At 42.9% G+C, this 144,179-nt stretch overlaps 1 protein-coding gene and 1 pseudogene across 1 annotated transcript; one reads left to right on the forward strand and one right to left on the reverse strand.

Annotated features, from left to right (window-relative positions):
• The first annotated feature begins 2,518 nt into the window (after positions 1-2,518).
• LOC124798506 (probable cytochrome P450 6a13) lies at positions 2,519-95,695 on the forward strand. The gene is made up of 8 exons (XM_047261945.1): positions 2,519-2,572; positions 37,669-37,947; positions 47,745-47,983; positions 52,636-52,898; positions 59,309-59,502; positions 69,795-70,016; positions 91,118-91,369; positions 95,438-95,695. Exons 2-8 carry the CDS (start codon positions 37,728-37,730, stop codon positions 95,602-95,604), a joined length of 1,557 nt encoding a protein of 518 aa, XP_047117901.1. The 5' UTR covers positions 2,519-2,572; positions 37,669-37,727; the 3' UTR covers positions 95,605-95,695.
• On the reverse strand, positions 50,918-51,035 carry LOC124799773 (annotated as a pseudogene).
• Positions 95,696-144,179: the final 48,484 nt, after the last annotated feature.

Here is a 144,179-nt window from a genome sequence, read left to right on the forward strand (position 1 = left end):
AGCAAGACTAATTCCTCAGCCGTCTCTATTAGCAGTAAAAGATGCTGAAGTTTCATTTCATCCAGTGGGTACAATGAGTAAGCTATATTGCTAGAACACTGTCTGCTAAAGGCAGCTGTCAATATTTTATTCTTGGTCCTGCTCCGAGATTTAACTTCTCACAAATGATTTCCCTTTAAAACAACCATTGTATCACCCTTCATCTGGGAATGTGTGTCCAGGAAACGATACAGAATTATAGTTTCATTTGTGTGGCATAATATCACGGCAAATTATTATTTCTCTTAAATGGCACATTTCTGTATATCTGATTTTACGCTTCTGTCTCGTGCTCTCGACCTTTCTTAACGAGGCTCCCACATTTTCCCACTTGCTGCAGTTTGTCTGTTCCATTGCAATGGTGTCCATCTTCTATGTTGCACATTGCACTTAGTACGCCTTACTACAATTTACTCTGACTTTTTAACGTTTTAGCTGAATGTTACTGTTCTTGACGAACTTCCTTTCAAAATGACTCTGAGCATTATGCGACTTAACTTCTGAGGTCATCAGTCGCCTAGAATTTAGAACTAATTAAACCTAACTAACCTAAGGACATCACACACATCCATGCCCGAGGCAGGATTCGAACCTGCGACCGTAGCGGTCACTCGACTCCAGACTGTAGCGCCTAGAACCGCACGGCCACTCCGGCCGGCACGAACTTCCTTTCTTGTTACCGAGACACGTACGAAAAGCAAAGAGTTTCCCTGCTATTGAGTTACCCCATGATTTATGATTTGTAGCTTTGTAGATCTATTTTGCTTACCTTGCGACTTATTCTGTGTTTACTACTATATAAATAGACTAGAATGGAGACATCTCAGTTTATCAAGAAAGGTAAAGCAGATTTATCACGAGAATAAAAAATTTCTTAAAAATGCTTCGTGCAACATGATTCCACAGACATAAACAATTCGTAAAGAATTCGAGAAAGATCTCAATCTCTGTTGCATCTTATGTCAACACCTTTCGATGTTTGTATAATTTTTTTCTCTTTGACTAAATGCAGAGTGTCCCAGGAGAAATAATAACTATTCATAAAAGTGATAGGGGTGAAAATTCAAAAGAAAAAGGCTACTGAAAATTGGCTCTAAAATACATATCTTAAGAGCTATGAGCACTTCTACATTTTAGATACTGTGAAACAAATCTCTTCTACTGCAAGATCTTTGCTTTCCATATTTTAGGAGGAGGTAATATGGATAAAAACAATAAAAAATAGTCAGTTAAACTTGGGGTCTAAAATGCATACCTTAAGAACTATGATCACTTGTTCGATAGAAGAAATGTGTTTGACAGTAGCGAAGATGAACAAATGCTCACAGCTCTTAAGGTACGCTTTTTGGAGCCCATCTTTACTAGAATTTTTTTTTTCGAATGTTCATTGCAATCATATCTCAGAATATTAACCGTTTCTCCTAGGATACGCTGTATAGTAACAGTGTGATGTCGAGAATGACTGGCGGTAACCGCCCGCGGAAACAGAGTCTAAAAAGGTTTTCATGAATGTTAGTATTACCTGCATTCAGTAGTAAACGCTACGTCCGTCTGGACAATGACCACTGGATTGGCACTTAAGCATTTCGAAAGCCATCGATATAACATGCTATTTACTGGAGGATATGTTTTTCGCATGATATCTACATTGGTATCCGTATAATGGCAATGTGCTCATACAACGCCTTTTAGAGCTAAAATTAAAAAGCAGAAAATACTAGGCACGAAATGTGAGTCCACCTGGGAGGACCAAAGTTCAGATTCCCGTTAGCCATCCAGATTAGACTGTCTTTGGTTTCCATAGATCATTTTACACAAATGCTGGGATGGTGCCTTTGAAAGAGGACATGTCCAATTTCCTAGGCCAGTGCTTTTCCTATGCGTGCTTATGTGCGGTGTCTTATATCGTCGTCGACGCAATGCTAGACGCTAAATTTCCTTCCCCTGTCTGTCTCGAAGAACGGAAGGAGAAATTTGTTTTCTTTTTGTTGTTGTTTTGGCTTCACATGATCTTTGTTGTAACGCCGGATGGCGCTGCGTTATCGGTATAGCAATCGTAACATCTAGGAGTGCAACACGCGTGATGTTGCACGTTGAAATACCGCGCAGGCCAAGCGCCGAAACCATCACACCACTTTAACAGTGGCTGCCGTTCGTAATGTTAGCTTGTTGTTTCCACGGTCTTATTTGTAACAGTTTACGTCACATCCCCGGTAAGGGCTGCTCTCACGGTCGTTGGTACTGATAAGATGGAGCGCTGTAAAGATACGTCTCTTGGTTTGCGCAGTGCTAAGTTTACTCGGTGAAAAAATGAACTTTTGCCCATGATTCACAACGCAAAGGGTACGGGGCGGCGCGAACTGACTCTGTCACGGTAGCGAGAAACCCCGGTAAGAGATGGCGTAGCGTCAGCCGCCGTCACACGGCCACGTCCCGCTATATAGCCGCAGCAAGCTGCTTCGCGAGCAGTTATAGCGTCGGCCGCCTGCGAAGCAACTCGGCGGGCTCTGCGAAACCGGCTGTCTGCCTTCACGTGAGTCAGTGCTTCCGGTCAAGTTCACATTTGCTTACAAGTTAGTTGTACGGTTAATGGCTGTTGCAGTGCATCGCCAGCCCTCAGTCACATCAGTGATCATTTAAGCAAATTCACTTTTGAAGCCGTAATGAATTACGTAAGAAGTGAAAGAGACAGCTGTAGTAGTTTATTTGTGAGAGGTCGTCACTGTGCTTGTCAAGGTCAAAGTCAATGTCTGTTCATATCCAGGCATTAAATTCTGGTGGCAATCTACCTCTTTACTGCTTTGGGTAACAATTAGAGGTCAACTGACGCGCTGGATTTCTCTGACGTGCTACGCAATACCAAGTATGTGTCGACTACAGTTGTTATGGACGAGCGTCTTCGTCTACAGTTACATACACAGCGTGATTCCGTGATGTTACAAACTTTCACGGGTGGTGGAGAAGGATAAATATATCAATTTGAGGTAAGAAACCCGAGTCTGGAAACGACGGAGCCGAAATTTATAAGCGAAAATCGTTCTGATACCTCTGACGGCGCCGGCCGGCGTGGCCGAGCGGTTCTAGGCGCTACAGTCTGGAACCGCGCCACCGGTACGGTCGCAGGCTCGAATCCTGCCTCGGGCATGGATGTGTGTGATGTCCTTAGGTTAGTTAGGTTTAAGTGGTTCTAATTTCTAGGGGACTGATGACCTGAGATGTTAAGTCCCATAGTGCTCAGAGCCATTTGAACCATTTTTTTTTTCAAAACATAATCGCACAGAACGTGTAAGGAAGAATGTCATTTAGCAGTGAACGTAAAATTTGCACACTTTACCGCATTTCGATTCGTTAGCAGCCAATGAGACGTCCCTTCATTCCTACCTGCCCCTCGCGTTATTATTGACAGAATGCTTGTTATTAGTCACTGGAAAGTTCTCAGTTTCTGGATGGTTTGTGCCACTGAGCTGCATATTTGACTACCATAGATTAGAATCCTTATCCTACAGTACTTGCTGACCTTACTTTTCAGGCATATTACATACTTACTTTTCAATGCGGCATTCATTTTCCTAAATGGTATCTGTTTCATTTCTAATTTCCTGATTATTTTTTGCATTATCCGTTCGCACTCCCTTTTCGGTTACTTAAAGTAAGTGAATTCACCAACTTAGTTAGCCTTCACTGAACAATCTTTCAGGATACTGGTTGTCAGTTTCGGTGCTAGTAGAGATAATTTTGCGCCTAATCTCACGTTTGCACTATGGAATACGGAAGTTCATTGTGGAAGCTCGTAGCCGGTCGAAAAATAAAGAAAAAAAAGCTACACAAATATTATACAGTGTTGATATCAGAAGCACAGTTCGTCTACATCTCTGAAACGAAATTCGAACACGATTTCAACTCTTTAGAAAATAGTTGTGGTTCTTTGTATTCATTTTGCGCTATTCCTCTGTTTAAAAAAGTTTTTTTTATTCTCACTATTTTACCTGTTAGAGTTGCTTAACAAATCGACAAGTCTAAACCCTAGTTTTGTTGACTATCTGTAAACTCGGAATAAGCGAAAACTTGTCTAGAAATCCTGAAATATGTGATAACTCATACTTGGTGCTCCTTAAAAAAGAAATCATTTATGTCTTCCGTGTTATCCAACTTTGATGTCACATTCTACTTTAGTCTGATTACAGTCTGAAATTTACCTCAGTTCACCGAACATTTTGGTATAAATTTAATAGACCACCAATGTTTTTCCAATTCTTTACACCTTCTCTGTTTTCGCTGCTGTAAATTAAGAAAATTATGGCAGTCCGCAGGTAGAAGATGTGTGTGGAAGTGAAGGTATTCCAATAAAAATGGTTAAAGCTTGAGGTAAAATGCTGCAATAGGAACATGCGAAATTGTTTACAGAATGTGTGAGAAAGAAGACCCTTCCCAAACTGGAGGAAATCGGTAATCTACTTCATGAGAAAGAAGACGGACAAGGTATGAAAAACTGCAGTCCTGTCAGTCCTTTGGTGATGTAAGCACTAAAAATTTCACCAAATGCACTGAGAAAACATTCGATTCTGATGAAACAAAGTGGCAAGCAGACTTCGGAAGTCAGGTTAGTACGGTGGGCCACATGCAAGTATTTAATAAAATTATTGAGTGGAGCAATGAGAAGACTTACCACATTCTCTGGGATTCATAGACTTTGAGAAATTTTTCGTCACAGTTTCAGCAATAGGCTATACTACTCGTAGCAGCCGTTGAGTGGAAATACTCGTATATTGATTCCGCCAGTGTTATTGCACGGAAGTGACCGTTCCAATACTGAAGCTTCAAAAAATGTTCAAATAGCTCTGAGCACTACGGGACTTAACTTCTGAGGTCATCAGTCCCCTAGAACTTAGAACTACTTAAACCTACCTAACCTAAGGACATCACACACATACATGCCCGAGGCAGGATTCGAACCTGCGACGTAGCGGTCGCGCGGTTCCCGACTGAGCGCCTAGAACCGCTCGGCCACCCCGGCCGGTGCTGAAGCTTCCATCAGACTTGATCAGGCTCGTGAGATATTAAACATTTAAAGAGCCAGGCCAGCAACAAGATTTCGTAATGCCTTAACAATTCTCAGTAGCCCTAGAGCGAGTCTGCACTGGGAAAACGAAGAAGTAATAGTTGTTAAAGAAACATATTTCAAACACCATCATTATACTGACGACACTGTGCTGTTGACTAGGTTTCACCTTTACACAATACGTGTGCCTCACTTAAGTAAACAGCATTCACGTCGCGTAAACATCTTGTTTGCGTGCGGAGATGCACTTGTTGTCTTCACTTGATTGCTACCGCTGGCTTCCCAAATTCGACTCTGCTTTCGTCTTAGGTTCTCTGAGTGTCGTCTGCTGTCTTTTTTTCGTTTCTTTCTCTTATACATCCAACCAAATCTTTTAAATTTCGTGTATTTATGTATTTTGTTTTACTTTCAAAGCACTGTACTTATGAAACTTTCTAGCACATTAACACTGTGTGCGGGACCGGGACACGACCTGAAACTTTTACCTTTTGTCTGCTCTACCAACTGAGCTATTCAGTCACGACTCCCGAGGCCCCTCACAGCTTTACTTTCGCCAGTACCTCATCTCCCACCTACCCAGGCTGTGGTGAAGCCATGTCTCCGCAGTATCTTTTGTTCCAGGACTGCTAATCCCTCAAGGTATGCAAGAGAAGTTCTGTGAAGTTTGGAAGGTAGGAGATGACGTACTGGCGGAAGTAAAGATCTGAGACCGCGTCGTGCGTGGATAGTTCAGCCGGTAGAGCACTTGCCCGCGAAAGGCAAAGGTCCTACGTTGGAATCCCAGTCCGACACACAGTTTTAATCTGATAAAAGTTTGAAATCAGTGCACACTCCTATGACGAGGAGTGAAAATTCATACTGTGCTTTGTCCTTAGGCTTACTTGATTCTCACAGTTCATCTTCACCTCTGTCTGCTGGTCCTCCTTATAAACTGTCACTCCACCCGAAACAAAACGATTATAGTTTCAGAAAAATTGCATAGTTTATTGAAGAGAATACCAAACTGGTTGGCGAGCCCTGTTCATAATTCTCAGCCTGGAATCTCAGTGGCTAGAGTACACTTGTCTTCAGTGATGAGTGGCATTTCGAACTAAACTCCGATGACCAGAGAATACGTGTCCGGAGACGCCCCGGACAGCAGTGGAAAACCAAACTGTCGCACGTCATACGGCCCGAGAACCAGGAGTGGTAGTCTGGGGTGCCATTTCTTTTCATAGCAGGAACCCTTTGGTTCTTTGGTTGTCATCCGCGTTACCCTTTGAGCACAACGTGAAGTTGATGATATTCTATGTGCCGTATTGTTATCCTTCGTGGCAAGCCATCCTGGGCTCACATTTCAGCAAGACAACGCTCCCCCCTCCTCCCCCCCCCCCCCCCCCACACACACACACACACACACACACACACACACACACACACACACACACACACACACATACGGCGAGGGTTTCTACTGTTTGTTTTCGTGCTTGTCAGAGCCTTCCTTGGCAGTAAGGGCGCCGGTTCTCTTCCCAGCTGAGAAAGTTTGGAGTTGGAGCCTTACGGGCAGAGCCCTCCAACCAGCTTGGTATTCTGACGATCTGTCGCGTCAATTGGACAGAATTTGGCACATCCGTCAGGAGGACATCTGACAGCTCTGTCAATGAATGCATATCAATAACCGTTTGCATAAGGGCGAAAGGTGGACCAACGCGTTATTAACTTGCTTAATTTGTGAAACTCTTTTTCTCGAATAAATCATCCAATTTTTCTGTAACTATAATCATTTGTTTGTTGTGCATGTACATCACATCTGCTGATTTCCGTTGTATTAGGATAATTTCTTCGTCGTGTGTCGTTTCTTCGGTCTTAGAGTGAATATTGTTTCCTTAAATTGTGAAGGAGCTGCTATACAACATTAGTTATTTTGCTATGCTGTGTGGCGATGTTTCTTGACGAGATGTTATTGCAACATTATTTATTTTAGACGTTCGCTTTTGGTGTTTGTTGTTACTTTCTTTGGCATGTAACTTATTCCATTGTACTTTTTTTTAAAAAAAAATATTGTTCAGATAGTCAATGGAAAGTGGCCTTGGGTCCGACACAGATCGTGGCAATTAAAAGAAACATAAAAGTGCAACCAGTGCGTTTATCTGATTGCAAATTTATGATTACATTTGGACAGTTAAAGAAATAAACAGAAGGGTAAAATAATTTGGTCTGGTTTGGTAATCTAAATACGATTGCCATACATAACCTTCTTCTGTGACTGAAAAAGAAAGTTTACATTGAGAGTGTATTGCCAGTTTTGACTTACATCAATGAGACATTGAGTTTCAACGCAAACACAATTAAAAACAGGGGATTGCTCAGTGAGATGCCTTATGGGAATTTCTAGAAGAGATGGAAAAAGAAGCTAATAGAGCAGGGAATAGACGTAAACAGGACATGTAGCTCGACGAATGTATATCTGATAGTTGAACGAACTTCTTTCCTGTAGTGTAAAAGACAAGGAAAGACCATTAAGAAGACCTGCTAGAAGATGATGGGAAAATTCACATTGATAATTGGACCCAGACTGGCAGGCGGCAGGTCATGTCAATGTCTAGATTCAGGTTTTCCGTGGCTTCCCCAAATCGCTTCCCCGGCCGACTTCCTGCTCCATCCCTTCCCACTTTCCGAACTTGTGATCCATCTGCAATGACCTCTTCGTCGGCCGGACATTAAACTCTGATCTACTTTCAATCTTTCGTTATCTTTAGTCGCTGTCTCCAATAACCTTTCAGTTCCTCCGAACTTGTCCGTAACTTCAACTATGAAATCACACGTGTTACATTAAACACAACCAACTAACAACATAGTAAACGGCTCTAAGACCGAAGTTCGAATAATATTAAGGGTTGTACGATTAATACGATTTTGAAAAAGGAGAACGTTCTATTTGAAAGAGGGGGGAGGGGGGAGGGGGAGCTATGCTGATATCAGTTTACGAAGCGATTTAGGAAATTTCCTGTTTGTAAATCAACAATGTTTATTTTAGTAATTAACAATTTACAAACAATTCTTTGTTTAAAGCTTTACGGTTTTCTGAACACTGTAAAAAATACTTAAGTTGCATATTCTTTATTCTTTGTTCATATACACAGGTCGAATCTTGAGACAGAGTACGCGCGACGTCTTGTCCCAAAATAACTCGTTATCTAGTCCAGCAAACTGTTCCAAGCTCTACGTTCGTCAGATACACTGACGGACAAAAATCACGACTCCAAAAATAATTAACATAGAGTAATGAAATTTCGGGAATGGTTTCTCTAGGTAACATGTTTAAGTGATTAACACTGCAAGACCATTGGTTAATGTAAGTGCGAGATAAGCCACTGCAAATGTGAAATGTTGGTATGTTAATAACCGGCGTAACCGCCAGAATGTTGAATGCAGGCATGCCAACGTGGATGCCTTGTGTCGTAGAAGTGTCGGATGTCAGTTTGTGGGATGGAGTCCATGCCTGTTGCACCTGGTCGGTCAATACAAAGACGGTTAATGGTGGTTGTGGATGACGCTGAAGTTTTCTGTCCGATGATGTCCCATATGTGCTCGATTGGAGACAGATCTGGTGGTCGAACGGGCCAAGGCAACGTGTAGGCACTCAGTAGAGCATGTTGCGTTACAACAGCAGTATGTGGACGAGCGTTATCCTATTGGAAATACACCTTCAAATGCTGTTCATGAATGGCAGCATATCAGGTTGGATCACCTGATTGACGTACAAATTTGCAGTCCGGATGCATGGAATAACCAGGAAAGTGCGCCTGATGTTATACGAAATCGCACCCCAGACGATACCACCAGATGTAGGTCCAGTGTGTCTAGCACCCAGACAGGTTGGTTGCATGCCCTAAACTGGCTTCCTTCTAACCAACACCGGCCATCACTGGCACCGAGGCACAACCGACTTTCATCAGAAAACAGAACAGACCTCCATCCTGCGCTCCAAAGAGCCCTTGCTTGACACCACTTAAGTCGCAAAGGACGGTGATTTGGGGTCCGTGAAATGCACGCTACAGCGCGTCTGGTTCGGAGCTGTCCTTGAAGTGATAGTTTTGTAACAGTTCGTTATGTCACTGTGCAGCCAACTGCTGCTCAAATTGCTGCTGCAGATGCAGTACGATACGCTAGAGTCATACGTCGAGCACGACCATCTTCTCTCTCGGTAATGCCAAGTCCGGCCATCCTGATTTAGGTTTTCCGTGATTTCCCTGAATCGCTCCAGGCAAATGCCGGGATGGTTCCATTGAAAGGGCACGGCCGACTTCCTTCCGCGTCCCTCCCTAATCTGATGAGACCGATGACCTCACTGTTTGGTCTCTTCCCCCAAACAATCCAATCCAAATCCAAGTGTCAAGTGGCCGCTCGGACCCCGGTCTTGTTGCGGTCGCATAGTCCCATGAACACAGCATGTTGTTCTCAATGGAGAGACGTCTACAGACGTTAAAGTAACCTCTGGCGTGCCACAGGGGAGTGTTATGGGACCATTGCTTTTCACAATATATATAAATGACCTAGTAGATAGTGTCGGAAGTTCCATGATGGTTTCCGCGGATGATGCAGTAGTATACAGAGAAGTTGCAGCATTAGAAAATTGCAGCGAAATGCAGGAAGATCTGCAGCGGATGGGCACTTGATGCAGGGAGTGGCAACTGACCCATAACATAGACAAATGTAATGTATTGCGAATACATAGAAAGAAGGATCCTTTATTGTATGATTATATGATAGTGGAACAAACATCTGTAGCAGTTACTTCTGTAAAATATCTGGGAGTATGCGTGCGGAACGATTTGAAGTGGAATGATCATATAAAATTAGTTGTTGGTAAGGCGGGTACCAGGTTGAGATTCATTGTGAGAGTGCTTAGAAAATGTAGTCCATCAACAAAGGAGGTGGCTTACAAAACACTCGTTCGACCTATACTTGAGTATTGCTCATCAGTGTGGGATCCGTACCCGGTCGGGTTGACAGAGGAGATAGAGAAGATCCAAAGAAGAGCGGCGCGTTTCGTCACAGGGTTATTTGGTAAGCGTGATAGCGTTACGGAGATGTTTAGCAAACTCAAGTGGCAGACTCTGCAAGAGAGGCGCTCTGCATCGCGGTGTAGCTTGCTGTACAGGTTTCGAGAGGGTGCGTTTCTGGATGAGGTATCGAATATATTGCTTCCCCCTACTTATACCTTCCGAGGAGACCACGAGTGTAAAATTAGAGAGATTCGAGCGCGTACGGAGGCTTTCCGGCAGTCGTTCTTCCCGCGAACCATACTCGACTGGAACAGGAAAGGGAGGTAATGACAGTGGCACGTAAAGTGCCCTCCGCCACACACCGTTGGGTGGCTTGCAGGGTATAAATATAGAATGTAGATGTGGACCAACGCTGCCAGTAATTATGTCCAATGGCTACATTCCTACCAAGTCTTTCTGCAGTATCTCAGAAGGAACATCCAGTATCTCGTAGCCCCATTACGGGAGCTTTCTCAAACTCGGTGAGATGTTGATGAGGGTGTCTGTATTGCCTTAAAGGCATTCTTGACTAACATCAACTCACAAAGTCCAATCTCAAAGGTAACTAACGCTCACGACCATTACATCGTGAACTGAAAGCAAACCTGATCTGCATCCTCATGTGACTGGTCCGAAATTTTAATAGATATCATATTTCAGACAAAGAACATACCTACCAACTTTCGTTTGTCACACAGCGCCTTCTTTGTTTTGCAGTTTTTTCCGCCAATGTATGTTAGATCTGTTAAGACACAACAAGCGGAGCTTTTGTTAGCAGAGATGTCGGCAATTGCTGCGTCACTAGTTACGTAATGCAAATTTCTGAGTCCTCATTGTCTGCAAGGCTCTGTTTTTCAGGCAATTTTCAAGGGAGTTGACTTCCTGGTTACATTTCCTCTCGACTGCAGTATTAATATCCACAACTATTCTGATTAAAGGCATCAGCGTCACTGTCGTGCATTTTGTGTATTTTTGCTTGTGTACGTGACGCAACTAAAGATTACAGATGCGTCAAGAGAAGAGTAGTAGGGTAAGGCGACGCTTAAGACGAAAATTGACGCACTGTACTGTATATAGCTTAAGCAAGTGCTTAACAGCTGCTAAGCAATGGTTAGTTAGTGTAATGTTTAGAAAGCTGCAGTGAAGTGGAATGTAAAAGGCCGTGTATTGGCCACTCGCTGCAAGCCGTCGAGCAGGGCCAAGGTCGTTCAGTGCTCTCGGCAGCACGAAGAAGGCTGCAGCTACAATGCGAGTTACGTCTATACTCCACTTGCGTATGCACTTTCCAAGTCGTCTATTTGAGAGACAGAACTGATTGTGTTAAAGTGTTTCAGAATTAGGGTCGGGTTCTTAGCCTAGAACTGCTGGTTTGGGTCCATCCAAGGTGTACAATTTTCCTGACAGCTCACCATCGAGAAAAATTTTCCTGATACTTCCACATATCTGGAAGGCATTCTCCTGTTTGTCAGCGAAACACATGTCGACAGAAATAGGTGGGAAAGTTTTAGTATCCTGCAGTAATCATACGAGAAAATGGCTTATGAAAATTATAAACAGAAGAATCAGTAGCATGGAAGGAGCATATAATTTAACAAAAAACACGAATGATAAGAAATGACTATAAATAAAGGAAGAGCTCAGACACTATCTTACACTAAAATGCTTATATTCCAGTGAATACTTAAGTCAAATGTAAACTAGAAGAAGAATTTAAAGAAAAGCAGAGGGTCCAATGCAGACAAATATTCATAGAAAAAACTGATGAGGAACTTACCGAAGTATACTGTGTATTTCGGAGGTCATGAAACATCAGATATTTATTTTTGAACGTGTTTTGTAATAAATGACAACATTTTCTGCCTTTTTATGGGCTCAAATGGCTCTGAGCACTATGGGTCTTAACTTCTGAGGTCATCAGTCCCCTAGAACTTAGAACTACTGTAACCTCCCCACCGTAATTTTAAAGGGAAAATGACAATGCTTAATACAAATGGGAGCCGAGTGTAACCTCCCCACAAATTTTTAAAAGAAAGAAATGACAATATTATTTAGAAATGCTAATGGACATTGCGCTAAGCGTAACCTGCCCACAATGAAATGTACTGACAATGGCAACAAAAATGTGAAATTCGCAATCTGACTCAAATGTAAATTCTTCACAAAAATTAAAGTCCATTCAGTGATAAGAAAATTCAATTAAACCGAAATATCGGTCTTTGGCCCTGTGCAAAACAATCAGAATTAAAGTCTTACCTCAGAATAACTGGATGTCAAATTTCTGCTCTTATCTTTGCGCACGGCTTGGAGGAACTGCATTGCAAATAATAATATTCCTTTTTTCTGTAATTTTACTGAAAATTTTCTTTAAAAGAAGTGGAATGAAATGGGAAGTGCAACGAAATCTTTAGTTCAATAAAAAATAAATATTTTGGAAAAATGCTTTTGAAATAAAATTATTATTGGGGCATTTGTTGGAAATTAATTACAATAAATAAATTTTTACATTATCTAATGATTATATTAATTAACAGTATACCTCACTCAGCATCTTGACCAGTGTTGCCGACCGCCTACATCACACAACCGCACTGGGCTGCTACTACTGATCGACCGCTCTGCATGACGACTATTAGCGTACTGCACTGCACGACTACTACTGACCGACTGCCCGTAACTAAATCGAGCTACAGACTGCCACGACTACAGACAGAGTACTGCTCTGCATAGCGACAACTAGCGAACTGCTCGCAACACTCGCGCGGTCAAGCGCATACTCTCTGGTCAGAGACGCTGCAATGCCTCGCCATCGCTGCTGCGTTACATACGTGTTTCATAACCCTCCACTGGGGGGGCAAAAATTTGGCAGCGATGGTGAGTCATTTGGACTTGCCAATCGCGGCAAAATTTTTAATTAATTAATAAACTTCTACAATTTACAGAATATTTAGATGTAGCACATGAATTAAATGTTGTGCACACGCACTAAGTACAAAATATATAAGACAAAGACAAGATGTGAGTACAAAACATAGTAACAAATCAGAAAAATGTATATACAAATTATTTGACAGAAAACAAAGTGCAGAGGCACTGAAAAAATTCATTGGCATATTCAGAACAAATAAACAGACTGGCAAAAAATATTATGTTGACAAGTGACATGAGTGCACATGCACTGCAGTTGAGAACATATCAGTAAATGATGAAATGTATATACAATTAGTAACAAATGACATAAGTGCATACACATTGAAGTATTGAATATACAGAATAGTACAAATCATATTGAAGAATGAGAAAATTGCACAGGCACTGAAGTTCAATAGAAAACATATTAACACCTAACATAAGTGCACATGCACTGTAGTTCAGAACATATCATTAAAATAAAAAATGTATATACAATATAAAAGACAAGAGTGCACATATTGTACTTGAGAACAAATCGAAGAAAAAATGTCTTTAGCATTTTCGCAATAAATAAACATAATGGCAAAAAAAAAAATCATGTCGACAAGTGACAAGTGTGCTCGCACTGGAGTTTAGCGAATCGAAAAAACAAATGTATAACCTATGAACATAAATGATGTTAACAAAAAATGTTTTTCTCTATGTGACAAGAATTAGGATGGGAAAGGGAAGGATTGCATCATGGTTGTAGCACTTTAGATTGCACACAGCTGTTCTGAAAGTCCATATCTTTCCACAGAAGTACAACACCAAGTGACACAATTTGAAGCTCTTTTCCCATCAGAATTTATCAGTGTAGCCAAGACACTGAACTGTCGTAGTAATGTTCCATGTTTTCATTTTGGCAGTATATTAGGTACACCAAACAGTGGGACCATAATAATGTCTTCATTGCTCATGGTGGTGGACAGCATGTCGTGTCAACACCACGCTCTTACAAGGCACACCCACGTAGAATTAGTGCAAAACCAAAGATAGTGCTCTATGATCACTAGGATAGACAGGACAAATGGACATTGCAGTAATTCAGGGTAGTCAGCTTATGAGGTGAAGGACATCAAGTCACATAATATTGACAATTACAGACTTAATTAGCAGTTTGTGGCATTCATAGCCCAGTTATTGAACATTTCTGTACCAAGTATGTAGTATTACAGAAAAATGTTCACTAATTGTTTTACATGGAATCAGTAGCCTTCTTTTCCTATTTACAAAGTATAGCATGGTTAATTAATCATTTGTCATTCCAATAGTATTAATAATTAAGATTCATTAGCCTTCTAATTCATTTCAATATAGTAAGAATCATGTTCTTTTCCGGTTACAAAATATAGCATAGTTAATTAATTATGTGTCAGTTAATTAATCATTTGTCATTTCAATAGTAATAATCATTAGCTTTCTCCTAATTACAGTTAATTAATCATTTGTAATTCCAATATAGTAAGAATCATTAGTCTTCACCTAATTACAAAGCATTATGAAACAATCACATTCTTTTCCAGTTACAGAGTATAATTAAGAATCATTAACCTTCTCCTAATTACAGTTAATTAATCATTTGTCATTCCAATAATAATCATTAGCCTTTTCCTAATTACAGTTAATTAATCATTTGTCATTCCAATAATAATCATTAGCCTTTTACTAATTACAGTTAATTAATCATTTGTCGTTAATTAATCATTTGTCATTCCAATAGTAAGAATCATTAGTCTTCTCCTAATTACAAAGCATTATTAAACAGTCACATTCTTTTCTGGTTACAAAGTATGAACATTGAAAACAAGAGCTAATTAATGGCGTAATTAATAACAATTCGTGGAGTGACATTAATTATTGGCACTCAGTGGCCAGCAAGTATTGAATAGAACCAAACATAGTTCATCATTCAGTATTATTCAGATCATTACGAAGTCATTATTAAAAATCAGTTAATTACAGTCATAGTATTAATAATCATGGGCATTATAAGTAGTCTCATTACAATAAACAGTGTTTCTCCTTCAGTAGTATTTAGATCATTACAAAGTCATTATTAAAATCAGTTAATTACAATCATAGCATTAATAATCATGCGCATTATAAGTAGTCTCATTACAATAAACAGTGGCAATTATTAGCTAGTGACAAAGCATTATTAAATATATATACTTTTTTGTATCATTAAGAAGTCATTACTGAAGTGACATACTATTTAGAGCTAATCAGTATTACTCAGAACTTTCTCAAATTGGTATCACTATTTGGGACTGTTAATACATTTTTTTTTTTTTTTTTTTTTTTTTTTTTAGCAATGCATTGCGTTGGGATCGGTAATTAATTGCTGAGACATAACACTATTTGCTTTTGACCTGTTGCTGCAAATGAGGATAGGTAACGTCATTCGTCATGAGTCAGCTGTAGCAAGATTATGGAACAAGGCAGTATATGTGATCACATTTATAAATGATAAACACAAATGGGTAATAAAAAAAAATGCAAGTACTAGAACAGGTATAATAACTAACAGGTTTAGTAAGTATCATGAAAAGCTTCTCCTGGAAAAAATACAAAATGGATTATTGACCTGAAAGAAGAAACGCACACTATGCTGAAAAGTAGTGAACTTCGAATTAACAGGTAGTGAAATGTGTATAAAAATGTGTTCCATAGCTGTCCTTTCCAAAACTTTCCGTCATACTACTATGCAATATAACACCTGCTGTCAAAACAAACTGCAACAAATACTTAAATAACTACATAGCATAAATACATAGCTTCAACATTATCCTCATCTGTAAAGAAAAAACTTCATTATCATCATCATCTGTAAAGAAAAACTTCATTATTCATAACAGCATATTCTTCATCATTATTCATCAGCATTCATTATCATCTGCAAAAATCACTTCATTACTCATTACATAACTATTCCTTATCTCTAGCATATTTCATCACTAAAACTAAGATGTGTAGTTCAGTCTGACAGCCTGCATCAATCACCTTGTATTCTGAAAGAAAAAATTAGTTAAGACTGCTATTCTGTGACGAGTATAGTATATTCTTGTTAATGCCTGTTAATCCTGATCCATTTACTCTTCCTCATAAAGTTATTGCATCTTCTTTCGTTTATTCCGTAGGTGAAATTCCCATTTCTGTTGAATTTATCTCTTACACGCATCATTTCTTTCTGAAATTCATGAACAAAGATTAATATCTTGCATTTAAATCCTATACCCACTAAATAATGACTGGTTAATGGTGACATAATTAACCATACAGCATAACATGACAGAAAACGTAATATGTCAAAGACATTGACAGTGTTCAGATGCGAAAATGTACAGAGAATATCACAATGCAGCAGCAAAAAATGTAAAACAGTCACGATGTTGAGATGTCATAGGGCAAAATAATGTCAAAGTCGACTGGTGTGTGTTATATCTTAACTATTTCACAGTGCATACAAACAAAACTGGAGTACAATCATACACACACAAAAATGGAAAAAGTGCACGGTCTGATGTGTAACGACAAGAAAAGCGACCTGCTAACCTTACCTTGCCGGGCACTTGCCAAAAAAAATACGATAATCATCAGCAATTAGTCAGGTGAAATAATTGCATTAGTAAATGGCATCATAGTGTGTTGAATCATACAGTGGTTTCACTCAATAAACGGTTTAATGTTTGAGATATGGTGATTGCCTTTCGATTTTCTGGTTCTCAAAGTTTCGACGTGTACAACATTGGGGTGAGGGATGCTGCGAATCCGATATGGACCTGCGTATAGAAGTTCAAATTTACTGCACTTACCTTTTAATTTGCTGGATAAATAGTGTGTACGTACTAGTATCTTCTGTCCAACGTGAAAGTCGCGGCGTGTACAAACCTGTTTTTGCTGTCTTCTCCGGCGCTCTGCGGCACGTTTGATGTTGTTCAGCGCAATGTTAATTATTTCGTGGTGTCGTAGGCGACGACTTTTGGGAAATTTTACTAATTCTTTAATTTTGTTTGGTGGTTCAACGTTTTTCAGTATAACAGACGGAGATAGCATAGTGGATTCATTTGGAATGGAATTAATTACGTCTTGGAATGAGAGTATGTGTGTATCCCAATCAATATGTCTTTTGTGGCAGTATATTCTACACAGTTTACCAATTTCTTTCATTAACCTTTCACAGGGGTTCGAAGAAGCGTGGTACTTGATATATAAATCGGAGAAATGTTTCTGGCTCGTAACATGCGTGTCCATACGCTACTACGAAATTGAGATCCATTGTCAGAAATTACTTTCATCACATGCCCTACATGAGATAGAAAATGTTTTACAAATGCTTTCGAAACAGTTTTAGCAGTAGCTTTGCGTAATGGAGTGAAAGTAACAAATTTTGAAGTGAGCTCAACAGCGACAAAGATGTAGCAAAAACCTCTGTTAGTTCTGGGAATCGGACCAAAAATATCTACTGCAGCCATATGTCTTAATTTAACAGGTATAATGGGATATAATGGAGGAATATGTGAAGTGGTGAATGATTTAGCTTTCTGGCAAATTTTACAAGACGCTATAACTCGTCGTATACGTTTCTTCATGTTGGTGAAATAACAGTTCTGTCTCAATATAAGAAAACATTTTCGTGCTCCGTAATGTGCGTAACTTAAATGAGTGTACCAAATTAATTTGTTAACCAGTTCGTCAGGAATTCATAATAACCAATTGTTGCTGTCAGGATGAGAGCGGCGAAACAGAATGTCATTGCGTACAGTGTAGTGGTTCCTAATCGTAACATTATTCCCATCTTGCCAAAGGTGTTTAATTTCTTTCCACACGTTGTCTTTATTTTGTTCTTGTGCTATGTCCTGTAATGACGATGAAATAAAATTTTCAAATGCAACTTGCTGAATGTACATGACACTGAAATTTGTTTTACAGAAGTTGGTTGCTACGTCTTGCTGATTGTTGCCGAGAGAACGCGATAGTGCGTCTGCTATAACATTTTGTGTGCCGGGAATGTGAACAATCGTAAAATTAAATTCCTGTAAATAAAGTTTCCATCTACTTAACCTGTCGTGAGTAAATTTAGCTGAAAGCAAAAATTGTATCGCTCTGTGGTCTGTGTAGACGGTGGTATGTCTGCCATAAAGAAAATGCCTAAATCTCGTAAAAGCCCATACAACACATAATGTTTCCAATTCTGTAACAGAGTAATTTCGTTCAGCAGGTGACAAAATGCGACTTGCAAATGCGATGTTTTTAATTACTGTTGAACCATCTTCTTCTATTTCCTGGAAAATGTGTACGCCTAAAGCGGTGTTGGAACTGTCAGTGGCAATGGAAAAATTTCTAGTAAGATCTGGGTGCGATAAGAGTGGAGCATTCAACAAAGCATGTTTCAAATAACATTCTCGTGAACAAAATTCTGCGTGTCAAAAGTAATGTTTGCGTTACTGTAATATACAATCTGTGCTGTATCTGGTTAAAATCTATCGTACGTGTTATTATTTACAGGAGAATGTTGTGGCATATCCACTATATGAACTGTTCTGTTATTTCTTACTGACGTGTTACGCTATGGATGACACCTATTGTCTGTTTCATTCATCATAATATGTTGTTGCTGCTCATAAGATCGACTGTTATTAAATGTACGCTGAAAATTGTGCTCGTTATTTTTTACGTCTGTCATGATATTAATTTCTATACGGCGCATTGCGATAGGAACTGAAATGGTGTGTTGTCTGTACGTAGTTATTTTTTTTGCTGCCATGCGTTACTATTTGTTATACCAGGGACTATACGTGCACGCGGCGAAACATTAAAGTTTGGTTGACCTTGTAGACTGCATTGTTGGTTACGTATGCTAAGCGGCTTACTTTCATACTGTTGTGGTGAAAAACATCTATTGTTACAAAAATATGGTTCCTATTGCTCAAAAATTTTACACATACTGATGATTACGATTTTATCTGTTATTTAAGTTCTCGTGATTCTGGAGTGCCTAATGAAAATTGTCACATTCGGTAAAAATTTGTCACATCGGGTTTTCTTTGTCATTTTTCTTAATTCTAGGTAGAGCAATAGTTAAAGAGCAGTTTTGATAGATATAAAGGATAGTAGAAGAGAAGGCAGCAGTGCAGAAAACTAAAGATGAAACAGCACTACTACAGCTCGGGGCCCTATGCTCGCTACGGCACATATTCATTAAAGCGTAATGAATCCCCTGAGGTCAATTACGCACTGCAAATAAATTTTAGCTTTTGCTTTGCAAGCAATGGCGGTAAAATTCCAAAACCAAATTGTTGTAACCTTGCTAATTCAAGTTTCCTCATTACACGCAATGCTGATGAAAATACAATAGCAAATTGTCGCCTCAGGTTCAAAGCTAGTTTCTCCATTACAGGTAATAGCGGTGAAAGTACAGAAATAAATTGTCGTATACAATGCAAATCATGTATCTGTACGCTGTCATTATTAAATTCCTTAGATTTTCTTACAAATGCAAATTGCTTATAATTAACGTTCTCGTCACTGAATTTGATAACACGTTCGGGTTTGTGTGTGAATCTGTTTGTCTGTGTCGTTTCGTACTTCAAGTTGCGTAGCTTTTCATATTTTAAGTCGTGTAGCTTTTCGGATTTTAATTCGCGTAGTCTCTGTAAATTGTTCACATTATACACGCTGCGTGAGTCAGACAAATGTTCGCAAACTGGCGGATTCTGTGACGTATTGGTGACTGAAATAGTTTTTAACTCTGTTACTTCAATATTTTCGTCAATTTGGTTGATCTGTCGTGCAAATTCCTCGTCAGCTTCCGTATTCGGAGTGTGTGAAACTTCCACTGACTCTAAATTAACTTCGTCGCGAATCTGTACTGCGTTTTTAAGGCATCGTTTATTGACTGCATTAATTTCGTGTATCAGTGTTGCGTTTGCTGAACATTGTTCAGTGACTGCATTAATGTCATCTTTATGTGATTCTGTTGTGCCTACACGTGTGCTACTTAATTCTTGTGCAACAGTGCCAACTTCTTCATTACTGTTATTAGCACAAGCCTCAGTATCTTCACGTAATTGTTCTTTACTGTCCCGACATTGCACGGTAACAGCTGTAATCTGTTCCCTAACTTGTTTGTCTGTTCTTTAAGGTCGTCTTGTTTTTCGTTTGTGAGTTCGAAACTTTTATCAGTTGCTTCGCTAAGTTGTTTGAAATGGTTGTCGAAACTTTCATCAAGTTGTTGTTTGAGTTTTTCATTATCTTGTTTGATCTGTTCAGTAAGTTGTTTGAGATTTCTGTCATTATTGTCAAGTTTTTCATTTAAGTGTTTGGAATCATTAACCTGTTTTTCAGCCATTTGTCGTAAAAATGCCATAACTTGATCCCACCCAAAAGTAGCTGTTGCATTCTCAGTACTGTGTGGTGGTATATGTGCAATTGTCACGTTTTGTGCGACCATTTGGTCATTCTGCATTTTAGAAAAAGGTTTGCCAGTCAAATGTACACTATCACTCATTGTTTCGGAATTAAATAAATCCGTCCTACTTTGTCTATCCTGTTCATTTTCATTAGACAAATTTGTCTGTACGTTACTTGAATTTTCCAAATCGGGTGTGTTATACTGGGCATCGCCCATTACGATAGAGCGTTCTGCGTCATCAATTGTCGTCAAGTTAACAGACGAGACAATTGAGTTCGTTTGTTCATTATCAAGGTAAAAGTCATCACTAGTGGTTGGAATGCACTGATTGTTAGTGAACGCGGTAATTTCATTCATAATACCTCGCGACACACTATTCACAGTCTTTCGCGGCATTTTTGCAATAGTCACAAATATTCATAAAACAATTAAGCACATATGCAAAAGCAACACACAAATACAACAGAGCAAACGAATTGTCGTTGATCTGTGGAAAGAAAGTCACAAAATTAGTAAAAGCGTTGCGCCAAATCCTAATTATATCTAAGCAGATATCTGACTGTTGTTCAAAAGACTCTCAACGAAATACGATCCTGGACTGGGTGTCGCCAAGTGTAACCTCCCCACCGTAATTTTAAAGGGAAAATGACAATGCTTAATACAAATGGGAGCCGAGTGTAACCTCCCCACAAATTTTTAAAAGAAAGAAATGACAATATTATTTAGAAATGCTAATGGACATTGCGCTAAGCGTAACCTGCCCACAATGAAATGTACTGACAATGGCAACAAAAATGTGAAATTCGCAATCTGACTCAAATGTAAATTCTTCACAAAAATTAAAGTCCATTCAGAGATAAGAAAATTCAATTAAACCGAAATATCGGTCTTTGGCCCTGTGCAAAACAATCAGAATTAAAGTCTTACCTCAGAATAACTGGATGTCAAATTTCTGCTCTTATCTTTGCGCACGGCTTGGAGGAACTGCATTGCAAATAATAATATTCCTTTTTTCTGTAATTTTACTGAAAATTTTCTTTAAAAGAAGTGGAATGAAATGGGAAGTGCAACGAAATCTTTAGTTCAATAAAAAATAAAAATTTTGGAAAAATGCTTTTGAAATAAAATTATTATTGGGGCATTTGTTGGAAATTAATTACAATAAATAAATTTTTACATTATCTAATGATTATATTAATTAACAGTATACCTCATTCAGCATCTTGACCAGTGTTGCCGACCGCCTACATCACACAACCGCACTGGGCTGCTACTACTGACCGACCGCTCTGCATGATGACTATTAGCGTACTGCACTGCACGACTACTACTGACCGACTGCCCGTAACTAAATCGAGCTACAGGCTGCCACGACTACAGACAGAGTACTGCTCTGCATAGCGACAACTAGCGAACTGCTCGCAACACTCGCGCGGTCAAGCGCATACTCTCTGGTCAGAGACGCTGCAATGCCTCGCCATCGCTGCTGCGTTACATACGTGTTTCACTACTTAAACCTAACTAACCTAAGGACATCACACACATCCATGCCCGAGGCAGGATTCGAACCTGCGACCGTGGCGGTCGCGCGGTTCCAGACTGTAACGCCTAGAACCGTTCGGCCACCCCGGCAGGCGCGTTTTTATGGAAAAGCGCTCAACAGAGGCTTGATTCATAGAAATAAATAGTCAGACAGGAAACAGATGCACAGGGAAACTCTTTTAGGAACAAATTTTAAATTTAGAAGACCAAGCACGAACAAAATAAAAAGAATCAAGAACAAAAGTGAATTTTTATAAAAAAAACTGAAAAATTAGAACGCACTGAGAAAAGAGCCAGAAAAAATCAAGGAGGCACTGAAAGTGGAATGTTGCTTTATTTGACCAAGTGTAAGTACAATGAAAGAAAAATAATGGGTCTAGAAAAAATGTGTCAAATGTATGAAGTGTGAAGTTATGGGATGGGTATACGTATAATCGACTGTTACTATATTTCTGAATACAGAAGGACATCATCTCTCGTAAGACAGTAATAAAGAGATTCAACAAAAATAATCAACTCTCCTGTTTCTATCACTGGTCCCTCCAAACCTTCCTTTCTAAAAGCATAAGTCGTATGTAATTTTCTGCTTAGAATAAACTGCTAAATTGAATTTAACTGATAGCTGATTGTGCTGGTAGTAAATTTGGAATAAGAAGCCATTTTTTAAACTAACTAGTGCATTTTTCTGTCCGTCATCTGCATTGTGTTACAATAAAATACATTGAAGTGCCAAAGAAACTGGTGTAGGCGTGAGTTTTCAAATATAGAGATATGTAGACAGGCAGAATGCGGCGCTGCGGTTGGCAACGCATATATGAATGACAAGTGTATGGTTACTGCGGTTACAATGGCAGGTTATTAAGATTTAAGTAAGTTTGTAAGTGGTGTTATAGTCGTCGCACGAGCGATGGGACACACTATCTCCGAGGTAGCGATGAAGCGGGGATTTTCCCATACGACCATTTCACGAATGTACCGTGAATATCAGGAATCCGATAAAACATCAAATCACCGACATCGCTGCCGCCGGTAAAAGATTCTGCAAGAAGGGAACCAACGACGACTGAAGAGAATCGTTGAACTTGACAGAAGTGCAGATTTCAATGCTGGGCCATCAGCAAGTGTCAACGAGCGGTACCATTGAACGAAACATCGTGGATGTGGGCTTTTGGAGCCAAAAAAATGGTTCAAATGGTTCTGAGCACTATGCGACTTAACTTCTGAGGTCATCAGTCGCCTAGGACTTAGAAGTAATTAAACCTAACTAACCTAAGGACATCACACACATCTATGCCCGAGGCAGGATTCGAACCTGCGACCGTAGCGGTCGCTCGGCTCCAGACTGCAGCGCCCAGAACCGCACGGCCACTCCGGCCGGCTTTTGGAGCCGAAGGCCTAGTCGTGTACCCTTGATGACTGCACGACACAAAGCTTCACGCCTCGCCTACGCCCGTCAACACCATGGGACTGTTGATGACTGGAAACTAGTTTCCTGGTCGGACGAGTCACGTTTCAAATTGTGTCGAGCGGATGGACGTGTATGGAGACAACCTCATGAATGCATGGACCCTGCATGTCAGCAGGGGACCGTTCAAGTTGGCAGAGGCTCTGTAATGGTGTGGGGCGTGAGCGGTTGGAGTGATATGGGACCCCTGATACGTCTAGATACGACTCTGAGAAGTGAATCGTACGTAAGCATCCTGTCTGATCACCTGCATCCATTCATGTCCATTCTGCATTCCGACGGAATTGCTGGGCTATTCCAGCAGGACAATACGACATCCCACACGTCCAGAATTGCCACAGAGTGGCTCCATGAACACTGTTCTCAGTTTAAACATTCGTGCTGGCTACCAGACTCCCTAGTGATGAACGCTATTGAGCAAATCTGTGCTGTTCAGAAGAGATCTCCACCCTCCCGTACTCTTACGGATTTATGGACAGCCCTGCAGGATTCATGGTGTCATTTCCCTCCAGCACTACTTCAGACATTAGTCGAGTCCCTGCCATGTCGTGTTGCGTCATTTCTGCGCTCTCGCGGGGGCCTCTTGCGATATTAGGCAGGCGTACCAGTTTCTATTGCTCTTCAGTGTGTATGCGCCACAACGAGATTCGTGTCTTTCTTTTTGTGATGAACTGTGCTATATGGGAGATAATACGGGTTTTGCTCATAGACTACAGAAGAAGAGTGTTTGTAAATTTAGACCTACCTCCAAAAATTGAATATAAAATATATATAATTTCTTTAATATCACTTCTTTTATCCCTTTATTAAATGCTGACAGAACTTCTCTGCTGTCGTTGACCATAAATCATTCGCGGCTGATGACTTGGGCTCCTTTAAGCGTGATGCAATTTTTAAAGCCAGTTAACACACCTACCTCGCTGAAGTCAGCAAGACAGTCATAGCTCACGAGGACAGTACTAGGTGTTTAAATCTTCGGAATAGTGAGTGTTTATTAAAAGTTTGTTAGCTACATAATTATTATATTTTCATACTTAACGCGAAGTGTTTTTTGTGTATACCTCGTGCCTAAGTTTTTTGTGAATATAAGTAGTTGTAAGTAGTCTGGAAACATCCCCCAGGCTGTGGCTAAGCCGGGTCTCCGCAATATCCTTTCTTTCAGGAGTGCTAGTTCTGCAAGGTTCGCAGGAGAGCTTCTGTAACGTTTGGAAGGTAGGAGACGAGGTACTGGCAGAAATAAAGCTGTGAGTAGCGGGCGTGAGTCGTGCTTCGGTAACTCAGATGGTAGAGCAAAAAAAATGGCTCTGAGCACTATGGGACTCAACTGCTGAGGTCATTAGTCCCCTAGAACTTAGAACTAGTTAAACCTAACTAACCTAAGGACATCACACACATCCATGCCCGAGGCAGGATTCGAACCTGCGACCGTAGCGGTCTCGCGGTTCCAGACTGCAGCGCCAGAACCGCGCGGCCACTTCGGCCGGCAGATGGTAGAGCACTTGCCCGCGAAAGGCAAAGGTCCCGATTTCGAGTCTCGGTCGGGCACACAGTTTTAATCTGCCAGCAAGTTTCAGTTGTAAGATTGTACGTTTCGATATTAGAAAACCACCTCGGGGACGACTGGTTCTTTTGATGAAATATTATTTAGCAGGAAAACTTGTTTACTAAACTTTCCACTGCACGTAATAATTTCTAATTTTTCGCCAGAAAATTGATTTTATAAAGTGTTATGGCGACCCATATGTGTAAAGTAATATGTGTTTTGCGTAAAGAAGGCAATCGTTCTCGAATTTTGCATAAATAATTTATTCTTCAATAACTGCCCTTATCCCGAGGTCGTGCGGTAGCGTTATCGCTTCCCACGCCCGGGGTTCCCGGGTTCGATTCCCGGCGGGGTCAGGGATTTTCTCTGCCTCGTGATGGCTGGGTGTTGTGTGATGTCCTTAGGTTAGTTAGGTTTAAGTAGTTAAAAGTTCTAGGGGACTGATGACCATAGATGTTAAGTCTCATAGTGCTCAGAGCCATTTGAACCATTTTTTCTTCAATAACTCAGTAAATACAAGACAAAGGTTGCCACCTTGGTTACGTTTTAAAGAGGAAGGATTGTTTAAACTAAATTTGTCCATATTATGTTGGTTAGCGTGTCGACTGCGACTGATTTACGATTGTGTGTGGCTTATAAAATTTGTTACTTTACTAACATGACACGTGTATATAAAACAATCTCGGTATTCTTGCCGCGTCAGTTCTGGATAAAATCTCGAGCTTTCGACGATTACCTCCATCGTCATCGTCAGGAGCTGACTGTCTTCACTGCTTTTTTTTTTTACTTTATTGTTATTTTAAAACCTGTACAACAGGCAGGCTGTCAGCAGCACACTACGCTGCTCTTCAGCCATAGAATATACAAGGAGCAAAAACAGTGAGAAGACACGTAAGTCACAGAACGGTGGGCAATAAAACAGGAGACACATAGAGACAAACACGGAGCCGTTCACACTCGTCGATAATCCACACTGCTAGCTGATGAGACGACGCACAAACACTGAAGATGACGATGGCACTGGTGAACGATGGAGTGGACGGTGAACACTGAACACTAAACACGACGGCACACACACAAAACACTGATGGCGGTGATCTCCGGCGCGCGAATGTCCACGTAACGTGTGCGAGTCCGGGGACCTGCCAAGAGGGGAACAGGGGTGAGGTGGGGGAGAGGGGAGAAAAAGGATGCCAATGGCTGAGGAGACGGGGGCAGGAGGAGAGGGACAGGGGAGGGGAGGCCCGGGGGAGGAGGGGGGAGAAAAGGAGGAGGGAGGGAAAAGGGAGAGGAGGGAGGGAGGGTGCCCAGAGGAGTAAGTACAGGAGGAGGGTGGGAGGATCAAAGTTGGTAGGAGGGGTAGATGGAGGGGAGGAGGGCATCATCAGGGAGGGGGAGCTGGCGGAAGCCACCTTGGGAGAGGGTAAGGAGGGTGGAGAGATGGAGACCGGGTGGGATGTGCGAATACAGGCGCGGCAGCGGGCGGGGGTGGGAGAGGATCAGGGAGACGAGCGGGTGAGGAGGATCGAGTTTGCGGGAGGTGTACAGGATCCGTATCCTTTCAAGGAAAAGGAGGAGGTGGGGGAAGGGGATGAGATCGTAGAGGATCCGCGTGGGGGAGGGGAGACGGATGCGATAGGCGAGGCGGAGAGCATGGCGTTCAAGGATTTTGAGGGATTTATAAAAGGTAGGGGGAGCGGAGATCCATGCTGGATGGGCATAACAAAGGATAGGGCGGATGAGGGATTTATAGGTGTGGAGGATGGTGGAGGGGTCCAGACCCCACGTACAGCCGGAAAGGAGCTTGAGGAGACGGAGGCGGGAACGTGCCTTGGCTTGGATTGTATGGAGATGGGGAGTCCAGGAGAGGCAACGGTCGAGGGTGACGCCAAGGTACTTAAGGGTAGGAGTGAGGGCGATGGGACGGCCATAGACGGTGAGATAGAAATCAAGGAGGCGGAAGGAAGGTGTGGTTTTGCCTACAATGATCGCCTGGGTTTTGGAAGGATTGACCTTGAGCAACCACTGGTTGCACCAAGCGGTGAACCGGTCAAGATGGGATTGGAGAAGGCGTTGGGAGCGCTGTAGGGTGGGGGCAAGGGCAAGGAAGGCGGTGTCATCGGCAAACTGGAGAAGGTGGACGGGGGGTGACGGCGGCGGCTTGTCTGCCGTGTACAACAGGTACAGAAGGGGGGAGAGGACGGAGCCTTGGGGCACATCGGCGGAGGGGAAAAAGGTGTAGGAATCGGTGTTATGGATGGTGACATAGGAAGGACGGCGGGAGAGAAAGGAGCCGATCAGACGGACGTAGTTAACGGGAAGGGCGAAGGTTTGGAGCTTGAAGAGGAGACCGGAATGCCATACGCGGTCATATGCACGTTCGAGGTCCAGGGAGAGGAAGATTGCGGAGCGACGGGAATTAAGCTGTTCGGAAAGGAGATGAGTGAGGTGAAGGAGAAGGTCGTCGGAAGAGAAGGACGGCCGAAAGCCACACTATGTAACGGGAAGGAGGCGGTGCTGGCGGAGATGCTGGTGGATGCGGCGGGTGAGGATAGATTCCAGGACCTTGCTGAAGACCGAGGTAAGGCTGATGGGACGGTAGGAGGAGACGGCGGACGGCGGTTTGCCAGGTTTAAGGAACATGAGGATACGGGAGGTTTTCCACAGGTCGGGGTAGTAACCGGTGGACAGGACTACATTGTAGAGCCCGGCCAGGGTGGAGAGGAAAGAGACAGGAGCTTCACGAAGGTGACGGTAGGTGACACGATCGTGACCAGGAGCGGTGTTGCGGTTGGTGCGGAGTGTAACAATGAGATCCTGTGTAGTGATAGGGGCATTGAGTTCCGTGTGTGCAATGTTGCCCAAGTACTGGAAACCAGGGGCGAGGGGAGGGACGGAGGTGTCAGTTCAATCGCGGATATCCGGGAAGAGGGAGTAATCGAACTGGGGATCATCGGGGATGGAAAATACATCGGAGAGGTAGGAGGCAAAGTGATTGGCCTTACTAAGGGTGTCAGGGAAAGGGTGATCATCATGGAGAAGATGATAATAGGGGGAGGGTTTAGTTCCGGTAAGGCGACTGAAGGCTGACCAGAACTTGGACGAGTTGATTGGTAGGGTAGCATTTAAACGGGTGCATGTCTGTCGCCAGTCCCGGCCTTTCTTAGCCGTGAGCAAATTACGAATGTGTCGCTGGAGTTGCCGGTGGCATCGTAGTGTGTCCGGGTCACGCGTGCGGAGGAAGGCACGGTAGAGACAACGGGATTCACGGGGGAGAAGAACGGCCTGTGGGGGTAAGGTAGGACGGTGGGGGTGGATGGCGACAGTAGGTACGTGGGCCTCCACGGCCTCAGACAAGGTCTGCTGGAGAAAGGAGGCGGCATGGGTGACATCGTCAGGGTGGCGGTAGGTGAAGGGGTGGCTATCGACCTGGGTGGAGAGGGTATCCCGGTAGGCATTCCAGTCGGCACGGGAATAGTCATGGACATACTTAGGGGGAGGGTCAGTACGAGGGTCGGGTCGGGGGCGACGTCCGTCTGAAACGTTGATGAGGACAGGGAGATTGTCACTACCAATAGGCTCCAGGACATCCACCGTTATGCGACCAAGGAGGTTGGGGGAGGAGAGAATAACATCGGGAGTGGAGTTGGATTCGGGACGGGTGTGCTGGGGGATGGGGATGAGATCGCCTTGAAGGGTGGAGAGGAACCGATGCCACCGCTGTAACTGGGCAGCGGAACGACTATGGATGTTGAGGTCAGCGGCGATCACGTAGGAGGAGAAGGTACGGTCGACGTGGAAGAGGAAGTCGAGGGGAAGAGGAGCGTTGGGGCGGACATAGATGGTGGCGCAGGTAACAGTAAGGCCGGGGAAGAAGAGACTAAGGATCAGGTGTTCGGTGGGGTCAGGAAGGAGAGGTTGGAGCCGAACGGGGATCTGGCAGTGGTGACCAATAGCAACTCCACCACGCACAATTGGCAGGGGATTATCGGAGCGGTGGAGGAGATAGGGCGAAGTGTGGATGGTGTGGTGGTATCCGCTATCGTGGCTAAAGTTCCCATGAGACCTATTGTCAGTGAAATTGGTCCTCCTACTTATAAGCTGGCCAAATACCTAACAAAGTTGATGACTCCTATAGTCGGCCGGCGTGAACATCACATCAAAAACTCCCAGATGTTCATTGAGAAAATCAAAGAGATTAGAGTTGGTCCAAATGACATTTTAGTCAGCCTGGATGTGGTATCGCTGTTCACAAAAGTTCCTGTGAAGGTTGGAGGAAGGTTTCATTAAGGAGGAAGGCATCCACGCGGTGGGTGGCAAGGGTGTGCAGGAAGAGGTTCTTGTTGGCGGTAAGGTAGCGGATGTTGTTGAAAAGGATACGTTGCTGTCGCGCCATGACAGGGATTTAGACGAGGGTGTCAAGGCGGGAGAAGGTGAAATGGGACTGGTTGTTGGAGTAGGTGGCGTACATCTTGAGTTGGAATATGGAACGGGCGGCGAGGGAGATCTGCTGGAGGGTGTGGGGGCGCTGAAAGGGATGAACATTTTGAAGGACGATTGTGAGGAACCTGATGATGTCCTCAGCGGTGGGGGGGGGATGAAGGGAATTGCCAGGAGGAGTGGGGGCGTCGAGAGGACGGACAGGTACGGTGAGTTCAGGAGTGGTTGGAGGGGGTCGGGCTTTACACTTTTGGGAGTAGGTGGGATGGGGGAGATTGCAGGTATTACAGGAGGGAGGGGACTGGAGGTTAGGGCACTGCCGGAGGAAGTGCGCTTGCCGACAATGCGGGCAGGTGGGGGCCTCGCGGCACTCAGCTGTTGGGTGTGCATTATAGCGCAGACACCTCTGGCAGCGCAGGGATTGAGGAGGGGAACGGGAGGGGTCGACCTTGTACCGCTGGTTGAAGAGGAGGGCACCCTCCTTCAGGAGACGGTCAATGGAGGGGGCATCCTCAGAGAAAACCCGCATAAGGCGGGTGGGGCCGGTCGAGTTGTAAATGCGGCGGACCGCCCGCACCTCCAGCGTGGGATGAGCCTTGAGCTCCGCCAACACCTCCTCCTCCGTGATCGACGGACTGAGCCGCGTGATCACAGCGGTGAGGGTCGGTGGGCGACGCGGGGGTTGGGGTTGACGGGTAGGAGATGGAGAAGGAGCAGGGGTAAGGGAGGCGTTAGGACCAAAACGGGTGATGGGGAGGCGGGAGAGGATGTCAGTATGGAGGGTTGGGCTGGGGGAGGAGATAAGAACAGAATCCCGTCTGGGAGTAAGGAGAGAGATGGGGGCACCAGGGAAATGTTGGCGGAGGAGGAGGGAGAGATTCCGGGCCTCGAGAAAGGAAGGATTGGGATGGGACAGGAGATTGTATAAACTGGGGGGGGGAGGACGAGGACGAGGACGAGGACGAGGACGAGGACGAGGACGAGGACGAGGAGGAGGAGGAGGAGGAGGAGGAGGTGGGAGCAGGGCCAGGCGGGGAGACATCCATGGCACTCTGGGGGGGGGGGGATGGAGGTCGGGGCGGGCCTTTTTGGGAGCGGAGGAGGTGGGGGTGCCACTAGGGCGTTTGACGGCGGCAGAAGGGCGGGTGGTGACAGGAGGGACGGGAGCAATGGGGAGGTGGTGGGAAGGGACAGGTCCCGGCGTGGTCGCAGCAGTCGGCGCCGGTGACGGTGAATGCGAAGGCGAAGGCGAAGGCGACGGTGACGGCGACGGCGACGATGATGACGGTGGTGGCGGTGATGGCGAAGGCGACGGGGATAGCTGGGCGTGGACAGTGGCCCGACGGGCCACCACCCGAGCCGGAGCTGCAGTGACAGGCTGGGGGAGTGGGGGGAAAGGATCAGAACGAGAGGAGCGAGAGGAAGAAGGGGGAGAGGGGGCGACAAAGAGAGAGAGTGAAGGGAGAGTGAGGAGAGGTGGGATGGAAGGAGGGGGGTGGGACTGGGCACACCAAGTTATAGTGGTGGAGGCGGCGGAAGGGGATGTATAGACTATGGCGGTGGTGGTAGTAGTGACGGTGGTGGTGGGGGCGGACATGACGACAGGAAGAAAAAACGCACAGCACGAAAAGGAAAAGACACAAACTGGGAACAGGCGAAGACGCAGACGGACGAAGACCAGGGTCGGACGACCAGGGCGGACGGCGACGGCGACGGCGGCGGCGAGCACCGGCTGGCGGCGACGGCGACGGCGGTGGCGGCGAGCACCGGCTGGCGGCGGCGGCGGCGAACAGACGGACGGACAGCAGGCAGCAGCGGAGACGGACAGCGAGCAGGCAGGCGGACGGACGGACGGACGGACGGACGAACAGCTACAACAGTAAGCGGCGGGCAGACAGGCAGACAGACAGACGGACACAATCTTCGAAAGCGGAGATTCCAACCAGAGAGTAGCCCAGGCTTTGGAATCTGGCGCCTTCGAATGAGGGGATCCAACCCTCTGATCTGTCTTCACTGCTGCTGTGGTAGCGTTTTTATAGCCCGTGGCCGTGGACAGCTTCCGAATGGTTGGCGATTACGTACTGCTGTCGCAGACGGTGTCGCTGTATGCGACGGTGGCGCCACCGCTTCCGTTGGAACGTAAACCTTGGAGGGAACGTCTCTGCTGCTTCTCTGCATCAAGCGCTCGTTTCCACGCACAGCTGAGATGGTATCCGCTATCGCGGTTAAAGTTATTTTGGCTCATTCTTATTTCAACAGCCTCCTTAATAACAGAATCCCAGTACGTGGAGGCATGGGACAGAATTTTTGTTCCATCGAACAATATTTTGTTTGTTCGTGAGGCTCTCTCCGCAATTGCCGATTTCTCCAGTTCTCTATTTTTAATATGGCGTTGGTGTTTTGCACAGCGGTCGGAAACGGTTCGAATCGTCTGACCTGTATAATTGCTTCCACACTCACAGGGTACATTATAAACTCCAGGGACCCTGAGGCCGAGATTATCCTTAACAGGGCGCATCATCTCCTTAATTTTCTTAGGAGGACGAAAAATCGGTCTTATACCTCGTCTACGCAGGACTCTTCCTATCTTGCTGGAAATCGCGCCACAAAAAGGAAGAACCGCAATCGGAGTTTCATCCTGTGAGTGTGCAGCATTTTCACGTTTCCTTCCTTTGGAGAACGCTGCCTTTATATCGCGTGCACCATAGCCATTCTTTCGGAACACGTTCTTCAGATGGTCCTCGTCAGAAACAGTTTTGGCTCTATAGTACCAACGTGTTCAAAACGGCTCTCTTCTGAGCAGGATGATGGAAACTCTGTGCATTCAGGTATAACTCGGTATGCGTCGGCTTACGGTGTACAGAGTGGCCAAGACGCCCGTCCGCCTGTCGTTGTACTAAAACGTCTAAGAAAGGCAGTCTCCCTTGCTTCTCCATCTCGACAGTGAACTGGATGTTCGAATGTATGCTGTTCATGTGTTCCATTAATTGTCCGAGAGCTTCTGCACCATGTTGCCAGATCATAAATGTATCGTCAACGTAACGATAAAATAAGGATGGGCGGAGTGGAGCCGAATTTAATGCACGTTCTTCAAAATTCTCCACAAAAAAGTTAGCCAGTGATGGAGACAACGGAGAGCCCATCGCCATACGGTCCGCCATTTCATAAAATTTGTTACCATACAAGAAGCAGGTGGTCGTCATCACGTGCCGTAACAACTTTATAGTTTGAGGAGGAAAAAGATCCGCCAGCATTTTCAAAGCGTCCTCCACAGGAAGTTTTGTGAACAGCGATACCACATCCAGGCTGACTAAAATGTCATTTGGACCAACTCTAATCTCTTTGATTTTCTCAATGAACATCTGGGAGTTTTTGATGTGATGTTCACACCGGCCGACTATAGGAGTCATCAACTTTGTTAGGTATTTGGCCAGCTTAAGTAGGAGGACCAATTTCACTGACAATAGGTCTCATGGGAACTTTAGCCACGACAGCGGATACCATCTCAGCTGTGCGTGGAAACGAGCGCTTGATGCAGAGAAGCAGCAGAGACGTTCCTTCCAAGGTTTACGTTCCAACGGAAGCGGTGGCGCCACTGGCGCACACAGTGACACTGTCTGCGACAGCAGTACGTAATCGCCGACCAATCATAAGCCGACCAATCAGAAGCCGTCTTCGGGCTATATAGAGGCTACCACAGCAGCAGTGAAGACAGTCAGCTCCTGACGATGCCGATGGAGGTAAGCTCGAGATTTTATCCAGAGCTGACGCGGCAAGAATACCGAGAATGTTTTAGATATAAGTGCCGCCACGAAAAACTTCGTTCGCATGACACGTGTGTTAAACGGTTTCACAGCCCAGAAATTAGCTGTCCGACTATAATGGGACAAGTGCTGTTCGGACCAGGATTGTCAGTGTTTCAATGCATTCTGAGGACCAAGTGCGTATCACAAAAATTCAAAAGATACGACTCTCTGGATGGGAACAAAATTTGAAAATTTCCGTGTTTTTTTAATGTCGCGATGTACGATGTGACTACAAATGATTCATCGGGTTTTGGATGAATGTGTTTCACAAAGTGTCACATAAAAATGGTGAGTGATATATTTAATGAAAAGCACATTCTCAAGTTTCTTGCACATTATTGCAGTGTTCTATGTAGTCTCCTCGTGTTACACGACAAACATCCATGTAGTAGTTAAGTTCGACCCATACACGTTCGGACATGTATTCACCAGTGCAGCAGTGCTGCGATCTTGGAGTTCAGCCACAGTTTTCGGCAAAGGTGGTACGTAAACATTGTCTTTCACGTATCCTCAAAGAAAAAACTCACAAACTGTGAAGTCAAAAGACCTGAGGACCACCTGAAGAAACCACACAATCCTGCACTTAACTCCCAGTCCACCGGTTTGCAAGTTTCTCATTCAAATGGCGACGCACTACTCTATTACAATGGGGCTTAGTTTCGTCTTGTTGGAATATGAAGTTTAGGATGTCAGCTATTAGTTTAGGAAACAAACACTCCTGCAACATGTTTAGGTACATTGTATCCATTACAATTTTCCCAGTAAAAAAAAAAAAAAGGCCCGAACGCTTTGCTACTTGAAACAGAAGACGTTCGCCTTTGTAGAATCTCTTTAAAATCTCCACTGAAGCACTGGGATTTGCAGTGCCGCATATGCGAGCGTTGTGGTGATTCATTTCACCTTTTATGTGGAACGAGTGGACACGAGTCATGGAGTAATTCGCTATTTTCTACTGCTTCCTGGAAAGAATCACAAAATTCGCGTCTGATGATGCTTGGCCGTAAACGTTACACCGGCTATATGCGATTTGGTTTCTGACGTAATCGCTTGCGTAGACTATTCCATACTGTTGGCTGTGGAATGCCCAGTTCGCTACTTGCGAGACGTGTAGATTTTTCTGAACGGCGATGAAACGCCTCTCGAACGATCAACTGGAACACCTGATCGCCCAAAGCTTCTTCCTTTACAGAGGCAGCCTGTATCGTTGAACAGTCAATACCACCGTAGAATCCTTTGGTGGGTTGGTGGCTGCATGCTGTAAGATCACTAACTAGCTTTATTTTCTAACAGTTGTCAACACCTTTGACCCATACTGACACAGACTCGGATTCATTTATTTACGACGACGATTTCTGGTCCTGGTAACCAACGGCATGGTGGATATGTAAAGCGATTTACCCATGTCTCTGTCATACAGTTCACAAATTTGAAATGTCCGATAGGCGATGACGTCACGACTGTTAAACGATTCAAGACATGGTACTTTTTCTCCTTTAGGGCCACGTACTATAGCGACTGTTCAAATGGCTCTGAGCACTATGGGACTTAACATCTGAGGTCATCAGTCCCCTAGAACTTAGAACTACTTAAACCTAACTAACCTAAGGAGATGACACACATCCATGCACGAGGCAGGATTCGAACCTGCGACCGTAGCGGTCGCGCGGTTCCAGACTGAAGCGCCTAGAACCGCTCGGCCACAACGGCCGGGTCATAGCGACGGTAACACAGCCATTACCGTGCTGTGCGGAATCATCGTTAGTAAGCGTACTGTCTGCAAACTGCGCAATGCATGGTAGCGACAGGCTCAGTCTTCTTGAAACATACAAAATGCTTTCTGTTGGTTAGTCATCATTACGCAAACTCCTGCCACCTTGCCGCCTCGTGAACCGCAACGAGACATGCAATGGCATAAACAAGACTTTAAAATAAGCTCGTATCATCGGTTATTAGTTTGAATAGATGGGCGTTATCTGTTTGAAGCTATACGACATCTAAACCCGGTGAATCATATATAACCACCCTACGCTATTTTTGTTATCTTCTCAGAACTATTTGTAATGTTCTGGGCCTGCAGCGTAATAAACATCTTTCAATTCTAATCATGTCACATGATCGTCTGACATAATTGCTGTCACGACATTTCACCTGGAAATTAAGTTTATTTTTGACCATTATTAATGAAGTGTCAGAACATACCGGAACATACAACTGTTTACTACAAAAATAACAACGAAACATAAGTCAACAGGCCGGCCGAAGTGGCCGTGCGGTTAAAGGCGCTGCAGTCTGGAACCGCAAGACCGCTACGGTCGCAGGTTCGAATCCTGCCTCGGGCATGGATGTTTGTGATGTCCTTAGGTTAGTTAGGTTTAACTAGTTCTAAGTTCTAGGGGACTAATGACCTCAGCAGTTGAGTCCCATAGTGCTCAGAGCCATTTGAACCACAAGTCAACAAACAATTAGACAGCAACAGAATCGACAATATTGCATGGAAGTCAAACTAAAAAAAAAAAAAAAAAAAAAGAAAAAGATACGTCAGTGTCCCGTGTAGCTTCTGCCCCGCGACCGCTCGCACTAACAGCTGTATAGAGCAACTGTCAGTCGACTTCAGCGCAGCGCACACCAGGAGGAAACCTTGCCGTCCAGAAGCCGAGCGCTGATTGGCGGACTGCTTCCAATCGTTGACGACATTGACATCCACGAATAGCCTCTTTCTTTCCATCTTCTCTTACATCATGACTAGCCAATCATATTAGAGGGCCAATCAAAGTTATCTAGCAGTGGCGTCAGACATCGATAGTCTGTAATAAATAGAAGCACCTATCCACATGCAAAACGAGTCGTGCCCTGAAGAAGGCCGTTGCACTTCGGCCGAAACGTCGGTTTTAGTTTGTCATTATTGTTGTTAGTTTTTAGCAATGACGCGGCATAATGCCCAGAAGAATTTTAATCACTTTTAAAATGATTTCAGCTGTTTTTTGACTCATGTGAGACTATTTTGGATTAATAAGGTGATTCTATGAACGTAATTCTTTACTTTTATTTTTCCTAGCGTCAGTCCTAACGGAATTGAGACACGCTGTGTAAATGGCTCGTTCATCGCCTGACCCGCGCCAAAAATATTATTTTTCCTAAATGGTTTGCCATCTGAAGCTCTCACTTTTGTTACTTTCATTTCTGGCCAAACTCTGCATACATCAGAAATTTGGGTGAAATTGGGGATGACGAGTAGGCGCAGTACCCTTGTAAACGTTACACGCGTGCAGTCCGTGCGTCCACTTTATACTGATACTTAATGGATTGCATTACTGATTAGGATACCAAACACGATCTGAAGAAGCTTTGGCGACACATTTCTCAAATTTGGACACTCCAGATTACCCAAACTATGCATAATCGGACAGAGATTCCCTGTAGAAAAAAGTCATGAGAAGAAGGCGTCTTAACAGAGGTATGAACAGACAGCCACTTGGATAACAAAAGACAAAAAAAAAAAATTGTTTCGCGACAAATATTCACCATTTCCCTATTTTTTCTTTACTTGTACAGTGAAACCTTGCTTCTTGCCAGATTCATGATTCTAGGTCAACGAGAAGTACCCTATACGTTTTATCAGTGAGTTTGCGAAGACCAAAATATGTCACATAAATGGCCTATCTTCTGACTCCATTGACTTAGAAGTTTACATTTATTACACCACCAGCCGACGAGATACCTTAGTGTGTGCTGTAAACTTCAACTTGGTACATGTACCTGTTCCTGAGAATAAGGAGTCTTAACAGATGGACTGACAGATAATTGGATAATAAATGACGAAAATTTTTGTTTCCTGCGATATAATTAAAAATTCACCATTTTCGTATTTTTTCCTTTAGTTGTACAGTGAAACCTTGCTTCTTGCCAGATTTCATGATTCTAAGTCAACGAAAAGTGGTTTATAGGTTTTGATGAGTAAGTTTGCATCAAAATATGTGGCATAAATGAGCGTATCTTTTGATTGTATTGGCTCAGTAGTTCAAATTTATTACACCATTGTCAAGGGACTACAGGCCTTAGTTTATGACATAAATTTCCTACTCAATACGCCTACCCGTTTCTGGGGAAGGGTTTTAACAGTCTGACATATAGAAAGACAGACAGGCAGGTAGGCAGAGAAGTAGACAGACAGACAACTAAGTATTCCTATAACAAACACTTCCGTTTTTGCCGGCTGAGGTACGGAACCTTAAAAATGATCTGTTCTCAGTATCATGAAATATGCAAAGTGTTGTCGGTGTTTTTTGGTAGATCTGCTAGTATAACACAACTCGAAATTTAACCATGTTGTTAAGAAACCGTTTCGTGTTTTACATATAAATTTGTCCTTACTTTTCAGGAGTTTTACCAGCAGGTGAATCTTTCCGGGGGAGAGTAAAAAGTGCAGTGGTGGACGCAATGGGCGTGTTCCTTGAGTCGTGGCTGAGCGAAGTGGTCGCCGTTCTCCTGGTGACAGTGGCGGCGCTGTATGCCTGGTTCTCACACGGATACACCTACTGGAGCAAGCGTGGAGTGCCGCAGGCGAAACCGCAGATACCCTTCGGGAATCTCAGGAAAAGCTTTCTAGGACAGAAACGTTTGGAGTTTATTCTGCAAGACATCTACCGTCAGTTCAGAGGTACGAGACTTTTTGAACTCTATTGTATTAAAATATTTCTAATGTTTCACGTCAGTGGCAGTTATCTGATCATTTTCTATTTGTCTCATCAAAGCAAGATAAACGAGTAACTGAAAAACAGCACACGTATCTGACTTAGTAATAACATCACTGTTTCCTCTATAAGGGGCGATAGAAAAGCTTCCGTCCGAAGGCCGTTCTGTTCAGAGTGGGTATGCCGATCAGACAAACGCGCTGTGATCACTATGGCAATCATGCCACCGATGCAGCCGGTTGAAGATAAAACCGGTTGGTAAAACACGGTTTTGTGCTACGTGAAGTAGTCTGTAACTGTCTGCAGAACATGCTCTTCCGACATGGATCGTCGTCACTTCAAGGCCTATTTTAAGGAGCCGAGGGCGTGACAATCACATAGGGAGGGATCAATACGATAGGGCGGGTGGTCGACTGCCTCCCACTTGTCTGTGATTGATGGGGCTTTCCCTCCAGATCGACTGGCGTCTTGCGTTGAAGCGCCGCTAGGACGGAACTTTGCGCACCATTCCACAACGATGGTTTTCGACAGACATGCTGTCCCATACACATTCTTCACTGTCCGATGAATGTTTACTGGCGTTTGCCCTTCGACACCCAAGAAAAGAATACCGGCACTTAGTCCTGTTTGGATGCATTTGGTAACAATGTCGCCATAGTTCACATTTTCGCATTTACCACACGCACATTGGAAAGACACGAATGCCAAACTACTCCCTTCCCTACATGTCGGTGCTTATATACTCGCATCTAAGTCGTGCTACGTTGCATATACGCTGCAACACCGTCCTAAAACGGATACTTTTTGATAGCCACATAGAGAAACGAAAGAAAACTTGAAGTATTACTACATATTTTGCTGTTTCCACAGCCCTCAAATTAATTCCGCTCCTGATACTCACAAAGGCTTCCGCTGCATGGGGTCACATCTCGCTGGACGTAATCGAAAATTATAAAAATATCAGCGTCGCTTAGCTACTGTAGAAGGTTGTAGCACAGTGAGATTGCACAATAATTATTCATAAATGTACAAGCGCTGATATAGGTATAGGATGATCTGTGGCAATGGATAGCTACAAGATGTTACTACAATTCTGTGGAAAGTCACTTATAAGCTCGAAATTATTTTGCACATTTCTCTTATTTAAACAAGAAGCATTTCTGAGGGCACTGATGATGCTCTTAGCAACCAGCAATGGAAATAACATGAACTGTACACTCACCAAAATTCACAGTGTAAAAATTCAGTCTCTCGCAGAGAAAGAGCAAGGAAAAGCATTACGAAATTTACGTCAGCAATAAGTTTCTGTTAACACTTCCAAGCATGTATGTGAGATGGTATACTACAGGGAACACACTTGCAGTTCATGTTGTCCCCTACCACTTCAACAAAAGAGTTGCACAAAGCATTCTGGAGTAAAATTTGCAAATTGTCCTCACAAAATATCCTCTCCAAATGAGAGCTTACTCTCGTTTTCATTCAAAGGGGTTTGTTAGAGTTGACAGAAGTGCTAATGGCCAGATATCGAACGAGTGTATTCGCCCATGTTGCCACCTTTTTCAAAACCATTAATAGAATATACAGTATCTATTTCATATAAAACTGCAATAATTACGAAAATTGATTCATAAACACAACTCGCTCAAATCCACAGGAATAAAGAAGCTCGTTAGCAATGTTGTGTCCCTGATCACGGGGTCGATGGTTTCGATTCCCGGCCGGATTAGAGATTTCCTTCCCTCGGAGACTGACAGTTTATGTTGTTCTTATCATTTCATCTCACCTTCATTCCAGAGACGCACAAGTTGCCCAAGTGGCACTTCTATATACACAATTACGGAAAAAAGTCGCAGCACCAAGGAGGAGTCGTGCGACATAAACGAAAGTTGATAAACGTGTTTCTACATCAGAAAGATGATGTCTATTCCCATTTCGCTCCAGTTGCATAGGAGTGGCGCTAATGACTTCGTCATTATGATGCAAATCAGATTTTCTTTCAGTACAAGCTGTAACGGCCGTGAGAGTTAGTTACCTTTTAGACTGGATGTGGTGAGTTGATGTTAATCAAGAATGCCTTTAAGGCTACAAAGACACCTCACTAACTTTGAACGAGGCCGTGTAATAGGGCTACGAGAAGCTGGATGTTCCTTCTGCGATACTACAGAAAGTCTTCACGGGAATATGGCCACTGCACATGATTGTTGGCAGTCGTTAGTTACCTTTGAAATTGGATGTGGCGAGTTGATGTTAATCAAGAATGCCTTTAAGGTGACAAAGACAGCTCACTAACATTGAACGAGGTCGTGTAACAGGGCTATGAGGAGCTGGATGATTCTTCTGTGATACTGGAGAAAGTCTTGACAGGAATGTGACCACTACACATGACTGCTGGCAGTGATGGTCACGGAAATGTACGGTCGCAAGAAGATCGGGTTACGGACGGCCATGTGCTAGAGGACAAATGTAAGGATGTAGAGGCTTATCTCACTAGGGGTAAGATAGATACTGCCTACAGGAAAATTAAAGAGGCCTTTGGAGAAAGGAGAACCACTTGTACGAATATCAAGAGCTCAGATGGAAACCCAGTTCTAAGCAAAGAAGGGAATGCAGAAAGGTGGAAGGAGTCTATACAAGGGCGATGTACTTGAGGACAATATTATGGAAATGGAAGAGGATGTAGATGAAGATGAAATGGGAGATACGATACTGCGTGAAGAGTTTGACAGAGCACTGAAAGACCTGAGTCGAAACAAGGCCCCAGGAGTAGACAACATTGCATTAGAACTACTGACGGCCTTGGGAGAGCCAGTCCTGTCAAAACTCTACCATCTGGTGAGCAAGATGTATGAGACAGGCGAAATACCCTCAGACTTCAAGAAGAATATTATAATTCCAATCCCAAAGAAAGCAGGTGTTGACAGATGTGAAAATTGCCGAACTATCAGTTTAATAAGTCACAGCTCCAAAATACTAACGCGAATTCTTTACAGACGAATGGAAAAACTGGTATAAGCCAACCTCGGTGAAGATCAGTTTGGATTCCGCAGAAATGTTGGAACATGTGAGGCAATACTGACCCTACGACTTATCTTAGAAAATAGATTAAAGAAACGCAAACCTACATTTCTAGCTTTTGACAATGTTGACTGGAATACTCTCTTTCAAATTCTAAAGGTGGCAGGGGTAAAATACAGGGAGCGAAAGGCTATTTACAATTTGTACAGAAACCAGATGGCAGTTATAAGAGTCGAGGGGCATGACAGGGAAGCTGCGGTTGGGAAGGGAGTGAGACAGGGTTGTAGCCTCTCCCCGATGCTATTCAATCTGTATATTGAACAAGCAGTAAAGGAAACAAAAGAAAAATGCGGAGTAGGTATTAAAGCCCATGGAGAAGAAATAAAAACGTTGAGGTTCGCCGATGACATTGTAATTCTGTCAGAGACAGCAAAGGACTTGGAAGAGCTGTTGAACGGAATGGACAGTGTCTTGAAAGGAGGATATAAGATGAACATCAACAAAAGCAAAACGAGGATAATGGAATGTAGTCGAATTAAGTCAGGTGATGCTGAGGGAATTAGATTAGGAAATGACACTTAAAACAGTAAAGGAGTTTTGCTATTTGGGGAGCAAAATAACTGATGATGGTCGAAGTAGAGAGGATATAAAATATAGACTGGCAATGGCCAGGAAAGCGTTTCTGAAGAAGAGAAATTTGTTAACATCGGGTATAGATTTAAGTGTGAGGAAGTCGTTTCTGAAAGTATTTGTATGGAGTGTAGCCATGTATGGAAGTGAAACATGGACGATAAATAGCTTGGACAAGAAGAGAATAGAAGCTTTCGAAATGTGGTGCTACAGAAGAATGCTGAAAATTAGATGGGTAGATCACATAACTAATGAGGAGGTATTGAATAGGATTGGAAAAAAGAGGAGTCTGTGGCACAACTTGACAGGAAGAAGGGACCGGTTGGTAGGACATGTTCTGAGGCATCAAGGGATCACAAATTTAGCATTGGAGGGCAGCGTGGAGGATAAAAATCGTAGAGGGAGACCAAGAGACGAATACATTAAGCAGATTCAGAAGGATGTAGGTTGCAGTAAGTGTGGTGTCACTGCCAGACACCACACTTGCTAGGTGGTAGCTTAAATCGGCCGCGGTCCATGTAGTATATGTCGGACCCGCGTGTCGCCACTGTGATCGCAGACCTAGCGCCACCACCAAGGCAGGTCTCGTGATACGAGAGAGCAATCGCCCCAGTTGTACGCGAACCTAGCTATCGCCCAGTTGTACGAGAACCTAGCTACCGCCCAGTTGTACGAAGCCTTTCTCTCTCATTAGCCGAGAGACAGACTAGCCATCAGCTAAGTTAATGGCTACGAACTAGCAAGGAGCCATTTGTATCAGTGCCTATAGCTTACGAGTATTCAAGAGAGATGTATTCCAAAGAACCATTAAAAGATAAGTAATAAGCATCTACATACTTTTCTTCTTATTCATTTATAAGTTCTCATGTTCCAGACTTCACGCCCGTCTGCTTTATGCCGTGCGTGCAATATCGGCTACAGCGTTAGTCTAGCCTTCCTTTTCAGCAATCCACTTCACGGTGTCGGTCCAGCTACCGACACAACAGTAAGTACTGGGAGATGAAGAAGCTTGCACAGGATAGAGTAGCATGGAGAGCTGCATCAAACAAGTCTCAGGACTGAAGACAACAACAACAACAACAACAACAACATGTGCCACAACTGAGAGGGAAGACCAACATGTTCGACGTATGGCTCTGGCGCATCGTACTGCATTTGAGCAGCAGTTGGCATCACAGTGACACAAAAAACTGCTACAAACCGGTTACTTCAAGGTCAACTCCTAGCCAGACGCGCTGTAGCCTGCCTGCGTGCTATATACACTGGACCTGTAGGTCTACCTGGAGTTATGGTCTAGGGTGCGATTTTGTATGACAGAGAGAGTACTCTCGTGGTTATCCCACGCATATCGCACGCACCCTGACTCTAAATTTGTACGTCAATCTGGTGATTCGACATGTTGTGCTGCCATTCATGAACAGCATTCCGGGGGCTGTTTTACAATAATCTTGTCTGGCCCGGACAAACGCATTCCCGACACTTCATTAAATTAATTATTGTTTGGTGCCGCAATTTTTGTTTGCATCAGTGTATATATATATATATTCATAATTTATAAAATATTCTACTTTACCAGGGTTCGCGTCCTCGCTTGGGCATGGGTGTGTGTGTTGTCCTTAGCGAAAGCTAGGTTAAATTAGATTAAGTAGTGTGTAATCCTTGGGAACGATGATCTCATCAGTTTGGTCCCACAGGAACTTACCACAGATTTCCAGTTTTCTACCAAGAACAGACAGAACAATAGTCAATGCAATATTATATTGTCAGAGTAATTGGAACAGTTCGCTGCCTCCATATAGATAAATATAATAAAAACACGCAAGACATTTGTGTAATTTTCTATAATATTTATTATTTTACAAACCAGTTTTCAGCTGTTACACCATCATAAGGCGCAAAGATAAAAATGTGTGGCTGTGAAATTTTTGTATAAGGAGCAGTCAAATGAAAAAAGACATGGAAATAAGTGAGTACACTGTTTATTATTTCAAAAGTGACCGCCTCAAATGTTAATACTTTTATCCCACTAAGAGACTAGACCAATGCCTTCATGGAAAAATGTGTGCGGTTGCCTATGGAACAATGATTGTACCCCGGTGTGCACATCATCGTCCGAAACAAATCGACGAGCTTGAATGTCTTTCTACAGGGCTCCAAAAAATACGGAAATCTTATGGGGAGAGATCGGCACTGTATAGAGCACGTGTAAGTTCTTCCCAGCGAAACTTCTGGAGCGTAGTCGAAACGGCTTCATTCTGTTGCTGGACTGTCCCCTCCCACATCTTCCCAAGGTTGCTTCGACTAAGCTGCAGAAGTTACACTTAGAAGCACTTACACATCCTCCGCACAGTCATTACCTGTCCCCACGAGATTTCCATATTTTTGCTTCAGATGAAGGGGTGCACTCGTGGGTACAATCACGGTTCCGTAGGCAACCGAAAACGTTTTTCCATGAACGCACTGACCGTCTTGTCTAACAGTAGAATAAATGTGTCAATAGTGTTGAAACAGGTTACTTATTTTTTTCTTTCTGTCTCGTTTCCCTTTGAGTATCCTTTATAGGATCAACGATTTTAAATTAGAGCCTCTACATAGTATCTCAGTTCGTTTCCAAAGACAAACAGTAAGACAAGAGGAATTATTACAGCGAAAATGTGATGAAAAACTATTGAACTTACATAAAATATGTGACAGATCGATAAAGGGAGGAAACTGAACTATCTTGAAATGATGGAAATTTATAAAGATGGGTCCATCTGCCCAAGCTTAGTATTGAATGATCAGACAGAGTTCCCTTATCGCCACTTCTGACTGCAGATGCTACTCATACTCCCAGCCAGACTGAGTTGTAAATAAATCTTCCTACTCAAATGCCACATTTCTCCAGTATTTCAGCTACTATAGTTTCACTTGCCGTGTTAAAAATTATTACTTTGTATAATCACAGCTGCAACACTTACCTCATTAATCTCTCTTGTAGGCCTAAATGTTACTTCTTTGTAATATTGGTACTGTTGAACGTTAGATTACTTTGTTCAGCCACTCACTTGGAACATGCCTCCAGATTTTATTTTTTAAGTTATTTTCTTCTCAAAACAATTGTTGTAATTTGTTGTAAAGATCGTTACTTAATGTGTCACATATGTTATCTAAGTTCAATAATTTTTCATCCCTTGTCCACTCCAATAATTCCTCTCGTCTTAGTCCTAAATCACACACAAAAAGTTGTCATCTTTGGAAACGAACTGAGATACCCTGTAGATGCATTAGTTTAAATTCTTTGAGCCTACAAAAATTTCATAACCTCATACATTTATCTTTGTACCTGATATTGGCGAACAGCCGAAACCCGAATGAGATTTTCACTCTGCAGCGGAGTGCGCGCTGATATGAAACTTCCTGGCAGATTAAAACTGTGTGCCCGACCGAGACTCGAACTCGGGACCTTTGCTTTTCGCGGGCAAGTGCTCTACCATCTGAGCTACCGAAGCACGACTCACGCCCGGTCCTCACAGCTTTACTTCTGCCAGTATCTCGTCTCCTACCCTACAAACTGACTTTGTATGTAAGCATATAGACAAAGTTTTATTTTTTGAGTCACTTTACTTCTTCCTTTCGCTTACACTTATCTAGTGATTAGCTGTCCAGCACTCTAGGAAATTACACACATCAAAAAAATTTTGAATCACCCCGGTTTCCAGAACTCCTGAAGATAGACGTTGATTGTGGATATTGAATCACAGACATAGTCCCTTTGACTGTTCAGAGATGTCACTAAACCTGCCCAAAGGTGTAAACCACCATGCATGAGCAGCGCCTATTAGACGGAGGGGGGTCCGACAGCCGATCAGTTCCAGTTGGTTGGTTGGTGGTTGTTTTTTCGGGAAGGAGATCAGACAGCGTGGTCATCGGTCTCATCGGATTAGGAAAGGATGGGGAAGCAAGTCGGCCGTGCCCTTTCAGAGGAACCATCCCGGCATTTGCCTGGAGTGATTTAGGGAAATCACGGAAAACCTAAATCAGGATGGCCGGACACGGGATTGAACCGTCGTCCTCCCGAATGCGAGTCCAGTGTCTAACCATTGCGCCACCTCGCTCGGTCAGTTCCAGTCACTCCACCAGGAAGGAGGTACTCGGCTCTTGTTGTCTGTGTTTCAACCATGCCTAGATGGTCACTATCGCGGTTCGATCGCGTCCGCATTGTTACTTTGTGCCAGGAAGGGCTCTCAATAAGGGAAGTGTCCAGGCGTATCCGAGTGAACCAAAGCGATGTTGTTTGGACATGGAGGAGGAGATACAGAGAGACAGGAATTGTCGCTGACATGCCTCGCTCAGGCCGCCAAAGGGCTACTACTGCAGTGGATGACCGCTACCTACGTATTATGGCTCGGAGGAACCCTGACAGCAACTCCACCATGTTTAATAATGCTTTTCGTGCAGCCACTGGACGTCGTGTTACGACTCAAACTGTGCGCAATAGGCTGCATGATGCGCAACTTCACTCCCGACGTCCATGGCGAGGTCCATTTTTGCATCCACGACACTTTGCAGCGCGGTACAGACGGGCCCAACAACATGCCGAATGGACTGCTCAGGATTGGCATCACGTTCTCTTCACCGATACGTGTCACATATGCCTACAACCAGATAGTCTTCGGAGGCGTGTTTGGAGGCAACCTGGTCAGGCAGAACGCCTTAGACACACTGTCCAGCGAGTGCAGCAAGGTGGAAGTTCCCTGATGTTTTGAGGTACCATTGTGTGGGGCCGATGTACGCCGCTGATGGTCATGGAAGATGCAGTAACGGCTGTACGATACGTGAAAGACATCCACCGACTGATAGTGCAACCATATCGGCAGCATGTTGGCGAGGCATTCGTCTTCATGGACGAAAATTCACGCCCCCATCGTGCAAATCTTGTAAATGACTTCCTTCAGGATAACGACATCGCTCGACTAGAGTGGCCAGCATGATCTCCAGACATGAATCCTATCGAACAAGCCTGCGATAGATTGAAAAGGGCTGTTTATGGACGGCGTGACCCACCAACCACTCTGAGGGATCTACGCCGAATCAAATGGTTCAAATGGCTCTGAGCACTATGAGACTTAACATCTATGGTCATCAGTCCCCTAGAACTTAGAACTACTTAAACCTAACTAACCTAAGGACAGCACACAACACCCAGTCATCACGAGGCAGAGAAAATCCCTGACCCCGCCGGGAACGAACCAGGGAACCCGGGCCCTACGCCGAATCGCCGTTGAGGCGTGGGACAATCTCAACCAACAGTGCCTTGATAAACTTGTGGATAGTATGCCACGACGAATACAGGCATGCATCAATGCAACAGGACGTGCCACCGAGTATTAGAGGTACCGGTGTGTACAGCAATCTGGACCACCACCTCTGAAGGTCTCGCTGTATGGTGGTAGAACATGCAATGTGTGGTTTTCATGAGCAAGAAAAATGGCGGAAATGATGTTTATGTTGATCTCTATTCCAATTTTCTATACAAGTTTCGGAACTCTCGGAACCGAGGTGATGCAAAACTTTTTGATGTGTGTACTTTTTTTCATTACTATGTAAACAATTACGATAAGAGATACCCTCAATTTTCAAGAGCAGTTATTGTAAATTCAAACAATAAGTGTCAAACATATGCACAGATAAGTGTTCAGAGGTCACCGTTCTTGCTGTTGCATGTGCTGTAATCAGCACCTGGCTTGAGCGTGTAAGTCCTCAGGATTAGTACTAATTAAGAAATAAAACTAAATGTGGCGTCGTAAAACGTGTGTGTGCCTTTCACTCAGTCCCTGACTCCTGATGTCTCATGTAGTTTGGTGTCTCACGAGATACCCACTGAAGTCATACTGTCTCATCGGTTAACTAAGCTTTCATTATGTTATTGGATAATGCGTCATCAAGTGGTGCGTTCGGAGCTGTGTCTTTTAGACATACTTTATAATTTTGATTTCATATGAATTTTAATGTTACCTAAATATTTACTCTGATAATTATAAACGAAAGATGTTAACTAGAATCTTAATTAAAATACAATCACCAGGTATTTTTGCCATTGTAACATACTTTTTCTGATTGTGTTTTCCTTCTTCAGGTGAGAGGTATGTGGGAATATACGGATTCACCAAACCAATGCTCGTCCTGATTGACCCTGACCTCATACGGATGGTACTAGTCAAAGATTTTGACTCGTTCCGGAATAGAGGAGTCCCTTTCAACGAGCAGGAACCGTTGAACCACAATCTGTTCTTCATTGGAGGCAACAAATGGAAACGGTTGCGAACCAAGTTGACCCCGACTTTTACGTCAGGAAAGCTCAAGATGATGTGCCAGGTGAGTACTCTCTACGCAGTGAACGTGAAATTTGGATTTCTAAGACCATAAGCTATCTTGACCGAGGGACGCTGTGGTGGCCCTGTGCTTTCAGATCGAAAAAAATCTCAGGAGTATTTATGACGTTTTATCTACTCCCTACTTATAATTTCTAATTTATTCTGTTTTACTTAATCAGTTTCGAATCTTTTTACGTCGTTTCTCGGTAGCTGCATAAGACAAACACACACAGAAACTGCAGAAAGACGTCCAATGCCATCTGATTTCAACGTCTTAATTTGTTTTTTAAGAAAAGAAGCAGGCATATACAGTGAGTAAACTACCTAAAATATTTCTATATGTACTTACGCGTATAAAAATTATTTACCGATGATTTCATAACAGTTTTTAAATATGATGTTACATTAGCCGCTTTAAGATGAATCTCGCGTTGCATACTTATTTACCAGTATAAAGTACACATATAGTACTAGTGAAAGAACATACTGCATAACAATGAGGAAACTTAAATACTAGAAGCGACATGTGTTTCGGGCACGTTATTTAAGTACCCGTTATGAAGAAGTTATGATGCAGTTCTTGTAGTCAGATTCAACCAGATATTATGATATAATGTTCACGGACGCTATATAGATGCATAAATGTTTTATTGATAAACATTTGGGCAAAGTCATTATCAACATTCAGGCATCATAGTACAAACATCCAAACCTGCATTATACGGCTCTACGGGAGTTAAATCAAATTTTATTAATAAAATTAGCCTCTGCTTCTGTTCGTCAAGGTGCAGATTTATTTACCTAAAATACGTCACTTAAATTTATAGTAAAACCGTGGAATGGGTACAGTCAGCTGCTCAGAATTCCACTAACTGCTAGGTCAAAAAACAGGTGGAGATTTTAAATCACTAAGGCAGCTACAAGTGATTTAAGTTTTTACAAATCAAATTTATTGTCCAGTTAAAATACGTTACTGTCTCTGGCGGTCAACAAAAGCTATTGTGCAGCAATAAATGTAATAAGTAAATAAATTAGCTGAAAAACACCAGACTGTGCTCATAGCTACAAATTACGTTAAATATATTCACTCAAAATGACTACAATAGTTCATAACAGGGAATTCCTTGAGTGCGAGGACGCAAGTTCAATCTTTAGAAAAGTTTATATGAAACTGTTGTGTTAGTGATTACGACAGGAAAAATATTAGCTGCTAATGACTTAGCTTGTGCATCAGGGGGGCGACATAAAGTGAGTGCCTGGGAGTTGCAGAGATCAGCCTTCTACAGGATGTGTGTATTACACTTCACAAAATGGCCATCGTCGACATTCAAAAATGTTCAAAATAACCCATTAACTTGCACCATGAACACTGAATGAAAAGTGACGCACCACGGAGATCACAAAGCTGCGCACCATCAAGATCGAAGGTGACTTCCTTCGGAGTGACAAATCGTGCAGGACGTTCAGCTACGTATCAACTTCTTTAAAGAATGCATATGGGCTCATGTTGCTGTAACTGGATGATGGGAACTGATGAAATGTGGTGGCATGCAACCGAATGCGAGCTAGTGTGTCGTGGAGCGCAATCTTGAAACTTGCTAACCTTTGAGACGCAGCTATAGATGGTGCAATGATATATTTTATAGACAAGGAAAAAAAACAAGAGGCTAAATTTGCCCAATGGTTCCAGGTGGTATGAACTAAAATGTCACAAACTTTTCAGGAGGGTAAGTCTGCTCTAAAGGCGTATCATTTTTATATGCAGGTCAGGAATCAAGCAAAAGCAAGTTATTTTGGGCTAATGCAATAGTACACAATGCATGGGGGCTTAATTAAATAAATATGAAATGCAAATACTTTTTTAATTTTCAGTCGCTGTATGTCCGATTACGAAGTCTCGTAAACGGTTGGCCCTGACTAGTTTTTGTACGCAATCTGACTGCATAGTACAACAACAAAGAATGAAAGAAAATTTCCGTTAACACAATTAATTAATTAAGTCCCCAGCAACTACAAAACCTACGAAACCAAAACACAAGTGTAATTGTTCTGTGTGTGGGAGTGTGATTCAGCGTACACATCTGGCACGGTTCTTCTTCAACAAGACAAGAAATTTTAAATACCATTTATACTGAAGCAATTAAAAAAATAGAAATACTATAATTGCGCAAGAAAACCAGAATTACACTCTAATACAAGAACACAAGCCAGATGCTTTGTTGACTGAACCTGTAATGACGCATTATTTACTACATTAAAATAATGAAATGGAAAAAAACAGCGAATTTTGTTACCTTCATATATATTGACGAAAAGCACTCTGATCATTACAATATCTCCAACAACATCTGCTGTCTATCCCATCAGACAACTGCACACAACATGGAACAAGCACTCCCTACTACAACATCTCAACAAGAACTTTTCACTACGACATCTCAGCAAGCACTCTACTACCACATCTCAACCAGAACTCTCCACCACGACTTCTCGACAAAAACTTTTCACTACATCTCAGCAAGCACTCTCCACCACGACTTGTCGACAAGCACTGCCAGTGGAGGCGGCGGAATAAAACTCTTTTGGCGCAATCTCTGGCGCTGTGGCTCAGTGTAGCCACCTTTCAACAACTATGCCGACTGTTAATATTGATGGTAAACTATTTGGAAAGTTATTTATTGCATTGATGTCAGTAGATCTTGATGCAGCTCTCTTAACGAAACTGAACTCCTCCCGAACAGGCCATGAATGCACAACAGTTCCGACCGGCCGCCGTGTCTTCCTCAGCCCACAGGCGTCACTGGATGCGGATATGGAGGGATATGTGGTCAGCACACCGCTCTCCCGGCCGTATGTCAGTTTCCGAGACCAGAGCCGCTTCTTCTCAATCAAGTAGCTCCTTACACTGCCTCACAAGGGCTGAGTGCACCCAGCTTGCCAACAGCGCTCGGCAGACCGGATGGTCACCCATCCAAGTGCTAGCTCAGCCCAACATTGCTTAACTTCGGTGTTCTGTCGGGAACCAGTGTTACCACTGCGGCAAGGCCGTTGGCTACACAATTCTCTTGGTACTTCTAATTTCCAGGATACCTTTCGTATGCATTTCCTCTTCCAATCTCGATTGATCGGAGTTGAAAACAAATCTACAAAGTTTCTGACTGTTTCCGCACTTTGCTGCGCGTCGTCAAGTTGACGCTTTGTTTGACATTTGTCTTACGTCTTCCAGTTCTGTAGCACTGTTTGAAGTTATTCAACCATCCACTGCATCCCTTGAAATGACTGTTATTGTGTCACGCGCAATTTGATGTGAGTCAAGTAGTAGGTCTCTGTGATGCACATCTTGTAAATTGTATCGAGAATCCTCGAAACGCTCAAACACCAGTTCTTGTAACGAGTGCTCCTTGTCCTCTCCTGAATATTCATAGTTTTTCTTATGCACTACACTGTCATAGTGCTTCGGACTTATCCGAAATATTTTTTTTTTACAATGTTATGTTATGTTAACCGGGGACCTACAAACGACGGAGAGGCTCCGTCCCCGCCGCAGCCGCAGTGGTCCGCAACCCTACGACGACTACCGCAGTCCACTTCACCCCTCCGCCACCCCACACCGAACGCAGGGTTATTATGCAGTTCGGCCCCCGGTGCTCCCCCCTCCCCCCCAGGGAACGTCTCTCACCAGACGAGTGTAACCCCTATGTTTGCGTGGTAGAGTAATGGTGGTGTACGCGTACGTGGAGAATTTGTTTGCGCAGCAATCGCCGACATAGTGTAGCTGAGGCGGAATAAGGGGAACCAGCCCGCATTTGCCGAGGCAGATGGAAAACCGCCTAAAAACCATCCACAGACTGGCCGGCTCACCGGACCTCGACACAAATCCGCGTGGCGGATTCGTGCCGGGGACCAGGCGCTCCTTCCCGCCCGGAAAGCCGTGCGTTAGACCGCACGGCTAACCGGGCAGCACTTTTTTTACAAAACTCCAGAGAATGTTCTATGCACGTGATTAGGTTTTGTACCCGCGCCTTGGAAAACGATTGCCTTTACTACATTTCGCTGGAGACGGGGTTTGTGGCTCCCTGTCCGACAGGCATGGTGACCTACACATGACTCGACACATGTTTCAGTATAGCTTTCAGTTGTTAAGCACGTATAGTCATCATTGTACTCCTCTTTTTCATTGTCCGCACAGTCGAGCGTATACGACACCACACATTTCACTGACTCACCTTTCATCTGCCACTTCTCTCTCACCCTTCAAAATTCGTTGGGTTCCTTTCTGACGAAATTTCAACTTCGGCAATGTAGATGTAATGCAATGTTTGCTTTGTTTATCATTGGTTCTGAGTTACTCGTCACCTGAGAAATTCAACTACGCGCAGTGGACTCTTGCTGTGCTCACCACGAGATACCTCCAGTCCCGCCACCTGCTGCCATTAGCAGTCAATATTATGGGTACGTGATAGAGAATATGTGGGGCGTCGAAAGCCGTAAACATCGTTGGCCTGTTGTGACCTCACGTTCAAGGGGTTCCTTGTAAGATTAGCCATACCACACAAGCAGAAAAACGCAGGGGGATACTTTAATTTACAGTGTGTATCGAGTGAGCCGACATCCCCCGAACGCTATTTACAAATTGGTGTATTCCATTCGCAGACGATGCAGGACTGCGGCCGCGAGATGGTGGAGGTGTTGGGAGATTCAGCGAGCCGTGGGGAGGTGGTGGAGATGCGGGAGGTGTCCGCCAGGTACGCCACGGACATCATCGCGTCCGTCGCCTTCGGCGTGGAGTGCAACTGCCAGAGGAACCCGGAGGCCGAGTTCCGACAGTGGGGGCGCAAGGTGTTTGAGCCCTCGCTCAAGTCCAAGATCGCTCAGATCATGTACGATTTCGTCCCCCTGTTAGCCAAGGCACTCGGGTAAGCATGCGCACCAGTGGCGCTGTCGCGGCAGTGCCATTGTTCTGTTTACATTACTACAGACAAGCCTGCAAGAGAATAGTTGCCAAGAAACACTCCAGACGGCGCTCAAGAGAGTTAAACTACGAGGGCAGTTCAATAAGTAATGCAACACATTTTTTTTTTCTCGGCCAATTTTGGTTGAAAAAACCGGAAATTTCTTGTGGAATATTTTCAAACATTCCCGCTTCGTCTCGTATAGTTTCATTGACTTCCGACAGGTGGCAGCGCTGTACGGAGCTGTTAAAATGGCGTCTGTAACGGATGTGCGTTGCAAACATCAGGCAATGATCGAGTTTCTTTTGGTGGAAAACCAGGGCATCTCAGATATTCATAGGCGCTTGCAGAATGTCTACGGTGATCTGGCAGTGGACAAAAGCACGGTGAGTCGTTGGGCAAAGCGTGTGTCATCATCGCCGCAAGGTCAAGCAAGACTATCTGATCTCTCGCGTGCGGGCCGGCCGTGCACAGCTGTGACTCCTGCAATGGCGGAGCGTGCGAACACACTCGTTCGAGATGATCGACGGATCACCATCAAACAACTCAGTGCTCAACTTGACATCTCTGTTGGTAGTGCTGTCACAATTGCTCACCAGTTGGGATATTCAAAGGTTTGTTCCCGCTGGGTCCCTCGTTGTCTAACTGAACACCATAAAGAGCAGAGGAGAACCATCTGTGCGGAATTGCTTGCTCGTCATGTGGCTGAGGGTGACAATTTCTTGTCAAAGATTGTTACAGGCGATGAAACATGGGTTCATCACTTCGAACCGGAAACAAAACGGCAATCAATGGAGTGGCGCCACACCCACTCCCCTACCAAGAAAAAGTTTAAAGCCATACCCTCAGCCGGTAAAGTCATGGTTACAGTCTTCTGGGACGCTGAAGGGGTTATTCTGTTCGATGTCCTTCCCCATGGTCAAACGATCAACTCTGAAGTGTATTGTGCTACTCTTCAGAAATTGAAGAAGCGACTTCAGCGTGTTCGTAGGCACAAAAATCTGAACGAACTTCTCCTTATTCATGACAACGCAAGACCTCACACAAGTCTTCGCACCCGAGAGGAGCTCACAAAACTTCAGTGGACTGTTCTTCCTCATGCACCCTACAGCCCCGATCTCGCACCGTCGGATTTCCATATGTTTGGCCCAATGAAGGACGCAATCCGTGGGAGGCACTACGCGGATGATGAAGTAGTTATTGATGCAGTACGACGTTGGCTCCGACATCGACCAGTGGAATGGTACCGTGCAGGCATACAGGCCCTCATTTCAAGGTGGCGTAAGGCCGTAGCATTGAATGGAGATTACGTTGAAAAATAGTGTTGTGTAGCTAAAAGATTGGGGAATAACCTGGTGTATTTCAATGCTGAATAAAACAACCCCTGTTTCAAAAAGAAAAAAAATGTGTTGCATTACTTATTGAACTGCCCTCGTAATATTTAACGTTCGCTTTTCAGAAATATTTAATAGTTTGCCGTATGAAGTTCCGCAGGATGTTCTACAATTTGTATTTTGTCAACTCAGTTTTGTTAAGTTAATCCTGGAGTATTAAAGAACTAGACAAGTAAAATGACTGACCTTTGAGCTTGAAACAAATTGTCATCACTAAAACGTTGCATCCCATATGTGAGGCATCTAAATCCATTGGCTAGTAATTCCCAGCTGTTTAAAACACAGGTGCGAACTGTAAACTTCGAGAGATACTACACTACTGGCCACTAAAATTGCTACACCAAGAAGAAATGCAGATGATAAACGGGTATTCGATGGAAAAATATATTATATTAGAACTGACATGTGATTACATTTTAACGCAATTTGGGTGCTAGATCCTGAGAAAGCAGTACCCAGAACAACCACCTCTGGCCGTAATAACGGCCTTGATACGCCTGGGCATTGAGTCAAACAGAGCTTGGATGGCGTGTACAGGTACAGCTGCCCATGCAGCTTCAACACGATACCACAGTTCATTAAGAGTAGTGATTGGCGTATTGTGACGAGCCAGTTGCTCGGCCACCATTGACCAGACGTTTTCAGTTGGTGAGAGATCGGGAGAATGTGCTGGCCAGGGCAGCAGTCGAACAGTTTCTGTATTCAGAAAGGCCCGTACAGGACCCGGAACATGTGGTCGTGCATTATCCTGCTGAAATGTAGGGTTTCGCAGGGATCGAATGAAGGGTAGAGCCAAGGGTCGTAACACATCTGAAATGTAACGTCCACTGTTCAAAGTGCCGTCAATGAGAAGAAGAGGTGACCCAGACGTGTAACCAATGTCACCCCATACCATCACGCCGGGTGATACGCCAGTATGGCGATGACGAATACACACTTGCAATGTGCGTTCACCGCGATGTCGCCAAACACAGATGCGACCATCATGATGCTGTAAACAGAACCTGGATTCATCCGAAAAAATGACGTTTTGCCATTCGTGCACTCAGGTTCGTCGTTGAGTACACCATCGCAGGCGCTCCTGTCTGTGATGCAGCGTGAAGGGTAACCGCAGCCACGGTCTCCGAGCTGATAGTCCATGCTGCTGCAAACGTCGTCGAACTGTTCGTGCCGATGGTTGTTGTCTTGCAAACGTCCCCATCTGTTGACTCAGGAATCTAGACGTGGCTGCACGATTCGTTACAGCCGTGCGGATAAGATGCCTGTCATCTGGACTGCTAGTGATACGAGGCCGTTGGGATCCAGCACGGTGTTCCGTATTACCCTCCTGAACTCACCGATTCCATATACGGCTAAAAGTCATTGGATCTCGACCAACGCGAGCAGCAATGTCGCGATACGACAAACCGCAATCACGATGGGCTACAATCCGACCTTTATCAAAGTCGGAAACGTGACGGTACGCATTTTTCCTCCTTACACGAGGCAACACAACAACGTTTCAGCAGGCAACTCCGGTCAGCTGCTGTTTGTGTATGAGAAATCGGTTGGAAACTTTCCTCATGTCAGCACGTTGTAGGTGTCGCCATCGGCGCCAACCTTGTGTGAATGCTCTGAAAAGCTAATCATTTGCATATCACAGCATCTCCTTCCTGTCGGTTAAATTTCGCGTCTGTTGCACGTCATCTTTTTGGTGTAGCAATTTTAATGGCCAGTAGTGAATCTATGGCCAAGGTGGAATTTGGCTAGCACGAAAACAAGCAGTTAAAACTCACGCCGTGTGCGGAACGGCACTATCATGCTAAAATGTAAGCCCAGGATGGCTTACCATACGACCTACCGCCGTGCTGTTAGGGTGCCGCGGATGACAACCAAATGGGTCCTGCTGTGAAATGAAATGGCACTCCAACCATCACTCCTGGTTGTCGGGCCGTGCGGCAGGTGACAATCAGCTTGGCATCCCACCACTATCCAGGGCGGCTCCAGAGAAGTCTTCGCTGCTAGTCGAGCCTCAGTTCTAAGTGGAACTCACCACTGGAGACAATTCTGCTCCAGTCAATGAGATTCCAGTCCCCGATGAGCGAAGACGCGACTGGAGATGCCCCAGACGGCAGTAGGATACCAGCCTGATTGTCACTCAACCAACAACTAGTGTTGATGGTCTGGGGTGCCATTTTATTTCATAGCAGGACCCATTTCTTTGCCACCCGTGACACCCTTACAGCATAGCTCAGCGTTGACGTCATTCTAAGCCCTATTTTTTTGCCCTTCGTGGGAAGCACTCCTAGGCTTAAATTTCAGCAAGAGTGCTTGCCCAAACCCTATACCGAGCGAGATGGCTCAGTGGTTAGCACACTGGACTCGCATTTGGGAGGACGGCGGTTCAAACCCGTGTCCGGCCATACTGATTAAGGTTTTCCGTGATTTCCCTAAATCGGTTCAGGCAAATGCCGGGATGGTTCCTTTGAAAGGGCATGGCCGACTTATTTCCCACCGCGCGGGATTAGCCGAGCGGTCTCAGGCGCTGCCGTCATGGACTTTGCGGCTGGTCCCGGTGGAGGTTCGAGTCCTCCCTCGAGCATGGGTGTGTGTGTTTGCCCGTAGGATAATTTAGGTTAAGTAGTGTGTAAACTTAGGGACTGATGACCTTAGCAGTTAAGTCCCATAAGTTTTCACACACATTTGAACTTATTTCCCATTCCTTCCCTAATCGGATAGGACCAACGACCTCACTGTTTGGTCCCCTCCCCAAAATCAACCAACCAACCAACCAACCAAACTTTACCTTGGCCAGCGAGGTCACCGCATCTCTTCCGAACTGATAACGTTTGAAGCATTATGGACAGGGCCTTCCCAACAGCTCGAGATTCTGACGATCTAACGTGCCAGTTGGGCAGAATATGGCACGATATACCTCTGGAGAACATCCAACAACTTTATCAGTCAATGCCAATCCGAATTACTGATTGCATAAGGGCCAGAGGTGCACCGGCGCGATATTGACTTGCTCAATTTGTGAAGCTCATTTTCTTGAATTAATCATACCATTTTTCTGAAACTATAATCATTTGTTTCTTCGTACATGTACGTCACATCTACAGAGTTTAATCCCGTTCTGATAATTCCTTCGTGGTGCGTCGGTTTTCCGTCCTACAGTGTAGTTAAAACAACAAGTGTCCGTCATTTGTCTGTTGTATCTATCTGAGATGTGAAATGCTGATGTACATTACTGATGAAGTAATTGAAATTTAAGTATCCAACGGTATGATCCCTCAAACATCAGTACTTTCAGTGAAAAGTAATTTTGAACTTACATTAATTATGCTGTTAATTTTAAACAACACAAACTTGTTCACTCTAATGTTTGTTGTTTTAAGCAAACATGAATCTTGTCTCTCTAAAATTAATAGAGACAATTCTCATGTGCATCGGTATACACTACGTGATCAAAATCATCCGGACACTTGGCTGAAAATGACTTACAGGTTCGTGGCGCTCTCCATCGGTAATACTGGAATTCAGTATGGTGTTGGCCCACCCTTAGCCTTGATCACAGTTTCCACTCTCGCAGGCATACTTTCAATCAGGTGCTGGAAGGTTTCTTGAGGAATGGCAGCCCATTCTTCACGGAGTCCTGCACTGAGGAGAGGTATCGAAGTCGGTCGGTGAGGCCTGATACGAAGTCGGCGTTCCAAAATATCCCAAAGGTGTCCTGTAGGATTCAGATCAGGACTCTGTGCAGGCCAGTCCATTACAGGGATGTTATTGTAGTCTAACCACTCCGCCACAGGCTGTGCATTATGAACAGGTGCTCGATCGTGTTTAAAGATGCAATCGCCATCCCCGAATTACTCTTCAACAGTGGGAATCAAGAAGGTGCTTAAAACATCAATGTAGGCCTGTACTGTGATAGTGCCTCGCAAAACAACAAGGGGTGCAAGCTCCCTCCATGAAAAAAAAAAGACCACCCCATAACATCACCACCTCCAAGTTTTACTGTTGGCACTATACTCGCTGGCAGATGACGTTCAACGGGCAATCGACATACCCACACCCTGCCATCGGATCGCCACATTGTGTACCGTGATTCGTCATTCCACACAACGTTTTTCCACTGTGTCAATCGTCCAATGTTTATCCTCTTTACACCAAGCGAGGCATTGTTTGGCATTTACCGCCGTGATGTGTGGTTTATGAGCAGCAGCTCGACCATGAAATCTGTCATAGTACTTACAGTGGATCCTGATGCAGTTTGTAATGGTCTGGATAAATGTCTGCCTATTACACATTACGACCCCCTTCAACTGTCGGCGGTTTCTGTCAGTCAACAGACGAGGCCGGCCTGTACGCTTTTGGGCTGTTCGTGTCCCTCCACGTTTCTACTTTTCTATCACATCGGAAACAGTGGACCTAGGGATGTTTGGGAGTGTGGAAACCTCGCGTACAGCCGTATGGCAGAAATGACACTCAATCACATTACTATGTTTGAAGTCCGTGAGTTCCGCAGAGCCCCCCATTCTGCTCTCTCGCGGTCCTAATGACTACTGAGGTCGCTGATATGGAGTACCTGGAAGCAGGTGGCAGCTCAATGCAACAAATATGAAAAACGTTTGTTTTTGGGGGTGTCCGGATATTTTTGATCTTATAGGGTAGTATATTTGACACATCACACTTTTTTACAGTGGTATAAAAACCTCTAGAGACGTACGTAGTAATGTCGTATTGCAGTTCCCATACACGGATTACATAGGATGTAAGATAAAACGAAAGCTAAGTTTAGAAGTACCGCTATAGTTACTTACGTAATTTTACCTGTGCTTTAGTTTTTATCTGCAGATCTGCTAGTTAGAAGAAGAAAGACGCGAGCTATATTTGTATGAAAGTCGTCTACATAATGGTCGCAGATTATATTTATCTAAGAGAAGCCTGTTAATATGTAGGCAAATTTTAAGTACACATTGAAATCGTTCTTGGTCACAGGGTTGCTGGTGGAACGGAAGAAGTGTCGCAGTTCTTCCGAAACATGGTGAGAGAGACCGTGGAGTACCGGGAGAAGAACAACGTGACACGCAACGACTTCATGCATCTGCTGATACAGCTCAAGAACAGGGGCTTCGTCGATGACGATAAGCTCAACGGCCTCATGGATAGCTCCAAGGATGTGGACAACTGGAGTAAGTTCAGGAAACTCGATACCTACAGTCACTGACGTAGCCGTGATCGAATCTTACTTAACACGTAAAGTAAGAAACGTCCGACTATGATTTATCGGTCCATCGGTACCAATATGTTCCAAAAAGGCGCACGCAGCAATATGATTTTTCAGGGGGTTAATGTTTCGGGTCCTATTGATCATAGAGACAGAGGGTCAAGTGTTTTGAATAGTCCTTGGCCTACGAACATTTGCATGCCTGTCGGACATAGTGCAGCTATCATACAGTTAAGGGTCAAAATTTTTAAACATTACACATTTCTTCCAGCCCAGTCCAGTTGAGCAAAACAGTTGGTTCTTATACAGTGTGGGTGGTCTATGGTGGTCCTTAAACAGTTTAGAAAATCAATATTTGTTTATGGGCATTTCCTGAGAAAACCCCGAAAAATCATGATTCCTTGGTTACCAAAAGCACCAGTTGTGGAGATGGTCAGTTTTATAATTTCTGTCTTTGGCAGATCGTCGAAATTTTTGCTATACGATCCTAAGATAACGTTGTCGGGGAACATCGAAATTTGTTTCGATATCATTATCCGTTACCGAGACAGTAGTTTAAAGTTACCATACTTACGCAGAAAACAGCGAAATTTGGTTTTAGACGTTTTTCACTGTGAGCTGCAATTACCTAAATGACTAACCATAGAAAATAGTTCAAATTTTAACAGTAGATGATTTAGACTTTTATCTAGAAATGTCATTTTACCGTTTTCGAAATGTTTTAACCGTTGTCTAGATACACCTGAAAAACCGTGATTTTTGATAGTGAAGGTACCAGTTGTCGGGTATGTCCACTTCTGTAATTTATATTTACAGCAAATCGTCGAAATTTTTTCCGTACGTTCCTTAGGTGGTGTTCTCAGAGGCGTTGAATTTTTTTTCAGTGTCATTATCCTTTACCAGGGTCGAGACGTTCAAAGTTACCGTACTTATGCTCATAAAATATGCGTGTAATGTCCGACCTGAAGTGTAAGGCTGTCTTGACCTAGAAATTATTGTATTTTTAATTTAAAAATATTGTATTGTTATACGAAATTCCCTGTTGTTGAAAATAAATCACCGCATTTTTTTGGTACACTGTAGGGGTAGCCTAATAACGATGTGCATTTTTGATAAAGTAGTGTAAAGTGAGCTTGCGTTGGATGGGAGGCGATTTTGTGTTAATCTTATTTATGTGCACTGAGTGTCAACGTATATATTTATATTGGAGCATATAAATAAACTGTCAAAACTTTATTGATCTCCAGAAATAGTTTTATATAGGCAGCCCACCTTTATGTAATAGGGAAAAGAAGGGAACCAGCTGAAAAATGCTCCTGTTGAGCACAAAAAGGCCAGCATATTACTCTTTAAAAGACTCTAACAGAAAAGTGGGGAACCAACTACCTCAATCCTCATTCCGCCTTCCTCAACAAAAATTTTGGGATGTGAACATATGCGCAGTTTTTTGTGCTGAAAGAGAATAGCAGAAAGACAGTGTGCCAATGGGAGAAAAAGAGAGAGGTGACAGTAGTGGTGTGAGACAGATTGGCTGTAAATTAAAAACAGAGATGGATTAAAATAGTAGCAGTGGGATCAAAAGAGAGAGGTGACAGCGGAAATGAAAATGAAATATGAGTGGAGACCATGCACGACCATGGGGGGACTTGACACCTACCTCCAGACCAGCGAAATTTAACACGACAAAAGTTGTCTAGTTTCCCCCATATCCTGTACCCTCGTGTTAATGTGTTCCGGTTTACGGGGTCAAAACACCGAGCAAACCATCCCCAAGGACATGCTTGGAGAAGAGTCAATGATGTTTGAAGAGAAAGACCGCTGACTGTAAGCGAGAAAGACAGAGACAATGGCACTGGGAGAGAAAAAGAATTGAACAAAGAAATGGCCGTGGGACAGAGAGTGAAAGTGGCAGAGAAGGAGACAGTGATGAGGAGACACACACACACACACACACACACACACACACACACAGACAGACAGACAGAGAGAGAGAGAGAGAGAGAGAGAGAGACAGATAGATGAAGACAGGGTCAGTCAGAGAGACCGATAGGAAATAGTTTCAGTGGGAGAGAAAGGAGAAAGCCAGACACAGTGACAGGCAGATGCTGAGTACGAAGGCTTGAATACGAAGAGAGAGTGTGCAACACGATTTAGAATGTTCTGTGTTAAAAAGAGTGCGAACATGTTCGCATGTCAGAATTTTTCATGATGAAAGCGGAATCTGCTCTCACGGAAGCGTTTTTCAGCTGGGTTATTATATGAGCCGCTTAAGAAATATCACAATTTTGAAAATCTTTCATGTAATTTGTTCTGCATAATCTTTTATAGTTTAGCTAGTAGGCCCTCTAGACGTGGAGTTTTCATTTGTTTTACCCGCTTCACTGTCGCCTCATACTCTGATTTCGAATGTTTTGTTTTGGAAGTTACTTGCTTTTTCTTATGTGTGTTTCTTCCATAATTATGTCCTTTCGTCTATACAGAATGTATAAAAACATGTCAGAAACTTTATGGATTTATTCTTGACATCAAAAGATTACGAAATGTTCATATGAACATGGATCCGAAAATCCTTCATTAAGGGAGATGTGAAAGGAATTCCCTGTAGCGACTCCTGGTCGTGTAATTTACCTCAAATGTGCTTTTTTACTTGCTTTTTTGTTTACAGTTGGTCACGGCACTCGTTTTGTTTCGACTGACTGCAGTTTTTCTGTGTATAGAGTAATCTCCGTGACAACACATCACAAAAATAGGCACGAGTTGCTCCATTTACATGATGTAACTTGAGACGCCACCAGCGAATATGGTTTATGCACAATGATGCTTCCTCTACTTTACACGGATAGTTCGCTAGCATCTCGATCAACAGTTTCCAAACGACTGGACTGGTCGCGGTGAATTCATAGCATGGCCTGCCCGACCGCCAGACTTGAATCCAGTGGATATTTTTTCCCCTCTTGGGACATATACGAGGGTCACTCCAAAAGAAATGCACACTATTTTTGTAAAAATACAGTGTTCATTCTGCATTTGTGAAAGTTTTACAGTGTGTAGATACATCGTTCCTGCTTGTTTTCAAGCTTAGTTGAACCTGTTCCCGTGAACAGCGCCGTCACAGCATGTCTTCAAGATGGCTGCTACACTTGACGTTCGTCAGAAACAACGTGCTGTCATAGGATTCCTGTTGCTGTGAAAACTTGACAGTGGGAAACATCCACAAGAGGTTGAAAAAGGTATATGGAGATGCTGCTGTCGATCGCAGTACAGTTAGTCTGTGGGCAAGCAGGTTACATGATGGAAGCGGGCACGGCAATATTGAGGATTGTCCTCGCAGCGGCAGGCCTCGTACTGCACACACTCCAGACAATGTGCAGAGAGTTAACGAAACGGTGACTGCTGACAGACCCATCACAGTGAACGAATTGTCACGCTACGTTGGGATAGGTGAAGGAAGTGTTTGCAGAATACTGAAAGTCTTGGCGTTAAAAAATGTTTGTGCCAGGTGGGTTCCCAGGATGTTGACAGTGGCTCACAAAGAAACAAGAAAAACGGTATGCAGCGAACTTTTGGAACAGCACGAGAACGGTGGATATGAATTTCTTGGAAGAATTGTGACAGGTGATGAAACATGGCTCCATCATTTTTCACCAGAGACGAAGAGGCAATCAATGGAGTGGCATCATGCAAATTCACCCAAGGAAAAAAAAAACCACACCTTCTGCTGGAAAAGTTAGGCTACGGTGTTTTCCGATTCCGAAGGACTCTTGCTTGTGGACCTCATGCCAAGTGGAACCACCATAAATTCTGATGCATATGTGACGACACTGAAGAAACTTCAAGCTCGACTGAGTCGTGTTCGACCACATCGGCAAAAGCAGGATGTTTTGCTGTTGCACGACAATGCACGGCCACATCTCAGTCAAAAAACCATGGAAGCGATCACAAAACTCCGATGGACAACACTAAAACACCCGCCTTACAGTCCTGACCTGGCTCCATGTGACTATCATCTCTTTGGGAAACTGAAAGACTCTCTTCGTGGAACAAGGTTTGAAGATGATGACTCACTTGTGCAGGCTGCCAAACAGTGGCTCCAAGAGGTTGGTCCAGAATTTTACTGTGTGGGTATACAGGTACTGGTTCCTAGATGGCGTAAGGCAGTTGAGAGGGATGGAAATTATGTGGAGAGATGAAAATATTGTTCCTAAAGGATGTATCTACACACTGTAAAACTTTCAAACATGTAGAATAAAAGATGGATTAAAAAAAATAGTGTGCATTTCTTTTGGAGTGACCCTCGTAAAATCCTAGTTCCCGCACCCAGTGTCGATATTCTGAGGGAGAGTATCGGAAATGGATTTGACCAAATGCGGAAAACACCAGGAGTTTCCCACGACATACTAGAAAGTATGAAACGCAGGCTCATGGGGTGTATGGATGCAGGAGGTGGTCACCTCGGGCAATGTTTGTAACTGTAAATTTGCTTAGTTAATTTATGATTTTTGTGTCATCAATAACAAATATTTTCATAGTTCCCTAACGAAGGATTTTCGAACCCATTCTTACATGAACTTTTTGTAATACATTCTGAGGGGAGAAAAATTTCGCACCACGAAGGAATAATCCGAATGCGACGAATTGATAGATGTGACGTATATGTACAGACAAACTTATGGTAGCCATTTCAGAAAAACTGGTGATTTATTCAAGACCTTGATTTATTCAAGACCTTCACGAACTGAGCAATTCAATAACGTGTTGGTCCACATCTGGCCCCTGGTATTGATTGATAGAGTTGTAGGATGTCCTCCTGAGAGATATCACGCCACTTTCTGTCCAACTGTCACGTCAGATCGTCGAAGTACCGAGCTGAACAAATGCTGTCGCACCAGCATTTGTTCTTAAACAAAATACAACGGAAAAGATATTTCAGAATATTATTGAACTACATATACATTCGATTATGTCGTCTTTAAATTTCGGAAGCTGTCAGTCTTTGTCTGATTTTTTTTTATTTTTATTTTTTTTATAACACAGTCGCACCATTGTTGTCAGAGTTGCGTGTTATTTGAAACTGGAAGGCAATCTTCCGAAATCGGTAGTGCAAGACTGAGAACTTCTCTTATTGTTGCAGCTGGAGAGTGATTTACATTCGGTTCCTTCTCAGATCTTTACAGACGACCTTGATCACGGAGAAGTGTACTGCGACGCACCATAGATTTTCTTGCAGACTCCAATACTATGATGTTGTTGCTGTCGCTACGGTAATAGCTCAGCATAGCGCGGTCAGGCTGCTCTACATTGCATTCAGGGGATCCATGCGTGAAGTGCATATTGTCCTATTCTTTGTCAGCAGACCTATCCCTGCTGCTGTGTATCACCTCTAATAAATAACGATAATGGAAAAACAAATCTGAGACAGAACCGAACAGTAAAGTATTAAAGCTTCGTGGCGAAGAGAAAAATGAACACTAGTGTTTTAACAGAAAATAACGTAGTACTGTGAGTGAATGGAACAAGTTTGTTTACAGACAAGAGCGTCGAAATTTGCACTGTAGTTCAGACAACCTCGGTGCAATATACGGTGTGTCTGAAAGTAATTAGATATTGAGAAAAGGCGTATAAATTCCACTACTTCAACGCTAACAGCTGGTTTGAATTATGATTAACAAACAGAATGCAGAAGGTTGCGCTGAATAATTCAGACAATGATGGAAAGGTAGGAAATTGTAGCGACTGTAGAAAAAAAATGACAAAGGGAGTCTCACAGGATTCAGTATTCCTCATATATGTGAATGATCTTCCACTTAACATTCAACAAGCGTAATTGGTACTTTTTTCAGACAATACTAGTGTTAAAATAGACCCCATTAAACAGAAAGCAACAGTTGGTAAATGATGTTTCCCAAAGAATTATTAAGTGGCTCTCAATAAATGTACTCTCCCTAATTTTTGAAAACACACACACACACACACACACACACACACACACACACACACACACACACACACATTACATTCAGTTCTGTGCAACAAGTAAAGCCATACAAGTAGTTGATGATGTAGCATATGAGTAGGAGTTACTAAATAAGGTAGAATGCTCCAAAAGTTTTGGGTGTACATATCGATGAAAACTTGAACTGGAAGAAGTATGTTCCCGTGCTTATCGACAATTAAGTTAAGCTACTTTTACGCTTCCTAGAACTGCTAATCTTGCAAACGAACATATCAAACTCCTGACATATTTCGCATATTTCTACTCAGTAATATCGTACGTAATCATCTTCTGATGTAACGCATCACTTAGAAAGAAAGTTTGATTTGCACAAAAACGAGCAGTAAGAATAATGAGTGTTGTTCACCCACGTACGTCGTGTGGGTATGTCTTCAAAGAGCTGGGCATTTTAACTACAACATCACAGTACATACAGGGTGGTCCATTGATCGTGATCGGGCCAAATATCTCACGAAATAAGCGTCAAACGAAAAATCTACATAGAACGAAACTTGTCTAGCTTGAAGGGGGAAACCAGATGGCGCTATGATTGGCCCGCTACATGGCGCTGCCACAGGTCAAACGAATATCAACTGCGTTTTTTAAATAGGAACCCCCATTTTTTATTACATATTCGTGTAGTACGTAAATAAATACGAATGTTTTAGTTGGACAACTTTTTTCACTTTGTGATAGATGGCGCTGTAATGGTCACAAACACATGGCTCACAATTTTAGACGAACAGTAGGTAACAGGTAGGTTTTTTAAATTAAAATACAGAACGTAGGTACGTTTCAACATTTTATTTCGGTTGTTCCAATGTGATACATGTACCTTTGTGAACTTATCATTTCTGAGAACGAATGCTGTTACAGCGTGATTACCTGTAAATACCACATTAATGCAATGAATGCCCAGAATGATATCCGTCAACCTCAATGCATTTGGCAATACGTGTAACGACATTCCTCTCAACAGCGAGTAGTTCGCCTTCCGTAATGTTCGCACATGCATTGACAATGCGCTAACGCATGTTCTCAGGCGTTCTCGGTGGATCACGATAGCAAATATCCTTCAACTTTCCCCACAGAAAGAAATCCGAGGACGTCAGACCGGTGAACGTACGGGCCATGGTATGGTCCTTCGACGACTAATCCACCTATCATGAAATATGCTATTCAATACCACTTCAACCGCGCGCGAGCTATGTGCCGGACATCCATCATGTTGGAAGTACATCGCCATTCTGTCACGCAGTGAAACATCTTGTAGTAACATCGGTAGAACATTTCGTAGGAAATCAGCATACATTGCACCATTTAGATTGCCATCGATAAAATGGGAGCCAATTATCCTTCCTCCCATAATGCCGCACCATACATTAACCCGCCAAGGTCGCTGATGTTCCACATGCGCAGGCATCGTGGATTTTCCGTTGTCCAATAGTGCATATTATGCCGGTTTACGTTACCGCTGTTGGTGAATGACGCTTCGTCGCTAAATAGAACGCGTGCAAAAAATCTGACATCGTCCCAAAATTTCTCTTGTGCCCAGTGGAAGAACTGTACACGACGTTTAAAGTCGTCGCCATGCAATTCCTTGTGCATAGAAATATGGTACGAGTGCAATCGATGTTGTTGTGGCATTCTCAACACCGACGTTTTTGAGATTCCCGATTCTCGCGCAATTGGTCGGCTACTGTTGTGTGGATTAGCCCCGACAGCAGCTAAAACACCTACTTGGGCATCATCATTTGTTGGTTGACGTTTCACATGTGGCTGAACACTTCCTGTTTCATTAAATAACGTAACTATCCGGCTGAACGGTCCGGACACTTGGATGATGTCGTCCAGGATACCGAGCAGCATACATAGCATACGGCCGTTGGGCATTTTGATCACAATAACCATACATTAACACGATATCGACCTTTTCCGCAAGTGGTAAACGGTCCATTTTAACACGGGTAATGTATCACGAAGCAAATACCGTCCGCACTGGCGGAAAGTTACGTGATACCACGTACTTATTACAGCACCATCTATCACAAAGCGAAAAAAGTGGTCCAAGTAAGACATTCATATTTCTTTACGTACTACACGAATATGTAATAAAAATTGGGGGTTCCTGTTTAAAAAACGCAGTTGATATCCGTTTGGCCTATGGCAGCGCCATCTAGCGGGCCGACCATAGCGCCATCTGGTTCCCCCTTCAGCTAGACGAGTTTCGTTCTTTGTAATTTTTTCGTTTGATGCTTATTTCATGAGATATTTGGCCCGATCACTATCAATGGACCACCCTGTATATTCGTCAATGAAATTCGTCATAAATAATCCATCACAATTTGAGAAATGTCTGACAGGTTAGCGAAGCAAGTTCCGAACTTAATTTAAAATCATTTCTTCTGGACAAGTCCCTCTATCTATTCCATTGATGAATTTATAATTAAAAACTAGTAACCAGTAAAAAAAATATTAAGTGTAATTGCATGAGCAGGACTAAAATACAATAATGTATTTATCAGTTTTAAGACCAATCATGTGCACACATCATGTAAACTGACTCGTTCCACGTCATTCCGACAGCACAATGGCTCAAGTGATCATGGGACATGTAACTAACTAGCTAATTTATTGAAATTAATATCATGCCTACATTGTTAAGAATGTAGACGCACACTTTAAAATTCAATGTAGTCGGCTGTGACGTAGACCAATCATCTCAAGCGGCTGCGCATGGGATCCACATTCCTCTTGTGGAAGTCGCGTGAGGTGTTGCTGAGAGCATCCAGAATCCATGGTTTCAGTTCTTATTGTGCGCGAGGTTCGTCCGGTACACCTCACATTTTGCGCAGCCCCATAAAAAGAAGTCACATGGTGTAAGTATGGACTTAGTGCAGTTCACTCATGATTTCCGCGTCTTCTCATCCAACCACACACACACTACATTTACAAAGTGCGGTAGTGCGTCTTACTGTCTGTGTCTTCCATGTTATCCCACGCAGCTATTATGGGCCAAGCATAATTTCCAATCATCTTCAAGTGGCATTCTGCGGTAACTGTACCGCACAAGATAATGACCCAATAAGATTTGTGGCGTTCATTCCACACTTTCGGGTAGACTGCATCTTCTCCGCCGTAACAACTCAAGGCTGTTTCGCCCACTAATGGCATTTGTGTTGATTGAGAAACTCTCCGATATAAATACGGCCTAATCACTCAACCCAACATTCACTCGCCATAGTCCCTTCTGCGATCACTCATCCGGTGTTAGCTGCAGAATGTTATGAGGTTTCCACGTTCGATAATTCAGTTTTTATGCAATATCTCACACACCACGTGCCTTGTCAGTCTACTTTCACGTGCTGCCAGATGTGTTGATTTCGAAGGGCTGCTAACATACATTTCCTGCACAGACGCCACTTTATCATCAGGTCGAGACGATGATGGACGACCAGTTTCTCTTGTACCTTTCATCGAGCTTGTGGTCATTAACTTTCTGTGACAATTCTTCATTGTCTATTAATGTGACAATTGTTTATTGTCTGTAAACGAACTGTGGCAATCACTCTGCGCTCACAGTACGTCACCATCTGTGCACCAGGACGATAGTATTCTACACTTCATAGCGTGCAGATCCGTGCTCGCTGTTGAACAGCCAGGCGATCCGCCAGCTTTTCAGTTGCTGTCTGCAGTTCCTTTTGCGACAACCGTTTCTACTGCAGAAACTGTAAGAAACAGGCGTTCGCCGAAGGGAAGAAATGGAAGACAAGGGAGCGAGGTAAATGCAACAAATGCCGAGCGTGGAGCGCAAGTCAGGCATGACAGCCAGTTGTCTGCAGCTGTATTTTTGCAAGTATGGCAATATGACCTTGGTGCCAGCTGGCGCGTACCCGTGCCGTGACTACAGAAATCAAGACCTATATGTAAACACTATTTCCATTACGATTCCATCGATAACTTCTACAGCCCTTATATAATAACTTGTTACTTTACAGGCACCTATTACTTGCAAAAATAAATGGGTGGTGTGTGTGTGTGTGTGTGTGTGTGTGTGTGTGGGGGGGGGGGGGGGTAATAATTAAACGAAATGCAGCTACATTCTAATGAAACAACGGACAACACCAAAACACTTAAAAAATATACCAGGACAACCTCATATATTTTATCGGTGGAAATGCGGTTCACCCCCTTTAGCTGCCCTCGCGCCGCTGAACAACTGTTGTGTTCTGACTGACGAACCATTTTCTTTTCTTTCCCCGCAGAGTTGTCGATGGATGACGTGGCAGCCCAAGCGTTCGTGTTCTTCCTGGCGGGCTTCGAGACATCGTCGACCACGATGAGCTTCGCGCTGTACGAGCTGGCCCTCAATCCAGACGTGCAGAAACGTCTACAAGAGGAGGTGGACGCCACGATGAAGAAGAACGATGGGCAGCTGACATACGAGGCCATCTCGGAGATGCCGTACCTCGACAAAGTAGTTTCAGGTGAGATTCCGAAACCAGGTACATTCAACCACGTAAAGAGTTTGGTAACTGTTTACTGTTAGCCGTTATTTTCGTGCTAGGAAGTAACTGACTACGAAGGAAACGTAGGAGCACATCAGTGCGGGTATTAATCCGTAAATTCTGCTCGAGAAAGACACTGACTTGCCTGATACATCAGTAGTTATTAATTTTTGTTGCGCCAGTTATATGACTACCTAATATGTTTACCACATAATTAAAGCTACGACACGCCCACCGAGTTCAGTTCCCAATTTTCTATAAAATACGATCTTTTTCCGAACGATTCATCTGATTTCAGAAGGACAGCCTAATGATATATTATTATTACTCTCTGTTTCCAGGGAACCACTTGAGCTAAAGCTATTCCATCATGAATCGAGGCTCCAGATTAAGCACAAATAGCTGATAAAATATTTAAAAAATACGAAAAAGCGCGAGTACATGTCGCAGCCTGAGAGTTCCGTACAAACTTAATTATGTATGCAAGAAATAATAATTTCTTGTGGCTCAGTGCGCAAGTCAACTGTTGGATGCCACTTCGGGGACTTGCGTGTGTTTAACCTACGCCAGTTATCCAATCGGGAAAAGGCAACCTACAATTTAACATGGAATCCGAACCACGTGCTGTTGTTGGCGATTTCTCACATCGTTGAGTGGTGATGGCTAGGTTACAACGAAGACTGAAAACAATCCGTGGTCCGACCAAGACTCTCATGACTTCTCCGTTTCCAGGCGATTTACCGATACACCATCACGCCCATTATGTATATACACAGTCCAGCTATATCGTTTGATGACGGAGTGTACGAGTATGATAATATGGGACATACATGGCAGTATCTTTTAACTGCATTGACTTAAAAGCTTAAAATGTTTTACTCTGCCGGGAGACCATAGATATTAATATTAGACACAAATTTCAACTTGATGGCTATACACGTTCCTGAGAATCAGGGGTTTAACAGACGGACAGACGAACAACAAATGTAAAAAAATATTTTTATGAGATGTAATTACAAATTAACAATTTTCTGATTTTTTTACTTGTACTGCGAAACCTTGCTTCTTGGCAAGTTCTATGATTCTACGTCAGCAGGAAGTACCCTTGGTTTTGATGAGTGAGTTAGCAAGTATCAAAATATTTGACATGAATGGCCGCATATTGTGACAGTACTGACTTAGAAGCTTATATGTTGCACACCACCAAGGAACTGCAGACCTTAGTATGTGACAGTCAGCCGGACAGCGAAGTGTTCCTATATGGATTCCTCTTTTACCGACTGAGGTACGGAACCCTAAAAACATAAAAATAAAAGATTTGCAACACATAGAAGACACACTTTTCAGCGAAAGTCTCTAAAGTACTGCAGAACACTGCAAAGTATATTTGTTCAGAAATGAGCAATCTAAACAAATGTTTACCCACGATGTTGTCAGTCGAACGTTGGCTCAGTGAAAACTGGAGTTTCTCTTGAACGACACAACACTATTAGTCACAAATCCCATGAAGAGGTACAGGGGATAAGCAAAATAATGTGAACACCTGTACTAACTTGGGAATGGTTTATTAATAAGGGATCGGACCCCCATTTGCCCGTAATAAAGCTGCGATTCTTCTTGGAATACTGGCGTATAATGATTGCATAGTCTCCAGTGGATTGTTACGGTACTCTTCGATCAGAACCTCTTCTAGTTCCTGCAGTGACGAGGGAAGCGGAAATCTGCTCCGGAGTCTGCACCCCAATACTGCCCACAAGGATTCGATAATGTTCAAATAAGGGGACCGTGCTGGCCAGGGAAGACGCTGCAGTTCAGTTGCATGTTCCTCAAACCGTCATTGTACTATCCTGGCTGTGTGAATGGGTACATTATCGTTGGGGAACAACTTCTGAATCATGGGGTGGACCTGATCTCCTAAAATGGTCAGTTGGCTGTGACACGGCTTTTGAGAGTAATGATGGGACCAGCGGAGTACCATGATATGGCTGCCCACACCATCACACTTCCACCTTCATGCTTAACCGTTGGAATCAAGCAATCAGGATTGTAGGCTTATTTTGGCGTTCTCCAGACGTAAATCCGGCCCGATGTGGAAATAACGAAAAAGTTGACTCGTCGGACCGTATGACATGTTTCCACTGTCAGCCATCTAGGACTTATGCTCCTGACACCATATTTTACACTTCTTTGCGTTGGTTGTCATCACAAATGGTTTCGATATAGAAGGTCGTCGTTGAATATTCGCTTTATGGAGTTCTCGGCGGACAGTGTCGATAGATACGGGGTCTCCAAGATGGCGATGGAGCTCTACAGTCACTTTAGCCGCCGTAGTTTTGTGTTGTTTCGACACAATTCGTGTTAGCGTACGACGATCTCTGTCATGTAGTTTTGATTTGCGCCCACTATTACGTTTACACGATGATGTCTTTCCATATTTTGTGTAGGCTGTCATGACTGTTGAAACAGTTGCTCTTGAAACATTCAGTAAGTTGGCTGTCTTTGTTACTGATGCTCCAGCTAATCTGAGCTCCACAGTCTGCCGTCTTTGGAACTCTGTTAGTTCTTTCATTGCACGTCTACCTCGGTCTCTGAATGCAAATACGAAGTGTGCACTACTCGTAAACAACCTGCACTGATGTCTAGTCCGTACTAAACACGCACAGTTCAGCGCGACACGTGCCTTATCTGCATTGTTGACCATCAAACACAACCATCCCATTGCTACCACTATTCACATTATTTTGCCTATCTCCTGTATATATGCAAGTGGAAATGGGAGCGCTAGAATTCCTAGACGCTTGAAAAACGACCTGTCAGATTTATAGCTGTCAGTAAATCCAGACGGACTGTCCCATGCGGCACTAATGACCTCGCTGTTTAGCACCTTAACTCCCAATCAGCCAATCAATGACATGCACAACCTTCGCGATACGACTAGACAGAGCCTACTGATCGCCATTTTTCGATTAAAAAGTGAACTGTGAATGCCCAGAGTTATACAAAATATGATACCATAGCAAATAATGGAATGAAAATGAACAAGTTTCATTGCTAGAGATTCTGGAGACCGTTATCATACCGAAGATAGCAGCAGTCAGATTCTGCACGCGATCCTGAATGTAATACTTTCAAAATAGCATCTATCTTCAGTTGTAACAATTGTCAATGTCCGTCTTCACCGATCATTCTTTTCATCCTGTACTAATAATTTTACAATGTGAATTAGTAACACATCCTTCATTTCGTAAAGAGTTCCAGATATCTAATTGAGGTTTTCGGCAAATGATAGTACGCTAAGGGGCATGTAGTCTTGTTATGTGCTACAGAGTCTTCACTCTTATATCGATCAAGATATTGTAGCAAGTGTGATTTTTAAAAATAGAGTGATTCCTTCTTTTGACGGCAGCTGAAAGCACATGAGAAGACGAGTACAGTGATATAACGCTCGTTAATTTTGACGTCGAAACTCTTCGCAGAAGAACCCGAAAAATATTCTAAAATTTGAAGGCAGGTCGCCCGGAATCGGTTGTTGCTTTGTAAACACGCTCGGCCAGGCTACCTCGCTGCGTCAAGCCTTTCAGCAGTTTACTGCTCTGCACTGCAGAATCAACAGGAATTGCGTCTACAGGCAGGTTATTTTCTGCTTCAACATTGCTTCCCTGCAGAGAGGTACACGTGTGATGAGAAGTTAGACGTGCTAATCACCTACAGCAAATGTCAAAGCAATGCCGTCGAAACGGTACTGCTGTAAATGGAGGTGTATCCTAATCGTCGCTGTCCGTCGCGCCAGGCGCTTGCAGGAATTATTAGATCACTAGTGCGAACAGGCATCTTCAACGTCAAACGGAGAACGAGGACGAAGACTGCGGCTGACAGAGCACGTGAAAAAGCTCTTCTGGCTACAGTGTTTATCAATCGGCACGGCGGTACGAGACGTATCGCCAGGGCATCTGGGATCAGCCAGACGAGTGTCGTTCGCATCTTCCATCGACGTGAACTCCATCCTTATCATTTGTCACTACATCAGGCACTCTGAGAACGTGATTTACAACGTCGTATTGAATTTTGTCGGTTCGCTCTACAGCGTCTGGGAGACGACACTACGTTTTCCCAACGTGTGCTCTTTACTGACGTAGCAACGTTTACGAACCACGGTATTATAAATTTACGTAACATGCACTACTGGGCAGCTGAGAATACGCGCTGGCTTCGTCAGTTACAACACCAACGACCGTGGAGCGTAAACGTATGGTGCGGCATCATGGGAAATCCCATTGCGGAATATTACTTCATCGCAGGGGTGTTAAATAGATATACGTATGCACGCATTTTTTTCCTAAATTCCTACCCGTTCTTGTAGACGAGGTACCACTGAGTGAGCGGCAGCTTGTGTGGTCCCAACACGACAGCTGCCCAGCTCACTCTCCCCGTGTTGCAACGCAAACACTGAACGAAAAGTTTCCTGATTACTGGATAGGACAGATTGCTGTAGTACTACGGCCAGCCAGGTCCCATGATTCCTTTGACTTCTTTCTAAGGGGAGCAATGAAAGATGTAGTCTATCATGGAGTCCCAACGATGCCAGACAATGCGCCGTCGAATCGCTACAGAATGCAATGGCGTATCATCAGTCTCTCGAAAGACGGTTGCAAATATCCCTTGCAGTCGATGGTAAACAGTGAAGCACATGCTAAAGTAAGTGTACAACGAAGTTTCGCAGAGATAAGTATTTATTTTGTAGGTGACATGTCGTCATTCATTCTGAATAAAGTGGTTGGTTTATTTAAGGGGAGCCGGAGGTGCCTATGCTGCCCATGTTAAAATCACTAAGTTTGAGGAACATTTATGAATAAACTACCAAATAGAAAAATTTGAATTTTTTTTACATATAGAGTGGTCTAGTATTGCAGTTATGACAGAGAGGTTTTTGAGTATCTTTTATAGTTTCCTTCCAATTAATTTTTTTATTAATGACCCAAATTTTTTTACAAATAATTGCTTTATAATTAAACTGAAATGAAACTACTGAACATATTGCCAAATGGCTGTGTTACAATGTAAGTTTGACCACTAGGAGTGCTGTATAAAAATTTCACCTCTGTAGCTTGAGTGGATTTTGAGAAAATGTTCCTTATATTCAAAAAATTCTAATTTACGGGAAATGGCTATCAAAGTTTCTCAATACATTCCTGCACTATAGGATGGATTATCAGGGTCTTCTTCTTCATCCTCCAAAAGCTTCCTCTTCTGTCTTCTTTTCTGGCCTGTTGTTCCATCATACTTCATATGCCTTTCTCTTCTTTCTGCTCCTCTTATCCTTTCTCTGTCAATATTTCTTAGTGCTCGTACAGTGTTCACCCCAGCTGTAAATCCTAATGCCTTCAGAACTTCACACTTCACACTGTTCCCTTGGTTGTAGGTTGCTTTTGCATCATAAATGCCAAAGTGCAGTGTTTTTATGCTTACAAACACCCTTTTAGGAATCACTTTCCAAATCAAATTGTTTACGCTCTCATTAGGATTCTGCCTCTTTCCGTGTAGACATTTGTGTAACAATTCTGGCTGTGCTAAGTCATGAAAAATTGGTTTTATTGCATTTATCACAGCTGCTGGCAAACCATATTTGTGATCATAGTCATTTTTTGCATTATATTTGCACCAGGAATCTTTTGGGCACAGTCTGTGTTGAGGGTATTCATTGGAAGAGGCAGTATGAAGGAACAATGCCCACACTGCTTTTCGCATGTCACTAACATTACTAGTATTTTGCCTTATAGCAAACCCATAGTAACTCTGTAGACGTTCAATCACCTCATCAGTAAGCCTGCCTCTCCCTCCTATTGTCTTTCCATCACTGAGCTTACTTGAACCCAAAGTTTGTTTGAGCCTTCGAAGCCGTGCACCCATACGCTTTTGCACATGCCCAATGCATTCCAACTTCTCAACTGCAAATTCATTTCCATATGGTTTCAGTTCCTCTATAGTCTTGAAACCTTTGGAGTCACCATCCACAAGGTAGTATTTGCTAGAAGATGTCACAGGGCTATGGCCAGCCATGTGTTGCTTAGCAGAAGAACGCACTGTTTCAGTAATTGTAGTATCGCAACTTGGTATTAGTGTTAATTTTCTTTTCCCTACGTTCTTCCTCTTCTTATATACACGGTTACTAAAACGTGGCATCGTAACCAGAACAACGCTTTACATAAGAAGTATAATACTACCAACAACAGGCGCAACACTGAACTAATAAGAAACGGTAAACAGCAAAGAGACGATGTTCCGCTCTCTTAGCGCTTCATTTGTCACAGAAAATAATGTAGCCAACCCTCGCACACTCGCTGTATGCGTAACATAAGGCGCTGTATGCGTAACAGGCCGAGAAAATCCCAAGCAGTTCGCCAGGAAGTCACGAGAGGATGTTAGATGCATTCAGCGGCCGCCCATTTTCTCTGCAGGCGTGGGGGAAAATGGTAATAACTCCACTTCTAGGGCGAGTAGAACAATAATTCAAAGTTTACATTAAAGAGGAATGTTCCAATTAATTTTCGGTAGCAAAAAAAAAAAAAAAAAAAAAAAAAAAAAATCGTAATTTTTTGGATTTGACCACCTCCGGCTCCCCTTAAAGGATTCCATCTAATTACAGTTTCGAGTACTATCTATATGTCTATTGACACATTTGTCCGATTACTTTAACTTTAAGAAGCATTCAAGCATCTCCAGCCAAAGACAAGTATTATACTTTTTTCAGATCTAAGGAAGTTCATACAGCAGTTTCTCATTTTCATTGAATAGCGCTGTTTATCATTATAAGTATTAATAACACCCTTTCTTATTTTATTCATGGCTGTAATCCTCAGTAACTAAATGTAAATGTCGTGTGACTATGGCACCCGTCGGGTAGACCGTACGCCGGGTGAAAGTCTTTCAATTTGACGCCACTTCGGCGACTTGCGCATCGATAGGGATGAAATGATGATGATTAGGACAGCACAACACCCAGACTATGAGAGGAGAAAATCTCCGACCCAGCCGGCAATCGAACTCGGGCCCTTAGGATTGACATTCTGCCGCGCTGACCACTCAGCTACCGGAGAGGGACATTTTCAGTAACTGTGGTATTATTTTTCCAGGATAAAATTCAGTCACAGCTGCAAATAAATTTTATTATGCTTTTCTGGTTTCGACAAATTAATTTATCATCTTCGGAAGCCTACAAAATTAGCGATATTATAAATCTTTTGACCTCAGCTGTTCATTTATGTGAAATTGAAAACTACATTACACAAACTTACTTAGTATTGGTATAGCAAACATCAATATCTTCTTTGTAGGAGCATAATGTCATGGCATGTACATATTGTATGTGATTGTTTCAAACACTGAGTGACAATTTACAGTAACGGAATGACATCTATGTATCTGTTTTGCTACCAGCGAGGAACATATATAAAACCATAAATAAAAAATATAACAAAGGTATCCCCCCCATGAACCATGGACCTTGCCGTTGGTGGGGAGGCTTGCGTGCCTCAGCGATACAGATGGCCGTACCGTAGGTGCAACCACAACGGAGGGGTATCTGTTGAGAGGCCAGACAAACATGTGGTTCCTGAAGAGGGGCCGCAGCCTTTTCAGTAGTTGCAGGGGCAACAGTCTGGATGATTGACTGATCTGGCCTTGTAACATTAACCAAAACTGCCTTGCTGTGCTGGTACTGCGAACGGCTGAAAGCAAGGGGAAACTACAACCGTAATTTTTCCCGAGGACATGCAGCTTTACTGTATGATTAAATGATGATGGCGTCCTCTTGGGTAAAACATTCCGGAGGTAAAATAGTCCCCCATTCGGATCTCCGGGCGGGGACTACTCAAGAGGACGTCGTTATCAGGAGAAAGAAAACTGGCATTCTACGGATCGGAGCGTGGAATGTCAGATCCCTTAATCGGGCAGGTAGGTTATAAAATTTAAAAAGGGAAATGGATAGGTTTAAGTTAGATATAGTGGGAATTAGTGAAGTTCGGTGGCAGGAGGAACAAGACTTTTGGTCAGGTGATTACAGGGTTATAAATACAAAATCAAAAGGGGGGGTAATGCAGGAGTAGGTTTAATAATGAATAAAAAAATAGGAGTGTGGGTTAGCTACTACAAACAGCATAGCGAACGCATTATTGTGGCCAAGATAGACACAAAGCCCATGCCTACTACAGTAGTACAAGTTTATATGCCAACTAGCTCTGCAGATGATGAAGAAATTGATGAAATGTATGACGAGACAAAAGAAATTATTCAGGTAGTGAAGGGAGACGAAAATTTAATAGTCATGGGTGACTGGAATTCGCCAGTAGGAAAAGGGAGAGAAGGAAACGTAGTAGGTGAATATGGATTGGGGGGAAGAAATGAAAGAGGAAGCCGCCTTGCAGAATTTTGCACAGAGCATAACTTAATCATAGCTAACACTTGGTTCAAGAATCATAAAAGAAGGTTGTATACCTGGAAGAATCCTGGAGATACTAAAAGGTATCAGATAGATTATATAATGGTAAGACAGAGATTTAGGAACCAGGTTTTAAATTGTAAGACATTTCCAGGGGCAGATGTGGATTCTGACCACAATCTATTGGTTATGAACTGCAGATTGAAACTGAAGAAACTGCAAAAAGGTGGGAATTTAAGGAGATGGGACCTGGATAAACTGAAAGAACCAGAGGTTGTAGAGAGTTTCAGGGATAGCATAAGGGAACAATTGACAGGAATGGGGGAAAGAAATACAGTAGAAGAAGAATGGGTAGCTCTGAGGGATGAAGTAGTGAAGGCAGCAGAGGATCAAGTCGGTAAAAAGACGAGGGCTAATAGAAATCCTTGGGTAACAGAAGAAATATTGAATTTAATTGATGAAAGGAGAAAATATAAAAATGCAGTAAATGAAGCAGGCAAAAAGGAATACAATCGTCTCAAAAATGAGATCGACAGGAAGTGCAAAATGGCTAAACAGGAATGGCTAGAGGACAAATGTAAGGATGTAGAGGCTTGTCTCACTAGGGGTAAGATAGATACTGCCTACAGGAAAATTAAAGAGACGTTTGGAGATAAGAGAACCACTTGTATGAATATCAAGAGCTCAGATGGCAACCCAGTTCTAAGCAAAGAAGGGAAGGCAGAAAGGTGGAAGGAGTATATAGAGGGTTTATACAAGGGCGATGTACTTGAGGACAATATTATGGAAATGGAAGAGGATGTAGATGAAGATGAAATGAGAGATAAGATACTGCGTGAAGAGTTTGACAGAGCACTGAAAGACCTGAGTCGAAACAAGGCCCCGGGAGTAGACAACATTCCATTAGAACTACTGATGGCCTTGGGAGAGCCAGTCATGACAAAACTCTACCATCTGGTGAGCAAGATGTATGAGACATGCGAAATACCCACAGACTTCAAGAAGAATGTAATAATTCCAATCCCAAAGAAAGCAGGTGTTGACAGATGTGAAAATTACCGAACTATCAGTTTAATAAGTCACAGCTGCAAAATACTAACGCGAATTCTTTAGACGAATGGAAAAACTGGTAGAAGCGGACCTCGGGGAAGATCAGTTTGGATTCCGAGAAATGTTGGAACACGTGAGGCAATACTAACCTTACGACTTATCTTAGAAGAAAGATTAAGAAAAGGCAAACCTACGTTTCTAGCATTTGTAGACTTAGAGAAAGCTTTTGACAACGTTAACTGGAATACTCTCTTTCAAATTCTGAAGGTGGCAGGGGTAAAATACAGGGCGCGAAAGGCTATTTACAATTTGTACATAAACGAGATGGCAGTCATAAGAGTCGAGGGGCATGAAAGGGAAGCAGTGGTTGGGAAAGGAATGAGACAGGGTTGTAGTCTCTCCGCGATGTAATTCAATCTGTATATTGAGCAAGCAGTAAAGCAAACAAAAGAAAAATTCGGAGTAGGTATTAAAATTCATGGAGAAGAAGTAAAAACTTTGGGGTTCGCCGATGACATTGTAATTCTGTCAGAGACAGCAAAGGACTTGGAAGAGCAGTTGAACTGAATGGATAGTGTCTTGAAAGGAGGATATAAGATGAACATCAACAAAAGCAAAACGAGGATAATGGAATGTAGTCAAATTAAATCGGGTGATGCTGAGGGGATTAGATTAGGAAATGAGACACTTAAAGTAGTAAAGGAGTTTTGCTATTTAGGGAGCAAAATAACTGATGATGGTCGAAGTAGAGAGGATATAAAATGTAGACTGGCAATGGCAAGGAAATCGTTTCTGAAGAAGAGAAATTTATTAACATCGAGTATAGATTTAAGTGTCAGGAAGTCGTTTCTGAAAGTATTTTTATGGAGTGTAGCCATGTATGGAAGTGAAACATGGACGATAACCAGTTTGGACAAGAAGAGAATAGAAGCTTTCGAAATGTGGTGCTACAGAAGAATGCTGAAGATAAGGTAGGTAGATCACGTAATTAATGAGGAGGTGTTGAACAGGATTGGGGAGAAGAGAAGTTTGTGGCACAACTTGACTAGAAGAAGGGATCGGTTGGTAGGACATGTTTTGAGGCATCAAGGGATCACAAATTTAGCATTGGAGGGCAGCGTGGAGGGTAAAAATCGTAGAGGGAGACCAAGAGATGAATACACTAAGCAGATTCAGAAGGATGTAGGTTGCAGTAGGTACTGGGAGATGAAGCATCTCGCACAGGATAGGGTAGCATGGAGCGAGCTGCATCAAACCAGTCTCAGGACTGAAGACCACAACAGCAACAACAACAGGGTAAGAAATACACAACAATCCCATTTCTAAGAACATTTCGCGTCGTATAGCCAAGTTATTTAAAAAATATGAGATCACTGTGCGCTCTGCCACCAATAATGCCCCCCCAAGTTGCTCTTCACACATAATGAGGAACCTCCAACTGAGAAACTGCTCAAATTTGGAGTACATAAAATACAGTGTAGTATATGTCCGAGTTTTTATATTGGACAGACAGCGAGGGCATTTAAGACTCGCTCACGTGAACACTTGCTCAAGAAAGATGGCGAGAATTCATATAAGTCAGTTTTTGCAAAACACCTCAAAACACAGAAAATCACTCATCCTCCTGCATCCTTGTTTAGAACGGAAATTATATAGTTGAAAAGGACTACAAAATGAACCTTTTAGAACTATTTGAAATACATAAACATTCTCACCTAAATTCAAAAGATTTGTTGAATGATCAACTTGCCTTAAAAAACACACTATTTCGATTGTATGACTTCTGTGAAAATTAGTCGATTGTGTCATATATTAGAACGATGTGTCATTTCTTCAAGGGTAGTATATAAAACTTCTTCCCATACCTTTGTTATATTTTTTACATATGCTTTTATGTATGGGGTGGGTGGACTGCTGTGCCCTATTGTGGGGTTGTGAACCACTGAGGGCTACGGCGGGACGAAGCCTCTCCGTCGTTTCTAGGTCCCCGATTTAATACGATACAATTAGTAGCGTAGGTCTGTCTTGATGTATATAACGACGGAGCCTGGCATAGGAGCTCTGCTTGGCGATGTGCACACCGCAACAACCTACTCTGGCCGCATTGCTTTCCAAGTTTGGTACATTTCTTGGATATTTTTGAGAAAGATTTCAACGCTAATATTAACAAGCACTGTACAACTGCAATTGTTCTTCCAATGTAGTAATGAAAGTATACGGTTCCATGAAAAGAAACACCTGTTTCAACATACCAGAGTTAGCGAGCATTACGGGTACAAAAAATTACGTGTGCCTTAGCGTATTATCAATTGCGGAAAACCTCGTCTGATCTTCTGGAACCATTCACAAAACAAAGTGGATGTTACGTCCTAGTTCCCGGGTTCGATTCCCGGCGGGGTCAGGGATTTTCTCTGCCTCGTGATGACTGGGTGTTGTGTGATGTCCTTAGGTTAGTTACGTTTAAGTAGTTCTAAGTTCTAGGGGACTGATGACCATAGATGTTAAGTCCCATAGTGTTCAGAGCCATTTGAACCATTTTACGTCCTAGTTCCGCGTCAGCAGTGCGTGCACTGATTCGTAGCAGCTGAGCAACAATCTTTTCTCTATAAGCCACGAGCTACTGTTTCACACTCCATCATTTGCAATAAATGTACATCTGCATATATACTCCGCAAGCCACTATATGGTGCCTGGCGGAGGGTGCCTGTACCACTACTAATGATTCCCCGTGCTGTTCCAATCGCAGATGCAGTGATAGCAAAACGACTGTCTAAATTCCTCCGTAAGTGTCCAAGTTTTATCTCGTCTTCGCGGCCCTTACACGAAATGTACACTGAATGCAGCAGAATCATTCTGCACTTGGCCACAAATTCCGATCACCTAAATTTTCTAATTAGTGGTTCGCGGAAAAAATGTTGCCTTCCCTCCAGAGATTCCCATTTGAGTTCACGAAACATCTTCGTAACACTTGCGTGTTGTTCGAACCTACCAGTAACAAACCTAGCAGCAAGCCTTTGAATTCCTTCGATGTCTTCCTTCATTCCGACCAGGTGGGATCCCAAACACTCTAGCAATACTGAAGAACGAGTCATACTAGTGTTCTGTACGTGTTCTCCTTTTTAAATGAGCCACTATTTCTTAAAATTCACGCAATAAACCGAGGTCGATAATTCGTTTCCCTGCTGCCGAGCCGGCCGAAGTGGCCGTGCGGTTAAAGGCGCTGCAGTCTGGAACCGCAAGACCGCAGGTTCGAATCCTGCCTCGGGCATGGATGGACTGCAGCGGAATTTAGGATATGCTCAAGAATTCTGCAGCAAACTTATTTTACGGATATTGGTCTGTGTTTTTGCCTCTCCGTTCTTGTATCCTTCTTTTATATGGGAGTCAACTGCGCTTTTTTAAAGTTGTTTGCTACTTCGCTTCACTGTGGCAAATGATTATAGCCACCAGTTAGTGTGGAGAGAGAGGGGAACACGTTACACACCACAGAATGTTCATGAACGTTATCGGTATGGCCTAGGCGTTGTTGTGTGGACAGGCATAATGGCCGAACTTCACTGCATATCTTTTTGCGAGGTACCGTTTCAGCACAGCGGTATTACATGGAGACTATTCTGGTTCACGTCCGTCAGTTTAGGAGTGCGGAAGGTCCTGGATTCGTGCTCATGCACGACACTGCCCGGCCACACAAGACAGGTAAGGTGTTGGACTCACTGGAAAGCGAAGATACTGAACGTTTGGAATGGCCTGTGTATTCACCGGACATATAGAGCACTCTTGGGATGCTTTTGGCAGAGATATTTCTCAACGAACACCCCCTCCCCGAACCATGCAAGAATTGAAAACCGCCTTGATACAGGAATGGGATAATATCCCCTAAAAGCTCTCAACAGTTTGCTAGCCAGCTTGAATAACAGGTGCAAAATGTGAATTAGTGGAAGAGGGGTGATTATTCCTTATTCGGAATCCAATGCCGACCTTTATCTTCGGAACCTGGTCTGTATCAGACATGAACGTTATTTATGCCTGTTATGCTGCTTTCCCATGTGGTGAAATCTCTACCACTTTTAGTTATAAACATACCACTCCACCTCTATTACGTATTTTCTGTTTTCAATGTCGTTCGTCATTAGCTGTGATTATTTCTGTCCAACAATGTCTCTGTTCCGTCGCAGTTTTCGAGCAATGCGTTACTTATCTGTTCCATTGGCATGAAACATTGTTTACGGACTTGAGGTCCTGTTGAAAGTAATACGCAGTTGTCACTACAAATCCGCAAAGTGCATTATCAGGGTGTATACGTGGACAAGGAAAAAAATTCCCGGATGTTTCCCGGATTTCCCGGTTAAAAATACACTTTCTCCCGGGTGACAGTATATTTTCCCTTATCAATCCTTTCAATGGTTATGGTTTTATACACGGGCGTACAATTTCCCGGCACTTTAGAAAACGAAACTCAGAGAAAAAGACACGTTTTGGAAACATCTTTGATGTACAGCAACATGTACGGCGTAATTTCGTATTACGAAAGTAGACACTGGAATTCCACCAAACACCGCATGTTACTTTCAGAATCATTCAAATCGAGATTTCGATGCGCTTTTGTAGGCCGTCGTAGCTCATGTCACGTGATCTCGCCAGCCGGTGACAGCGGATATTCAGAGCATAGGACACGTGATGTAGTCAGCCAACAGCAACATCACTGTTAAGTAGCACGAACATACAAACAAGGAAAGTTAATAGTTTAAATTAATATACATGGTGTTGCTGCAAGAAAAGCAAAGGTTTCACTTATAATATTGCTCTCAAGCTGCAAGAGAAGCAATGCTTTCGCATATACTGTTGATATTTTTTGCGCGTGTTACACTTTAAGATATATCACACAAATGTGCCAGTAAAATTTGTGATAATGGCATAAATGTCTGATCTTCAGGGTTCGAAATTCTTCTAAATGGCGCGTCATCAGAGTTGATTTTTAAAAGTGAGTCAAACGCTCTGTGATTTAATAAATTCATGGTAAATTCTTGCGCATAGTTCAACATATGTAAAAGGATATTTACTTTTAAAGTAACGCTTTTCAAACCACTATTCGCAATATTTTCCCGCGACCTATTAGAAATAGGTTCGTTTCAGCAGTTGCTAGAAAGCGCAGATAACAGGCGACACCACGACTGGGTAGCTATCATGACGTAGGAAGCCCGTATGTACGTACGTGTAAAACATTGAAAGATCATACATTATGTCATAAAAGAAACAAGACATCAGAGGATACTGCAAGAGTATCGGAATTTTGTAAACAATATTAAAATGTGCACATTTAAAGTCCCTACTTAAATTGCTCATTCGTACGTCCGGATTCCCAATGAAGTAGACCTCGACCTGATATTAAGCTTTTCAGTATGGTTTTGGGGATGTAAATTTTCTGGAAGCACCAGTACTGTATTATATCATGTTTGGTTCTTTATTATGACATAATGCCATAGGTGCTAGAAAATGAAAACGTGCACCTCAAATGTAGCGAACAGTTGGAACTAGCCGGTACTGTGGAATTAAACATTTCGTTTCAAATACATTGACTGCCTCTGCGGAAAAGGTTAACAAAAGTCAAATTTCTTTAGCAAACAGACAAAAATAACTTCACTGTTGAGCAAGGTGATTAATGCTTGACTGTCAGAAAGGTGGAAATAAAATAAAATCTGAAACTAATGACATATTTTAGCCTTTCGTAATTATGTGAATGTGTTCTAATTCACTTGATAGCTCCCGGCCACAGATATCCGTTTTGTTTTCATTTGACGTGAGAGTAAACGAAGGGAAAACAGCAAAATCACTAAATGTAAACAAGGGTCATGTGGAGACTACCCACTATAGCTCAGAATGCTCTGCGCGTCAGCCCCGGATCTACGATATTTGCGAACCGAGTCAATATCAAAAATATCGAATTTTCAAAATATGTTCATCTAGTAGCGCACATCTTTCTGAAAAGTCTGACACAAAACATATGTATTCAAGGAAATGTAAGACATATTATTTGGCCTTAAGTATGCCAAAGTGCAGTGCCACGCCTCTTCATAAAGCATTTTTCTACCGCACATCCAAACTATATTCAGGCGAGTGGAAATTGAAATGTCCTGTGGTGCCTCTCCTGCTCCCAGCCGGCCGGTTTGACAGCCTGCCCTCTTTAAAAAAATCTCGCAGTTAATAGAGGATGGGATTATTTGTAATCGAGAGAACAAGAACTCTTCAGAAAATCTGAACTCTTTATTGCCTATTAGCTATTAACTTGCTGTTTTGTGTGACATAAAATTAAATATAGGATATATAAAACCAATACTGACAAGAGATAAGCAAGAAATTACACATTTCTTCAAACCTTAGCTACTAGCATTTTTTTTTCTCTAACCTTGCTACAGATTTACATGGCGTGCTTTTTTTTCCTCAAGAATATGAATTTGGCGCCCCCTTTTCCCGGTAGCATCTAGCTGCTTGCTGCGACTGCTTGCACAGCCAACAGCCACATTCCTGTAGCCAGAAGCGGGAGAATCTACTACTCAAACGTGACTAACTGCGCATGCGCATGAGCCCGCGCGTACCTGCTAAAACAAATCGAATGTAAACAATTGCGACTTCACACTCATTGGAGGCAATTTGTTGTTATAAAGCACTGCATAGTCTTCCTAAAGCCTTTGACACATTTTAAATTGGCAGACGCTTGCATGAGCACTGTGTCGTTGTTGTATATGGCGCATTTCCTTTGCAATTTAAGTTATTTTCGTCTTTTTCTCTCGTTTATGTTTTGGTGTTAGGTATTATTCTGCAGTAGCGGGATACAGTAACATCCTTTGTTAGAGTATCGGTTCTTACCAGTCAAAATTACAAAAATTTAACAGAAAACTCAAACAATGAAAAATTCCCGGAATTCTGAAAATATCCCGGGTTTTTCCCGGTTTTCTCCTGGATGAAAAAAATCCCGTTTTTTTCCCGGATCTCCCGGTTGTCCCGGGTCGTATACACCCTGATTATAGAATTCAGTAACCCCTTGCAGGATGAAAGAGTAAGATAACAGTTACTTAATACAGACTTAACCTACCTTTGATGTAATAAAGTGCAGTATAGAATAATAGTTGTTCTTATCTTCAGTACGAAGACTCGTTTGAATTTGCTCTCCGCGCTAGTCTGTCCTGTAGAAATCTCTTCACCTCTGCACAACACCTGCAACTCAAATCCACTAGAAGGTTCGTTTCTATAGTCAAGTCCTGGTCCCGTACAGTTGTTACCACAATAGCGCAAATAACAATCGCTTGATGTCTCGGGATGTGTCTCATCGAACGATTCCTTCTTTTACTCAAGTTGTACCATAATGATCTTTTCTCCCTGGTTCCCTCTTGATTAATTATTAGATTTACCCATAATCTTCTGTCTTCATCCGTAGCATCACGTTACTAAAGCTTCTATTCTCTTCATATATATGCTGCCTGCGTTTCATTTCCATTCAAGGGCACAATCCAAACAAATACTTTCATTAGAGATCAACACTTAAATTTATACTCTCTATTAAAATATTTCTCTTTCTCAGAATCGCTTTTCTAGCTATTGCCAGTCTACGTTTTCTTTTGTTCTTTACTTCGACAGTCATCACTTATCTTGCCACCTAAATAGCAAAACTAGTGTACTCCTTTTAATGTCTGATTTCCCAGTTCCCTCAACATTATCTCCCATAATTTTACCACACTCAATTACCCTTTTTTTCCTTTGTTAATGTTCATCTTGTTACCTCATTTCACGACACTACCCATTCCGTTAAACTGATCTTAAAGTCGTTGTCGTCTCTGTCAGACTTACAATTAACCTTGTAGTTTTCATTTTTCGCCATTAATTTTACTACTATTTCCAAATTTATCTTTAGTTTGTAACGTCTCTTAGCAAAAGACATATGTGATAAAAGGGAAAAGGAGAAAAGAATAATGGAACTGGATGATTGTAATTGCGTGGACAACGATTGTGTGAATTTTATGTAATAAAGTGAAAGCATTATGTGTCGTGTTTTGTTCTTGTATAGAATTATGTACCGATTTTCTTTAAAGATAATATCTGTGTCGTCGAGTACTGAAACCGCCACAGACGATACTTATTAAATATCAAACAAAGATGAGAATATGTGACTAGTATAAATAGTAAAAACCGAACATTAATTTCTCTGTCGTCTTCTTGGAGTTACGTGAGTAGGAAGAGCCTGTGACGTTATATTGTACGCTTGCGTAGCATTCTTTTGTCAAGATTGAGAGAGGGACGCCATTAGACATTGATTTGTAAAGGTGTGTAATAACTTAATCTGTTTAAATGTTTTGAATAGAGTTACTTAGTGAAAACTTGCATTATGATTTGTAATAAGCTTGCCTGGTATTTCATCCCATCCCTTTAAGACATTTTCAGTTATTTAAATATTATTCGTGGTGCAGAGCTGCGCTACGAGCGAACGAGCCGCTGCCGCGGCTCATTTAAACTGCATTAAATGAAATCAATCATACCGCAAAGAAGCGGGCAGGTAATAGTGAACTAAAATTATTTCTTTCAGCTTTCGGAACTGCAGAGCAGAGCAGCAGATTTTATGATGTTTTACAGGTTGACGCGTGCTGCTGATAATACATTATTAACAGTGCAAAAAGATAATTTACCGTCATAACATAAAAGAAATCTTGCTGTGCGTAGTTTTGGTCTGGCAAACCTTATAGTAAAAACATCTTTTTCTATGACAATAGTCTCATGTTCTCGTGTTAGTCGTGGTACTTATTGGTGTCTTACTGTTAACAAAAATCCACTGCAAAATTTTGATGTTAAACAATCATTGCGTACTGTGACATCAGTATTGATAACTAAATAATTTTCATTAACCTTTTCAATAACTGTAGTAAGGATGATATGTTGAACTTTATGGCGAGTTACAGTAACGAAAAAATGTTCCTTTAATAGAAAGCCAGATCCAGAAGAATAAGAACATAATATATTTTGTTTTGTTGAAAATTAATGATCCAAAGAAAGTCACAGCACAGCATCACTAAAAGGTATTTCGGTGCTCTTGCTACATCTACATACATACTCCGCAATCCACCATACGGTGCGTGGCGGAGGGTGCCTCGTACCACAACTAGCATCTTCTCTTCCTGTTCCACTCCCAAACAGAACGATGGAAAAATGACTGCCTTTATGCCTCTGTACGAGCCCTAATCTCTCTTATCCTATCTTTGCGGTCTTTCCGTAGCAACATATTTTTTCTCATATGTTAGTTGTTCGCGAGTAATAATAAAACAAAGAAAATAGTAGAGCCAGCGAAAAGTTCCCTTTATTGCTTGATCATTTTACATATCGAATAACATGAAGGATAGTATACAGCCCTATCTCACGCCCTTCTCAATTACTGCTGGCTTTTATGTTCTTCGTTATTATAACTTCAATCTGGTTTCTGTACAAGTTGAAGATAGTCCCTCGCTCTCTGTACCCCTGCTATCATGAGAATTTCAAATATTATATTCTGGTCAAAATTGTGAAAAAGCTTTCTCTGATTGTGCCAGCGATATAAAAGTAAGTTTATTTTTCTTCAGTCTGTCTTCTACGATAAACCATTGGGTCAGTTGCCCCTTGCGTTCCTAGATTTCTCCAGAATCCAGACTGATATTATCTGAGATTGGCTTTAACATTCTTTCCATTTTTCTGTATTTCTTGTTAGTATTTTGCAACAATGACTTAGTAAACTGATAGTTCGCTAGCATTCACACGTGTGAGCACCAGCCTTTTTTTGGAACTGGCATTATTAAGCTCTTCTTGAAGTCCGAGCGTATTTTGCCTGTCTCATATATGCGATGAAACGGTATAAGTGCAGATATTTCTATTGGCGATTAAGAACGGTCTATTGAACGGCCTTACATCAGTATTTACGTCATTTCCAGGCTAGTAATTATAGCTGTTACGAGTCTTATAGTTTTAAGTTGTGTAGTATCTCCAAACACGTGTGACAAGATGATTATTTTCCCCTGGGCGGAGGGTCAAGTGTGGACGTATGGACGCAAAATGGTAGAGGGTAGTTAACGCACACAAAAATATCTGCATTTATATCCATTACATTGACCGAGCGAGGTGGCGCAGTGGTTAGACACTGGACTCGCATTCGGGAGGACGACGGTTCAATCCCGCGTCCGGCCATCCTGATTTAGGTTTTCCGTGATTTCCCTAAACCACTCCAGGCAAATGCCGGGATGGTTCCTCTGAAAGGGCACGGCCGACTTCCTTCCCCATCCTTCCCTAATCCGATGAGACCGATGACCACGCTGTCTGGTCTCCTTCCCCAAACAACCAACCAACCATATCCATTACATCCTGTATGTACAGGGGGTCCCTCCTAAGGGTAAATTGGAAATTTGTGGTAAGTTCCTACAGGACCAAACTGCTGAGGTCATCGGTCCCTAGGCTTACACACTACGTAATCTAACTTAAACTAACTTACGCTAAGGACAACACACACAACCATGCCCGAGGGAGGACTCGAACCTCCGACGGGGGAAGCCGCGCGAATCGTGGCAAGGCGCCCAAGACCGCGCGGCTACCCCTCGCGGAATCTTAAGGACCATTAGGCGCATTTTCTCTGGTGTTTCGGCAGATATTTGCAATTTGTTTTTTTCTGTGAGTAGCTGGAGTCAGTCCAAACAAATACTACTCATCACGCCTTTCATCGACGCCCAGTTTCGGCGGAAAGGGTCGATTTGTTTTCCGTTACAAACAAAGCGATTTTGAAACGGAATTTTACGTGTTAATTCGATTGAGCGGTCCCAGATTCGTGTAGTGCAATACTTGTTTTATCGATATGTTTATCGATATCTACTGACAAGGGCAGTTAATAAATATCAATGACAGAAATATCACACTAGACTAATATGGGACTGTTCTATCGAAAGACACGTAAAATTTCTGTTTAAATATAATTTGGTTCGTAACGGGAAGGAAACTACACTTTCCGTCGACATTGGGTCGTTGCATGAAAAACGTGATGAGCAGTATTTCTTTGGCTGACCGCAGCTGCGTACAGCAAAAACGAAACTGCGAATATCTGCCGAAACACCAGAGACTGCGCCTGGCGAATCTTAGGATATATGCCCGATATATACAGCATACCATGTGGAATAGTTTCGCTGTCGCTGGCTTTCCCAAGGAGCAAAATAATGCTGAGGGAATTTCGTCTACTCCAGGTGCTTTCTTTAGATGTACGTCTTTCAGTGCTCTGTCAGATTCTCCTCAGTGTCACATCTCTCATCTCATCTAGGTAGTATCTAGATCTAACATAATACACTGGTGTAAAACTGCAACTCCAATATTATTATAGAACATGGAACCTTTATATCAGTAAGTTGTAAAGGATATCAGTATTGAGACCATAACTGAGTTTTAAACGACCAACTGCTCACGATATCAGCCATAGACGAGTCACTAGATACGTATAATAGGATGAAAAATGTGAAGAACATCTGATGCAAGACAGTATGACCACTGTTTCTATACTACAGCCCGTCTAGAGTAAGCATCTGGAAAACATGTTTTTTCTTTGCAGAAACGCTAAGGATGTATCCACCAGGCGCACTACTTGGTCGCAAGTGCACAAGCCGCTACCAGTTCCCTAACAATGGAGTCACCGTGGAAGAAGGGACGCCAATCTTCGTTCCAGTCTATGCCCTGCATCACGACGCGGAGTACTTCCCACAGCCTGAACGTTTCGACCCCGAAAGGTTCTCGGAGCAAAACAAAGCAGGGAGAAACCCATATGTGTATCTGCCATTCGGTGAAGGACCGCGCAACTGCATAGGTAAGTCACTTCCCTGTCGATTCTTTTTCTAGCCGTTCAGTTGTGCTAGCTGGATGCGATTTTTAGCTTTTTAACAAATTAAATTTTGGTTACTGCACGTCAATGTTCTTTATAGAATCATTCACCTTAATTAGAAACACTTATGCTAGTATTTCCCTTGCATCCATTTTGCGGCCTGCATATCGGCTCCTCTGTTTATAAGTAAAGGAAATAATTACCTAATTGAGTCTGCAATAATTGTGGATTTTTGCGAATAAAGCCTATGTAATGCAAAATCGACCACTACCTGTCACGAGAGGTTGAAAATCGCCACTGTAAATAAGGGAGGGGGGGGGGGGGGGAGTATTGTGGTGTCAGTAGAGAAACTGTAACAGCAGAGTGGATCAGTTAGGAGAGATAATTGACTCGGAACGTAGAATACTTTGGGTATTACCCGAGTAAAAAATTAAACAGGGACATTTGAAGCCTTCTAAAGCTTCCCTGGTCGCCTGTTAGAGATGTGTTTGTGAAAGGAAACGCGAAGAAACAATCACAGCGAAAGCTAAACCGCGGAGACCACTTCTACTGACGGACAGGAATCGCCGAGCTTACAGAGGGTGGTTGTATAAAATCGCACGAAATCAATGGAAGAAAACAGGCCTGACATCCAAAGTGCTATCAGCAGTCCAGGTAACACAATTGCTGTACACTGAGAGTTAGAAAGAATGGTATGCAATTGTCCAGCATTCTTCATAAGCCACGGTAAGCGACGCTAGGAGTTCTGTAAAGGGCGACATCCACTGGATAGTGGATGACTGGAAACGGGTGCTTTGATGTGATGAATGACGCTATATACTGCGGTAATGCGATGGACAGGCTTTGAGTTTGACGAATGCCTGGAGAACCTTACCTTCCATCACGTGTAGAAGCTTCAGCAAAGAAGCTTATTCTTGAGAATAAGCTGACACCACTTATTGCCCGAAACGCCCGTTTCTGAGCCGAAAATATCCTTTTAGAATGGGAGGAGTTACCTCAAAATATAATATGATACGACGCAAGCGAATTAAAATAAGCAAAGTAGGCTAATTTTCGTGTCGAACGATCGCTTATTTCACATAGCGTTCGAATAGTAAAAATGGCAAAATTCTTTGAACAAGATTCTAAACGTGGGCTTTCCACGACAGTTTACTGTCTATCAGAACACCTAGGAATTTGAACTGTTCAGCTTCACTTATCATGTGCCCATTCCGTGAAATTAAAACGTCAGGTTTTGTTGAATTGTATGTTAGAAACTGTAAAAACTGAGTCTTACTGTGATTTAGCGTTAGTTTATTTTCTATAAGCCATGAACTTACGTCATGAACTGCACTGTTTGAAACCGAGCCAATGCTGCACACAATATCGTTTACTACCAAGCAAACAGAAATATTTTAGAGTTACCTATAATACTAGAGGGCATATCATTTATATAAATAAGGAACAGGAGTGGCCCCAACACTCATCCCTGCGGCACCCCCCACTTGACCGTACCCCACTGAGACCCCACATCACAGCCATTCTCAACACTGTGAATAATAACCTTTTGCTGTCTGTTGCTAAAGTAAGAGGTGAACCAATTGTGAGCTACTCCCCGTATTCCGTAATGGTCCAACTGCAGGAGCAATATTTTGTGATCAACACAATCAAATGCCTTAGTTAAATCATAAAATATGCCTAGCGTTCGAAACCTTTACTCTAACCCATCCAGTACCTCACAGAATAAAGAGGTTATAGCATTTTCAGTCGTTAAACGACTTCTGAAGCAGAACTGTACATTTGATAGGAAATTATGTGATATAAAATGATCAATCATCCTTACCATCCCTTTCCTTTGGGCGTTGATTCCCACACATTTCTCGGCTGAAAGCGACAGTTTCGAGTGCGGTGAGCAACAGTATGACACCGCCAGATGTTTCTGTGCTTGTCTAAGGACAGTGTGGCGCTGCATCCACTGTGAACGTGATCGCATCCCTTTGGAGAGCAGCGCGACCGCAATAAATGCTTTCGTGTACGGATTGTAACCACTAGGTAGCTTTGAAAGCCATTAGACGGTATCTGAACGCTATCCGAACCAGCAAAGCAGGCTTAGGCATTTTCATCCCTCCCCTTTCGCCCCCTCCTATGGCGTGATAATAGGGGGTTGCAACGTTGACACATGCGTGAATAAAACGCCAAAAGGTCCCTGTAAGGCCCACCAGTTCGGCAAGACCCTCGGCGGCACCCGTCCATATTTATTGATAGTATTAAACATGGATTACAGAGACAACGTGCGAAATAGTCCTGGAAGTCTGCAGACAGCCATCTGGAGTCGGAGGTGTATAAACGGTGAAACATCCCCTTAGAAAAATTATGTATTGCTGTGCTGTTAAACTTCTTACGTTATTTGATTTTCAAACAGCTGAGCAGAACTGAACGTACTCAGACATTTCTCTCTTTGCTTATTCTGATCAACACTAAACTGACACACAATATTTTTAGTGCAACGCAATCTGACTTTCAATAACCCCTACAAAAGAGTGGCCCTGACTAACAATAACCTATACTTTTCATGAATCACTTACATCACAAAAATCTTCGTTACTCGAACTACTGCAATACAGCGAGCGCCAATACTACCAGCTAAATAAAAGATTCTAACTACTGAAGGCACTAACTACTGATAGGCATATAGTTAGCAAATGACAGATTTTGATAAAGAACAAACAATGTATTTACCTTAGCAGTGTTCAAAAGTCATAATATATATCTATATATATAATTTGTGACATCCAGTATGGCAAATTTCCTTTTTCTGATGGACACACGTCCAGATCGTCCGCTCTCAAAATTCTGCCATCTCTCTCCCCACATCATCCACTGCTGGCGCCTCACCTCCAACTGCACAACGCTACGCGCTGTTCACACCCAACTGCCCAACTCTACAATAGCAAATATTCCAACAATGCAAACCAGCCACAGACTGCACAGTCCGTGATTTTCATACAGAGCGCTACGTGGCATTACCGACACAAAAACTTAAACAACCTGCTTACAACGGGTTGTATGACTCCAGACACCTAGGACTACTTAAAGGTTATATATGTGGTCTCTGTATTGTACTAGGTAGATGCGCTGACCATTTCGCCATCCGGATGGTTCAAATGGCTCTAAGCACTATGGGACTTAACATCTGAGGCCATCAGTCCCCTAGACTTAGAAACTACTTAAATCTAACTAACGACAGCACACACATCTATACCCGATGCAGGATTCGAACCTGCGACCGTAGCGGCAGCGCGGTTCCGGACTGAAGCGCTCGGTCACAGCGGCCGGCCGCCATCCGGACACAGTGGTCATCGCAACTGCTCGGACTATGGAAATCGTGTAAGTGGAGTCTGTTTTTTCGGACATGTCCGAAAGAACAGACTCCACTTACGTAATTATGGTGAGGAATTGATAACCTCAGTGTGTTTGGAGAGCACACTCGAACTCTTACGGAAATAGGCGAAATGCCGCGGGACTATGCACTCTTACGTGCACTGACTACGTGACAGCAAAATAACTTCGGAATCCAGACGGTGGTACCCTTTATTCATGTAATCATGAAAATTGTTTTCTGTGGCCAATGCCACATACAAAACTGTCACTTCACATACTGTAACAACCCTTCAAGGTTGTAAACAAGGACCGTGATGTTCATTTCAAGATTCTCGGTCTCTTCTACATGTTATAGAACGAAGGCAGTTTACCAGAATGCGGAACATCAAAATATTTTCTAAATCCTTATCGAATATGGGAGTTTGTCGTTCGTCGAGTGAAGATGGAAACGTCTGTAGTATTTGATGTCTGATTGCTCATTGTGTCTAGTGTGACCGGTAATATCACAACACCGCACAATCACACAGAAGTATTTTTTCCTTCAAATTCTCATGCCTGTTATCAGCTTATCACATTTTCACCTGTGTTAGCAATTAGATAACAACATTATTACCAATGCTGCTGGCACCTAGTCACACCAAGCAGTGGCGACGATACGACACCGGTGCAACTGAACAAACATTTGTTTTTCAGGTATGCGGCTAGGCCTCCTGCAGACCAAGATTGGGCTGGCGTACCTCATGTCCAAGTTCGCAGTTCATCGCTGTGAGCAGACGAAGGTGCCGATCGAGTTTAATGCAGTCTCCTTCATTCCGATGCCCACCACTGGTATTCAGTTACGGCTAGCCAAAAGGACGTAACTACTTACGGACCTGACCCTGCTACACCTGCAGTATTATTTGCATTGTAAATACTACATATCATTGATCTTAGAGCTTAAGACTGCACATATTTATGCCATAATGATTGTTTTTATTTAAAACATCTTAATAAATTATTTTTAAATACTTATACTTCATCTTTCAATTGTTCAAAAATGTTCAAATGTGTGTGAATTCTTAACGGACTAAACTGCTGATGTCATCGGTCCCTAGACTTACACACTGCTTAAACTGACTTATGCTAAGAACAACACACACACCCTTGCCCGAGGGAGGACTCGAACCTCCGGCGGGAGGTGCCGCGCAATCCGTGACATGGCACCTCAAACCACGTGGCCACTATCGCGGCTTTCAATTGTTGTATCTAGTTGTTTGTGACCATTGATATGCTTGGAAGGATGTGAATCGTTGGCGAGCAGTTACGACAGGGACGAGAGACAATAAGATTTACAGAGTACAGCGCTACCTGACAACATCACGGCTCACATAGTGGGAGTGACTCATGAAAATAATGTCCACTCTTATAACCAAAACGGCCTTGCTGTGCTGGTACTGCGAACGGCTGAAAGCAAGGGGAAACTACAGCCGTAATTTTTCCCGAGGGCATGCAGCTTTACTGTGTGGTTAAATGATGATGGCGTCCTCTTGGGTAAAATATTCCGGAGGTAAAATAGTCCCCCATTCGGATCTCCGGGCGGGGACTACTCAAGAGGACGTCGTTATCAGGAGAAAGAAAACTGGGGTTCTACGGATCGGAGCGTGGAATGTCAGATCCTTTAATCGGGCAGGTAGGTTAGAAAATTTAAAAAGGGAAATGGATAGGTTGATTCGGAAGGATGTATGTTGCAGTAAGTACTGGGAGATGAAGAAGCTTGCACAGGATAGAGTAGTGTGGAGAGCTGCATCAAACCAGTCTCAGGACTGCAGACAACAATAACAACAACAACAACAGGTGTTCAAATGAACAGGTGAAGCGATAAATAGCGAAACCGGAATCATTTTGCTGCTAGGTGTAAGGACTGGGCACTTCACTGGCACTGTCTTATTTTTCCCCTCGTACCACAATCACATTCGTGATCGTTACGACGTTGTACTTGTACGTCAGGCCTTATAGATCACCAAACTGAGCCAATACATCGGAGCCTGTTTGTTTCGTGAATCCTTGCAAACAGTCGCATGTTTTCTTGGGGGTACTTGTAGCAAATGGATGGAGTTCATGACAGCAGACGCAACCCACAGGAAAAATTTTTCCGCTGAAGACGATAGTGAAACAAAGGGCAAACCTATTGGTATGGACGTACGTCTCGGTAGCCGAGTGTTCAACCTTCTGGACAACCTCGGTTCGATTCCCGATAGTGGAGAGATGCACTTAGGCTCATGAAACCATTTGAGAGGCTACTGGCACCGAGATTGGAAAGCTGGCATCAGCTGGGGGAGCGGTGGCCTGATCATGTACAGTACCCCAACATACCGCATCCAATGGCGCCACAGGCAGTGGATAACACGGCGGCTAACAAGTAGTGCTGGGTTTCCAGGGCTGATCGCGAAGTTATTGAATTTTATTAATGGAAACAGGAGGGAATTAAACAGGATTGTTTACTCTAATATGTAGAGCGTTGCCACGCAAATGACCGATGAGATTACTATCGCATTTGTAGCAATAGTGTAAAATGAACTGCTACTCATAAAGAAACATTAATTAATTAGCTAACTTTGACCTTTGACTTTGACACAGGTAAGACAGGTACTGGATTTAAACTCTTTTGATTCTTTTTCCTAGATGCATACATTCTAAAATATTTTTATCTGTCTAGGATAAAAGTCTGTGAAAATTTGACTGTAGATGAATATGTTTTCTTTGTGGCTGCTGTAAGGAGAGAACGGGTTAGGTACAGGACTAGTTGGCGTTCGGAGGTTTCCACTTCTCCGGTTCACAGAGAACACCAGGCAAAGTCGGAGAAAACTGCTACAACTCGTGAAGAAGACTCCTTCTCTCTTGGCCACAAAAGAACTCACAGACGCTGTAAGATTTTCTGGAAAACACTTTCAGAATGAGAGTGTTGAACAACAGTGGCGGTATGATACCTTCTGACTAACAAACTGGTCGCTTAGGGAACGTCTTGAACATACAAGGTGACGGCGAAATATTGCGTGTCGTTGGACCCTGATACTAGCAGATTCGCCCAGTATTGTAAATTCGTGAAGAAACCACTATGCACTGTATTGCTAAGCACACTAATAGTTTTATGAAGGTCTGGGGATCCAACATCGAGAAAAAGTTCGTAAATGATATTTACCTTCTTTTTCACAAATTAAATTTTTTATTTTTGATATCTGCGATTACAAGTTGACTTCTGCACTTCAAATTACTTCTATATGAAAACTTATCTGACATAAAAAAAACACCACGCAATGTCCAATCGACATTACTTATTTCCAACAGTTACAAAAAGCATAGATTATCCTCGTTTTTTTTCACAGCAAAGAGCTTTGTCGTCACAGCAAAGAGCGATGTCGTCTCAAATTACCGTAGCGCATCATCGCTGGCACTCGCAGCCGGAGTATTACAATCATATTTCATTAGGTATGGACATCACAAAGTCGATTTATGTAACTACGAAATATTAAATTAAGAAGTACTTACTGCAGCCCACATCCTTCTGAATCTGGTTCGTGTATTCATCCCTTGGTCTCCCTCTACGATTTTTACCCTCCACACAGCCCTCCAATGCTAAATTTGTGATCCCCTGATGCCTCAGAACATATCCTACCAACCGGCCCTTCTTCTTGTCAAGTTGTGCCACAAACTCCTCTTCTCCCCAATTCTATTCAATACCTCCTCATTAGTTATGTGATGCACCCATCTAATCTTCAGCATTCTTCTGTAGCACAACATTTCGAAAGATACTATTCTCTTCTTGTCGAAACTATTTATCGTCCATGTTTCACTTCCATACATGGTTACACTCCATACAAATACTTTCAGAAACGACTTCCTGACACTTAATCTGTACTCGATGTTAACAAATTTCTCTTCTTCAGAAGCGCTTTCCTTGCCATTGCCAGACTACATTTTATATCCTCTCAACTTCGACCATCATCAGTTATTTTGCTCCCCAAATAGCAAAATTCCTTTACTACTTTAAGTGTCTCATTTCCTAACCTAATTCCCTCACCCGACTTAATTCAACTACATTCCATTATCCTCGTTTTGCTTTTGTTGATGTTCTCCTTATATCCTCCTTTCAAAACACTGTCCATTCCGTTCAACTGCTCTTCCAAGTCCTTTGCTGTCTCTGACAGAATTACAATGTCATCGGTGAACCTCAAAGTTTTTATTTCTTCTCCGTGGATTTTAATACCTACACCAAATTTTTCTTTTGTCTTCTTTACTGCTTGCTCAATATACAGATTGAATAACATCGGGGAGAGGCTACAACCCTGTCTCACTCCCTTCCCAACCACTGCTCCCCTTTCATGCCCCTCGACTCTTATAACTGCCATCTGGTTTCTGTACAAATTGTAAATAGCCTTTCGCTCCCTGTATTTTACCGCTGCCACCTTTAGAATTTGAAAGAGAGTATTCCAGTCAACATTGTCAAAAGCTTTCTCTAAGTCTACAAATGCTAGAAACGTAGGTTTGCCTATCATTAATCTTTCTTCTAAGATAAGTCGTAAGGTCAGTATTGCCTCACGTGTTGCAACATTTCTGCGGAATCCAAACTGATCTTCCCCGAGGTCGGCTTCTACCAGTTTTTCCATTCGTCTGTAAAGAATTCGCGTTAGTATTTTGCAGCTGTGACTTATTAAACTGATAATTGGGTTATTTTCACATCTGTCAACACCTGCTTTCTTTGGGATTGGAATTATTATGTTCTTCTTGAAGTCTGAGGGTATTTCGCCTGTCTCATACATAATGATATAAACATCCTTGGGAATGTATTTTCCCCTACCTTACACAGAAGGCATCTGGAAAAGCCCACCGGACCTTTAGAAACTAAATGGGCACGAACCCAATCATGCGAACGCACTGGCACTGGGAATGCGCTTTACAGTGGAAATGAGGCCCACCCATTCTGGCGCGGTTGCGGGAGGAAACCCGAGATCAATAATCATACTAACATTCTCGGGAACGTATTTTACAATGGAAATGAGGCCCACCCCTTCGGGCGCGGTTGGCGGTGGAAACCCGCCAGGCAAAGCTCCCCAGTGGGCATCGCCAGACCGGTTGTAATTATCATATTTAGCAAAACAGCGGAATTTTTAATCAAAAATGTTGGTTTTCAGCATGAATATTGAAAAAAATGTTACTCAGTTAGTTTGGAATGAGAAAATACAGAAAATCGTTTAAATGTACACCGAACTGTTTAAGAATATTTGAAAACAGAGTTATTCATGTAACACTAGATTTACGTCGACGATGTGGTGATAATGGTACGATGTCGACGGTGCGATGTCGATGGTACAGCAGGATGGTGAGAAGGTGCAAGACATCGGGATGGAGTGGTGGTCGGTGGTGATGACTAGTCAGGTGGTTAGATGCGAAGCTGTCAGTGTAGGGCTGGAGGCTGGGATGGAACTGCTAAGGCCTCACAGCGCCAAGATAGAAGTTCTCGCGACGTGGAACAAGGTACAAAAGAATGAGCAAGGACAAAGAGGCGAACTACAGCGCATATCTGAAATAAAACGGGTTAGCGTTCAGCTCTACCCAACTCGCTCCTTCCACTCAGTTCACTTCGATTCGTGTTTGTACTTGCACTCAGAGCGACCAGCAATAAAAAAAAGTCACAGCACGGTGAAAACAATGCACACTGAGATATCTTCGCAACACCACGCACGATGTCCAGAGTGTCCACAGTTACATCAAAATTGACACTAGAAATCTTAAGAGAAGATTGGTGCAAACAGTCACATGCGTACTCGTGATTGAGCAGGATGGATCTCGATCTTTGCACAGTAACACTAGTCTGCCTAACGCCACAAAAAAATAACTGTCAATCTACAACACTTCCATTGAAATTTATTGTCAGACAGGGCACAGGCCTAAAACAACTCGCGGGAATGAAGTTCACTACTGTCTTTATATCGCTGAAGGCGATTTCACAGAATTCTTACTGTCCAGAACAATCACTAGTTAACATGAAACACAGTAATTTCTATTCTCTTCTCGTCTGAACTGTTGGTCGTCCATGTTTCGCTTTCGGACTAGGCTACACTCCAGAAAAGACTTCCTAACACTTTATACTAGATGTTAACAAGTTCGTTTCCTTAGGAAAAGTTTTTCTTGTCATTGTCATTCTACATTTTATATCCTCCCTACTTCGGCCATCATCAGTTATTTTGCTGCCGTGACGAGAGATTAAAGAGAAGACAATATCATAAGGTTGGAGATTTGGTACCATTGAGACCTCATTCAAGATCTTCACGTCTGGAGAAGAGGACCAAGAAGTGACAAAGACTATACCATGGATCATATGTTATTATAAAACTGTCACATCCAGGTGCATATCTGTTGGCATATCCAAAGACATTGAAAATAAAGGGTGTGTACTCTCGTAAGGATTTAAAAATGTTCTGTAAATAATTCTGTGTATTTTTTATGTATGTCACGATTTGTGTAACTATATGATCTGTAAATATTAGTTATTGAAGTTATATAAATTGATGAAATTATAAACAGTCGACCAGTTGCAATGGATAAAGAAATTCTTTACCTAGGTTTCGACAAATATAAATTTGTCTTCTTCAGAAGGTAACAAGTTTACATTAGTAACGACTAATGTTCCATCGCGATGGTACATTAGTCCTTACTAACGTAAAACTGTTACCTTCTGAAGAGAACAAATTTATATTTGTCGAAACCTAGGTAAAGTACACTCGTGGAAATGGAAAAAAGAACACATTGACACCGGTGTGTCAGACCCACCATACTTGCTCCGGACACTGCGAGAGGGCTGTACAAGCAATGATCACACGCACAGCACAGCGGACACACCAGGAACCGCGGTGTTGGCCGTCGAATGGCGCTAGCTGCGCAGCATTTGTGCACCGCCGCCGTCAGTGTCAGCCAGTTTGCCGTGGCATACGGAGCTCCATCGCAGTCTTTAACACTGGTAGCATGCCGCGACAGCGTGGACGTGAACCGTATGTGCAGTTGACGGACTTTGAGCGAGGGCGTATAGTGGGCATGCGGGAGGCCGGGTGGACGTACCGCCGAATTGCTCAACACGTGGGGCGTGAGGTCTCCACAGTACATAGATGTTGTCGCCAGTGGTCGGCGGAAGGTGCACGTGCCCGTCGACCTGGGACCGGACCGCAGCGACGCACGGATGCACGCCAAGACCGTAGGATCCTACGCAGTGCCGTAGGGGACCGCACCGCCACTTCCCAGCAAATTAGGGACACTGTTGCTCCTGGGGTATCGGCGAGGACCATTCGCAAGCGTCTCCATGAAGCTGGGCTACGGTCCCGCACACCGTTAGGCCGTCTTCCGCTCACGCCCCAACATCGTGCAGCCCGCCTACAGTGGTGTCGCGACAGGCGTGAATGGAGGGACGAATGGAGACGTGTCGTCTTCAGCGATGAGAGTCGCTTCTGCCTTGGTGCCAATGATGGTCGTATGCGTGTTTGGCGCCGTGCAGGTGAGCGCCACAATCAGGACTGCATACGACCGAGGCACACAGGGCCAACACCCGGCATCATGGTGTGGGGGGCGATCTCCTACACTGGCCGTACACCACTGGTGATCGTCGAGGGGACACTGAATAGTGCACGGTACATCCAAACCGTCATCGAACCCATCGTTCTACCATTCCTAGACCGGCAAGGGAACTTGCTGTTCCAACAGGACAATGCACGTCCGCATGTATCCCGTGCCACCCAACGTGCTCTAGAAGGTGTAAGTCAACTACCCTGGCCAGCAAGATCTCCGGATCTGTCCCCCATTGAGCATGTTTGGGACTGGATGAAGCGTCGTCTCACGCGGTCTGCACGTCCAGCACGAACGCTGGTCCAACTGAGGCGCCAGGTGGAAATGGCATGGCAAGCCGTTCCACAGGACTACATCCAGCATCTCTACGATCGTCTCCATGGGAGAATAGCAGCCTGCATTGCTGCGAAAGGTGGATATACACTGTACTAGTGCCGACATTGTGCATGCTCTGTTGCCTGTGTCTATGTGCCTGTGGTTCTGTCAGTGTGATCATGTGATGTATCTGACCCCAGGAATGTGTCAATAAAGTTTCCCCTTCCTGGGACAATGAATTCACGGTGTTCTTATTTCAATTTACAGGAGTGTATTTCTTTATCCATTGCAACTGGTCGACTGTTTATAATTTTATTACGTGAAACCGTTGCTGTTGTGCAGCTATGTTTAAATTATTATATAAATTGTTTCCTATGATATGTGCTTATAATATGTCACCATGTGTGCCATGAACTGCTGTTCTAAAACGAGTGAACTTTCAATACAGATGTAGGGATATAACTAGGTGGTTTATTTATGGTTAATTTCACCATGCTTGATTTTTCTTGTCGATTGTTAGTACTTGTAGGATAATCTGCATATTGTTTTTTTGATTCTGTAGGTTATGCCATTTTCTGCAAGTTTCTGATTTTGTGTCTTAGCGTTAAGTGAGTTCGTGGACTCTTTCGTCTGAATAGGGTATCCTATCCCTTTTCCTGTTCTTTTGTCCGAAAGAACAAACATCACACGTTCATGTAAGAGAGATATAGGCAGCGAGAAGGATTTACGTGTGTATGATAAACCCCTTCCCTCGAAAATTTCCTCCCTTCATACCTCCTCTGTGTTACCACAGATGATGTGTCACTGATCTGATTTGTACTAAGATTGTAGTACACACAAGGTGCCTAGTTGCCTCCACTGCGCCAAGTAGAGTGCATACGTTCTGAATAATGTTAATCAACTAGTAGTCTGCTATAGCTGTTGTCCCCTGCGCAGTAAACAACCAGTAGGTGTTGAGTCCGTTATCTTGAGGCTATAAGAAACTGTTATTAAGGAACTGGTATTGTATAAATAATTAAATTTTGTACTGGTTTCTTTAAATTGGCAAGTCACTCCTTTTACAGAATACGAGAAACTACACAATTGTAGTCCACTTTATGAATTACAAATAATTTCTCTTCTTCACACTTTCATAGAAAATAACAAAATAATGAACTGAATATTAGCGTGATTACTATCAAACTACTTTCACTTACATGTCAAAATAACCAATGATTGCTAATTAAATTCTTAACCGATGCTCATCATCTTTAGTTTTCCTAATATTAATAACAGAAGTTTATTATTTTGGCACGCTACTTCCGAACACAGCAGCCAATAGCGGAGGAGGACCACAATTCTGGCGGTCTTTCTCACACTATTCGTACCCAACAAACCATCTGTTATATGTATCTCAAAACACATTACGTCATCTTCGCACAGCTGCCTTCTCAACTGCTCTAAGAAAACCTTCTTGTAGCTGAATTTGGTGGCTGCAAAGCCAGAAATATTATAACGCACGTCTACTGTATGCTCTGACTGAAATATTACTCTGTATTGTTACGAAAGGACCGGCACCTGTGTCTTTACAGATTTACTGTCGCGCATGAGTTACGTGTCCAGACGATCTTTCGCGTGTTGAATTCTACCAGTGGTTTTCGAGAGAAGTGGTATCAGGTCTTTTCGATCCTCGCTTTTTCATTTCTTCGGATAAGGCTTGGTTCAGCCTGTCAATTTGTTTGAGCTCAGAACATGGGCAATTATGCATCAGAATATCTCCATCAGAACTTTGAAGAGCCCTTGCATAATCTAGAGATTGGTGTTCGGTGCGCTATGTCTTGTGTCTGCATCATATCACGATTCCTTCACCAAACTACTAAAGCTAACCGGTATGTCCACAAACTATTTAATCCATACGTGGATCAACTCACAGAAGGTGAAGACTATATTGCTATTTTCAGCAAGGCGGAGTAACAGCACACAACGCGCTTGATAACCGTGTTATGAGTGCATGGCGTGTTCGATGAGATGCGGAAGATATGAAGAGGCATTGTAATTGCCAGGGCCGGTTCAAGAACATTTCTCTTCATAAGCGACTTGTCATCCCCTCTCCCCCTTTTCCCTCTTACACTTTCATTTCACCTGTGCCAGTTTTCGCTATTAATTGTGATATACAGTGAATAAAAATCTTGCATTTGGGCGCATCTCTCAGCTTGGAGCCCCAAGCGATGACTTTTGTAAACCCTTGTCATCGGTTTTGTAAAGGCCTCGTCGCTACTACTGTGGAGGCTGAGTTGCTACTGCTGTTACGGTAGGCCGAGTTTGTGAGTTCGTAAAAAAGCTTCGGGTGCAGTACACCGCTAAGACAATTTCTCTCTGCCACTTTTACACAACTGTGTCCCAGGGTCAGGTAACAGAATAGGAGAACGAAGGTTCCACAACACTCCAACAAATTGGGAACAAAGTCACACAAATGGGTTAAAAAGGTTTACTTATCGTTGTGACTTGTCGAATAATGAAGTCTGCAAACTGGTTGTAATAGATCACAAAAAAGGCTCTCAATGCCTAAGTGCAAATAATCGTAGGTGAAATTCACAGTACATAGCAAATCAAATTTACAACTGTGTGTTCACTTCTGAGAGTTCACTGTAAGTCGTACCAGCTCGCACCTTTGCGATTCAAATGGTTCAAATGGCTCTAAGCACTGTGGGACTTAACATCTGAGGTCATCAATCCCTGTTGTGCTCAAATAATCCTAGCGCACTGAAAGAGCTACAGTAGAGCATCGAAAACATTATTGCTCTTATCCCTTATACAGAGCTGTTAAGTGTGTTTCACAGTTTGATAAATAGTGCACAATGCTTCATCAACGTCAACGGCGACCATTGATGTTCATTAACAAGGGGCAACACCGCGTCAGTGTTATCGTAAATATTTTCTAGGACAGTTTTATTTAGTCCACCCTGCACTAGGAGGGTCATTCAAAAAATTCTGCTCACAGCAAAATTACGGTTAACTTTTTTTTTATTTTACAAGATGACTTTACAGGCCTTCAGCGTAATGTCCATTCTTCTCAGTAACAACAGCCAAGTGTTTCGGACCGAGCGAGGTGGCGCAGTGGTTAGCACACTGGACTCGCATTCGGGAGGACGACGGTTCAATCCCGGGTCTGGCCATCCTGATTTAGGTTTTCCGTGATTTCCCTAAATCGCTCCAGGCAAATGCCGGGATGGTTCCTCTGAAAGGGCACGGCCGACTCCCTTCCCCGTCCTTCCCTGATCCGACGAGACCGATGACCTCGCTGTCTGGTCTCTTCCCACAAACAACCCAACCCAAGTGTTTCGGCAAGCCTTATATTCTCTTTGGGCCGCCAGTTTTGTTGATCCGTCTGACTACTCGGGTCACTGCATCAGAAACCTTCTCAATGGTTGGAAGTGTCACCCCCGGAGTGGTGTTTTGAGTTTTAATAATAATTTTATTGCAGTCAAATAGCCACACAAGCTCAAAGTACAATGATAATAATATACGGGATTAGAAATTTTACGTATTGTGGTTTGAGTAGCCACTTATTGGCACAGAGTTCTATAGGGTAGCGTTTGCATATCTAATGACACAATTTACATTCACACATTGCGATGGGTACAAGATATGACGTGTTATTGCAAATAAGGTGGTGGAAACCATGGATTTCCATTCTGGTGATCACGTATCTCATTTCGAAATTTTCCTTTATTCATCGATACTGTACCACGGTTGGAGGCTGTCGCTAACCAAGAGGCAAAATGCTGACGCAGGGGAACAAGATGAAGATTTCACAGTATACGACCCTTCACATGGATGCGATCAGTCGCATCGCACCACGTATAAAAGAGAACACCACGGTATTACCAGTCCTGTGGTACTACGCCTTCAAGCTCCCTACTTACAACATCTGCCGGGCTGCGGCTACGATGACGGACGCAAACAAGCTTCTCGGACTGCACTCTTAGTCTCCGTCTGGTGATTGTGCTCTTGAGGACTCTTGGATATAAACCGGTTTTGAAGTGGCTAGACTGCCTGTTCTTCACCTAGTGGCTATTCGAGTTCAGCCTTGTAAGTTACTTGTGTAGAGTTTGATTGTAGCCCAACATTAAACTTACGTTGAAGATAATTGGACAGCTATGTTTCCTGCTCAGCAACCGAACTCAAAACACTTTGGTCGAAATCGTCTTCGTCTTCAGTGATGCCACCAAATAACAGAGAGATATTGATTTTGTTATACAACATGTAGAACTACAGGGAACGGAGAGCGAGAAGTTCATTCTACAATTCCAGAAAGTCATCAGATGTTTCTGGATTGAGACTGCTGACAGCGTCAGCGTTTAGAAGGATAAAAACATGTTTCAAATGTCGAAGTAATGAAGAAAGAGAAGTTTTTAAACTGCATTGAATGTGGGCCATATTGGCCGATGTAACAACAAAACTAATCAGTTCGCTATGCAATTGGCAGTAGATCGGAGAATCATTGTTGGTAATGAGATATCCATCGAAGATGGTGCTCTGGAGGATTTCAAGAAAGTATGTGAGGGTATCGCATGTAACATACATGTAAATTACAAAGGTGATGCTATTTTGCGGAGGACGCCATGATGTGATTGCAGACAGAAGACAGGGCGATGGGGGAAGGAAACTGGCTATACGCTTTCGTGGGAAGAATCCCACTATTTATCTTTCGTTATCTGGAAAATTACGAGAAAGATAGATCATAGTGCCGGGGATTCCCCAGGGTGAGTTTGGTGTCTTATTACTGTGCCAACTGGTTGGGTATTGTCTATCGAGAACAATGAAACGGAAAGTTGGGTTGATACTGTGGTCCAGGTGTGTACAGAGTTGTTTAGTTGGAAAAGAAATCTATTGTGGCAAAACATTTAGCAAAAGCCATATGAGCCATATTTATTTTTTGTCATTTATTAACACAGGGTAGATATTCTTGATGCTTTGTACACAGGGACAGAATCGTTATCGCAACATGAAACGTACAGTGAAGAGGTGAACACTGTCAGCAGCAGTATGCAAATACGCGTATTGACGTAGTTTGAAGTTAATAGTAGGAAGGATTCTTAATTGCTCGACGTTAGTGACAAAACGGTACAATATAGCGCTATCTACCTAGACCCCATCATGTGGTGCTCTGGTGGACTGAGTTGTATTGTCTGCTCCTAAAACTGTACTGGAGAATGTAAAAGCAAAAAAATCCGGAAAACTGAATCACAAACACCATGTTTGATTGGGGAAGTGACAAGAGACAATAAAGGAAATGATTCATGGATGACTGGCCTTGGGCGGAGTAGGAATTGCCTACTAACCTTGTATGGATGTATCAAAGTCCTAAATTTTGTATCTAGCTCTGAGAAAAGACAGAGTATCAAAGCTAAGGTCTCTAAATTGGCAGGAAAGAAAGTTACAAGCTAGCTTTCAAAAAGGATAGATTTGAAAAGTTTGCCTTAGGGCTAGCCCGCGTGGATGGGCTGGGGACCTGACCAACTATGTGAAGTTACTCGGTCAGAGGCTGAGTGTACCTACTGCGACAAGATTCGTGAGCCCATTGGCAGAACCGGCAAAACACAGGAAGATGAGAGAGGCGCGACAAAATTGGAAAAACCCTCCACTGATATTTTCCGGAAGTACTCCGAAACAATCGAAGGGAACAGTATTCTTCCCGCCCAACTCCCGCCCACTCTCTTACCAGTATTTACAAGTTCTCAGAGTCACAGACTGCGGACCTGTGGTCACAATCATGGCTCTAGGAGAAATACCGATAACGCAGAGCACATACTATGATTGTATAACATGTAAATTGTGACGTTGTCTCAGTAATTGGAGACTGTTGCTAATACACTTTTAAATTAGACACATAAAAAAAGTTATGCACAACCCCTCTCCCAGAACTCCTGAAGATAGAAGTTGACTGTGGATATTGTATCGCAGACACAGTCCCTTTGACTCTTCAGAGATGTCATTAAACCCTCCCAAAGATGTAAACAACCATGCATGAGCAGCGCCTATTAGCGGAGGGGGTCCGACAGCCAATCATTTCGTCAGTCGCCGGCCGCGGTGATCTAGCGGTTCTAGGCGCTCAGTCCGGAACCGCGTGACTGCTACGGTCGCAGGTTCGAATCCTGCCTCGGGCATGGATGTGTGTGATGTCCTTAGGTTAGTTAGGTTTAAGTAGTTCTCAGTTCTAGGGGACTGATGACCATAGATGTTAAGTCCCATAGTGCTCAGAGCCATTTGAACCATTTAATTTCGTCAGCCAAATAGGAAGGAGGTACACGGCTCGTATTGTCTGTAGTTCGACCACGCCTAGACGGTCAATACCGCCGTTCGATCGCGTTCACATTGTTACTTTGTGCCAGGAAGGGCTCTCAACGAGGGAAGTGTCCAGGAACTACGAGTGAACCAAAGCGATGTTGTTCCGACATGGAGGAGATACAGAGAGACAGGAACTGTCGATGACATGCCTTGCTCAGGACGTCCAAGGGTTACTACTGCAGTGGATGACCGCTACCTACGGATTATGGATCGGAGGAACCCAGACAGCAACGCCATCATGTTGAATAATACTTTTCGTGCAGCTACAGGACGTCGTGTTACGACTCAAACTGTGCGCAATAGGCAGCGTGATGCGCAACTTCACCCCCGACGTCCATGGCGAGGTCCATCTTTGCAATCACGACACCATCCAGCGCGGTACAGATGAGCCCAACAAGATGCCGAATGGACCGCTCAGGATTGGCATCACGTTCTCTTCACCGATGAGTGTCGCATATGTCTTCAACCAGACAGTCGTCGGAGACGTGTCTGGATGCAATCCAGTCAGGCTGAACGCCTTAGACACACTGTCCAGCGAGTGCAGCAAGGTGGAGTTTCCCTGCTGTTTTGGGGTGGCATTGTGTGGGGCCGACGTACGCCGCTGGTGGTCATGGAAGGCGCCGCAACAGCTGTACGATACGTGAATGCCATCCTCTGACCGATAGTGCAACCATATCGGCAGCATATTGCCAAGACATTCGTCTTTTGTGGACGACAATTCGCAACCCTATCGTGTATATCTTCAGGATAACGACATCGCTCGACTACAGTAGTCAGCGTGTTCTCCAGAAAGGAACCCTATCGAAGATGCCTGGGATAGATTGAAAGGGCTGTTTTTGGACGACGTGACCCATCAACCACTCTGAGGGATCTACACCGAATCGCCGTTGAGGTGTGGGACAATATGGACCAACAGTGCCTTGATGAACTTGTGGATAGTATGCCACGACGAACATGCATCAGTGCAAGAGGACTTGCTACTATTAGAGGTAACAGCAATCTGGATCACCACCTCTGAAAGTCTCCCTGTATGGTGGTACAACATGCAATATGTGGTTTTCACGAGCAATAAAAAAAGGCGGAAATGATGTTTATGTTGATCTGTACTCCAATTTTCTGTATGGGTTCCGGAACTTTCGGAAACGAGGTGATGCCAAACTTTTTTTGATGTGTATATGATGAAAAAAATGAACTGGCCGATGATAAGCAAGAAGCCATCCAACAGGAACACTTGAAGAATGTATGGGACAATGGAGACTTAAATGCACTTGTACTGTGTGACACTACAGCTGCAACGTCGCTTAAGAGTGTGGTCGCTAATGTATACTATGTCTATCAGTGAGAGACAGATATTTGGTGCCTCGTCTGGCTGCAGTCTGTATGGGTGCAACACGTCCCACCTTCTTACGCTGCCTTCTCACATAGGCAGCCTAAATGCTTTACTTCCCAAAAAACTGTCGATTAACCCATTGTTGCATGGTACTGAACTACACTAATGCTCTCTAATAATACTCCACCCTCAGTGTTCCACTTCTCTCAATTTCATCCACAGTTAACACCCCAGGAAGCAACCCTAAGATAATTATTAATTGACAAATCTTAGCGACTGAAATATATTGGCTCTTAAGAAATAGGTATTAGTTTATTAAGCAGCGTATAGCAGGAAGGAAGGGTATGTTGTGTAAATTGATGGTGAAGGTAGGGGGGGGGGGGAGGAAGGAAGGAAAAGGGACTATTGATGTCAGGTGCATCGAGACTTTATGCCGAATCAGCGGCGTCAGGTGAAAATGTGTTACAGAGCGGGATTAGAACCCGGAATCTCCTGCTTAGCAAGCTGATGCATTAACCACTGCGCCACTCGGACACAGTGTTCAGCATAACTGCGCGGACTATCTCGGCACGCATGTCGGCCGACCCACATTCCCATCTAGCGCCACCCATTCGCAGTCCCCGACAGTATCCTCCATGGTCGCTACTTTGAGGTTCCCACAGGAGATCTGACGTAACACTGCATCCACGCTGAAGGTGGTGGATTCATTGCCCATGGAGGCGGACCAACTGTATTAATGCGTGGTGTCCAAAAGAGCAGACACCAAGCATTCATGTAAAGGAAGATTATGGTTTATCGCCCCGTAGACGTCGAGGTCATTAGAGACGGAGCACAAGCTACGATTTCTTCAAGGACAGGGAGGGAAATCGGCCGTGTCCCTTCAAAGGGACCGTTCTGCCATGTGCCTGGAGCGATTTAGGGAAATAAGGAGCCGGCCGGGGTGGCCGAGCGGTTTTAGGCGCTTCAGCCTGGAACCGCACAACCGCTACGGTCGCTGGTTCGAATCCTACCTCCCGCACTGATGTGTGTGATGTCCTTAGGTTAGTTAGGTTTAAGTAGTTCTAAGTTCTAGGGGACTGATGACCTCAGATATTATGTCCCATAGTGCTCAGAGCCATTTGAGTTAATCAGGAGAACCTAAATAATTATGGTCGGACACAGGTTTGAACTCTCATGCTCCGGAATGCGAGTCCAGTGTACTAACCGCTGCTCCACCTCGCTCACAAAGTCCCCTACACAAAACTAGATCACGAAATAGATCCTTAAAGTCGAATGTCCCTACATCCTTAATTACTTCCTATTTTAATTCTGCCAGAGCATCTCAAGTAGGACGCTGGTGAGAGATTTTTAAAATCCTTTGTGATTTCTGTGGTAATGGTGTGATAAGTGACAAATGAATCACAAGCAGAAAGTCCTCAGTATAGAACATGGCTGCATGCTTGTGAAGTGCTACAAATATTCACCATACTCCAGTACTGTTAATTCGTAGAGTGCCGTCGACGTTACTCTCTACCTTTCATCAATTTGAAGTGCCAGTGCATACAGATTTACCTCTTTATACCGTCATCGCTAGCGTTTGACATTTCAATAAGAGAAGGAATTGGTCTAGCGGAAAGTCTCCTCGTTAGGGGACCACCCCCCCCCCCCCTCCCCTAAATTTTATGTTGTTAGTAGTCATGGCATTATGTTGACCAGGCGTGTTCTTTCTTGCTTAATCATGCTGTTGATCCTTGAGTCCCCGGTTCTCGATGTAATCCAGGCGTACATCATGACGTCTCAAGTGAATGTAGGCCAGTGCTATTATTGACCACATGGTTGATCATATAGTGTTCATATTTGGTATATGTGTTATTCGTGTGATGCCGTGGGGACACGCCGGTCTCAGTTTTTCGTTTTGATGACTTTGATTTTCATCGAAAGTTGCTTATCCCGTACGCGCACTGTAGTCGTTTAAGCAGTGAGCGCGAAAGGTTGTGCGTCGATTAAGCGTACGGGATAAGGTCTCACGGCTGCCGCAAGAATTCTCTAAGTTCATTATCATGCTCTGATGTCATCCTGTTTGCGTACCGCTATATAACTGACGATTCCGGTACGACCTCAGTCAGTCGGCAAGATGCCGCGCCGTCCACGCATCGTGTTTATCGATGGCGTACTACGATCTAAAAAACTACTATCGACCTTAAGACTGATTATAATATGAATGTTGATGCAGCCAAAACAATCGATTTCTCCAAGGTTCGGCAGCCTTCCGTGGGGGACGTGCAGATTTCCCACTTATTGACGTCGCTGTCGAAGTCGGCCAAGCATGGCTAACCGTCGCCATTGTTCGTATTGATTCAGCTTTACGATCACTTTCAACCAGTCTGGAGAACTTTCCACCTCGGGATGTAATCACTTATTGCAACTTTATGATAAATCAATCGTTGACTTCCACGAGGACTGATCAATCTACGAATTTCTTTATTGATAAACCTGTGCGTTTTCGTACTAGACGTATGTGTAAATCGTCTAAAGATGATTCTGTTACAACATTTATACATGGTAGGGATATGTCTATGAAACTCAAATTCATTGGTGATAGTACTAGTTGTAACAGTATATAGAACCTTAGCGTCAGCCGAGTCCAGTTCGCGTGCATCCCGAACCAGGGGCTCAAGGATGCAACTTCCACTTGAGCCGTGATGATGCACGGTTGGCGTACATCGAGAACCGGGGACTCAAGGATGCAATAGCATGATTTAACAAGAATGGTCACGCCCGGTTAACTCTATGGCTTGAATACTAATGATTAACAATATCAAACTGAGGGGGTGTTCCCTAACCGGGGGGGGGGGGGGGGGGGAGGGGGAGGGGATACTTTGATACAGTTTGATGTAGAAAACAGTCAACGTTGCTAAATTCAGTTCTTTTTATTTAACTGATGACCGGTTTCAAGTATAAGAACTCATTTCCAAATCACCCAAATAGAAAAAATGGTGCATTCCGTGATGGCACGCAAACACACTTGTGTCTATGTCAAGTTTTTCAGTGACCATTGGTAGGACAAGTATACTTAGACACAAAATGTACAATATTAACATGGTTTTCGTTGATTTGAGAATGGGTTCTGATACCGAAAATCGGTCGTCAGTTAAATAAATAGAAACGACTTTCGCAACTTCCGTTATTTTCTACATCAAACTGTTTAACCGAAGTTTCTGTCCTGTTGTTAACCCAACATGATATAAATCGAAAATAAAGCTATAAGACACTCTCTAACTTTTACGTGGGCAGCCAACTCATATGTCCTTCGCCACAGACGCCCATATCAGAAGACGACTTTAGACTCACCCGCACTTCACTTGACGGCCAGATTCTCCCATAGACAACGCTAGAAGCATTGCAATTGAGACGGTCAGAAATCCGAGATCCTGTTCACACATAGAAAACCTTCACCCCCACATTATATCTGCTGTAGCTATATTCAACCGTTGGACTAAGAGGGAGGAAACCAATTAGAGATTTGTAACGAACCTGCAGCGGAAGTGTCTAACGTTTCTTTTCTAAAAACACGACTCTGAAGCACTGTGCACCATGTTCTCGATCCTCAGCTGACCATTAGATCAATGTCTACATTACTCCACATGCACTTCATCCATTAGCACCGCTGTGTCAGGTGGAGTCATAGACTTATTATTGTAATAATCATAATTATAATAATAATATAATAATATTAGTAATAGTAATAATAAGTTGAAAAGAAACCATAGGGCATCAGCCGTCAATTGTAGTACACTGTCTCCGAAGCACGAGAAACCTATAACATAGGGACAAAACAATTTACATACTCACCATTTGCAGCCAAAACATCCTGAATCCTTCCGCAAGTCTATGCAAATATGTCACAAAGGATGGGACGAGAAACTGTTGAATTCATTTTAACCGTTTTTTTTAGTACAGACCGCAATGGATCGATAATATTGAAACATAGGTAATGTGGAGGTAGAAAATTCACATTGTTTTCACACCGAGCACACCACTTTATGTCATTTACAATCGTGTGAGTGCGAGCAGAATCATGTCGTAAGGTACAATACCCTGTAGACAACATCGGAATGACAGAGAATGGACGCGGTCAATTACAAAATAGTTCAAAGACCATATCAGCTAATGTTTCATAACCTATGTCCACAGGACTCACGGAAACCATCAAAAGATAGTAAACGGTAAACAATAAAAGGACCTCGATTATACCTGACAGTTACGAGAAGATAGTCTCCATGGTACGCTACCCATGGTATTTTCCACATATCAACAGTCCTCTGGCTGTGCATATGTAAACTTAGCCTCATCAAGTCACATTACATGCTTCCATTGGTGTGTAGCCAAAGTTTTGTTTTACTTGTGCTATCGAAGCCTCATTTTTTCATTCATCTGGTTCACAGGGGTTCTGGTAACCAAAATGTGTTTAGTTTGTGTTGTCATCTCCATTTTTGGATTGATTTTGTTGTCTTCAGTCAGAAACTATTATGACGACCTACTTCCAGAGCAGTTGTCTCCTTATTAGGCCGAACAACGCACATGACTTCCCTTCTGTCTTGGTCAGCAAAACCAACTCCGCAATCAGGCCCTAAAGATCAAGATCTTCAGCCACGTCATCTTCTGTCAGTAGCGTTATTGGATGTATGAAAGGGCATGCGTTCAACACACCACTCTCCCAAATATCGTTAAATCTCTGGCATTACCAGTATTCGAACCCAGGTCTTCCTGATGGTAGTGCAATAGTATCGAAAGAAATTGACGGAGATCCGAAATGTGAAATAATTTGGATGAAGGTCACGGATAAAGCAGGCTCAAACATGGTAATTGGAGGTCTCTATAGGCCCCCTGGCTCAGCAGCTGTTGTGGCAGAACACCCGAAGGAAAATTTGGAAAATATTTCGAGCAGATTTCCCGGCCATATTATAGTTTTGGGTGAAGATTTTAATTTACCAGATATAGACTGCGAGACTCAAACGTTTATAACGGTTGGCAGGGACAAAAAATCCAGTGAAATTTTTTAAAGTGCATTATCTGAAAACTACCTTGAGCAGTTAAACAGAGAACCGACTCGTGGCGATAACATATTAGACCTTCTGGTGACAAACAGACCCGAACTATTTGAAACAGTTAACGCAGAACAGGGAATCAGCGATCATAAAGCGGTTGCATCATCGGTGATTTCAGCCGTATATAGAAATATTAAAAAAGGTAGGAAGATTTTTCTGTTTAGCAAAAGGGACAAAAAGCAGATTTAGAGTACTTGACAGCTCAACACAAAAGTTTTATTTCAAGTACAGCTAGTGTTGAGGATGAGTGGACAAAGTTCAAAACCATAGTGCAATATGCATTAGATGAGTATGTGCCAAGCAAGATCGAAAGAGATGGAAAAGAGCCACCGTGGTACAACAACCGAGTTAGAAAACTGCTACGGAAGCAAAGGGAACTTCACAGCAAACATGAACACAGCCAAAGCCTTGCAGACAAACAAAAATTACACGAAGCGAAATGTAGTGTGAGGAGGGCTATGCGAGAGGCGTTCAACGAATTCGAAAGTAAAGTTCTATGTACTGACTTGGCAGAAAATCATAAGAAATTTTGGTCTTATGCCAAAGCGGTAGGTGGATCAAAACAAAATGTCCGGACACTCTCTGACCAAAATGGTACTGAAACAGAGGATGACAGACTGAAGACCGATATACGAAATGTCTTTTTCCCAAACTGTTTTACAGAGGAAGACTGCACTGTAGTTTGTAACGCCGGAAATGCATATCCTCCTATTTCCATCTATTGTACTATTATTTTTTTCCTTGTTTTGTTACCTCAAGATATGACATTTCTGTCTCTTTATATATTGTAATTGCTTTACTGTTTGGATATATATATATTTATGCACTTATGTCGATGTATAATTGGTTTGTTTCGTAAATATTATTTGTATTTTTACGCTGGGTCTTGCCTAGGGAAAACTGCTATCGAACGATTACGTCGATAGGTCGTGTGAAGAATCAAAGTGTGTAGGATCTTTGGTAGTGTTAACTCTGCCGCGTGGAGCGCGGGCGGAGCAGAGAAGGAGTCTGGCGGGAGTAGCGAGTGGAGCAGGTGTGTTGTGTGACGCTCCCGCGAGTTGCCGCGCTTTCGGGGTTTGGCAGCATGTAATTGCGCTCGACTCGCGATGATAGTTTTTGACATGGTGTCGCGGACGGGAAGCATTAGCTGGCGCACATCAAGAGCCCGTTTCGCCTGGTGACCGTGTCGAGAAGAAGGCGCGCCAACATCCAGCTTCTGCAACAGCGACGGCCGACAATGAGTGACTGTCGCCACCTCCTCGATCGACGGCTTCAAACCTTCAATCAACCAACAAGGAAGACTAAAAGCACGTAAAATTTCAGAACTGTATGGCAGACCTCAGCTTTTCAAATTGTTCCATTTGCTTCGCAAAATTACAGCAACTTAGCATGAACCTTTGTTGCTCATTGTCCCAATTGCATTGCCAAGCAGGGTCCCTTCCTTTTCCGAAATGAGCCCGAGGGTCGTTGAAATTCAAACGCCAGCATCATTCGATTTCACTGCTTTAATTTCAAAGTTCAGCTGGCTACAATATTTAGATTGCACAAGCACAAATTAAGAGTGCGAGTTTTGTTACCGTATTTCAGTTACCTGTGACTGCAGCTCAGCTTGGTACGTACTAAATTTTACTATTGTTAATTGTTCAGAATCATTTAATTCAAGTTCAAAGTTAATTCTCTTATTTCTAAATTGCGTAGATTCAAGTAGCTTGTGAAATGATTGTTGAGGTAGTCCAAGACTAACCTTATTTTACTTAATGTCGATGTGCTTCAGAAAGAAAGCTCACTATTAACTTCAGTCACTAAATTAACTTTCGATTTTCCAGTTTTATTAATTCTTTTGCTAAATTAAGTCAGAGTGTAGCGAAATTTATTACTTCTGACAAACTTTCAGTTTTCACACTACACGTGTCAACCTTCAGTTGCCACGCTTCTAGTGTTAATTATATGTGTAATAACCTTTCTTTTTCAGTTACTATAGTAATTGTCCTTAGGACTGGCGACCGTGATTTCCCCCAAATCTCAAATATCTAATTACCGCTAGTTAATTGTTAACGTAACGGCCGCACATTTACTTTCTTTATTAACTTTACCCTTTTCAAAATTAATTTCCACCAGTTTCATTTGCATTTTTCCTTTCATTTAGATGTAACCCTTTCCTCCCTCTTTACCGATAGATTAACTTCGGTGACGATTGCTTTTCCCAAATTTCCATTAGGTACACGCGGTTTAATTTTTCACTGTCATTAAGGTCGATAAGTGAGGGGGGAGGTTACACGTGGCGACCGTGACAGGACAATCTTCAGATTTGAGGTTGTTCTGGACACGAATTTTCTTTGGTGCAAATGTCGTAACAAAGTACTGGTTACGTACAGGCCGTTACGTCAGCGAGAATAAGTAGTGGGAGTAATCCTAATTATATTTGAGATTTGTCATTTATATTGAAAATTATTAAAATGAGTGAAGGCAACGATTACCAAAATTTGGTAGACTTGGATACGGAACAATCGGTCGAACAGTGGGAAACGCGCACGGCGGTTCCCATTGTTCAGGGGCAGGCGGCTAGCATGAAAGACGCGACCGCCGAAACGCAACAAAGAGCAGAAATGGAATTCCAAACTTTAGAAAATGTTTCGGAATCGGAAGCGAAAATCAAATCTGTACCCCTTGATGATGAATACGGGGGAACATATATAGAGGAACCAGCTACGGAGGTAAAACCGGTAGTCTCTGGGAATTTAACTGATTTATTGAATGCTTTGATTAATGAAATCAAGAGTCAATCGGCAGAAATTATAGCTCTGTCTGCCAAGCAAGAAGCTCAGTCTGAAAAAATTGAACGAAAGCTAGACAATCAGAACAAAGCTATTAATGTTGTTAACCACAATGTTGGAGTTGTTGATACAAAAGTTGATAAAATCAAAGAAGATATTGTTGTAATTAATACCGAAATCGGTAATCTTAAACAGGAAATGATAGGCGTTCAGGCGGAAATTGCGAGCATAAATACTCGTTTTGATTCCGAAATTAGCAGAATCGAGAAAAGTGTAGGAGAAGCACTTGCTCCGATCATCGAGAATAAGGTGACGGAACAAATTCAATTAGTGAAAAAAGAGGATCAACAGAAGGTGGAAACTTTAAAGGCTTTAGTGTCCGAAGTAGACACTAAAGTGAGGGAGCAGGCTAATACCTGCGAAGAGAAAAAGAGGGAAGTGGAAACGCTTGCGACAACCACTTGCCAAGTAATTACGAGAGTGTCGGAATTAGAAAAGAAACTTGACGAAAAACAGAGCTATGTGCCAATCTGTGCACATAGTTCGGAATGGTTGACGAAAGAGGAGCGGTTCGACCCCTTGAAAAAAGGCGGTATACACGCGACGGATTTCATTAAAAATTGTGAAAGGGTTTTACCCATATCATGGACTAATGAGAGAAAAATTAATGCGGTTATTGATGTGCTGGCTGGTGATGCCAAGCGTTGGGGCTTAAACCTCAACATTACGAACCTGACTTTTGACGAGTTTAAAAATTTGTTTCTGGCTGAATACTGGTCAGAGCAAAAACAGCAAAGTGTCTGGCGCGAATTTGTCGTATCGAGGCCTTTCGATGCGAATTCGCGCGGTTCGATGAGGGAGTTTTGTGAGGGCTGGATCCGCAAGTTGGAATATTTGCGTGATCGCCGCTCGGAATCCGAAATAGTCTGGGAACTCTACAAAAAGCTTCCAGATGATACAAAACGCTACGTAGGAAGCAATTACAGGACAATCAGTGATTTCCTGGAAAGAGTTGAGGACGAGGACAATTGGCGCAATAATCGCGACAGTGGTAGAGACCGTGGTAACAACAACGGGTACCACCCCAACCATAACAACGATAACCATGGGAATAATGCATACCGCAGCAATGACAATAATGGTTCGGACCGTAATAACAATCGGTACAATGCAAATAATAACCGGAATGACGGAAACCAGTATCATACTAGCGTGATACGGGCTGCGCAGAATAGTAATAACGCCAGAGGGTGTGACCAGCCGCCTCAGCAGTATCCGGGGAGCGTATCTGCTGGGACGAGACAGGGAAACCATTAGCCGCGCCGGTGAGGGGCCGACCGGGCGTGGAGAAATTTTGGCGGCCCAATAACAGGAGAAAACCCAGGTGTCGTCGTTATGAAAATTCCGTATGGAATAATCAACGGCGGGAGAGTGTGCCAGTGTTAGGAGAAAGGAGTGCGCCCACAAGTAGTAAATCAGCTGTATACATGGCAGCAGAAAATACATTCACTGTCAGTGAGAACAATTTAAGTAGTGTTCCGGAAATCGATTATAAAGTGGCAGCTGTAATACCCACAGCGGAACTGGAGATTGAGTTTAAGAATGATTCGCAATTGTTGAGAGAAGATCAGATGTCGGATAACACGTCCGTCATCGAGCGAGGGGATGCAGAGAGGGATGAGGTCTGGTTAAGGCAGTTCGGTCGCTTACACGACGAACTAAGAGATTATAGGGGTCTGTATGGGAGAAGCGGTTATGGGGAGCGCGTGAAGGATTTTCCGCGTCTCGTCCCGCAGGAAGATAGTGTTTGTGAAATGATAGAAAGTTCTGGCCCTAATCGGCAGACTTTACTAGGAATAGTTGATGTTAAGGGGGAGCACGAGCAAGATTCGTCGTGTTTCGTCCCGCAGGAGTTAGATGTTGAAGTAGTAACGGAAAGTTCTGGCCCTAACCGGCAGACCTTACCGAAAGTTTCAGTGGTAGAAGTAACCGACCCATCCGACGCAAACCTCCAGTTTAAATATTGCGAGAGTATTAAGGAGAAAGATTACGAAAATTTTAGTGATAGCCGGACACGATTGGTAGAAAAGCACATAGATTACAGCGTGTATGAGGTTAGAGCTGACATTATACAGTCAGACGATAGCAGTGTGGGTTGCGCAGATCCAGAGGAAGTAATTTCAGATGCTACTGGGCACATTCCTCCAGGTAGATTGGCAGATGAGATCAATCTGATTAAAGAGGAATCAACGAAGGTGACAATTAGTGAATCGATAGCAAAGCAACACTCACTAGTTGACGAGTTACAGGAAAAGGTTTCGGTATTGGAGGCGAAGCTACAGACTAAGCCTCAGGACAGACGTGTTGAAATTAAAACTGTATGTGAACAGAGGCTGAAAAAGCCGCCAGATAAACCGAATTTGGGATCAAAGCCGGATGGTTTTTTCTGGAATGACCTGGATATAGACGAGGATTTACTGTGGGAAAATAAAGAAACAGTCGAGGACAAGTGTAGACAGATAGTAGTGTCTGTTAATATGCACGACCTACAACTAAACGTGTTGATTGACACCGGTGCAGAATTGAGTGCTGTATCTGGGAAAATATTTGAGTTACTGAAAGACAGACCTGGCATCGTAGTTATGCCAGTAACAGGAGTGAAAATTATCGGTGCTACTGGGAAGGCCAGTAAACCGGTCACAAAACAGATTTTTGTCAACTTCGAGATATGTGGGGCACGATTTGAACAAGAGTTTGTCGTCGTGCCAGACTTAACTACGGAAGTAATTATCGGGTTAGATTGGCTATTAAAGTACCGTGCAGTGATTAACTGCGAAAGCAAAACGTTGACATGTACGTCCCAAGATAAAACAATAGTAGTTAGTTTTGACGAGGCAGGAGACGGTGTGCATAGGCAATACCAGCCTATACACATTGTTAACTGGCCGGATGGTATTGACGTAGGTATGAATCTGAACTACTGTAATGTAAAGAATCTCGGCATTGACAATAATGTAGAAAGTGAATTGGAAAGTATTGTAGAAGGTGTGTCAAACGTAACACACGAACAAAGACGAGGCCGACTTTCCCGTACCTACTGCCATCACAACCATAGGGCATGGGGCAATTATGAAGCAGAATTTAAGAGAATTATGAACACCTTGAGACATGAGTCTACGGGATTTTCTCCAGAGGAAATCCTGTTGGATGACAGAAGTAAAAGTTTAGTGGAAGTGATAATCAAATTCCCTCCACGGATTGACATTAGTATTGGTGTGAAAAAAGATCGTTTGCGAGAAGTAACGAAGCTAAAAGCTGATGCTCGCATACGTCGTCATGACGCTAAAGCGCGTTTTGCTAAGTTTGCAATCGGAGACTTAGTACTTGTAAAAGCTCATGAGAAATCGAGCGAGATAGACCATGAAATCTCTAAATTTAAGTTTCTTTATAATGGATCATATAAAGTCATTGGTATACCTCACACAAATGCTTACGGAATATTGTAGACTTGAAATTGTACCAACCAAGGATTGATTAGTACCACAGATAGGGTAATTTGCACAGTATGTAGATATAGAGTGTAAGATTTAAGGATGTGCCATGTGGCGATGCTTTTGCCTGACCTAGAGGTCATTAAAGAAGTTGTAATTAATAAGTAATTTATGTTGATTAAATGATTTAAGAGTTACTGAATATTAATCAATTTAAAAATCCAAGCTGCTAGTTTAAGTTTTCAGCTGAGTCACAGTAGATTAAGGAATGTAAATATGATTTTGTAAATAGCTGTAAGATTTCATAAATATGTAATTTACTAGTCATTGCCGATGTACTTAGACGCTGTTTTAAGTTTCAGGCTAGTACATGCGTGTGATGATGGACAGTGTTGAGTTATCCACTGTGATAGTATTAAGGGACTCCTTGAGATTACTCGGGAGTGAGTTTTTCCGAAAGAATTCAGTGAAACGGACGTTCTGGAAACGCCGTCATAAGGGCGAGTGAGATCAAGCGTGCCGCACACGCGGGCGCAACAATACTGGCGAGGCGAGCCGCTGTCGGCTCTTGTGCCGCTGTTGGCTCTTGTGCCGCTGTCGGCATCCTTTGTACTCGCGAGTACGGAATGTGGAGTTGCTTTTCTTCCCGGACAGCTGATGTGAAAGGATTCTGCTGTCAATATTTATGTTTTATTTTATCTGCTGTATATTATTTTCTTGTTTAGCGTTAATTGGACATGACGAGAATATTAATTATGAAAAGGTTACATAAATATGTGTATTCTATGTAATTAATTATTAGTTTGCGTATTTTGATATACCTGTTTTTTATGACCATGTACTCTGATCAATTTTGCAAATAGTATTCCATTTCTTATAGTGTTACGAATTTTAATGATTTTGGAATAGCTAAACCGTTTTCTATGTTTTCTATGAATTTTGATATGTTGTCAACCTGTTTTATTTTGTGCAAGATGACAGAGTGGAATAAGATTAGGAGTTTCTCCACTCAATTATTATTGTCTACAAATTGGTTTATGGTTAATTAGACGAATGCTAATTTTTTTTTGATGTTTTGAGCATATGCATTTCCGCTGTTTCTTTTTCGGGACATTTTCTGAGTCTGTTTACGTTACACGAACATCCTCAGACAATGTGGGGCACGTGTAACGCCGGAAATGCATATCCTCCTATTTCCATCTATTGTACTATTATTTTTTTCCTTGTTTTGTTACCTCAAGATATGACATTTCTGTCTCTTTATATATTGTAATTGCTTTACTGTTTGGATATATATATATTTATGCACTTATGTCGATGTATAATTGGTTTGTTTCGTAAATATTATTTGTATTTTTACGCTGGGTCTTGCCTAGGGAAAACTGCTATCGAACGATTACGTCGATAGGTCGTGTGAAGAATCAAAGTGTGTAGGATCTTTGGTAGTGTTAACTCTGCCGCGTGGAGCGCTGGCGGAGCAGAGAAGGAGTCTGGCGGGAGTAGCGAGTGGAGCAGGTGTGTTGTGTGACGCTCCCGCGAGTTGCCGCGCTTTCGGGGTTTGGCAGCATGTAATTGCGCTCGACTCGCGATGATAGTTTCTGACATGGTGTCGCGGACGGGAAGCATTAGCTGGCGCACATCAAGAGCCCGTTTCGCCTGGTGACCGTGTCGAGAAGAAGGCGCGCCAACATCCAGCTTCTGCAACAGCGACGGCCGACAATGAGTGACTGTCGCCACCTCCTCGATCGACGGCTTCAAACCTTCAATCAACCAACAAGGAAGACTAAAAGCACGTAAAATTTCAGAACTGTATGGCAGACCTCAGCTTTTCAAATTGTTCCATTTGCTTCGCAAAATTACAGCAACTTAGCATGAACCTTTGTTGCTCATTGTCCCAATTGCATTGCCAAGCAGGGTCCCTTCCTTTTCCGAAATGAGCCCGAGGGTCGTTGAAATTCAAACGCCAGCATCATTCGATTTCACTGCTTTAATTTCAAAGTTCAGCTGGCTACAATATTTAGATTGCACAAGCACAAATTAAGAGTGCGAGTTTTGTTACCGTATTTCAGTTACCTGTGACTGCAGCTCAGCTTGGTACGTACTAAATTTTACTATTGTTAATTGTTCAGAATCATTTAATTCAAGTTCAAAGTTAATTCTCTTATTTCTAAATTGCGTAGATTCAAGTAGCTTGTGAAATGATTGTTGAGGTAGTCCAAGACTAACCTTATTTTACTTAATGTCGATGTGCTTCAGAAAGAAAGCTCACTATTAACTTCAGTCACTAAATTAACTTTCGATTTTCCAGTTTTATTAATTCTTTTGCTAAATTAAGTCAGAGTGTAGCGAAATTTATTACTTCTGACAAACTTTCAGTTTTCACACTACACGTGTCAACCTTCAGTTGCCACGCTTCTAGTGTTAATTATATGTGTAATAACCTTTCTTTTTCAGTTACTATAGTAATTGTCCTTAGGACTGGCGACCGTGATTTCCCCCAAATCTCAAATATCTAATTACCGCTAGTTAATTGTTAACGTAACGGCCGCACATTTACTTTCTTTATTAACTTTACCCTTTTCAAAATTAATTTCCACCAGTTTCATTTGCATTTTTCCTTTCATTTAGATGTAACCCTTTCCTCCCTCTTTACCGATAGATTAACTTCGGTGACGATTGCTTTTCCCAAATTTCCATTAGGTACACGCGGTTTAATTTTTCACTGTCATTAAGGTCGATAAGTGAGGGGGGAGGTTACAAGTTCCTTCTCTAGATTGTCGCACAGATATAAATGTCGTGTGGCTAGGGCCTCCCGTCGGGTAGACCGTTCGCCTGGTGCAGGTCTTTCGATTTGACGCCACTTCGGCGACCTGCGCGTCGATGACAAAATGGTTGTTGTTGTTGTGGTCTTCAGTCCTGAAACTGGTTTGATGCAGCTCTCCATGCTACCCTATCCTGTGCGAGTTTCTTCATCTCCCAGTACCTACTGCAACCTACGTCCTTCTGAATCTGTTTAGTGTATTCATCTCTTGGTCTCCCTCCACGATTTTTACCCTCCACACTGCCCTCCAATGCTAAATTTGTGATCCCCTGATGCCTCAGAACATGTCCTACCAACCGATCCCTTCTTCTAGTCAAGTTGTGCCACAATCTCCTCTTCTCCCCAATTCTATTCAATACCTCCTCATTAGTTATGTGATCTACCCATCTAATCTTCAGCATCCTTCTGTAGCACCACGTTTCCAAAGCTTCTGTTCTGTTCTTGTATAAACTATTTATCGTCCAGGTTTCACTTCCATACATAGCTACAATCCATATAAGCACTTTCAGAAATGACTTCCTGACACTTAAATCAATACTCGATGTAAACAAATTTCTCTTCTTCAGAAGCGCTTTCCTTGCCATTGCCAGTCTACATTTTATATCCTCTCTATTTCGACCATCATCAGTTATTTTGCTCCCCAAATAGCAAAACTCCTTTACTACTTTAAGTGTCTCATTTCCTAATCTAATTCCCTCAGCATCACCTGATTTAATTAGACTACATTCCATTTTCCTCGCTTTGATTTTGTTGATGTTCATCTTATATCCTCCTTCCAAGACACTGTCCATTCCGTTCAACTGCTTTTCCAAGTCTTTGGTGTCTCTGACAGAATTACAATGTCATCGGCGAAGCTCAAAGTTTTTATTTCTTCTCCACGCATTTTAATGCACACTCCGAACTTTTCTTTTGTTTCCTTTACTGCTCGCTCAATAATTGAATAACATCGGGGAGAGGCTAAAACCCTGTCTCACTCCCTTCCCAACCACTGCTTCCCTTTCATGCCCCTCGACTCTTATAACTGCCATCTGGTTTCTGTTCAAATTGTAAATAGCCTTTCGCTCCCTGTATTTTACCCAGAGAATATTCCAGTCAACATTGTCAAAAGCTTTCTCTAAGTCTACAAATGCTAGAAACGTAGGTTTGCCTTTCCTTAATCTTTCTTCTAAGATAAATCGTAAGGTGAGTATTGCCTCACGTGTTCCAATATTTCTACGGAATCCAAACTGATCTTCCCCGAGGTCGGCTTCTACCAGTTTTTCCATTCGTCTGTAAAGAATTCGAGTTAGTATTTTGCAGCTGTGACTTATTAAACTGATAGTTCGGTAATTTTCGCATCTGTCAACACCTGCTTTCTTTGGGATTGGAATTATTATATTCTTCTTGAAGTCAGAGGGTATCTCGCTTGTCTCATACATCTTGCTCACTAGACGGTAGAGTTTTGTTAGGACTGGCTCTCCCAAGGCCGTCAGTAGTTCTAATGGAATGTTGTCTACTCCCGGGGCCTTGTTTCGACTCAGGTCTTTCAGCGCTCTGTCAAACTCTTCACGCAGTATCGTATCTCCCATTTCATCTTCATGTATTTTATTTGTTTATTTATTTAACCTGATCAGATTAGGGCCATCAGGCCCTCTCTTACATCGGACCAGTGTTCCACACATGCAGCATTTCACACAGCAGAGTAACATCATGAACATAGTTTAAATGAGAAAATTAGCTTACTCTAGTGACAATATGAATAAAGACTAGTGACTAAGACCTAATAAAGTAAATGCTGGCAGTATTTTTACATCAGGTGCTATACATACAGATTATGGTGAAAGCAATAATAATAACAGTAAAAAAAATCAAATAATAATGACAAACATGAGAAAGATTCGCAATAGTAATGAAGGTTTGTGCAGATGTACATTAATATTTTGGTGTGTAAAGTAGATGTTTACTAGTATAGCGAGTTTTGGGTAAGGGAGGTTTAAGGAGGGGGGGGGGGGGGGAGAGGGAAGTAATGAGGTGAAGTGCACTCATGTACAGAGGAAGGCATTACTGTTGCTTAAGTAGATACGTCATTAATTGTGTTTTGAAGCCGGTCATGTTTTTAAGTTCTCTAACATAACGAGGGAGGTTATTCCAGAGTCGGGTTCCCGCTACTGTAAAGGACTTGGAGAAGGTGACTGAGCGATGCAGTGGAACGGAGAGGATTTTATTATGATGGGAACGTGTGTTTCTGTCATGTTGTTCCGACATGAGTGTTAGGGACGAGGAGAGATATGAGGGACAGTGTACATTTATAAGGCAGTAGACGAGACAGAGTGTATGGAAATCTCTGCGTTTGTCTGCACGCAGCCAGGACAATTTTGCATATGCTGGTGAAATGTGATCGAAAAGTCGAACGTCACAGATATATCGGACGCAGGCATTCATGACCAGTTCTAGACGTCGCGAATTTTCCTGAGAGAGGCCTTGTAGGATAATATCGCTGTAGTCAATGATTGGGGGTATAAGCGTTTGTACTAATTTCTTTTTCAGATCGAAGGGGAAGAGTTTTTTATATTTTTGTAGGACACGAAGGGATGCTGGTGCTTTTTTGCACACTGCAGTTACGTGCTCTGTCCAATTTAGATTTTCATCTATTATTACTCCCAAACTCTTTGCTGAGGGCGAGAAGTTTGCTGAGGGCGAGAAGTTAATAATTGTTCCATTTAGGATAAGAGGTGGTACGGATTCCCGATGTTTTGGGCTAATAAGCTTAGAGTGACCAACAAGCACCGCTTGGGTTTTAGATGGGTTTAGTTTTAGACCTATGTCCTGTGCCCATTTTGACAGTGCGTTGAGGTCAGTATTGAAATTTTCAATAGCTTTCTTGAGATTGCTTGGTTTCGCACTTAGATACAACTGAAGGTCATCAGCATACATATGGTATTTGCAATAGGTCAGGACCGATGACACATCATTGACATAAAGAGAGAAGAGTATAGGACCTAATACTGAGCCTTGGGGAACGCCTGACACTACCTGCCGCCATTGTGATTTTATATCCCCAGACAGGACGCGTTGCTGACGAGACGTCATGTATGAGCGAAACCATTGCACTGCGCTTGGTGAGAAATTTAGACCGCTAAGTTTGGCTAGTAAGATGTCGAAGTCGACAGTATCAAATGCTTTGCTGAAATCTAAGAAGCAAATGATAGTCGCTTCTTGTCTGTCCATGGCAAGTTTCAGGTCATCTGTTACCTTTATCAGAGCGGATGTTGTGCTTCGATGTTTACGGAAACCTGATTGGTATTCGTCTAACAGGTTGTTAGTAGTTAGGTAGTTGGTGAGCTGGTCATGAACTATATATTCTAAGGCCTTTGATAGTGCAGGAAGAAAGCAGATGGGGCGGTAGTCAGAGGCTGCTGTGGCGATGCCCTTTTTAGGCAGTGGCTTAATTTGTCCCAGTTTCCAGGCCTCAGGGAAAACACTTGTGATTAATGAATCGTTGAAAATGTCTGTTATAGAGGGCAGTAGTTGGTCAATAATAAGTTTTACCATCTGGATAGTGATACCATCATGTCCAGTAGATGCTGATCTAATTCGCATTATGGCTTTCTTGACAGTACTGCAAGTGACGTGCTGTAGATAGAATTTTTCTTTGCTGCAGTCGTTCATCCCAATGAAGTAATCAATGATTCTCTGTTTTTTTTGCGGATCAATTTTGGTTGCAGGTAATGTGAAGAATCGGTTTAGTTCTTCAGCTGGGACCATGGGATTGTCTACAACTTTTATTTTGCCTAAACCGAGACTACGGAGATTTTTCCACAGGATAGCTGGTCTACATCTATTGTCAGCTAATGTACGGGCATGTCTGAGCTTAGCGTTTCTCACCGCTTGACTGACTTTGTTTCGTTTCTGCTTGTATACAGCGTGATTTTCAGGTGTAGGGTGTATCTTGTATGCTCGATGTGCAGCATCTCTGAGATTCATGAGCTGTTTTAGATCATCAGTCAGCCAAGGTGCAGGTTGCCTTTTTACTTTTCTGGTCTTTATTGGAGCATATTTGTCATATAGCTGAGTAATTTTGTTAGTGAAATCGTGGAGTTTGTCGTTTATGTCCATGAGGGGAGTAGAGGTCATCCCCCAAACTATTTCTTGTGCCTCAGTTTCAAGTTCAGGCAAATTTATGCGTTTGAGGTCTCGGTATGTAGACAGTTTGTGTTTCTTTCTAGGGCATTCTAGTGAATACGTCATGGAAATGATGTCATGGGCAGACATGCCAGGCGCAGATATTTGAGAGGTGCGGATTATTCTGTTCGGAGATTTCGTTGCGAATATATCTATGAACGTGTGACTGGTAGTCGTGTGATGAGTAGGTGCCAGCTGAAGTAGCGTCATATTTGAGGAAGAAAGCATCCTCTTAAATTTCCCAGTGGAAGGACTATTGCACAGAAAATTAATGTTGGTGTCACCAGCTATAATTACATGTTCATATGACGATTCGAGACTAGAGAGGGCAGTTTCGAAGCAGGCGAACCCACCTACTTTAGGAGGTTTGTAAAGGACACATATTAAGCACTTTCTGTTAAGTGATTTGATCTCTATGAACATATATTCCACTTGTTTATCTACATTGTTGTCGGATGTGTGTAGTACTGTAGGTGACAAATCAGAGCGTATGTACGCCCCTACTCCGCCCCCTCGTCTGTTGCATCTGTCGTGCTTGCGAAAGATATAGCCATCTAGGTTTACGGAAGTTGTAGGAATACTTGGTTTGAGCCAAGTCTCTGACAAAAGTATTACGTGTACATCAGCAGTTTGAAATATATATTTGAGCTCGTCGAAGTGAGCTGGCAGAGACTGGACATTTGCATGCACAATATGCAGCTTGGTGCGTTCGGGTGTTGATTGCCCGAGGAGGCTGCCGACCGATGTTTGCGGGTCGTGGTTGGCGGTGACAAGAGGGTCTGGCATGAGGAATGCGGAAGGCGTGTGAAGGAGGGGGGTGAGGGAGTGTCCTCCCAGTTCTGTGCAGTGAAAGCGGCCGGGAGGGGGAGGGCGTAGGTCCCCGGGGAGGCAACGGGATCTGCGGCCAAGGTCAGCGAGGTCTGCAACGGTTATGGAAGTAGCCGTGGGCTGGCAGGGGAAGGAATTTCGCTAAATACAACGGGAGTAATCTGCACGTTATGACAGAGTGTGATATTAATTGCACTTATGAGGATAACAACTAAAGTATGATGGTGGGTTGCTAATTAAGGATGGAAGTGAGACTACCTTATGCAATAATTAACAAAATTACATGAGAAAAACAACTAAAAATGAAAATAGTTATGTGGAGAAACGAAAAGTTGATAATACAAATAATAACAAATATTACACGAGAAAAAATAATTAGAGATAAAAAAAAATAGCTATTTAGAGAAACGAACAATTTGATAATACATTAGTTACGATATGGTTGACAGTGTAAACAATATAAACATACACGTTAGTGGCAGCAAGATTAGACATGATTTAGCTTCTAAAGCACAGGCTTTCGAGTTCATTAACACTGCAAATTGTTTTCTTTCCGTTTTCGGTCTTAACCATTATCCTGCCGTCATTTGTCCATACGTTATGTAGCCCAAATTTCGAAATCGCGCTCTTCAAAATGTTTAGTCTTTCAGAGGTCAGATCCTCGCGTACTGTCAGACCCGACTTGGCGAGATTCTTCTTTGCTCTGAAGATTTCAGATCTCTTCCTATACGACATAAATTTCACTATTATAGGTCTTGGTTTTGTAGAACCTGGCGACCTACGACCCACTCTATGACTTCTGTCAATGTCACTCAGAGTCACCTGCACGCCTAGCTTCTCTTGGACAAGGTTTATCACAAGTTCATCTGTGTTCTCTCTGCTGCTCTCTGGAATGCCGAACAGTCTGAGATTATTGCGTCCCTGATATTGTTCGAGCTCGTCCGTCTTCTCGATCAATTTCTGTTCGAGCAGTCGTGCTTTCTCCTCACTTGCTTTTAACGATGTGTCCAGTGCACGGATCTCGCTCGCATTCGCCTCCAGAGTTTTCTGTATTTTGTCCGTCACTGCTGCAGTGACAGCATCAGTGATGGTTTGAACAACGAGCCCGAGCGTCTCCTTAGCCTGCAGCGCGGCACTCACCTCAGCCTTCACGAGTGCGGCGATGTCAGCGATCCCGGGCGGAGCGGCCGCAGCTCCCGGTGTAGACTCCAAGCCTGCGCTGTCGCCGGCCTGGCCGTTGGCTGCACTGCGCGTTGTTCGGCGATTTTCCATTTTTAGTGCGATTCCGTGTAATTGGTGCTTAGTATGTGATGTAAAATACGACACTCGGCAGTAGATATACGGCTTTAGTATATGTACACTAGCCTAACTGCTTAAAACACCTCCAGATTTCACGTAAACTTGCGAGCCAAGCTAACGCACGTCACTCACTCGCCGCCATTTCTATAATATTGTCCTCAAGTACATCGCCCTTGTATAGACCCTCTATATACTCCTTCCACCTTTCTGCTTTGCCTTCTTTGCTTAAAACTGGGTTTCCATCTGAGGTCTTGATATAATATGTAGACTGGTAATGGCAAGGAAAGCGTTTCTGAAGAAGAGAAATTTGTTAAGATCGAGTATAGATTTAAGTGTCAGGAAGTCGTTTCTGAAAGTATTTGTATGAAGTGTAGCCATGTATGGAAGTGAAACATGGACAATAAATAGTTTGGACAAGAAGAGAATATAAGCTTTTGAAATGTGGTGCTACTGAAGAATGTTGAAAATTAGATGGGTAGATCACATAACTAATGTGGAGGTATTGAATAGAATTGGGGAGACGAGAACTTTGCGCCACTACTTGACTAGAAGAATAGCGATCGAAGACTGAAGCGCCATATTTTATGTAATATTTTTTCCCTGTATTCAATGTGGAACTGATAACGTTATATGCTTAAGACCACCGACAGTAGCTCCTCGACGATATGGAGTCCGCAGCTCGTGGTCTAGTGGTTAGCGTTGCTGCCTCTGGATCACGGAGTCCCGGGTTAGGTCCCTACCGGATTGGGGATTTTTTTCTCTGCCCGGGAACTGGGTGTTTGGGTTGGTCTCATCATTTCATAATCGTCATTCGTGACAGTGGCTAGAGTTTATAAATAATTGGACTGTGTAAAAATTGGGACTTTGTACGGGTGCTGATGACCGCACAGTTGAACGGCCCACAAAACAAACTTCATCATCATCATAGTCATAATCGACGATATGGTCGTGCTATGTCCCCCAGCCAGGCAGTTACCACTGCTTCCAGCTGCCCATTCCTTTCCCACCAATAATGACAGATTCATAAGAGTCGCGTTAGTGCTCGACTGTTTCTGACACGGTCTGTAGCTGTGGGAATCATTGGTTGAAAACGAGTTTAACACCAGTGGGTACAGTACTGCCCAAATATTCAAAATGATTATCAACCTGAGTTCATCCACAAACTGAGGCGTATTTATAATACTGTAGCTAGACTGTGTATCCTTGTCTTCTTTGAGTGGGCATTGGAAGACATTTACACACACGTATACAATACCATGAATACTTCGAACGCTGTAGCTATCGTTGCTCTCAAATCTAATTTTAGTAGATCAGAGGATACAAAGAAACAATCAGACCCATGGGTGTGGACAGAAACCAAAGAGCAGATGCTGGCACTTTGCAGATCTGCGCTTTTTCTTCTTCCGATCCATACAAATAATGTATACAATAATTCGTTAGCCTTCTTGTGACCTCGTTCTAATACCTCGTGGGAGCAGGCATAATACAGGGTGATTCAAAAAGAATACCACAACTTTAAAAATGTGTATTTAATGAAAGGAACATAATATAACCTTCTGTTATACATCATTACAAAGAGTATTTAAAAAGGTTTTTTTTCACTCAAAAACAAGTTCAGATATGTTCAATATGGCCCCCTCCAGACACTCGAGCAATATTAACCCGATACTCCAACTCGTTCCACACTCTCTGTAGCATATCAGGCGTAACAGTTTGGATAGCTGCTGTTATTTCTCGTTTCAAATCATCAATGGTGGCTGGGAGAGGTGGCCAAAACACCATATCCTTAACATACCCCCATAAGAAAAAATCGCAGGGGGTAAGATCAGGGCTTCTTGGAGGCCAGTGATGAAGTGCTCTGTCACGGGCTGCCTGGCGGCCGATCCATCGCCTCGGGTAGTTGACGTTCAGGTTTCATAACTAACCTTTTTCGTAGGACTCTCCATACAGTTGATTGTGGAATTTGCAGCTCTCTGCTAGCTCTGCGAGTCGATTTTCCTGGGCTGCGAACAAATGCTTGCTGGATGCGTGCTACATTTTCATCACTCGCTCTCGGCCGTCGAGAACTTTTCCCTTTGCACAAACACCCATCCTCTGTAAACTGTTTATACCAACGTTTAATACACCACCTATCAGGAGGTTTAACACCATACTTCGTTCGAAATGCACGCTGAACAACTGTCGTCGATTCACTTCTGCCGTACTCAATAACACAAAAAGCTTTCTGTTGAGCGGTCACCATCTTAGCATCAACTGACGCTGACGCCTAGTCAACAGCGCCTCAAGCGAACAAATGTACAACTAAATGAAACTTTATAGCTCCCTTAATTCGCCGACAGATAGTGCTTAGCTCTGCCTTTTGTCGTTGCAGAGTTTTAAATTCCTAAAGTTGTGGTATTCTTTTTGAATCACCCTGTATTTTGCTTTTTGAACACCGAGCAGTAACACACAAAGATAGTAGATGGAAGGATACAAAGAAACGATCAGACTCATGGGTGTGGATCCAGTTCATCATTAGAAGACTAAACAAGAGGGAAACATTACGAAAGCAATGAATACGCTTAGTAGTATACATTATATGTATAGATCGGAAGATGAAAAAGCGCAGATCTGCACTTTACTTCCTGTCTTAATGGGCATGATTTTTAGTTTCTTCTCTTCTGAATTTTCAAATGAATTGATTATTACATGGCACAGAATAATTAGTTAACTGTGTTTCTTACAGCTTCCATTCGCACCAACATTTTTCTACATTCTCGTTCAATTCGTGAAATTCTACCTGTATGATCACAAGACTGCACATAGATGCAATCTATTTCGAGCTGCATAGTCTTTGTTACCTTACTTTTTGTGACAGGTGGGCAAAATTTATATCCAAAAACTTTTTATTCTACTAAAGTAATCTTTCGTCACAAAGTAACAAGGTAAGTGTTTTATTTGTACATATTTTTTGGGAAACTGTAATCGTTATAGAAGATTATAAACCTGAATGTTTGACAGAACTGGTAGGAGAAAACGCTGCATATTAACCAAACCAGACGCCTCCTCTCCGTATCCTGCTATGACATGAGCATGGGATTCTTCTCACATACCGCTACAGAGCTGTTCCTAGCACAGCTGAGAATTGGCAACACCGTCACAAACATTTGGCAACACTGTGACAGTGCAATGACTTCCACGTATGGTACTGAACTGACTCGCTAAATTCGCTTGAAATTCCCTTTCCATTTGAATGACTCGTTCTATATAATCCTCATGTAAACTAAGGCACTGAGACTGAAAATTCAATTTTTTGGCTAAAGAAATGCCGTTCTTCACATAAGTGACAACTTTTATTATCTTTCACGATGTGTTATGAGGCTGAGCGACCAATACCATGATGAGAGTGGAGTGCTCGCAGCAGTGTGTCCGTAGCCCCGTGGTACAGCCCGTGTCTCGTGTCGCAACGGCTCAATGAATCGTCAGTTCTAACCGTGGTAGGAGCCAGCGTATGCGAGCTTTTTTTCTGATTTATTTTATGGAGCTACGTATTTCCAGAAAAAATTCTGTAACGAAATCGGAAGAAAAACCTTTTACACTTCAAGTCCTCTTGGTAGCTCGGCCCAGTAAGTTGTGTTGATGGTCATAGATCTTCGCTTTCTGACTGTCAAGCTGCTTCAAAATACAAGCGTCTCTGAAGAAATTCGAAGCTACCGTCAACGATACGAATTTGAATCTTGTTCTTCACATAAGACTCACATGCCAGGGTGATAAGTATGAAGGGAATGAACCTCTTGATTACTGTAGGGCCTCTATGCTAAATTTCCACATTAGCAGTTAGGAAGTCTCTGCAGACATTAACTAACAGCGGCTCTAGCGACTTACTTTTTCTCTGGGTAGCTTCAAATATGGGTAATTTTGTCGCCTTAAATCCAATTGAATATTTTAAATATCACTTCTGAACAGCGTTCACTTCTCCATTAATTAATGTATAGACCTCAAAACAAGCAATTTGCCTGAGTAGCTATGTAGCAGGCTTGAAAGGTATTGACACAATGTTTTGCATCCATTTACCATAGGGAATCAAAGAAAGGAACCAAACACATTACACTGCATTTACTCTCTGTGCCTTGACTAACACATACAGGGTGTTTCAAAAATGACCGGTATATTTGAAACGGCAGTAAAAACTAAACGAACAGCGATAGAAATACACCGTTTGTTGCAATATGCTTGGGACAACAGTACATTTTCAGGCAGACTAACTTTCGAAATTACAGTAGTTACAATTTTCAACAACAGATCGCGCTGCGGTCTGGGAAACTCTATAGTACGATATTTTCCACATATCCACCATGCGTAGCAATAATATGGCGTAGTCTCTGAATGAAATTACCCGAAACCTTTGACAACGTGTCTGGCGGAATGGCTTCACATGCAGATGAGATGTACTGCTTCAGCTGTTCAATTGTTTCTGGATTCTGGCGGTACACCTGGTCTTTCACGTGTCCCCACAGAAAGAAGTCACAGGGGTTCATGTCTGGCGAATAGGGAGGCCAATCCACGCCGCCTCCTGTATGTTTCGGATAGCCCAAAGCAATCACACGATCATCGAAATATTCATTCAGGAAATTAAAGACGTCGGCCGTGCGATGTGGCCGGGCACCATCTTGCATAAACCACGAGGTGTTCGCAGTGTCGTCTAAGGCAGTTTGTACCGCCACAAATTCACGAAGAATGTCCAGATAGCGCGATGCAGTAATCGTTTCGGATCTGAAAAATGGGCCAATGATTCGTTTGGAAGAAATGGCGGCCCAGACCAGTACTTTTTGAGGATGCAGGGATGATGGGACTGCAACATGGGGCTTTTCGGTTCCCCATATGCGCCAGTTCTGTTTATTGACGAAGCTGTCCAGGTAAAAATAAGCTTCGTCAGGAAACCAAATGCTGCCCACATGCATATCGCCGTCATCAATCCTGTGCACTATATCGTTAGCGAATGTCTCTCGTGCAGCAATGGTAGCGGCGCTGAGGGGTTGCCGCATTTGAATTTTGTATGGATAGAGGTGTAAACTCTGGCGCATGAGACGATACGTGGACGTTGGCGTCATTTGGACCGCAGCTGCAACACGGCGAACGGAAACCCGAGGCCGCTGTTGGATCACCTGCTGCACTAGCTGCGCGTTGCCCTCTGTGGTTGCCGTACGTGGTCGCCCTACCTTTCCAGCACGTTCATCCGTCACGTTCCCAGTCCGTTGAAATTTTTCAAACAGATCCTTTATTGTATCGCTTTTCGGTCCGTTGGTTACATTAAACCTCCGTTGAAAACTTCGTCTTATTGCAACAACACTGTGTTCTAGGCGGTGGAATTCCAACTCCAGAAAAATCCTCTGTTCTAAGGAATAAACCATGTTGTCTACAGCACACTTGCACGTTGTGAACAGCACACGGTTACAGCAGAAAGACGACGTACAGAATGGCGCACCCACAGACTGCGTTGTCTTCTATATCTTTCACATCACTTGCAGCGCCATCTGTTGTTGAAAATTGTAACTACTGTAATTTCGAAAGTTTGTCCGCCTGAAAATGTACTGTTGTCCCAAGCATATTGCAACAAACGGTGTATTTCTATCGCTGCTCGTTTAGTTTTTATTGCCATTTCAAATATACCGGTCATTTTTGAAACACCCTGTATGAAGCCATGAAAAAAATAAATTATTTTAAGAATCTCCTGTGAAAGGAAAAAGAACAAGATATGACACTTTAATTATAGCGCACTGGATCACAATGAAATTAAATCTGTGCCACATTGATGTATTGCATACTAGTGTAATAAAATACTCACCAAATAAAAACGGTTTTGTGCCGCCGTTGCAATAGAGTGTGAAACACAAATTGTAGACAGATTTTATGGGTCACCACTCAACAACATTAAAGCATTTCACATCGTAGAGAGTGAGGAGTGGAGCAGACGTTGCCGGCAGAAGGCAGCGCAGTGCCTCAGCCCCTGCTGATAGGCAACAAACGGGTCGCAGAGAATTCAGACGCATGCGGTGTTCAGAGGCAGATGGTCGGCCAAGAAATCTCTCGCTAAAATATTGTTGAACCAAACTGTTATTAACAATGTGAAAGAAAGCGAAATATTTTGTAGATTCGTTTGAAATACACTCATAGCTTCAGCACCGAGAGGAAAGGGATGACATAAATTATGTCGACGTGTGCTCTCTGTTGCCAGATGTCGTAGTAGCTAGTCCTGCGTTTTACCTCAAGACTACAGTTGCAGTGGAAAATGATGAACACAGACTGCACTCAGGACTTCCTCCAGGAAGTGACGCAGTCTACAATGTAGCCAGATCGAGCATATTGCCGGACATAGAATTCTGATGACAGCAAGATTGTATTGTCCACCTTACGGACAATTTTTTTGTTTAAGACTGTATTTACAACATATATTGCACGCTGAACAACCAGAAAAATTAACAAAACAAAATTATTTTATGAGAGCAACGTTAGCTGCAGCGTTCGAAGTATTCATAGTATTGTATACGTGTGTGTAATGCCCACTCAAGGAAGACAAGGATACACAGTCTAGCTACGCCTCGGTTTGTGGATGAACTCAGACAGGTTCATAATAGTTTTGAATATTTGGCAGTACTGTACCCATTGGCGTTAAACTCGTTTTCAACCAATGATTCCCACAGCTACAGGAACACTACTTGTGACACCTCTTAGACAAAATACTTATGCAGTGCTATAAGACGAAAAGATCGACCTGACTCAAACTGTGGGAAGTTTGTTTTACAACTTTCGTACCTGGATAAAGAGCTTTTCCTACTTGAGATATCTGTGAACGTTGCAGCTTAAGACGATTTAAGAAGAAACTAAATTCCTTCAGCTACGACAATGTTTAAAGAAATCGTCTTAACGTCACTAAACCATGTTATGTGAATCGTTTACTGGCTGTACTCTGCCGCATTTCGCTGGTTGGAAGGCAAGAAGCTTACTGACAAATTTCACACAAGGAAAAGTGGGACGAAATGTCTCCCACAGGAAGGTCATGTTGTTTTATTTAAATGATTACAAAATCAGCTAAAACGAACAGCGAGGCTGTCAGTATAAGCACATTACTGTTGTCAGAATGATGTTGCACTGCCCAGGGCCTGTAATGATAAAGGGCCCGTATAGGTCAGGCATATTGTATACAGAAGTGGAAGAGAGAGCACCACTAAATTTCACAATCCGCCTGCATTGCATACACACAGAAATTACTGTTACAGTGTACTATTGGAGCCCAATGAGTGAATTGCAAATTTTCCGGTGAAAAAGAGCACTGGCAAACAGTCTTCGCTACATTAGGTTACTTAAACTGGCGTCACTCTCAGCTGGAATTTATGGTCAGCGACTAAGTATAAGGTCAATGAGTCGGATGCGGGTTTTGCAACTGTGAAATACTTTCCTACATTATAGAAGTGAATATTAAATCTGAACTAATAATGCGAAAATTTTGAACTTGGATAGCTTACAATGAAAATCTTTCTGTTTATTGCAAAGGAAAACAATTGATTTTCTAAAACATTCTCTGACATACACAACTTGAAACAGGTCACGTTGACCAAATATTGTGGAAGAACTGACAGCGACGTATAACGGAAGACAGTCAGATCCCTTGGCTTTTGATTTGGCAGTATTCGACAGCCATTTCTAGGCGCAAGTAAATTAAGAAAGGTAGCGCGTTTTTGTTATCAAGTAACGTCTTCATCAATTACTTTAGTTTTAATGTAAACTGCGAGTAATTGCTGATGTTTGAGATTAACATGAAAAGGACTCCGTAGACAGGGAAAGAACCTCTTCTTGGGCAACTACTTCTATAATGACCAAAAGGCATTAAATGATCTTCAATCACATGTGTTCCAGCAACGGTATGAAGAAAATGATAGTAACAATGACGGTAATAATCGAATTATCCGGTAACTTCACACTTCACAGTGGATTTTCTCGAACTAAGAAAGTTGCTGAATTAGTGAATATTTCAAAATGGCTTTACATCGAGGCTATGATGCCTAGAAGAGTCTTTACATCCTGCTGACATGAGAATAGCATAATCTCCACGTCAGAAGATTGCTTCTACTTAACCATTTAATATACTCGCATTTTTTCCACGGTCACTAATTTTGTTAGCTAAGCACATCATCCGTTACAGCACACTCCTGGGGCTGGGAAATGTGGCCACAATGATCTGGTGGAACGAACTATCACAGGTGCAACGCTTGGGTTCAGGCATTTACTATTAAGAGGCACAATCAGATTTACTTTACCTCTGGTAACCTCAAGAGAAAGACGTTATAATCGAGAATCCGCATAAAACATCACGTTCCTTCATTACCAATTGAGCAGAGCCGGTCTACGTTGGGAAATGACATAGACGGAAGTCATGGTAGACAGAAATACTGTCTCCAGTAAACTTACTTACACTAGAAAATTTTATTTTGTTTGATGAAACGATAGCCATTTAAAGGAACAGGGCTCTTATTTTTCTTGTACTTGATTGAACTAGAGACGTTGAAAAATTTGGTGCTGGACTGTGATTCGAATTCGTATCTCATCTTTCGACGATGTGAATCTCTCGGAACAGTATAGTTCAATCATTTCGTTCCTTTTCCCAAGTCTGCAATCTTCTCTAGGTCTCTTCCAAAGGTAAGTATGTGGGTCCGAATCCTGATCCAGTGCAAAAATATTCATAATTTCATTTCAAGCCCTATCACGTGCGTACCAGTCTGCTAGTGAAAATTAACGTGCGTTTTTAATGTCTGTTCATGTGTTGCCAACAATCGCAATAGCTGTCGTTATTTCTGGTCAAACACGCACACATCTTACTGTTGGTGAGTAAGCACGTGTTACTTAAGCTATGTTCGTAGATGATAAAGAAGGACGGTAGGTGTGCGGTTCGATTGTCGCTCAGGCACAAAAATTTGTATCCTTATTTTAGATTGAAACATCTAGCAGCTGGCAAGAAAAACCGATACGTAACAAATGATTTTACTTAGTTAACAATCCGATTGCGTGCTGGGTTCGTATCTCCGTCACAGAACTTCACATCATGCGCTTCATCTTTAAATGCATGAACACTTTGTTCCTTCTGAATGGGGTATAACACACGTCTTTCGTGGTTAGTTAACAGGGACGAAAGAGTCTTTAAAGGAGGCCCGGTTTATTAGAAAAACTGTCGTCTTTTTTTTTTTAAAAAAGTTTAGATTTGGTTACTGATATTAGGGGAATTTTTTTTAATTCGTGCCTCTTCATGACTAGTCAGCAATATGATATGATTAGATTAGATTAATACTTGTTCCATACATCACGAATACGACATTTCGTAATGATGGAGAACGTGTCATTTTAATGAAAGATTTCTTTACATACCATGATTCAGTTTCTTTGCGACAATTTTTTACTCTCTCTCTCTCTCACTCATTCTTTTTTATTTTTATCTCTCTCCCTCACTCTCTCTCTCTTTCTCTCTCTCTCTCTCTCTCTCTCTCTCTCTCTCTCTCTCTCTCTCTCCCCTCTCTCTCTCTCACACACACACGCACACAGTCTTTTTTATTTTTTTGTGTGTTTGTTGCGCTCGACTATCGGCGAGGCACGAAAACGTTCGTCAATGATTTTCTTAGTTTTGAGTACACTTACGAAAGATATATAAAAACATCTATGAGAGTTACTGATTTATGAAGCTTAGTTTGCAGTCTGTGCTGAGTATTATTATTAACTACGCTCCAGTCCCTAAACACAGTTACAGAAATGTGAATCAGTCGGGTTACGTATTCCAGGTGATAGCAGCCGCGTCTTTGAGACGTCAGCTATGGTCACTTCCCAGCCCACTGTAGGATCACATCGGTTCGTCTTCTTCCTGCTGGTAATGTAACTGAGATGTGGCAACAAGGCAAGGTATATTTGGCAACTGTGTGATGGACGAGTTACTTCCTGGTGTGCACGGAATTAAGCCTCAAAGTTCACTTGATTTTTCCCGTCATTTCCATTGAATAATCTCAGTTATTATTAACGCTTGAGCTGTAACAAAAGATTGTAAATTTACGGTTCTCAGCCCAGGAAAGTCGTTGCACGTGAAAATCGCATCTAATCTCGTCCTTTAAATAGCGGTTTATGAATTCTAGCCACTACTGCTCTCGTAAGAAACGTGCCAACCTGAGAGAAAGCGCCTGTTATGGTTTGCGGTTCCAGTCTTGCTGACTGTAACAGTTTTATCCCTTCTGTGAAAGAGCTACAAGCAGTCAGATCACACATCGATAAGGAAATCGCAAGAAAATACTTTCGGCTCATAGTGCAATGGTGAAAAACTTACAATGCTGCACAACAGGTAACGCCTCGTTCCGCTGCTGACAAACAAATTTTGGGTTTCTAGGAATACATAACTTTATTTATGAAATGCCACATTTGCATACCACTTGAGTATGACACAGCATACCAATCAAACACAGACCCAATCGAAATCTAAGTGATTAGTATTTTACTAATTCGTGCCGATAGAGGCACGCTTGTGTACAGATACTCAGTTTTATCGAAACAGACTTTCGTCGTAAGGTTATCGTGGGAAGTTTTATTTCATTTCTTATAATACAGTGCACAATTTTCGTACGGTTTCTTTTAGTGTTGTTAAAACATTAGTTAACATGAGAGAGAAATTAATCATCAACGATATATGCGAATTCTCTGATGTTATCTATAACAGTCTAACAATGCACATGCAGTTTATTGATTACATGCATGTAGAAAACTTGTTCTGAGTTAAAGCTGTCAAACAAGGTTTTATGAAGAATAAAATGCCACTGCCACACGACAGCTAATGTAGAAAATACTTTTCTGACGTATTTTGGCACGATGCGCTCTCCCCATACATAATACAAAAGTTTCGAGATGCATCTGCAGTCTGGCCATCTATTAAACCTGAAAAGAAGAAAATGTCGCAGAAGTTAGCCCTTTTCCCACATGCGACTATTTTGGGTTGAGAAGTGAAGGGAATTATGTTCAAAGTTCCATTAGATCGATAACTTCAGCAGACAGCAGTATGACGTTTTAAAAAATGTAGCAGTGAATGTACTTCAAACTCGCGACGTCATATCAACAGTGCGTGACGCTTACCGTTACGTTACTAGCTGACACATAGCTACACCTCCAGAACTCAACAACAATTCCTCCAGAACTTGCGCATTGCACAGTGCTGTGAGATAATGCATATGGCTGGATCTAGACTTCTGAGAGACAGACAGTTACAGCTTTTCTTTTGCACTGCACGGCGTTTTTAACAAACAGATAGCGCAATAGAGTAGCTCAAGTCGAAAGGAACACTTCCTGTTTAAATTTCTGCATCCTACACTGTTGGCAGTTCTGTGTAGGTGTCAGTTACGTGATTTTATTTCGGTGATTACAAAATAGAGTCGAATGTATGCACTGGAAAGCCGAGGCAGCTAGTTAATGGCGATTCGGTCAACCAAGTAAATGAATGTACTGAACATGCTGCAAACCACTACAGGGAGTCTGTGTGTCAGAATTCTCATTCAGTGTGGCGCAACATTGTTGCGATAGAAAAATGAGTGATAGAGAAGAGAATTTAGTGGTCTCTTGGACTGATGCCAGGTTCATATACTTATGGTCTGGGTTCGATTGCAACTTCTGCTGATGGTTTTTGATAAGGAGAGACAGATTCTGTTCTCTTCTGGCTACGCCAAGTGAAGAAGGTATAATGGCATTGTGGTCTGACATTCATGTTAAACATGATATTCCTTCTCTACCAAGTAGACATTAGGTTGAACCACAATAAAGTCAGGAGTCGCGACATGTAGAAACTCTATCAACAGTAACCTTTCTTATACTAGTTATTTATTTCTAGTGACGAAACAAACGCTATGTAGGGTCACAGGACGCTTATTCCACCTCTTATTTGAGCTTCTGTATGTCGATAAAATTGGTTCTGAACTGGAAATGCAACTCAGACCACCCTTAACGCGGAATTTGATCCCTTCGTGACAATACAGCTCGACTACAATTTGTTGTTTGTTCAGAACTGCAGATTCCTCAACATCTCCACATATTGCACGTGAATGGGTTCGAATCCTGGCCTGGGACTAAAGTTTTCATTATGTATTATCAAGCTCTAGCATGAGAACACCTATCTGCTGGTGGGTAATAATTTTGATTTTTAATGTATTTTCATTCGTTGTCAACACTAACGGTATCTGACGTTTTTGTGTCTTAGTGAGACACAGAACTGTTTGCGAAATCATTGTAAATTCAAGGATGTTATGCCGAGCTGCTGGTGGAGAAAAATTTGGTAGCTGACGTCTCTTTGTGTGCAGTCAACAACGATATGTGTGGGGCTTGATTTCCAGTCAGCACTGAACTCTTCGTCGTATTATTTCTAGTTCAAACATTCTCACATGCCGCTGCTGGTGTAACAAACCCATTTTTAACTTTCGTTTTCTCTAGAATATAACAGCGATAGGTGCCAGGTTGGAGTCCTGGGAAAGAAAAAATTAATGTTCCGTCTCGTCATTTCAGTTAAAACATCTAGCTACTGCCGAGAAAATCCGATATGTCACAGTTGATTGTGCTTCGACGACAATCCAGTTAGGTTCTGGGTTCGAATCCCTGTCCAACACAGAGCTTCACCTCACGGCATTTCCAGTAAGTCACTTGTGAAGAAGCAATATTTAACATCTCTCGTAGTTCGTTAACAAGGACAATTGATGCTGGGTAGGAATTCGCGCCCGTCAACAATGTTTACGTTATGTAATTTAAAGCTGATATTTGCTAACTGATACTGTCTAAAATCGAGGTATATCACTCTCTGTATGCCTAGTCAGGAATGACTGTTAGTTTCCGTCAGTCACGAAGTCTTTGCTTAGACTGTATGACCTGGGTTTGAATCCATATGCAGAACGAGACGGTTCGTCGTGTCATTTAAAGTTCATACATATTCTCAACTAGCTGCTCGTGAATAACTTAAACTTTTAATGTCATTTTGTGTTAAATAATAAATACGGTATGTTATTTTGAAGAGAAAATCATAAATACGACGAACTTACTACGTGAATTACCTATCTGACATAATAATGAGAGTGGTAACATTTCATGTATGTCATTTATTTCAATAAATGTGAGCTTAAAAGCCTGAAGAACCGTCTTATCTGTGATAAGATGTTCCCTGATATTTGCAGTACCTTGGTATTACTTTAAACCTTGAGTTATTGCGATACAGAGCAGTGTTTTCTAGTGGTGATTTGTTGGAATCATTTTCAGTAGTCAAACGACTGTAACGAGGAGCGGTTAGAGGACCTGCTAGACACCTGCGTTATGAGGGTTGTACGCGAATCAGGCGAAATGCAATTCAGGTCGTTCGGATACTTTTGAGCATGACT

Source organism: Schistocerca piceifrons, chromosome 5 (assembly GCF_021461385.2).
Source record: "Schistocerca piceifrons isolate TAMUIC-IGC-003096 chromosome 5, iqSchPice1.1, whole genome shotgun sequence".
NCBI classification, from domain to species: Eukaryota; Metazoa; Arthropoda; class Insecta; order Orthoptera; family Acrididae; genus Schistocerca; species Schistocerca piceifrons.

Bases quoted from the DNA above. Each gene is read 5' to 3' on its own strand.
- LOC124798506 (XM_047261945.1), top strand. From the start codon at position 37,728: ATGGGCGTGTTCCTTGAGTCGTGGCTGAGCGAAGTGGTCGCCGTTCTC. The intron at 37,948-47,744 runs GTACGAGACTTT...TTCCTTCTTCAG, and splicing joins CATCTACCGTCAGTTCAGAG to GTGAGAGGTATGTGGGAATA. The intron at 91,370-95,437 runs GTAAGTCACTTC...TTTGTTTTTCAG, and splicing joins AGGACCGCGCAACTGCATAG to GTATGCGGCTAGGCCTCCTG.